Source organism: Mustela erminea, chromosome 16, assembly GCF_009829155.1.
Source record: "Mustela erminea isolate mMusErm1 chromosome 16, mMusErm1.Pri, whole genome shotgun sequence".
In the NCBI taxonomy this organism is placed as follows: domain Eukaryota; kingdom Metazoa; phylum Chordata; class Mammalia; order Carnivora; family Mustelidae; genus Mustela; species Mustela erminea.
In genome coordinates this window covers 46,346,696-46,468,591 of record NC_045629.1, presented here as the reverse complement: position 1 = coordinate 46,468,591, position 121,896 = coordinate 46,346,696, and the positions used below count along the sequence as shown (strand labels likewise).

The following is a 121,896-nucleotide window of genomic DNA, read 5'->3' as shown; positions in this document are numbered from 1 at the left end:
TAAATTATTGGCTTTTGTTTGCTAGTAACAGAAATGCCCCCAAGGTTTTGGCATTTGGGTGACCCCCTTTCCACTTCCAGAACTAAGGTGGGTTTTCTTCCATCTTATGTTACTGCAATCATTTCAATTTTGATGAGAAACGGGAATAGTTGCAGTATCTCCAGGTAATCCTGTATTTTAGGAAGTTATTACACAGTTTCAAAGACAAATCATTCATTATTACACTATCTTAAGTTACTCACAGCTCCTGTGTTGCCAGAAACCCCTTTTGTGGTGTTTGTCAGAATGTGGCAGTGCCTCAAGAAACTTCATTAAGGAATTTGCGCTCTGAATGGGGTCACATGCTGCTCTTCTGACTTCCGGGTGGGATGGGGAGGGGAGGGGGAGCTCCTGCTAGCTAGAGCCTTGCTACCCTCCTTCCCCATGGAAGGCTGCTGTGGAGCATGCGCACAACACAGCTCTGGGGGCGCCATTCACATTCAGACATTGTGCCTGCATGTATTTATTCTAACAATTTCCCTGCAGATGGCCGTGGAACGACTTGAGGAAGGGGCGCCAGTGAGGCCGTGACTCCCTTCCCAGACAGGCTAGAAGTTACCTGGACCCGCAGCTAGTTTGGGCACGAGAAAGGACCAGGGCCAGCTTAGGGCACCGGGGAGCGCCCATCTTCGTCAATGCCTTGTCTTGCCCCCCCACCCTTGAGCCTGTTAAGTGAACAGCAAAAGTCAGGCTCACCCCCCCCCCCCCAATATCCCCTCTGCTGGTAAGGTTCTAGTTCTTAAGCAGAATGGTGGTTTCAGAGGTGTTCATTTTATTATGCTTTATAACTTATGTACATGTTACATATATTCATTTAGAATGTTTTGATACAATAAATAAAAAAAGCATACATATACAAGTAAGAATGCCATTATCATGGGGAAGACCTTGAATCTGCTGAATTTTTTGTTAGCCTATTTATAAATCTCAGTACTGTAACTATTAATAGCAAACATGTCACAATGTACTTCCTGTCTTGATGCTGAGTTAGAAATCCTTCTCCTATTAAGAGCATTTAGAAAGAATCGTAAGGCTTATTTTTTAAAGATTACTTTATACAGCAGGGCAATTTTTCTAAGGAAACTTGTAACTGATACTTGCAGGACAGGCATGACAGCAGGCTACTGAGTTTCTGTCAGCCTGTCTCGAGTTTAAAGCAGTCCATGGGATGGCAGGAATTTCCTCCAGAAGGCTATATTACATGTAAGTCTGAACATTCCTTGCTGCTGCTCTTGAGCAGTATCTTGAGATTTCAAAATCTCCGCTTTGTTGGGAACACTAAAACCTGACTTCAGAAAGGACGCCTGGGTGCAGGGTAAAAGAAGCGAATGTCCAACTCTGTGAAGGGGACCACCAGCTGGGCTCACTGTCCACCCCACTGCTTCCTCCAGACCGAATCCTGGTTTCAGGACTCACTGGCCCACGACAGCCAGAATGAAGACTAGGATTTCCTGTTCTCTTTGTAGTTAGTAAGATCGCGTGACTAAGTTTGAGTTGATAAGCTTACATGGCGGAACTTTTGAAAAGTGTTCTTAGAGGCAGGGGCCAGAAATGCCAACAGATTTCCCACTGAGCAGCTAGCTATCTGCAACCTTGGCACAGAAGCCGTGTGTTGACCGTGGGGAGGGAGGGCTGCGGTCCAGAGGACCTGGATTCCCGACCCTGTGGTATTAGAGCAGCCCCAGACCACCTTCCCGACTTTTACCTGCACAAGAAATAAAACTTCTATCTTGTTTAAGTCACTACTGTTTGGGGACACTAATAAATAGTGCCAGATTTGAGTCTCATTTCTTTTTTTTTTTTTTTTTTTTTTTTTTTTTTTTTTTTTTTTAAAGATTTTATTTATTAATATGACAGAGAGAAATCACAAGTAGACGGAGAGGCAGCCAGAGAGAGAGAGAGAGGGAAGCAGGCTCTCTGCTGAGCAGAGAGCCCGATGTGGGACTCGATCTCAGGACTCTGAGATCATGACCTGAGCCGAAGGCAGCGGCTTAACCCACTGAGCCACCCAGGCGCCCTGAGTCTCATTTCTTTAACCTAAAAAGCTGATGCAAGTTAAACACTGCACCTGGTGGCGGTTCTGTCCGCTGCTAAGATGACGTCAAGTGGAAGCAGGTTCCCACGGAGAACATCATGCGTCACAAATGGCTATTGTACGAGGTGCTGAACTCCAAATGACTTCCCACTGGTAAAGCCTGCAAATGCATCTATGGTTTTCGAAAGAAGCATCAAGAACATCACAAACTAATTGCCTTTAGACTAGCTTACGATGCAAAATGACTTAAGTCCCTTCCCATAAGAGAACTATAACGAGCAATTTAAACAAAACAGAAATGATTTTTTTATTTACAATACTCAATGCATTTTACAAATAACATATTTGCATTCCCTAAGTCTTTTGGAAAGTAATTCCAGTTTGTGCAAGGAGTTTACAGAAAAGTCTTAAGACATCTCTTAGACATCTTACACCTAAATTCTCAATTTTGAAAGATATTTCACACGTTAATAGAAGACTGTTTTTAATTAAGAAAAACTAAACTCTGTAGTTAAATATTGCCCTTCAATTATTTTTAACCCAAATACAAACTGGATTAGTTTGTGAAATAATACCATTAGATTTGGATAAATTATTTCCACTGCTCCCCCCACCCCCAAAATGCATGCACAAAGTAAACATGGTAAATTACATTAACGACATTTTATTTCAACACTTTTTTTTTTTTTTTTTTTTTGGACTCTCTCAACTATTGTTTTGCTCAGTCTGGGGTACATAGGTAGGATTCTAGTCTAGGGAAATCCTAAACCCCCGCTCCAGGATAGGGAAGGATTTTCAGTAAGCATGCGGAGACAGGTCAGGATTAGGGAGATTTCTAAGCAGGTTCTCTGAGGAGGCCTCCTTTGCTAATCAGTACAAGGTTCCCCTTCAGGCCTGACAAAGCCCGAAGGGATCAGTTACCTCCCTGCTGAGGTGTGGGGAGCATCTAATGTAAGTCACCAAAGGACAATAGGCTCCTCCCTTTCCCCCTCCTCCCTGAATCGCTACCTTCATTTTGGTGCCTTTTGAGGTGGACGATGGAGAACAGTTCCTGTGTTCAGACCCAGAAACTGATTTAATGCCATATAAAGATCTGGAACAGGTAAAGAGCAATGAACAATGATACTTTAATTGTGCAAGAGTTTTCATCTCATGCACGTGAAAGAAAATTCCTTTTATCACTCATAGCTGCCATCTCTTAAAACATAAAATTCTTGTCCTCGCTCTGGAGCAGGAGAGGAGAGCCAGCGGCATCTCCACATGGATGCACCCGTTTGGCCACGCCCTCCTCCATCTCCACACCAGCTCTCTCCTCACAAGACAGCGTCTCTAACACCCGCTATAGGTGGCTGTCGGGGAGATACGAAGCCATAGAAAGGAAGTCCAATGTCTGACACAGCCAACAAAATTCTAAGACAAAGAAATGGTGAGGTAGAGTTGAGAGAGTTCAACTGATTTTTCTGAGCATAGATCTTTTGGCACATTCTAAAATTATACAGACTCCTCAAATTCTCCTCTGTGACACCTTTACAAAGTGCTGGCAACTTCAGGAATCCTTGGATCTAGTTAGGAAGTATCTACGTAAAGCTCACAGAATAAAGTCATTTGAAGAAATGAATTCCTGGCAGTTGAGCTTATTTACCCCAATATTGAAGCAAATAAACACAATGCTATCCGTTTGCTGAATTTATTTAAACAAATCAATTTAGAAATCTCATAGAATGAAACAAGACTTCTGACATGTAAACATACTGCCCTGTTCCTGAAACAGATGGTAACACCTGATAGAAGTTACTAATCGCTTGTTAGGAAAGCTGTCCGTTAATAAGGCCAGTCTTCAGCAGTTACTAAAACCATTGTGTTTCTTCAGCTTTCCTAGTGTGATGATGCAATACTATCAAACCACAATCAGATCTAATAAAGACAAGATTGGATGGACAGATCAGTACCATTGGTTACAGCTGTTCAACAGTTTCATTCTTGGCGCCACGTAAAAACAAGCCAATCACATCAAATAAATCATGGCTTTTTTTCTTTATCACAATTCACTAAGTGATGTTAATTATGGTCCTTGTCAAACACGTTTGGTAAAGGCTATTTACAGTGTACATGGCTGAGCATGCACTATTTATAGTTACAAAGATACCTGCCAGTTTATTACAATAGAATTACACAGTGCCTGAAAATGGTGAAACATCTCACACGTCATTTAAATTAATAGTTTCAAGCAGAAAACGTTCCTTATTTGACCACGATTGCAATAATTACATGAAAATTCTTATAAAAACACGAATCCCCCTCAAGAAATTGATGCATATTCTACGCACTATAGGTTAAGGCAGTAAAAAAATGTATTCCTGATAACTGGAGGTCTTGACAATGTCAATTAAAGCTGTCTGACTCTAGTTTTTCATTCTCCATCATATACTCAAAGTTCTGTCTGTATGACTAATTTGTGAAAGGTTTCATTTTTAAAGTCGAAGAAGTATTAGCAATGAAGAGAAGAGTTGACGCTGGAAAAAAGAAACTGCTAGGGAAAGGGAGAAATGTTAAGTTGGACTGGGCCTGGAAGTTTCCAAATTCTAAACAAGAGCATTATTTGTGAGTCTGAACCTTCAAAGTATAAAACAAATACATATAGTTTACCTTTCTTAATTTAAAATATACTGAACTTTGAACAATTCAAGTAATGTAAGACTATCAAAAATAACTTCATAAGCCATACAAGCATCAACTGCATGTTCAATGTTTTAATTAAGAACTTTTTAAAAATTGTAAACTAAACCATGAGTTTAGTTAACAAATGATAAATGACCTTTTATTTGCACTTGTGATTCCTTTAATACAAATCGCTACCAACATATATGTAAAGATATGGCAGATTATGCACTTGATCAAAGCACTTTGATTTAAGCATAAAACAGATTCAAATGGTTTAAGTTCCGTGCATAAGATTGCAGATGCTGCCTACGCACTCGTAGGCAGCTCTCTCTCTAATCAGAATCCTTTATTCCTCAGCTGCAGATGAGACAGGGCACAAGCTGTTGTAAACAGGGCACTGCTGTAAAACCAGGATAGTATTTTTAAATTAAGATCGTTCTTGTTCAATTGAAAAGACTTTCCCCAAGTGTCTTCCAGCACTGGAGTATATTCTGCTGACCTCTGAATTTCATAAATTAACTTTCCTTTGATTCCATTTTTACGGTGGTTGTGTTCACAGTTTTGTTTTAAAAATTGGTTTAAATTTATATAAAACTCTGTACATGTTCACAAATTATTGCATAAACAGCATAATCTTCCAGACAGTGTTTGTAAACACATGTCCAATTCAGGAAAAATATATTCACGTTTCCCGTCTGGCTTTTTTCTTCTTTTTTATTTGTTTGGGAGATTCCCAGCTAGTTTCAGACTTGGCTAAAAGGACAAAAACAAAGAAAAAACAGTAGTAAATACTATTATGTCTCAAAAATACAAAAGCAGCATCAATGAAAACGTGCTTTGAAATCCACTAAGAATGCTTCAACCTCTATGTTTAAGTTTTCAAGTTCCAGAGACATGTTTTGTAGATTACTCTATGGCTGCCATCCTCTCTTCCTTTGAATCCCAATGTATTGTACTGGTTTATCACATGGAAGATATCTCACTGGTTTTGATCTAAAAAACCCATCATTAATACGGCTCAATCTAAGTAATGAAAACGAAAAATGGGCAAAATGGACACTGCAGGTAGCTGAAGGGAGAAAAGGAGGGGAAAAAGGGGCACAGAACCATTCACAGTCCCAACAAAATGCGCATGGAGAAAGGGAGGGATCAGATGGACAAAGGATCTAGCCAATCCTCTGCCATCTCTGTCCCTGGCAATCCCCTCTTGCTTAGAGTGATTTCAGTCCCCTGGCCCTCACAGCTGAGGTCCATAAGGTTCCAGGGAATCTAGCCTTTGCCAAAGGAGGACGGACTACTAATCGATCAGACTTATAAGATCAGAAATCTAAATATTTCAGACTTCTAAGATATTAAGACTTACAAACAGTACAAAAACATACAAAGTGAGGATTACTTACTCTGTGAAGGAGGCACACTATTTTGCTTAGTATTTGACTTGGATTTATCTGTCTCTTGTAGTATTGGTGGCACTTGGGAAGAGCTCTTGTCAGAATCACTTTTTGATAAAATAACAGATGGCTCGGTAGGAATAGCAGGTGGAAGAGTCTTGATAGGCTATTTTGGAATAATATTATCTTCAGTTCTTTTGTAAAAAGTTTCAAATAAAATTAAATAACACAGGAACAAGTAAACACTAAACGGTTTCCAACTTCACCAGCGGAAGCACTACAACTCGTGCCTGCCCTCTAGTGGCATAAACAAACAAATCTTTACCTACAGTAGCCATCAATGTAAGTTGCGATAAAAATGGATGAAAGTATAAAATTACAAATGTTACAGAATCTCAAACAGGAATGAATAATTCCATTTTCATGAACCTTTACATTTTTCTTTTTCATTACAAATAGAACAATTTTATATATTTTAGTGATTCAATGTTTTGTGCACTTCTTACCAACTCTTAATTCCTCAAAACTTTTTCATGTGGAAGACAAAAAGAAAAAAAGCTAATTTCTGAACTACCAGTAGATGATGCTTCCTTCTCTGCTTTTAGAAAGGTAAGGCAAACTCAAACAGGGCAGCAATTGCTTCCATTTCCTACCCATGGAAAGTGATGGGTCTCAGACAAAACTAGGGCTACTACCATTAAAAGAAGCAGTAAAACTTGGGTCCAGATTTTCAGAGTTTTATCCAGTCTGGTAGTGAAATCATAATGCGGAGGGCCTAGACTCTTATGCTCTGCTTCTCTTCTCCAACCTGGAAGCAGAAAGGCCTCCATGAGGCCTGTGAATGCATGGTCAGGAGAGGTAAGGATGGAAACTCTAGTCTTTGGAGTGCCTTGAGGTAGTAACAGAAGAGGAGATCAATTCATCCTTAGCCTTACTTACCATCATGATTGAATATGTAAACAAGGGTAAGTCATGTTTCTCTTGCCCTTTGTTCTTCAGGCTCTCTGGGTGTTAAGAAAGCTCAATGGAAAAGGAACTGAGAGGAGGAAGCTGTGTGCACGCAGGTAATTACAAGGATTCCTTCCTTCTATTTCAGCTACCCCGAAGCTCCATGTGTCTAGCTCGGTTCAGCTTTCTTAGTGCTCTCTATATTTATTTCATACCCAAAAGTTTTAGTATTTATTTCCAGTATTCTCCGCTCTATTCTTTCACTTAATCTATGTTAAATCACAGAAGGACTCAAAACAGTCTTTACAAAATGGCTTCTGAAAACGACTTACTTTGATAAATAAAACATCAAAATGTCAAATGACTCTTTGTAGTCCTACAATTAAACCTATGCATGTACGGAGACCTCATCCTTACATCTCAAAAGGGAACTCTTCTCTTAGGGAATTAAAGCATAAAAAACAAATAGGAAGTATGGTTACGATTTTATTTTAGCACAAGACTATTACCAATTACTTCATTTAGTAACTCAGGTTCTTTTTATTATTATTATTTTTTAAGATTTTATTTTTAAGTAAACTCCACACCCCCCCGTGGGGCTTGAACTCACAATCCTGAGATCAAGAGTCATACGGTTTACCAACTGAGTCAGCCAGATGCCCCTGTAACTCAGGGGCCGGTCTGAAGCTGTTTCATTAAATATGTACACTCCACAAAGGCAGAGACTGTTTTCATCTGCTTTGATCTCTGATACATCCTCAAAACCTCAATTACTGTGTGGCATGTAGTGGGTTCTCTACATTTTTTTGAATGAGCATATAAATGAACCATGCAACTCTAGCAGGATTTCATAGAGTTCTGTGCAATTCACCTTTTTAGAAATTAGATTTTTTTTCCCAAAGACTTTATTTATTTATTTGGCAGAAAGATCATAGGTAGAGAGGCAGGCAGAGAGAGAGAGAGGGAAGCAGATGTGGGACTTGATCCAGGACCCTGAGATCACGACCCGAGCTGAAGGCAGTGGCTTAACCCACTGAGCCACCCAGGCGCCCCTAGAAATTAGATTTTAAAGAACTATGTGTCACTGGCCTAGACCTTTTGTAAAATGGTCCTTTCGGACACATCAAAATTTTTTTACCAATGGCACATATTTCAAGAACCTGTTAAACAAATGTTACATTTGAGAGGATGGATTTCAGGAAAATGCAACCAGTGACATTTTCTCTAAGCAATCTATCCCCTGTATGTTTAGGTATTTAGTAGGAGAAAATCCACTCTAGTAGTTCTGGTTTCACCACTGATAGTTACGCAGCTTGGGACAAGTTAATTTAAGTTCTCCAACCTCATTTATATGATCTTACTTTTCTCATGGGGTTGTTATGAGGGTTAAATTAGTGTATTTAAAATGCTTAGCACTTTATTAGTGATTAGCAATGCTTAGCATTTAGCGCTCTGATAAAATAGAGGAGTTAGGGCACAATTCTCATCAAAATTTTATTCCTTAAATACCAAAAAATCACCTGGCTATTTTTGATGAGTGCTTCAGCTGGATCACTAGTGCTTATGGTCTTCAAAGAAAAAGTCTTTTCCTGTTTTGGACGGACTTTAGAGGTATTCATTGGAAGCTCTTCTCTAATCTCTTTTTCTAATTCTGTGTCCTACGGAGAAAAGTAGTCTATTATATGATATAAATCACTCTTTTTTTTACTAATTAAAAATTGATTTGGTTTGTAGTATTAATGTGCAGAAGATATTTCAAGAAACTAATTTTACTTCAGTAACTGTCTAAACAGTTTAACAGAGCATATAGCAACAATCATTTAAAGATTTAAAATATACAGGCACATCTGGAACAACAGTGATCATCCCTGCTCTCCCCAGGGACTTAAATCAATTGGAAATTAAAAACCAATACACTCCCATCCCCAAATGTAAACCATTCTAATTTACTAAACCAATTCAAACAAAATAAACGAGAATTTTTTTCTTTTAGACAAAATATACAGTGAATTAGGTGATACTTGAACTAAGACTTTAGAAATAACATTTCACTTAATGACTTCTTCAAGGAACAAAATATTTGTACATAAGTATAATCTGTAGATAAATGAGGCTGACATAGCAGAAAGTACATTTCAGTTCTGGGCTGCTGTAGCCTAGCTGTGTACTGTCAAGGACAAATCATTTCATTTCCCTGAACCTTAATTTCTTCGCTCAACTATAAAATAAAATGTGCCTAGATAATTTCTAAGGTCCTATTCAAGCTTTACCATTTCCATTCTTAGGCCTTCAGACTTTATTTTTAAAAATATTTTATTTATTTAACACCGAGAGAGAGACAGACAGACAGACAGACACAGAGAACACAAGCAGGGGGAGCGGCAGAGAGAGAGGGAGAAGCAGGCTCCCATCCCAGGACCTTAGGATCATGACCTGAGCTGCAGCCAGACTCTTAACCTACTTAGCCACCCAGGTGTCCCAAGGCCTTCGGACTTAAGTTTCAACAAAGCAATTATAAAGCATGTTACATGCTTAGGTATGTGAAACAAATATGAACTAGAATATATTAAACAGGACCATCATTGCTCGTTGTATTGTTCTTTAGTCAACACACACACATGAACAAATGGCTAGGATGAGCTTGAAAGTCTTTAACCAGTACTGGTAGTTTATAAAACTTCTTCAGGATGGTAGTGGGTTTAAACAGTAATGGAAATTTTATTGTGAATTTAAATGGAATGAGTAGCTCTGGAAGCACATATGTAAGATTTGCAATCTGAACAAAATTAATGTGAGGACATCAGTTAGTTTTAAACTAAGCTATACTTGAACAGTAAAGACACCCACTCAACTAAAAAGAACAAATTCCTGGGCGCCTGGGGGCTCAGTTTAAGCCTCTGCCTTCGGCTAGGGTCATGATCTCAAGGTCCAGGTTTCTAGGCCTGCATCAGCCTCTCTGCTCAGTGGGGAACCTGCTCACCAACCCCCCCCACCGCCCCTGGCCTACCTCTCTGCCTATCTGTGATTACTCTCTCTCTGTCAAATAAATAAATATAATCTTAAAAAAAGTAAAATAAAAAATAAAAAGAACAAATTCCCAAATGTATTACAGATAGGATACTATGTTCTATGAACCTGACAACAGAATTTCAGGATGTCTCATTTAATTCTCTAAGCAACCTCCACAGTTAAGCCACGGGTGCAAAGAAAACAAATGAACAAAAACTAGTAAATGGCAAAACTGAAATTTGAATGGAGATCCGACTCCAAAGCCTGTATATCTACTGTTATTTATTTATTTAAAAGATTTATTGATTTGAGAGAGAGAGAGAGAGAGGGAGACGGAGGGAGGGGGAGAGGAAGAGAGAGTTTCCAAGCGGACTCAGCAGAGAGCCGGATGCGGAGCTCAATCTCTCGACCTGAGATTATGACAGAAGCCAAAACCAAGAGTCAGATGCTTAACCAGCTGTGCCACTCAGGTGCCCCCATATTCACTGTTCTTTTTTTAAGGTTTTATTATTTTATTTAGACAGAGAGAGACACAGCGAGAGAGAGAACACAAGCCGGGGGAGTGGGAGAGGGAGAAGTGGGCCCCCCGCGAAGCAGGCAGCCTGATGCGGCGCTCCATCCCAGGACCTTGGGATCATGACCTAAGCCGAAGGCAGACGCTTAATGACTGAGCCACCCATGTGCCCCCTCACCGTTATTTTTAAAGACATATCAAACATTTTAAAAAGGAGTATCAGAATACTGAAAGAACTTCCACAAGTTAATGACCTTTGCCAGTAAGTTGAAATATATAGATGACATCTATCCCACAAAATTGCTTTTAAAAGGAACTCACCTAATCCACAAACCAGAAAGTAGTCTTAGTAAAGGCTGTAATTTAAGTCACAGAAGTCCAGGAAGAGTTTGGCTAAACAGAGCTCAGACAGCGCCCTTATAACATACATAGTTTTAGATTTTCACATCCATTGGTCTCAGTTACGTTAACCTTAACACTCAACTATTACTGTGAGAAACAACTAGTACTGAAAATGGATTAGTGTCACTTACGAGGGGCTGTGCTTCCCTCAACAAAAAAATGAATGCAATGTGTATTTCCTAAAAAGTCTTATGCAGCAACTTTTCCTGAAAAGAACAATAAATAGGAAAACTACTCTGTAGACTATCCTCTAGGAATTCTGGCTATCTCCTACATTTAAAGGAATAAAAACAACTAGCCACATGGCTATAGGTAAGGAATAAGATTTTCCTAATTTGTATTGTAATGGTGATGCTGCTTTCAAAGAGAAACCCATGCATACTTCTAGTAATCTAGTATGTTTGCAATTAAAATAGCTTTGTTTCCATCTACACTGTAATTTAAAAAATTTCCGAATAGGAGAGAGCCATGAAAAAAAAAGGAAGGAAAATGGAGGAGTAACATACGTTCAAAGTTTCTGTCAGAAGCCAAACAAGCAGAAGATTCTAAGATGCTAAAAGTGGAGAGCAAACTCAGAGTGACACTCCACTTGTGACCCACATGGCTATACTGAGCTAAAATTCTAACTTGCTAAATTTGTTTTTCAAAAGGCATTTCTGTAGGTGATAAGTATTGTACCTTTTTTCCATTTCACCTTAATATAAACCAAAATGCATCTAATTTAATTTATTACTTTTGGACCTACACCTATGGTATGATTTTTTTAGAGCAATACAGTTATTATTACAATAGGATACAAAAAAATCTTTAAAACATTCTGTGACTTTTTGAATGCTATGCAAGTAAACCTATCTCCTATATTGTGTCTTTCATCTACACAGTCTTAGTATCTACGTATTACTTTTTCACATTTGAGCAGCAGGTGCTTAGCGAATGACATCTGTCGTTTTGATACTATACCTGTGCAGGAGAGTTATCTTCACCTTGCTTCTTCTTTTTCTTTTTTTTCTTTTTCGATTTCCCAGTTGGAAGAGCTCCCTCTCCCTTTTCTTTATCATCATCTGAAACCTGATGTTAAAAGCCAAAGTATTCAAGTGAACAAATTGGTTTAGTTTTCTTTATTCACAAATTATGGCATAATTTCATTCATTAGGCTCAGTCTTTATCTCCCAAACGCTAAATAAGAATTAGTACTGTATAATTCTTATGAATCTAATGATAAAATGATAAAGTGAATCTAAAATTACATATTTAAAAAGAACAAAGTAGATGGAACTTCATTCTCTTATTGTCTATGATAGACCACTTTTTCCCCTTACATCTTTCATCCCTCCCTGCACAGTAAATTAGAGAGCTGTGCAAGACTTGGTTTTTAAAAACTCATTGGATAGGGGCGCCTGGGTGGCTCAGTGGGTTAAGCCTCTGCCTTCGGCTCAGGTCATGATCTCAGGGTCCTGGGATCGAGCCCCGCGTCGGCCTCTCTGCTCGGTGGGGAGCCTGCTTCCCTCTCTCTCTGCCTACTTGTGATATTTCTGTCAAATAAGCAAATAAAATCTTAAAAACAAAACAAAACAAAAACTCATTGGATAAGTGACTGTTTTATTTCAAAGTTTAAATGCAGAACTATTTGCAATAAAACTGAATTTAACCCTGTTAAGAGAATGACAAGCTACCAAATGGGAGAAAATATTTGCAAACCATATATCCAACGAAGGACTTGTGTCTAAGACTACCTAGAGAACACTCAAAACTCAATAGTAAACAAACAATCCAATTAGAAAATGTGTAAAAGATATGAACAGACATTTCATGAAAAGAGGACAGACAGGTGGCAAAGGAGCACATGGAAAGATGGTTCAACCTATTCAGGCATTAAGGAAATGCAAATTAAAATCACAATGAGTTCACTACACACCTATCAACACCTCAAATAAAAAACAGCAACAACAACTGCTGGCAAGAATTCAGAGAAATAGGATCACACATTCTTTGTAAACAGGAATGTGAAGGGATACAACCACTCTGGGAAACAGTTTGGCAGTTTTTAAATGCACTAAATATGCAGCTATTACACAACCCAGGGACTGTACTCCTAGCTACTTATCCCAGAAAAATGAACACTTAATGTTCACACCAAAACGTGTACACAAATGTATACAGCAGCTTTATTCACAATAGCCCCAAGCTAAGAACAATCCTCATGTCCTTCAACAGAATGGTTAAATGAGGTGTATCCCACCACGAAGTAAAAAAGAACCAACTCATGATACACAACAGTCTAGATGAGTGTCTAGAAAATTATGCTGAGTGAAAAAAGTAACAGTATGAAAAGGTTTCATGCTGTATTATTCTATTCATAGAACATTCCTGAAATGATAAAATTATACAGATGGAAACAGATTACTGGTTGCCAGGGGTTACCAGGGGGTTGGTGACAGGAGGAAAGAAAGGGTGGCTATAAAAAAGGACAACATGAGGGCGCCTGGGTGGCTCAGTGGGTTAAACCGCTGCCTTCGGCTCAGGTCATGATCTCAGGGTCCTGGGATTGAGTCCCGCATCGGGCTCTCTGCTCAGCAGGGAGCCTGCTTCCTCCTCTCTCTTTCTCTCTGCCTGCCTCTCTGCCTGCTTGTGATCTCTCTCTGTCAAATAAATAAATAAAATCTTTAAAAAAAAAAAAAAAAAAGGACAACATGAGGGGTCCTTGCAGGATGGGAATGTTTTCTGTACCTTGATTGCATTAATGTCAATATCCTAGTTCTAATACTGTACTGAAGTTCTTCAAGATGTTACCAACTGGGGGACACTGGATATAGAGCACAGGGGATCGCTCTGTATCATTTTTCACAAGTGCCTGTCACTCTACAGTTATCTCAAAATAAAAGGCTTAATTTAAAAAAATTGAACTTGAGATGGAAAGGCACTGAAAGTAACACGCCGCATGACAAAAGCAGTGAATTAGACCAGTTTAATTAGTATTCATGACAGACCTTTACACATACCATATAGTTGGACTTTTCTATGAAAAAAATGCTTTTTGTTTCTTCTGCACAGATGACAGCCAAGATTCCCAGCCTATCCTTCTAGGACAAAATAATGGGGTAACTACAATTTCTCTGCTCAGCAGCATAGTCATTAGGATGACTTTGGAGGTCTTGTGAACCACCAAATAGTTCACAGAAATTACTAGCAGATGGAAAAACAAAATCTTATATAAACTTAGCTAAGAAATGTTTAGTACAAGTTGGTTGCCAGTTGTGGAGAAACTTCCATAGAAGTTTCACCACAAGCTCATAGTGATTAAAATACCATGTGAAAAAATGCATCCTACAAGGAATATTCAGGTCACAAGGACTCTGGTCAGTCTGTTTCTCAGCTAATTAACAACCAATTGTAAAAGAAATGTAGTTCCTTATGGCAAAACACTATTTTTGCTCATGGGGAAGAAGGCTGAAATCAATTCCACACCATATTTTAACTCACACAACAGAAACTGACATTTTGCCACATATATTTTAGATTATTAAACATTAATGATAAACTTAAAATTCCTTTGCACCCCTTCCCAATTCCCATTTCCACACCATCTCCCCTAGAAATGAACCATTACCATAAACTTCTTGTGTGTCCATCCACTCAAGTTTCTTTTTATAAATTCTTGCGTGTTCACACATACAAAATATACAAATGGTATCATACTGTACACCTCTCTGTAAACCTGAGCATCATTTCACGTTTTTGAGATTCTATTCATGTTGATATTAATGTAACTTATTTCATTGATTTTTAACATCTAATATGCGACTGTACAAACCTATCCCATTTTATTTCTCCATTCCTTTACTGATGGGCATTTAAATGGTGCCCCATTTTTGCTAAGAAAAATGAAAGACGATCTCTGAATATGTTCTCAGAAAAAGAACTGCAATGATATGATATGTAACAGTCTTTACTCCATTCACTGATTCTACTCTGTAATTCTGATGATTGGGCATAAGGAAGTTTTAATTAGAGAAACAGGTTTTTGGTTGCACATTCACTAAACATTCAACAAATATCAGAAAGATTACGGTGTGTTAAGATACTGTACCATGAAGCTTTTCTTTCCTAACAGACTTTATTTTTTAGAGCAATTTTAGGTTCATGGCAAAACTGAGCAGAAGGCAGAGATTTCCATATACTCCCTTCCCCCACACAAGTGCAGCTTCTCCCACTATCACTATCCCTCCCCAGAGTGGTACATTTGTTACAACTGATGAGTCTACACTGACACACGATTATCACTCAAAGCCTCTGGAGTTTACCCTAGGGTTCACTCTTGGTGCTGTACATTCTACAGCTTTGGGAAAAATGTGTAATGACATGCACTCATCATTACAGTGTCTATACAGAGAAGTTTAACTGCTCTAAAAACCCTCCATGCTCTACCCACTCATTCCTCTCTCTCCCTAACCCCCTCAACCTTCACATTACCTATCACATCCCCTTCTACACCTATTTACACCCTTAGTAATAAATCCCATTTCATTTTTTTTAAGTGTTTTTTAAAATATTTTATTTATTTATTTTATAGACAGAGATCACAAGTAGGCAGAGAGGCAGGCAGAGAGAGAGGAAGAAGAAGGCTCCCTGCTGAGCAGAGAGCCCAATGTGGGGCTCAATCCCAGGACCCTGGGATCATGACCTGAGCCAAAGGCAGAGGCTTTAACCCATTGAGCCACCCAGGCGCCCCAATAAATCCCATTTCTATCTCTTCCTTTCTCTGGTCTCTAAAGATCAGAGGTACTACCATTCTATTATACTAAAGGCCAACCCCAAATCCACTCATGTCCAAGTTTCCCCCACCTCTACTGTCAGGATCTTACTCTATTAACCAAATCTCCCATTTATGTTTAACCTTTACTTTATTCTAGATCCTTTCCCTCTGTGTCTACAAGTAAGTTAAAGCAGGGTTGACAAACTACAAATCTGGCCTGATGCCAGTTTTTGCAAATAAAGTTCATTTCCATATTGTCTAAGGCTGCTTTTGCACTACTGTATGGAACTTTAACAAAAAGTCTACTGATCCTGCACTAAAATCTCTATCATTAAAACACAAACACCGGGTGCCTGGGTGTTTAACCCACTGAGCCTGAACAGTGGCTCAGTGGGTTAAAGCCTCTGCCTTTGGCTCAAGTCATGATCCCAGAGTCCTGGGATCGAGCCCCACATTGGGCTCTCTGCTCAGCAGGAAGCCTGCTTCCCTCTCTCTCTCTGCCTGCCTCTCTGCCTACTTGTGATCTCTCTCTCTGTCAAATATATAAATAAAATCTTTTAAAACCAAACCACACCAAACCACACAAACACCCCCCAACAAAACCCTTCCTGATACTACAGTGTGCTCTCATCCACTACCTCTCCTCTATTTCTATCCAAACTTACTTTAGAAAAACCTTATAATTGTCACTATGCTTTCCTAAACATTTACTCAGCTTACTGCAATATGGTTTTTGGTCCAAGCTTTCTTTCTTTCTTTCTTTTTTTTAAAGATTTTATTTATTTATTTATTTGTCAGAAAGAAAGAGAGAGAAAGCACACAAGCAGGCAGAGGTGGAGAGAGAGGCAGGCTCCCTGCTGAGCAAGGAGCCTGATGTGGGACTCGATCCTAGGACCCTGGGATCATGACCTGAGCTGAAGGCAGCAGCTTAACCTACTGAGCCACCCAGGTGTCCGTGGTCCAAGATTTCTAATAAAACTGTTCTTAATTACCAGGGAGCAAGACTCTCAGTTTCTGTGACCCAGAACTCTCTTCTCTCAGTCTCTTTCATAGGTTTTTTTCTCCTTAAATGTTGGGAGTTTCCCAGATCCCTATGCTCATCCCACAGCTCTCTCAAGTACGCAGATTCTTCCTAAATATTTCACCTACTCTCACAGTATTTAATAACTGGATACTGATAATGTCCCAACAGATCTTTTCCCTGAGCTTTAACCTGGCACAAAACCGACTTCTCTTAGGCACTTCAACAAAACACTCTGCATTTAACATACCCTAAATGGAACCAACTACCCTTCCAATTAACTAGCCTTTGCTCCTTTATTTTTTCTGTTGGGAGGACTACTTCCACCTTCCCAGTTATCCAATCTAAAATCCTGGAAGTCTTTTTGATGACTCTTCATTTTGAGGAGATTTTGATGACATTCAATTCTAATCATACGTTCTGTGGATTTAATTTCAATGTATTTTTCTTTTCTTTCTTTTTTTTTTTTTTAAAAGATTTTATTTATTTATTTGACAGAGAGAAATCACAAGTAGACGGAGAGGCAGGCAGAGAGAGAGAGAGAGAGAAGCAGGCTCCCCGCCGAGCAGAGAGCCCGATGCGGGACTCGATCCCAGGACCCCAAGATCACGACCTGAGCTGAAGGCAGCGGCTTAACCCACTGAGCCACCCAGGCGCCCCTCAATGTATTTTTCAAGTCTGTTCTGTTTTCCATGTACCATTCTTACCACTACTGCCATGGACTACTAAGCAACCTCTAAACTGGTCCTCCTGCCTTTTCTCACATATGCCTCCACTCCTTTTTCTACATGGGCTGCCAGTGTAACCCATTAGAAAAAAACACTTCAGCTTAAAATCCTTTTATTACTTATAGAATAAAATCCATGGTTTTAAATATGACATTCAAGAACTTCTATCATCTGGTCCCTACCTCCCTCTCCAGTTCAATTTCTGACTATTCTTTGTTTCACATTTTGCTTTTACCTCTCGGATGCTTTTGCTAAAACTCCCAAATGATTCCCTAACCCTCAAGACCTTCTGTAACAGGATTTTTACCTGCTGATGTGCTGGTCTCCTTCCTCTCCCCGCTAGCCAGACTGTAGGCTCCTTGAAGGCAGTAACTGTGCCTTTTTTTTTTTTTAAAAAGATTTTATTTATTTATTTGACAGAGAGAGATCACAAGTAGGCAGAGAGGCAGGCAGAGAGAGAGGAAGGGAAGCAGGCTCCCTGCTGAGCAGAGAGCCCGATGCGGGACTTGATCCCAGAACCCTGAGATCATGACCTGAGCCGAAGGCAGTAGCTTAAGACACTGAGCCACCCAGGCGCCCCAACAGTAATTGTGTCTTATTTATGTTTCTCCACTAACTAATACCTGACTCATGGCAGATGTTCAATTAGTATTTGTTGAATACTAACGGCCCTAGAATCTTCAGAGACTCTTTGACTTTTCACTCTTATTCCTATAGCCAACCAGTCGCAGTCTGATCAGCAGTTTTTTTTTTTTTTTAAAGATTTTATTTATTTATTTGATAGAGAGAGATCACAAGTAAACGGAGAGGCAGGCAGAGAGAGAGAGAGGGAAGCAGGCTCCCTGCCGAACAGAGAACCCGATGCGGGACTCGATCCCAGGACCCTGAGATCATGACCTGAGCCGAAGGCAGTGGCTTAACCCACTGAGCCACCCAGGCGCCCTGATCAGCAGTTTTATATCTCTAGTAAACACCACTTTCAGTTATTTTTCAAAGCTATCAATTTAGTTCATTATCTCCTACCCGATTCATGTAATTGCGTCTTTAACACTTACCCCAAAATAGTACAAAATAGCTTCCCAAGCTTTCTTTCCACTGCATCCACCCAGATTTTCCTAACCCTACTGATAATTAGGTTATTCCTAGTTTAAAAGCTGTCGACAGGTTATCACTTATAAAATTTTACAAAAATGTGGCAAGGTATGTATCATTCCTTTTATTTATTTACTGAGTGCCAAGCATGTTGCTAAACCTCAAAAATAAAAACTTCATGGTCCCTTTCTTTAAGGAATGTATAGTCTAGAAGGAACGTACTTTTCATCAACTGATTCCACAAATCTATATTATTTACCTTTCCACTAAATGATTTACTATTTTCCTGCCTTGATGGCTTTTTCATGGTGTTCTCAATCTTGTCTGTTGCTATGAAGCCTTCCTAAATCTTTCATTGGCCACCAATCTGTTCTTCTCTAAACACACTAAGAGTTGATATATTATAATATGTATTATTAATTCTGATGAGGAGAGGAACTGTGTTTTCTTATCAGTGCCTAATAGTGCTTTCCATGTATCAGAAACCTCGATAATTTGTGGAAAGAGAAAACAGTGATACAGAGAAGGCATGCAGGCATAAGGATTGAAGCAAATAAAATCAGAATGGCTCGGAAACAATTCTACCACTGGATGTATTTATAATACAGAATGTAACCCCTAATAATTATAATATAGTTGGGTGCACAGAGAAATAGACATACTCGCCAATGCCTTTACTCACTTTTTGATCATCAGGAATTGGTTCCTGGGACTTTAGAAGTGAAGCTCTTTCTTCATCTACCCAATTTCCCCACTCTTCTGCTGGTGCGTTCCAATCAGAGCTGGGATCAGCAGAAGACAGACCATCTAAAATTTAACAGTGTGAATTAGGTATCTATCATTTCTGCCAAAAACTAAAATGCAAAATCTAAGATTCCTTATGTTGAACTAAGCTATAATTTTAAACCATTGTTCTTCCTTCTCCCAAGCACATTTTAAGAGCTAGAAGAAAACCCAATAATATGATGGTAAAAACCTTTGCCCCACTTGTGCTAGGCACATCATATGGCTAATCAAATGGAATTCCTAAGAAACTCTAGGAAACTTAAGCATTACCCATTTAATTTCACTCTGTCTAATTCCTTTGTGATCAACCTCCTGAATTTGGTCTCTTTGTACTGTTTATGTCTAACTTGGTCTGGTTCCTGGTCATTTTTTCCCTTTGGTCATTCCATTTTTGTATTTGATTTATTTTATAGGGTACACATCAGTACATATCTTTGACAGCAGTGCCAAAATTATGCCCCCCATCCGTCCTTTTACACTCCTCCCCTCTAGGAGCTTTTTAAGATTAGGTTCTTCTTCGAATTCATCAAGTCATGATAGAATATGTAATTTCTATTTCTAAAAATTTCCTATTTTTTTGAAATAATTACTTTATGACTTTTAATGGCTGTAACCCCTTCTTACTTTAATATTTAATCTGTACCTTCTTACGTTTTCCAGATTATTCAATGCTACTTTGATAATTCCAAAATATTCAAGTCATATACAGGGCTTCTATCATCTACCCTCAAGAGTAAATTTTTATTCCAGACTTTTAGATTCCTTTCTTTCACTCTAGAAGGCAAAGAATTTTCCCTCCTTTGGGAAGCTATCACTTGCTTATTCTATAAAGGGTAAAACAGTCTTTGGTTTTATCCTGGTTAAGCAGCTCTCAAAGTCAATTCTTCTCTCCTCTCCCTGGATTTCAGAAATGCTTCCATATCTATTTCTGCAATCACTACTTACAGCCAGGTTTCATTTCCAGTGGTTTAAAGATGATAGGAGTTAAGCTCTATTTCTAAATGGAGAACAAGTAATTCCAGCAGTGCTTTTTTTTGAAAAATCCAAGCTTTTCCCATTAATGTCAAATGCTACTTTTATTAACTACTGAATTCTTTCACATACACTTCAGTTTGTTTCTGGAATTTCTATCCTATTTCACTGATATATTCTTGGGATGGTGTGCCTTATGTAACTCTGTATTCCATTTTAGTAACTTGAATGACATCTGCCTGATTCTTATTTTCTTTGCTATTCTTATTTCTTTATGTGAACTCTAATATTTTTATTTAAACAGGAGGTGTTATGATACCTCATGAAGGCTTTAAAAACCTGTGTTTTGGAAGAATATAATGACCTGAGAAAATGCTCACAGAAAAAAAATAGACAAAACTGTCTTTAAAACATGATCCCAAATTTATATGAGAAAGAGATTGAAGAAAATAATATAGTAACAAGAGATATATCTTAATAGTGGAATTACAGAAATTTCACCTTATTAAGCACTTAATATATACTAGAACTTGAGCTGGGTAGGTACTAGACATACAAAAATTAGTACAATATACTCCCTCACACCCCCCCCCCCAACATGGAGCTCCTGGTCTTATCTATTCAGAGATGAAAATAGGTAAGTACAAGAGACATTTACATACAGAGTGAGACTTTCTGTCACAGGTGTATGGAAAGGGAGAAGAAGGGCTAAACTAGTAGAGGATGGAGAGAGACTGAAAACACAAGAATTGATAGTCTAGTGGAGGAAAAACACGGAACAAGTGATGACAACCATGAAGTATGTTACAATAAAGGAAATCCCTTCCTAATTTTACTACCATGAGCAGGAATGCACAGGCAGCACAACACAGTATTAACACAGGGGTTAAGAGCATGGAGCTTGGAGTCGACCAGATCTACATCTGAATATTGATCTACCACTTTCTAACTATGTGATATGGGTCAAATTTCATTATCTTCGTGGGTTATACACTTAACTCTACAGGATGGCTGAGAAGATTATACTAGATAAACCTAAAGCAGTGCTTTAGCAATGCAGTATGTGCTCAATGAACGGTAGGTGCCGCGTTTATGTAGCACTGAGGACATTAACAAGAGAGCCAGTTTCTAGGCATACACAACTAAGAATTTCTTTTTTTCTTTCTTTCTTTTTTTTTTTTTTTAAAGATTTCATTTATTTATTCGACAGAGAAAGACACAGTGAGAGAGGGAACACAGCAGGGGGAGTGGGAGAGGGAGAAGCAGGCTTCCCGCAGAGCAGGGAGCCCAGTGTGGGGCTCAATCCTAGAACCCTAGGATCATGATTCAAGCCAAAGGCAGAAGCTTGACTGAGCCACCCCGGCACCCCGAAAAATTTCTTACAATCCCAATAAATCTCTCAGTAAGATGCATTTGGTGTGTCGTAATGCAGAAATAATTTTTACAAGTATGGAGACATCTAGTAGACATCTGGAACCAACTGCTCATCTTACATTAAGCATTCATTAAGAATACTGTTAGGAGACCTGAATGTCACAGGTTTTGTTTAAACCTTACAAATAAGAAATGCAGATTTGTAAAACTGCTCTCCATAAGCCAGGTCTCTAAGGCTGCTGGCTGGAAACGACACTTTATTTTCTTTTATAAGAAAAAAAGTTTACATAGGTGGGTGGGCAATACACTAACAAAATATTTTCTTAATAAACATGGTGGTGTGGAGGGATAACAGGTAAATATCTAGTAAAGTATTTCATAACATTACTTTTTCAAAGGCTTAGATAACCAAAAAGGTTGGGGAATGACAGCAACCTATGGTTTAACTTCTATAAGAACATTAAGAGAAGCACAAATCTCTATTGGCTTTATAAAGGTATATGGTGATTTTTTTCCAGGTTTATTGATTTCAGGTTTGTTTTTGTATTAATTGGGATCAAATATAACTACTTCATAAATCAAGAGATCACCTTAACATAAAAGTTGTCACCAGGAGACTTCTAAACACATAATTCTTAAGATTCATGGGCCTAATATGCTAATAAACTCCCTTTAAGGAAACTATGCAGTATAGTTTAATTCACTGGATAGTTTTCTCCATTTATAAACAGATTAACTTGTCATTTCTCAAAACTCTCCCATTGGTATGCAGATATCTTTTCAAATAGCTGTATTAGTGTCTTTTCAAAATGGTAAGGGACTTTAATGTTTTAGGTTTAAGCATCTCATAGCTAATCACTTATTTTATCTCAGTTAAATAAAATGGCTATCAGTCGTTTTTGGTCATAACTTATTTTAGTATTAACTTTAATTCAACAAAACAATTATGTTAGAAAGACTCTAGTGTTCAGACACTACTACTCCACTGAGTAGACAAATATTGCCCCAGAAGAATATCAATAGCACCATAGCACTGATTGAATATTTACTGTATAATCAGGCAGTGTTCTAGGTGCTATATATATATTTTATCATTTAATTCTCTCACAGCTGTGGGAGAAGTAGTATTCTTTTTACAAATGATGAAACTGAGGCATACAATGACCATGCTACGCACCTGTCTAAGGGTAAAGGCTAAGTATTCAAACCCAAGCAGTTGGTCCTCAAAACTCTTGCTCTCAACCCCTTAACTATGCTGCAGCAAATTTATTCGCTCTGGTGTGCCAACAAAAACAAAATCCTATCAAAATCGGACTTGTTACAGGGGTTATGATGATGTTGTTCCTTTACAAAGATCAAGACAACTAATAAGATCAACATTCTCTTTAAAAAAATGTTATCTTGGGGCACCTGGGTGGTTCAGTCGGTTAAGTGGCTGCCTTCGGCTCAGGTCATGATCCCAGAGTCCTGGGATCAAGACCCACGTCGGGCTACCTGCTCGGTGGAGAGCCTGCTTCTCCCTCTCCCTCTGCCTGCTGCTCTGCCTACTTGTGCTCTCTATCTCTCCGTCAAATAAATAAATAAAATCTTAAAAAATGAATTAAAAAAAATGTTATCTTCTGTAGTTTAGAATCTTAACTTTATACTCAAGCATTTGGGTAAATTCAATGCCTTTTTGTCAGGTAATGATGTTTATGCCTCAAACCAGATGGTCAGTATCTTAATCAGATCACACTATTATATGTAAAGCTAGCGTATGTGTGTACATTCACACACACATATACATACTCTGTGGATTAGTTATCTCAAATACCGAGTCACGCATCTTATAAATTTAGAAGGAATAATTAAGTTCATGGAGTATCAAAATCAGCCACATTAAAGATGATAACACAAAAAATAAAATTCACAGAGAAAAATGAGGTTAAAACAGAGACTTTGGACTTAAAAGACTTCCAACAGCCTAACCACTGAAAGATGGTGTTTCTGATACTTTTATTTTGCAATAGTGTCCTGTGGATACATGCTTTTTCTTCAGTCTTTTATATTAGCAGCCAATCGTGTTTTCCATGTCATTAAGAACTCTAAAATGGTTAAAAGTGGAGTTACTCTGTGCAGGCAGGGAAACCTAGAGCCCTGACGGCTTGGATGTTCTCCGCCTCAGCCCCCAGTTGCCTCGCTGCTCTTCTCTAGCATTCCTATAATCGCTCTTCAATTCTATTCTGCACAAAGCTGACCATTCTTCCCAAAGTACAGACTTTTTTCCGCCATAATCGTTATCTTCACATCCTGTAATACCTTAGGGATTTACATGGTACTGTTTAATCTGCAAAAAGCTTTGATGTTCATTCATTACCACATTAAAACCTCACAACGATCTACAGAAGTAGATAGGACAGATTATTTGCTCCATCTTACAGCTCAATTATCCAGATTCCAAGGTAAGTGCTGAAGTCCAAGCCATAGGAGGTACTATGTATTAAAGTAAGGACTAGAAGTAGGAAATACATTCCCAGGTAGCACGCCAACCCCACTTCCCTAATCTTTAGCCAGCAATTCAAGGCTTTTTATGGCCTCATCTACCCTTTCCAGCTCACTTCCTTTAATCTGCAAGAATTGTGCTTCAGTGAATGTGTAGAGACTAAGTAGTCTACAGACTACTTTTTTGTACTGCATTGCAAGTTTACCTCCGTGATTACAATAATCACTAAGGCTGGACCATGTGGTGAGATTTTAAGAGCATGAACTCTGGTGTCAGACTACCCAAGTCTGATACCATTTCCTCCACTAGCTGTGTGTGGGTTAGGTAAGTTTCCTTTGCCTCAGTTTCTTCATCTGGAAAGTGTGGGGAAAACACAGATACTTCGTAGAACTGCTGTAACCATTAAAATAATCTAATAAAATGCACAAGACTTAGACCAGTGCCTGGTACAGTCAGCTATTTGCTTTTCTTATCATTATTACTACTGAACGCCTGTGTTTTATAAAGCACTGCACTAGGTACTGAGGTTCCAGGAGTAATGGAAGTTCCTAGTTTTAGAGAGTTTCATTTCAACTCTACTTGAAGAAACACAAGATATTCTTCAAGAATTTCTACCCCCACACATGCTGACCAAACAGTGGAAAAGTCCACAAGGTAACAAATGCTAAATAAATAGAAGGATGGCTGTAAAAATTCTGAGAAAGGAGTACATTTTGAGGTTTGAAGTTGCAGGGGAAAAAAATCTTATCAGTTTTTTTTTTTTTTTTTTTAAGGTGAAGATGGCATTAGTTCTCTGAACATAAAATCCATCTTCTTTTCTCTTCCATTTTTTTTTTTTAAAACAAAAAACAAAAAACAAAAAAAACCTAACTCTTGTCTTTAACCTTCCTGAGATTCCAGTGGGAATCAGGCTAAGAAAATGATTTTATAATATGAAACTTGCATACCTCACAAATTGAAAGCCATTCCTATATATTATATTCATTCTATTAGACTAAAATTAAGAGAAGCAGAACATTCATTTAAAACAAAAAAATTTAAAATAAAAACTACAGAGCAACTCTAAGAAAACATCATGTTTAAATATTTCCTCAACCACAAAAAGTATAAATTTAAATTCTACAGATATTCAATCATCAGTTTACAAGTAGTATACACATTTAGTATTAAATTATATTACTATGGCCTAAGAGGTGAAAATTAGGATTAAAATTAAAACATAAAGCATGAATTTAGGGTGCTAGAAAGAAAATTCTGAAAAAACAAAAACAAAAACATAATTTTAAAAGGACATACTTAACCCAGACCATTCATCATCGATATAGGGTTGATTACGGCTAACATCCCACTGATAATCAGAAGTGGTAGAATGAGAAACTGGCTCAGCAGTAGACCCTTAAATGAAAACGAATGCAATAAAATTAAAAATGGAATTTTCTAATGATGCTTTATAACAATAGTTCTATACTTTGCACACGGAGTTTAATATTTTTTTTTCCCCTAAAAGGAAAAATTCAGACATTAGAAAAAGAGTTAAGGAAAAGTAGAATTGAGGGTAATTTCAGACTAAGCATGATAATTACTTGATTGAATTAACTGATTGGATAGTATATATTGTCCTTAGTATCAATCCACTAAATTTAGTCTTTTATAATACCTATTTTAAACTGATAATCTACAAATTTCAAGGTGAAAAAAAGTTCTTTTATTTTTTTCTTAATGAAAAATAAAAAAGCATAAAAGAAATCCTGAATGTTTCAGGATATGCCTATAACCTGAGAGAACCTTAAGAGAGAGCTAGAAAATACCTGGGTTTGCAGGAATGTTCTGCCTAAGAAAAAGTTAAAAAAACATGATTATCTAGAGAGGTGAGACAGAGGGAAGGGAAGCTGGTGGTTCAGAGATCAAGTTAAGTTCAGGTGCACTTAAAGAGAAGAGACTATTATCTTCTAAGTATCTTCTAAGTTCCTTCTGTCTTCATTTTTGGGGAGGAGGTGGGGTGAGAATGGGGTCACACAGTCTTTAGAATCTGATGAAAGCTGTGACGGACTACCGTCCAGAACTTACACAAAATTTTGCAGGCACAGAAATTCATCGGTACCAGGTCAAAAATCCTTGTTCTACAGCTATAAATTCATTTTAGAATGCAAACATAAAAGCAGGGATTCTCCTTCAGGGATACCTATACCCCAGACCTTCTGAATCAGAATTCCCACATGTACTAAAATCCTTGGAGACTCTGATACTCACTTTGGATTCAGAGCCACTGATACAAAGAAATGGTTAAGAAAACCAGTTACCATAAAAGACTTACACACAATTATGACCTCTTATAAAAGTCCTTCCTAACTTACACGTTTTCACCTGGTTAAAGATGATTTTACCAGCCTTCCACTAATATAATGGCTTGTTACACACTTAAAATAGTTACATATTTTTAAATATAAATTTAAACAAGTAGAATAACACTATAAACTCATGTATTATTAGCATATTAGCTGCCTATAAGCACCAGAGTAACACTACTGCTATTTCCTTAGTAGCCCATGCTGCTTTCTCTTTCCCTGAATATATGAAGAGAAGAGCATCTGTGCTGTGCCAAGTCATCAAATGAAAGGCAATTAATTCCTATCTCTGGAACTGAAATGTAGTCTATGAGAGCAAGGGGTTGGCAAACTACGACCCACAGGCCAAATGCAAACACTCCCTTTTTGTGTGACCCATGAGCCATGATCAGTTTTTATATTTACAAATGACTTTAAAAAAATCAAAAGAATAGTATTTCAAAACCAGACACAGCCATCTGTTCATGTATTCTCTCTGGCTGCCTTCCGGCTATAGTATCAGAACTAAGTAGTTCCGCAGAGACAGCAGGGCCCACAAAGCCTAAAATACTTATTACTGTGCCCTTAGAGAAAAAGTCTGCTGACCTCTCATTCTAGTGACTCCAGACACTGTGGAGCTACCTAATTAGTAAACTGGGTCCATGAATTCCACAGTGAACAAAAGGTTACAAGCTAAACACCTCCCACATTTATGTAGTATTTGTTAAGTACATTGGACTTCTTTGTGATTAATAAAAGGCACCTCCATTTAAGTAATGCTGAAATAATACAGATTATTAGTAACACTGTATTTTCTAAATCAACAGATACTCTAAGTAGAGTTATTATGTGAGGGTCTATATAACCTAAAAGGCTTACATATAAACTCATGATGAGTAAAGGTAAATAGAAATTGCAAGCAGAAGTACGGTAGAAATACGCTAGTAACAGAAAAGTATCATGAGCCTGAAGGGAAGGCCTTCTCTTTTTATTTGTCTGTGTGCCAAAGAACTTTCAGTAATGTTAGGCCACAGAATCTAACTATCTTCACAAGAGAAAGGAACCAAGCCACCTATAGTTAAGAATTTAGGTCTTCTTTTCTTCCCTTTTATTAAGGCCTCTGCTACTTTATATATTATTTACGTTGACAGCAGTACTTGACTATTTTTCAAATAGCATGAGCTAAAAAGAATTTAAACAGAAATTCTTTTGTTAACTAAATGAAAGACTGTTTTCACATACCAGAAACAGCAGAGTTAAGTGTGAGAGATGCAAAAGAAGAATTCTGTTCAGAGGTATTCATTCCCCTATCCACACTAGACCAAGCAGCTGTTAAAATAAAGAACGTCACTTGGAACCTTCAATTTGCAAAAGAAAAGTTGAAAGATACGTACAGATTTAAACTATGATAATAATATTTAAAGATAACCTTAGAAATTAGGACAATACAGCAATAGCTTCTATTTACTGGATGTCTATTATAGGCCAAGCTCTTCATACCAAACACTAATCCTTAGTGTAAGCCTGCTAGGCACAATTTCAGAGTAGTTAAGGTACTTTCTGACAGCCAAAAAACAGCTGACCCATGACTGGAACTTAAGCTGATTTCCAAAGCCTATGTCTTTCTCCACTTTAGCAAGTTACCTTATTATTTACCAAAATTATGCTACAACTTGGAGCCAGGCACTGCACTTGGTACTTGACATTCATTACAGCCAATCCTCACAACTATTAAAATAGGAGGTTCATACAGGTTAAAAAAACTAAGCCTGATTTCCATAAAAGTTATTATGTGGGAAAACAGGGATTCATTCCAAATAGGTCCATTTCTACTAGTCCACACTCATTCCACTGTATTATACTATTTCCTCAACATTTTCAAGATCTTTCTTAGAAACATAAATGAATATTTTAAGCAATATATCTCTATCCATGAGACCAGTCACACCAGTCTTTTCTTAGAGATTCACTATAAACCCAATTTAATATAGTTCCATTTCAATTTCAACAAAGGTACAAATCCACCCAGGAAGGAACTCTAACCTGCTGCTTAATTTTATCTGTAGCAACCACTAAGCAGATACCATCTAATTTATGTCCTAATTAGGAAAATGCTACGTAGCTTTTATAAGTAAATTGCAAATCTCTGAAAAGGCCATAGTTTTTAACATTACTTGATAAAAATCTGATGATCTTTTGTTAAATATGAAAGGGTGCTTTAAAGCACAGACATTTCTGCTTTCTTCACTATGGAAAATGAGGCTGGGAGTGAGGGACTGTCTTCTTCCAAACAAATTTTGGTATTTCTACACAATTTCTGGACATTTCAAGGAAGAACAAACTTAAAAATAATTGTCAGTAGATCTAGAGTTGGCTTCTTGGGGAAAATAGTCAACTTGAGTCTTCTTAGATTTAAAAGTGATGGGAAAAGCAAATAACGCTGGAAGAAAGTTTTTTCCACTTAACCACTAAAAACCCTGTAGTGTCTATCACTCTCCCAAAGAAAAGAACTAAAACAAAAGTATTTGCAACAAGCACAACAGAAAAAAAGTGTACATTTAATATACAAGGAATTACAACTTGATTAAAAAAAAACAAACAAACAAGAGGTCGTTAGACAAATGGGCGAAGAACATGAATAGACAATTCATAAAATAGAAATGATCAAGAAAGTTGTGAAAAATATTCAACCTCGTTACTGATTTTAAAAAGTTAACCAGAACAATTTATGTATTTTGTATCAAGTTAGAAAAGATTTTTTAAATAAGAATACCCAGTCTTGGTCAGCACATGATAAATGGCACTCATATTGATGCTGACAATTTAGCATCACTAATTGATGCTAAATTAGAACTACTCTCTTAGAAAATACTTTGTCAACATGTCATAGAGCACTGTATGTTTATAGTCCCTTAAACCCAGTAATATCACTCCCAAGACTCTATGCTAAAGAAATAACCCAAAATATAGTCAATTCAATGTTATTTACAATGGTTAAAAACAGAAAAATTTTTTTTGATAATGTGGGAATAGCTGAATAATTTATATGCTATGCTTATATGATATATTATAGGGCTTTCAAATAAAAATACAAATAGGAAAATGTTTATGTTACTATATTAAGTGTGTGTGTGTGTGTGTGGGGACATAAAATTGCATATCCATTTTAGATTATGTAAAACAAAACAAAAACAAAACAAAACCCAAAAAACTACACGGGGAAAAAAAGACCATTAAAAAAATAAAAAAACAGTGGTTGTCACTGGGTAGTGTGAGAACAGTGGGGTTTTCCTTCTCTTTAGTTTTCATATTAAACATGGACTTTTCTGTAACACACACACACACACACACACACACACACACACACAGGAATTTAAGTTGCTTTTTATTTGATAGCTTTCAAAAAGAATACTTCTCAATTACTGTCTGTATCTTTAAAACCAAAGAGGAAAAATTAATTATAAAAAGGCATTTTGCAGACTGTGAAACAGTATAAAAGTGGATGCTGTAAACTACTTTTATTATTCTTATTTAAACTCAACAGAAAAACTGTTGAAATTAAAAAGTCTGCTCACACATTACATTTATAACATCACCAAAAACACACAATTATACCCCTTAGTTATACTGATAATTGGATGATAATGAGATAAAAAGTATGTCAGAACACTAAGTAAAGCTACTACTGACTTTTTTAGTTCCCACTTTGCTCTATGTGAAGGATCTGAATGAGTTAGTTATTACTATTAGTTCTGTATAGCTTTACTCCTATTTTCTACTCATGGGTTTTTGTTTTTTTTTTCATTCCTCAAAAATTCAAAATGTACCAGAAAGAAGCAACTGTAAATGAACTTAAAAATTTCCAACACTTCTTACCAATGCCAGAAAATATTGAACGGTCACTCCAACTCCTTCCCCAGTCTTTTCCATTTGCATTAGCATCTCCAGTGTCTTGGCCCCAGGCAGATGGCTCACTTTTCCTCTTGCCTGCAGAGGCAGGTGAAACAGAGTTCCACTTCTCCTCACCTGCACTGATCTGTGAGGAGAGCTTTACAGACTTTTCATTCCAGCCTCCTCCATTTACAGTGAGGTTTTCGTTCAATCCTGAAGAAACTTAAAGAAAAGAAAAGAAGGTTAAAAACTGATAAAACTGAGATATTTTCAAATTTCTCTGATTGCCTGGCTTATATTTATCACTCCTTTTATCCCCTACTGTCCTCTAAATAGCTTGAGCTTTAAAAATAAAAATGAAAACTCTTAAAAGTGACATGACCACCATGAATGACTTTTAATTTAAAAACTAAGAGTAGGCTTGAACTTTATATATTACTGATGCTTTCAACAGCAGAATGACTTGCTCAAAGAAAGTACAAAAGAGCAAAGAGGAAAACAGCACATATTCTGCTGTACTCAGAATACTCACCCACTAAAAATATGAGCACTTCTCCTTAGTTACATGTTCTTTTCTTAAATATTTATACACACACGTATACACACACACACGAAGTATAAGGCAGTGATTCTGAAACCTGGCTGCACATTAAAATCAACTGAAAAACTTCTTAAAAGTAGACACTGGAGCCTCAGCCCAGACTAATTAAAATCAGAAGCTCTAAGGGTGCTTGGCTAGCTCAAGTCGGTAGAGCATGTAACTCTTAATCTTGGGGTTGTGAGTTCAAGACCCATGTTGGGCACAGAGATTATTTAAGAAAATAAAAATAAAATAAAATTAAATCAGAGTATTTGTATGCTGGTACACTTATGTATGTGTGTGTGTCGTTTTTCAAAGCTTCCTAGATGACTATAATGTATAGCCAGGACTGAGAACCATGGGAATGAAAGGAAGCTGACAGGATTAAAACAAGCCTGAAACAAGAAGGTGCTTTTTCATTTCCGAGTTTATATTTTACTACCACACTTTTAGTTTTTAGGTAAGGTATACCACTCTACTTAATTCAGTCTTTACCATAAATGAGCAAATAAAATGTATTTTCTAATTGTGAAGCATGGTATAACTTCAGACTGTAGTCCCATTTATTGTAAAATATTTGATATCGTTAAGAATGCAATTTGAACAATTATAGGTTTAAGATTTTTTTCCCTTAATAAACAGGGGTAAAATATTTTATCCCATAAATGCTTACATTGAAACCAAGTCCTCCCCCACCCCAAAACTTTCTTTTCTCTATTGGCTTACACAATGCAAGCAAGAATAAAAACAGCATATAAACTATTACTAAAAAAATGTTTTTACATATGGGGAGAGGGAGAAACAACTAGAACATACCAAAGACTGTTAGAAGTGGGAATGATTTTTCTTTTTATCCATTTTCCAAAATCTCTGGATTGTGATTATGTTACTTTAGTAATTAAAAATCATTTCTAAGCCTTTTTTTCCTTCTGTATCATTCATGTGAGGAAAGAGACATGTATACAAGTTTCTATTCTGATGGGCCTTCAATTTAAGTTACATGTAATTTCTCTCACCCTGAAGTGTAGAATCTCCTTTTCCAGACTTAAAGTTGCTAACTTGAACATTTAGATGAGAATCACCTGGTTGAAATAGAAATAAAATTTATTTAATACTAAATAGGCCACTATGCACATTAGGAGTTAACATACAAATTTATTTTCACTTATTAATTTTAAGAAATTATTTCTTCAAGTACTAAATTCTTATATTGGAAGAGAGTGTTACTCACAACATACTTGACATGTCCTTAAGGAACTATGTTCTATAGTTACCATATTCTTAGTCAACGAAAATGGCAATACAGGACCTGGAAAATCATTCAAGTATATGTGGAGTCTGCTGTTCTGTAATGTTTATGAGATTCTTTTAAATAGGAACTGGAGAACTGGGGCTTTGTAATTGGATTCAACTTTGCCACCTCTCAACAATGCCAGCTGCCTTTTCAATAATCCTGGAAGCAAATACATCCAACTTAAAAAGAACACTGCCAGTATTTGGGACCAGGACTTAGGAAATACGGCCAGGGGTACGGCAAGGGGTATGAAAACATACTGTAACAAAGATACCATTTCTCTGACACTAAAAAGCATTTAATGATTACAATGTATCAAAAAATCAGCACGACACAGGATTGTCCTAGCAAGGAAGGCATGCACAAGACAGTGAAAAAGGCTCACCAACAGAAAGAAGCACTAAAGCATGGCTAGTATGTTTAACAGTGAAAAAGCATAAACAGAAGTCATTGCTATATCAAAGCAATAAATTCCAGCAAGTCTTCAAGCAAAAAAGTAAAAGATAGCAAGGCTAAGAAAGTGGCCTGGAGACAAATGCGGGGTGAGGAGGCAATTAATAAAAAGGTAAAGAAAGAAAAGTCAGTGCCCAAGTTGAACGGTATCACTTTGCAGATGGCAATGTAAAGAGCTTTAGCTAAGAAGCCATCAGTATTGGATAGTGTGAGCACTTGAAATACTTGGGAAGAACATTAGCTCAACAACCTCGGAAGTTCCAGTCCAGCTTTATCAAACACCTATGGCATTCTCAAAAAGTCAGGGTGATAAGAAGTCCAGATAGAGCCTGCACTATCCAGAACATGCTTGCTTCATCTTGGAATGAAAGCATCCAACATGCAGGATTGGTGACAATTTTATTTAATAAATGTCTTGTCCACTAAAAGAAACGGAGATGTAAAAGAGCTGGGGCGAAGCAACGCACACAAGAAAAAAAGGCAACATCATTTTCTCATGTGACTCAAGGCAGAAAGGCAATTTTAATTCAGCAGGCCATTCATTGGGCAGTACGGAACAATTAACACTGCTAGTTATCAAGTAAACCAGTATGTGGTCCACAGTGCTCTCACGAAGAAGGGTATATCAGCACAGTGATGTAAGCAGTTCAAAATAGTCAAATTTTGACAGAATGATATTTTGTACATCTGATTAAAAGGAGCTGGATTTGATGTATGACTCTTATGTTCCACCAATATACCTTTATTCTTCTTGGAACCAACAGGAAATGATGCAGTTGTAAGTTGCTCGGTGGTAACTGTGATGGTATTTTCTATCCCAGGGATAGTTGAATCCAATGAACCAGAATCAGTCTGCACCTTATCACGTTTACGCTGCTGTCGTTTCTCTCTGTGACTAATTTTAGTTTCCCAGGCTCCTGACATAGCCCCAGAAAAAAAAGTGTTATTCAGTAAAGGGGAAGACAAAAAGTTGTAGTTTTGAGGGGGGAAATGGGGCAGGGCACATAAGATATCATGATAAATTTAGAGAGTAAGCTAAAACCCCAGAGTACTGATTATATTAATTTAATCTAAGAATTTATTCTAGTCCCAATATGTTGTTTTAGGCAGCTAACTGCCATTATTATTTATTCTGGTAATTTTTATCAACTGTCATCTATGATTTAGGAAAAATGAGAAATGTAAGTCATTTCGTATGTCTTTTTATCCTGCTGGAGAGAACGGAGAGTGTTATAAATAATTACTAATAAGTGGGTTTATTTGGTGATGACAATAAAGGGCTTCCTAGGGATAGTGTATTTAAAAACAAGAGGGGGGAAAAGTCCAAATCAAAGAAACAAAGACAAAATAACTGCCCAAGACACTGAGCTAGACCTTAAATCTCAAGGTGGTTCCCTTCAGGAAAAGCACTATTAGATTCTTAAGTAATTTAGATAAAAAAAAAAAAAAAATGTGTTTTCTAACAATGTCACAGATCTGTACGTTAAAATCTGTAATTATTAAGAGAAAAGCTAGACACAAGATTAAGCGATACAAATGCAGCTCTTATATAATGTACCATGGTAAAAAAGGATTAAAAATTTTTCTATAGTCCTTTCACTTGCTCAAGTACCTTCATCAACTTCCTTTCCATCATGGCGTGAACTGTTTTGCACTGCTTTAGCATCTGACTTTGATTTCTTCTTATTTTTCTTTGACTGAAAGTAAAATAGAATGTTACTTAATACTTCATTATGTTTTTGAAAAGGTAGGAGTCAGTAAGATACATAATGAAATGTATGATGCTGACAACCAAAAAATTTAATATTTGGTTAAAAAACTTAACATTAAATGGCAATAATAATATGAGGTTACCATTTATTGAGTGGTTACTCTATGCTAAGTACTTTGCATTCATTTTCTTCATTCCCTAAAAAACTCACTACAGAAGGTATTATTCCCATTTTAGAGTTGAGGAAATGGAGACTTAGGCTGTCTGGGGTCACATTAAGAGTTAGTAAATGGTAGCGTCAAATTAGGAAATAGGTCTATCTGGCTCCAAAGTCTGTGCCCTTAGATACATGCTGCCCTAACTTATATTATAAATAAGGTACTATAATACAATGTGTTCAGAACAATAAAATAAAGACCTACTGTTAATGTTTAGAAAGAAAATGATGCACTGATTATTGGTTTTTGGATTTCATAAAGCACATTGTTGGAATACCCTATTATATAGCAAATTAGCGAGTCAACTGTACAAAGAAGGTAGTATCTTGTCGGTTTCAGAGCAATGTGAAAATACCTAGGATTTGCATGTGGTAGATGGTTAGTAATTCATTAGAGAAAATACCTTTACACACACAAGATAACAGATATTTTGAAATAGCCTTCCAATTCCCTTCTGCTAATATTTTCTCCTCTCAAGAGCTCATTAAAACTTTATAAAGCCATGACTTCTATACTTAGATTAGTGCTTCGAGAAGAATACTAACATTCATGAAATAGTGACTTTATTTATAATTTGCATTCACTCATTTAACTATTTGTTGAGACTGGCTACATATATGTATTATTGTACACTACCTGGAAGTTAAGTTTACCACAAAAAAGATTGTATCTAGATAGTAAGTCTTTTTCATGGGTAAAGCAGTAAATGATAGTCTGACTAAGCAATAAATGACAGCTCTTAACAGTGATTAAAAATTCTTTGACAACAGGGGTACATAATAAACTATTCAAAACCATGTTTTTTATTTCCCATAGTTGATTTGTACCTGTTTCTTGGCATGGTCTTATGAACATGTAACACATCTCAGGTACTGCTTTATTACACACACCTACCAAACCAGGCTCATATCCACTTATAAAAATTGAGATATCATCTACATATCGTATTTATCCTTCTTAAGATACAATTTGGTGGTTTTTAGTATATTTGAGGTTGTACAATTATCATCATTATCTAATTCCAGAATGCTTTCATCATTCTGAAAAAGAAACCTGGTACCTATTATTAGTCACTCTCCACTACCTTCTTCCCACCTGCAATCACCAGCAGTCATCTTCCTGTCTCTCACAGCCACTCTTAAGTAAACACAATACATGGAGCACTGGTTAATTACAGCCTAAAGTAGGGGTCAGCAAACTTCTTCTATAAAGGATCAAATAGTAAATATTTTAGTCTATGCAAGGCATACATATTTCTACATGTAGCAACTGAGAAACTCTGCTGCTCAAGCACAGAAGTAGCCATATGCAATATATAATCGAATAGGTATAACTGTGTTCCAACAAAATTTTATTTACAAAAATAGGTATCTGGCTGGATTTCGGGGGCCAGAGTTTGCCAACCCCTGGTCTATAGCAGTACTGTCCAATAGAAATATACTGCGAGTCATGCTTGTAATTTAAAATTTTCTAGCACACAGGTTAAAAAGCTAAAAGAAATAGGTAACATTAATTTTAACAATATATGTAAATCAACACTTTCAAAATACTATTTCAAAATGTAATTAATATAAAAAATTATTGATAAAACCGCATAACAAAGAGTGCTAAATAGCCATCCATGGAAGTAGTTACTACATTGGACAGTACAGACCTACAGGAACTAACTAAAGTTAGTTAACTTTAACTAACTTATGAAGTGTCTCTGCCTCATTATTTTTTAATAATCTTCTAAATTCATGCATTTAATACCTTAAACCTCAAACCTGACAAAGGTACAGAGATCCATTTAAATGAAGGCCATGCTTTCTAAAACATGCCATTAATTCTTCCACCTCATCTTTTAAGTAGGCAACGATTTTTGTGGAATTTTAACTAGTAAAATTTAATCTTCCTCAGTACCAGTTGTTCCTGCAATTGAATCTGATGGTTCTACTTTATTCTGGCATTTTTAACAAATGGATTCACTAAAAACACTTAAGCTTAAGGGCGCCTGGGTGGCTCAGTGGGTTAAGCCGCTGCCTTCGGCTCAGGTCATGATCTCAGGGTCCTGGGATCGAGGCCCGCGTCGGGCTCTCTGCTCAGCAGGGAGCCTGCTTCCCTCTCTCTCTCTCTGCCTGCCTCTCCATCTACTTGTGATTTCTCTCTGTCAAATAAATAAATAAAATCTTTAAAAAAAAAAAAAAGTGACTGTATTGCTATCACTTACAGATCTTTTTAATTAACCCAGTTAAGTCTCAAAATAACTCTATAAGGGGCGCCTGGATGGCTCAGTGGGTTAAGTGTCTGACTTCAGCTCAGGTCATGATCTCAGGGTCCTGGGATCCAGCCCCAATCAGTCTCTCTGCTCAGCAGGGAGTCTGCTTCCTCCTCTCTCTCTGCCTGCCTCTCTGCCTACTTGTGATCTCTGTCAAATAAAAAAAAAAAAAAAAAAAAAATAAGTATTGAATCTTAAAAAAAAAAAAAAAGACCTCTATGAGACAGATGCTATTATTCCCACTTTACAGATGAGAAAAGGGAGGCACTGAGTGGTTAACTAGCCAACCCCAAGATCACATAATTATTAAGTGTCAGAGTTGGGATTTGATAAGCATGCTCCAAACCTGGGCTGCCACGCTATTTTTGTTAGAAACTGCTCCTGAGCTGTTAAATTATGGAGATATGATAATTTTCACAAGTAACAGACAATTTTAATAACAAAATCACACAATGATGTAAACGTCTCAGAATACCCTTCGTTGCATGAATTTCTTAAAAAAAGAAAATCAGCTACTTTCTGACACATCTTATTAAAGTTTTCTTAACACTGATGGGACAGGTTAACTACAAATTTTTCCACAAAAGATCTGCTAAGTAGACAACCATTTGTCATTATCAAAAAGGTCAACATATTTGAAACACTTGAATTTTAGTAAAAGAAAAATGTGTGGCTTGCTTTTTAAGTTGGTCAGCTTTATATAAGTATTTTGACATATATAATCAATCAATCTCTTCTTTGTAGAATAAAGAATGATTCCCACCTTGCCCTTACTATAAATTAAGGGCATTTTCCAATTTATAGTCTGGCTTTATACCTCTTTTGCCACCATAGATTTCTAGAAATAATGTAGTGAATGAATTTCATGCATGGTGCTACAACTAAAACTTCATCTCCCTACTCCTCAAATTTTATTTTTTTAAATTAAATTTCAGTTCATGTGGGCTCTCCATCAGTGGCTTTTATTTAGTTTTTCACACCAAAAAATTTAAATTAAGTCATCTTTTCTTGAGAATGTATCTTTGTAGGTATTTTTTAATCTTCAGTTGCTCACAAAAGTAGTTCTTTATGCATTTCATTATTGAAATCTAATATACCAAGTTCCCTAGGTGTAATGTCAAAATCATCTGTGCATTTTTCCAATTTGCAATTTGCTCTGCTACTGATTTACTTAATTCACCAGCAACATTTTTATGCTACACCCAACAGTATATGCTGATGAAAGAATGTGTTCTGGTTGACTGTCATACTGTTTTCTACGAATTTTACCATGGCAGAAAGAACAAGTGTTTCTCCACATACGTCTTTTCCCCTTTAAATCAGAAACCTCAAGAGTGGCTTCTAAGCATTTGTAACTATATTTAGTAAAATTCTGTCCGACTGGGTACTGAATAAACAATCATCTTTTTAAAAAACTGCAGAGGGATGCCTGGGTGGCTTAGGCTAAGCGGCTGACTTCAGCTCAGGTCATGATCCCAGAGTCCTGGGATCGAGTCCCGCATTGGGCTCCTTGTTCAGCAGGGAGCCTGCTTCTTCCGCTGCCTCTGCTTGCCTCTCTGCCTGCTTGTGCTTGCTTGCTCTGACAAATAAACAAACAAATAAATAAATAAATCTTAAAAATAAATAAATAAAACTGCAGAGGTCCAATCTTCACATTTGGAATGCTTAGATAACCTGCTAATTGAGACAGTTTCAGAATATAATTAGCTAAAATCTCAAGTCACAGTATACATGGTCAAGGTTTCTATTTCAAAAATCTTCCTTGATGATTTCAATTTTTCTGACCAATTTCTTATCAGGTCTGATTAAATCATCTTAACCTCATGATGATGTGGTCTTAGTAGGAATAGCAATGCTCATTTTATCTAATTGTTTATTTGCATTATCATCAACTACAATCTATAGCTTCTTTGCAGCCTGTTCACTGAAGGTTAGTCTAGTTTAAGCTGGGTGACACAATCAAGAAGCCCACAGAGCTGAGCACGTATCAACTGCAATCCGTCAAAATATGTTATGAGAAAAGAACCAATGAGGGCAGTCTTTCCATTGCCGCTTCCTGTTCTCAGGATCTGGCCCGTGTAGCATCTTACTACCCTCTAATATTCCAAATGAGGATGCCAATGACTAGCCATATACTGATAAGAATAAAGATTAATTTAATAAAAAACTAAGTATAAATAGAAAGTCTAATATTTTCTTCCTTTATCCCAATGGCTTTTCCTGTGTACTTCACTTTGGAGACAATGGTCTTAAAAAGCACATGTTGAAGTAGTTCTAGGACTACAAGTAATATGCTTCTGAATTCACAGAACTTAAAATACCAAAAAATTACAGGCTGCTTATAAAAAAAAAGACAAAAAAATGACTTCTATAAATAAGCTCATCCTTTACTTTTACCTTCCTGACATGAACGAATATTTTTAGTACAACACCCAAAGTGAACATTTATTAGAGCAGCAAAAGGTATATATTGGCAGCAAAAGTAGATCTACTGAAATGGCTAACTGCTTCTTTTTTTTTTTTTTTTTTTTTTTTTTTAAAGATTTTATTTATTTATTTGACAGAGAGAAATCACAAGTAGATGGAGAGGCAGGCAGAGAGAGGGAGAGGGAAGCAGGCTCTTTGCTTCTTAGCAGATTTTGTTTAAGGAACTGTGAAGTATTTAAAAAAAAAAAAAAAAAAAGGAGTGTTCAATTCAACTCAACTTAGGGAGTCTAATTTAATATTTGTATGGAGACAAAAACTATTAAGAGAGATACTGTACAAATTTTAACTTAAAAGATACTTTATTTTGCAATTAATTCTTTACACCAAGGTAGGAAGCCAGATTCTAAATGTAATCCTTACTCAATTTCTTAATTGTCCTTAAATACTGGTCCTTAAAATTTTGGTGAACTGACATAACATAACATAAAAGCCCTATAATTATCTAAAGCCACAGTTGACAAAGTCAGGACTGATAAAGGAAATGAAGCCTGAAAAAGAGGAATGCTGAGTATTTCCTAAAGGTTGTAAGTGGATACGATGATGCTTTTGTCTGTGGATGAGTGGCTAGTATGTTAAGATTTTCCACTAATTCGGGGTGCCTGGGTGGCTCAGTCGCTTTTCCTTCTCCCACTCCCACTGCCCTTGCTTGTGTTCCCTCTCTCCCTGTGTCTCTGTCAAATAAATAAATAAAATCTTAAAAGAAAAAAAAAAAAAAAAGCTTTTCCACTAATTTATGGCAAAAACTATTCTGTTTTCCGAGATTTTTGTTTTTTCTCTTTCCACCGTGTCAAAACTGCCTTTTTTTTTTTTTTTTTGGTTAATGGTGACGGTGGTTTTATTACTTATTTTTTTTTTAAAAGGCTGTGATTTTTCTAACATCTCTACAACATAAACTGATAGAACTTTTTTTTTTTAAGATTTTATTTATTATTTATTTGACAGAGCAGAGAGCCCGATGCGGGGCTCGATACCAGTACTCTGAGATCATGACCTGAGCCGAAGGCAGAGGCTGAGCCACGAGGCGCCCCGGTGACAGTGGTTTTAAAAATGTACATACCTGACAAAATTAAAAACCTTTTGGTTGGTGAAATTTGTTTTGAAAACTTCCAACGACTGCCACTTGGAAAATCTGAAAACTACTGCTTCAGATCAATTTCATCCACTTTCTGCCTAAGCAAATATGGCAAGTCCCTATTTTACATTGCTCCGTGTTTAGCACTATTTATTTTTCTCAGTTGTCTCAAACATATAAATAAGCTGGGCATGGTTAAATGGCAAAGGATGGATGGTCCAAAGAGCGTATTACTTACATTTTTCTATACCAGCAATTCTTTTTTTTTTTTTTTTTTTAAGATTTTATTTATTTGACAGAGATCACGAGTAGGCAGAGAGAGCAGCAGGCAGAGAGGAGGAAGCAGGTTCCCCGCCGAGCAGAGAGCCAGATGCGGCTAGATCCCAGGACCCTGGTATCATGGCCTGAGCTGAAGACAGAGGCTTTAACCCACTGAGCCACTCAGGCGCCCCTATACCAGCAATTCTTAATCTAACTTGGTGACACAATATAAGGATGAGATTAATTGTAAAAAGTGTCACAAACCTTTTTAAAAGTGGAGAGAATTGCAACTGATGTTCCCCCCTTCCCTGGCGGTGGTGGTGGTGGCGGAGGCAGTGTAATTAAAACTAGAGCCAAGACTATTTTACTCACTACTATTCTGATGCATTTTCCTGAATGCAAGGAAGAAACAGGATTGCAGGTGCAGAGAAGTGCCCACACTTCTACTTCACCTCTTTCTCCTTACCCTGATTAGTTATATCTTCTTTCACAGCAATTACCACCATCTGACACGAAATAATATATTTGCTTGTTTTTAACTGTCCCCTTGCCCCATTTTATCCTGTTCTATTGACCGTTATATTCCTAGTGCCTAGAATAATGTATCTTGCAGACAAAAGGTATTTAATTAATAGTTGGTTGTCAATGGAAGAGCCTTAAAGTAGACTGGATTACTTATGGCCCTATCTGCCCAACTTTCACTGTCCCCAGAATAAAACCTCTGGGCTATTATATCTGTACACTTGATTCCATCATCTAAGCCACTAAATTATTTAAATATGTTTCGTGTGAGCTTATGAATTATGGCACACCACACAAGTTGTATGGCTATCAACCCAGAATCTTAAAAAGAAAATTACAAGAAGCCTTTCTTTTCTTTTTTAAAAGATTTTATTTGTTTATTTGAGACAGAAATCACAAGTAGACAGAGAGGGAGGCAGAGAGAGAGGGGAAGCAGGCTCCCCGCTGAGCAGAGAGCCCGATGCGGGGCTCGATCCCATGACCCTGGGATCATGACCTGAGCTGAAGGCAGAGGCTTTAACCCACTGAGCCACCCAGGTGCCCCATCTTAACTCTTTTATATTAGCCCCAAACTCTTTCCCAGATGTGGGCCTCATATTTCTGATAGCTAATAAATTAATTCCACTTGGAGACCCCATTTTCACAACAATCTTATTACATTTAAAACAAATTCACTGGGGCACCTGGGTGGCTCAGTGGGTTAAAGCCTCTGCCTGGGTCATGATCCCAGGGTCTCTGCCTACTTGTACCTTTGTCTGTCAAATAAATAAATAAAATCTTTAAAAAACAAACAAACAAACAAAAACCCCAAAACCCAAAGTCATTATTTTATTGTATTTCAATCCGCTCTTGCTTCATACAACTATAGCATCATGAAAAATGATGGGCTAGTGTGAAATTCCTGGTTCTGATCTCATTTCTGCTATTCGTCAGAGTTTAGACAAAAAATTTCTGCTACTTGTCGGAGTTTAGGAGCAGAAGTGAGGTTTCTCTGGTAAGATATTCCCTCTTTTACAGAAAATACTGTGGTCACCTTAAAGGGGACACTGAAAACTAATTCCTTGGATGGGAACCCAAGACTCGAAGCTATAGATTTTGTGGCCCAAGGAGCCTGAAAGGTCAAGAGTCCAAGACCTATACAATCAGACTCAAAGCATTCCAGATAACAAAACATTTTAATGAACCCAAAAGACTATACTAGGAGTTTAAAACAGGGTTTCAGTAAAAAAAAAGTCAGGGAGTAAACATTTTAGGCTCTGCAGACTATAAGGCCTCTGTTACAACCACTAAACTTTGCTGCTGGGAGTACAAAAGCAGCCATAGACAATAAGTAAATAAATATGGGTGCATGTTCCAATAAACTTTCAAAAATAGGCAGAGAGCTAGACATGGCAAATAGGTCATGGTTTGCCAATCCCTGGTTTTAAATTAGTTTCTAAGATGTATTATGGAAGGTAAAACACAAATGTATATAAGCTCACTGGGCATGCTGGTGTTCTCTGTTTTACTAAGAGCTGCTATACTACACTTATTTAAAATCTATGATGCCTTGGAATAAGTTTGCCTTTGGTTTCTAAACATTGATCACTCCTAGAGTAGTGGTTCTCAAACGTCTTGGATATAGGGTACTCTTAAAACAGACTGAGGATGTCAAAGAGCCTTTGATTATGTGGATTATACCTACTGATATCTACCATATTATAAATTAAAAGTGAGATATTATTTGGATATATATTATTTCAAAACAATAATAGACTAATTACATATTGTGGTGTAATTACACCTATACGAACAACAGCAAAAACATTTTACTGAGAAGAGTGGTATGCTTTACATTTTGTAAGTATCTTTAGTGTCTGGCTTCATAAAAGACAGACTGCATACCTGCTTTTGCATTTAATTTTACTGTGTGATACACAATTTGGAGCATATGAAGACAATCTGGCTACATACACGTAGAAATGTAATTGGAAAAAGAAGGATTGTCTTCAGAGTTTTTTCAGATAATTGCATTCTTCTTTGCTATTACACCAAAGATTTGTGGTTGACAGGGGCTGGGGCTAAGGGGAAAAGGGGAAAATGAGGCATGACTGGTAATGAGCAGAAGATTTCTTTTTGGGAAGAGGAAGAAGTTAAAAAACTACATGGTGAGAGCTGTACAACTCTGCAGAAACACTGAAATCTTACACTTCCAAAAAAATAAATTTTACAGTATATCCAGGATAAAGCTGTTTAACAAAAAAGAAAGACAAAAAACCAACATGTGTGGGCTTAGGGAGGCTCAGGAGTAGGATGAGAGACGGGCAGGGCTTTTAGGTTATGTTCAAGGCTGTGGAGTGAAAGCAATGGGAAGTCGTGAGGAGCTTTAAGCAGAGGAAGGAAAAAATGTTAAGCCAAAACTTCTCAAGTGGTAGTTTCTTAAAAATTGTTGCAACATGAAATCTGTATCAATGAAATTTCCCATACTCTACTGGTCTATCTTGCACTTTGAATGAATCTTTTACACTTGCTTTGTAACATGCAAACGTCGGTCATTTGGAAAATATGGGTTCAGTGAGTTACACACATCTAAAATGTTAAAATATTCCATTATATACAGTATTTTTAAAAATCACATTTATTAACATCACAACTGATCTCATCAGAAAGTCTTTAGGCACTGGGATGCTGTCAAGCTCATGGTGGCAGATACAACTTTTCCAAATTTCTAATTTTCACTTGGAAATAAACCATTGTGTTATTTGCAATAAATAATAAATGTAGTTTTCCTTGAAGTGACAGGATCATCTTGACTGTTTTTGAGAAAATGTCTGCCAATACCCAAGTCTAAATCACCATGGCCTCTCTATCAGCTCTTCTTTCAAGTTAAAATGGATGAAGTGACTATCCAGACTGCAGCTCAACTGTATGGGTGTTTTTCCTCAGGACAACCCCTGTTCTTCACTACACAGCACACTGTATGTATACTTCCCATTTCATCATATAAAATAATTAAAAGGCAAGTGTGCAAAGGTCATGATTTAATAAAACTAATAATGATCATTTTTACAGCTTAAGGATACTCTTAAGTGAAACTAGCATTCTTTTTCTTTTTAATTGTGAGTGGACTGCAATAAAGAATCAGCTACTAGTGGTTTGGTGTCACCGTCATGATTTGTGCTAGCAATACCTGCTATTGTTTTTGTACCATTAATGCAAATTCAACACAGCAAAAAAGGCAAATAATGTCTCTATTACTATGAAAACAGTTTTGTCTTCCAGGACCCAACAAAAGGTCCCTGATACCCAGGGGTCCATGAACCACACTTTGAGAAATGTTGCCTGCACAAAATTGAGGGATCGTTGTTTACTAGCTATGTATTGCTGGGCAATCCACTGAACCCTTTAATGAGCTGGATTTGAAGAAATGATTATATTCTCCTCCATCCCCAACCAAGAGTTATTCAACAGGATTAAGAGATGTGCAAATATTTGTATTATTGTAGCATCATAAAATGCAAGAGCTTATTATTACTTATGAGTGACACTACTATTCAGCAGGACTCCACTGACTTTGTCCTGAAAAACCCGACAGTGACCAAATTTCACACATTTTTGTTTCTATTGTCTCTCTTACTGACAATCTTTTAACCTTCTATCTTAATTCAGACCCTCATAATCACTGATGCAAGCCTGATTTGTTTTCACAAATGTTGCTGCCAGCTGAACACATCTATTTTTATCATACCCCCGCCCATCCTGACCAAACTTGTCTAGGGCTTTCTGTTGAGTATGTCTGAATATGTTCTTTTGCTCCAGCTGAAGTGTGTGATTGTTGTTCATTTGTTCCTCTCACCTGCCAGAAATGGCCTCCTCACTTCCAGTTACTGAAATACCACCCCCAACCTTGAAAGTCCTATTAAATCAATCTTTTCTAGCCTCCCAAATAGGATAATCTTATTCCTCTGAATATCTGGCACTCAGAGACTTGTTGCCTGCTATCTTTTCTTGTGCTTGCATTTCCTAACTAGACTGCAATCTCTCTGAAGGTTAAGTATGTCTTCCATTCTTCTTATTCCCTTCAGCATCTAGTAGCACAATGCCTAGCTAACGGTACTGTATAGATTCTGCTAGAGACCAGTATCAATGAAGCACTGACCTTCACAGCCGAATAAAGACCTAGAAAACTACTGTACTTTAACTTGCTTTATAGACTCAAGGTCTGTAACTCTTGTCATATATGGTTTTTAGCAATGTTTTTCTCTGTGAGGTTTACTCAAGTGACAGGGCAAGATATTCAATATCACAGCTGAGAGGGCAATTATTCTATAGGCAAACTGTACCTCTCAAATTGCCCAAGATACGGCTCTGAGAGGAAAACAAATACACAACAATGCGTATAAAGGTTTATAAGTAGATCTATGACAAGCATCTTACAAAAAAATAGAAAGTCTTAAAAAATATATTTAAAACACACAAAAACATACACAGTGCAAGAGCATAAAAAATTAACTGAAATGAGGTCTCTTGGACTGAAACAAGTTAAAAAGCGTGAATTCCAAGATGCGGATGGCAAAAAGAAACACTAGCCATGAGTTGCAGCATTTACTATTATGCAAAAAGTCAAATCGAAAAGGCAGCAAACCAAAGGCAGAAGCTCTGTCCTGAAAAAAGCAACAGCAACTGAAAGGAGGCGGTACCATCAAGTGATTCACAAGTGCACGGGCTTTGGCACCAGAATGAGCTGGATTCAAATCCTACTTCACAAACTATGAAATGAGTGAAACTGTAAAATCCCTCTATGCCTCAGAGCCCTTATCAGCCTTGCAGAGTTTATGAAAGGATCAGAAATCATACAGAGCAGTAAAAATCACAGACTTTGAAGTCAGATGGGTGGAAGATAGAACTATTTTTAGTAGCTTTGGTTAAGTTATGCCTCAGGTTTCTTATTTGTAAGATAGGTATAATACCACCTCCTCAGTGCTCTTGTGAGCATAAAGGAGCATATAAATTTTCTGTAAGTCTTAAAAGTACACCCAGTGGGTACTGAGTAACTTGTCTCTACTAGATACATGTAAATATACTCATACACATACCTCACCTTGCATAGTGCCTGCCATATCACAGATACTAACAAATATCCATTACTGTAATTATTTTCTATCACTAATTTCAGAATGATTATAAACTCTAAACTGTAGTTTTATATCCTCATACACCCAGTCACTATATGATTCATTAATCAGAAATGGATGGTAATTCATCTATCATTCTAACTACAAATTTTTCAGGGTAATTCAGGAACTAGAAGCAAGAACAAGCATAAAATGCTCACTAGTAGAGAGAAAACCCAGAAATAAAGAAACTTTAGATGGAAGAAGTATAAATCCATATTAGACATATGAACTACTCATCCTGTAAATTCACAATCCTGAAACTGTATCCTTATTTGCTAATATAAGTCACTTACTATTTATTTTTCGGCCAAAGGCAAAATCAGGCACAAATTTAACTCTTTTCTACAAATATCCTTCATTTTAAGCCATCCTACGTGCAGCTATCTTGGCCCTAGACCAATTGTATCGGATTAAAGGGGAGAATTGATATTGCCAGTTTTTTAGACATTTTGAAACTGCAAGCATGAAGAAACTGTAGCAACCATTTCATACTACTATTCTATAGGACTGGAATGTTGCATGCTAATTCCTAGAAACCATTTACCTACCTCTGATTATTTTTTGTTTTGTCTTTCTTGAAAAGGAGTATGCATGTGTAGGGTTTTAAAAGGGAAAGGGGGTGGGCAAGTAATTAATATACCAAAAGGACTTAAATCAAAGTTCCTCCCCCATAGCAGAACAACCCACTGTTAACAGTTTTTTATATTTTGCCTACTTGCAAACTAAACTGAGTCAAATAAAAACTGGGTCAGTTCTAACACTGAAAACTGAAAACTGAATAAAATCCCAGGAATGTACCATTTATGGGGTATGATAGGTTATCTTATTTGAAAACTTAAGAGTGCACATCTAAACCTTTTACTAAGTATAATAATAATGAATATGGAACATTCTCTTTTGTTAAACAAAGTCAAACTGCCTAATAAGAATTGTATCTCCATCAGAACAGAAATTTGTTTCAACCCTTAACACCACAGAACATTTTGGTAAGCTCTTCATGTTAGAAGTGCACTGTTAAGAAAGATAACGCAATTTGGTTTTCAAATAAGAGGAATGTTACATACCTGGAATACTTACTCATAAAAGATGTTCAACACATGAGTAAATTATTTTGGCAAAATGAATTTAATAATGCCACAGTATTATTAAAATACTTGGTGATATCCTTCCTTTTAAAAGTAAAAAAATAAAACAACTTACTTAGACCTGTGCCACCTATCTGCTATGACAAATTCAGATTTTCAGTTGTCCTTAAATGGGGAGTATATGTACACTTTAGTGAAACAGAAAATCATCATTTTTATATGTTACTCTCTTTATTAAGAGCTTTGCATATAATTTCATATGTTCTCAAGCTTACCTTTTCATTTTTCTTATCTGCCTCTAAGGGCTGCTTTGTTGTAATACTTCGAGGAGTTCGGACAACTTCCTCGTCAGCCACTTCAACAGTCCGTCCATTAGGCTGCACAGGCAACAGAAAGAATCTTGTTATCAAACTACTCGATAGGTCAAACCAAAGATTTATACTCAGGAAACAGAATATACTACAATCAAATTCTACCCTGACCCAAATCTAAAAGGTTTCTGTATAGGCATGTTATGTAAGACCTGGCCTACTGTTCATAGTAACTGTGTTTCATAATAGAATTAATAATGAACCTACAAACAAAACTCTGTACCACAATATATTTTCTGTCCAACTAAAAATAATGGACTGAAAGCAGGAAAACAGGGGACTAACCTGCACTTGCACTCTGCCAATTAGTTATGTCATCTCCGAATGTTTCAGTCATTGTCTTTGAATCTTATTTCTACATATATAGAATGACAGATCTGATCTACTCAATATTCGGCACACTTTGTCAGTAAAGGAACAGGAAATATTTTAGGCTTGGTGGGCCATACTGTCTCTGCCGCAACTACAAAACTCTGCTACTGTAGTACAAAGGCAGACATAGATGAATAAATGAATGAGTTTGGCTGTGTTCCAATAAAGCTTTATTTACAAAACACAGGTAGAGGGCCAGATCTGGTCCATGGACCATAGTTTGTTGGCCTCTGTATTAGATTATCTCTAATGTCCCTTGTAATTCTAATTACTGTAATTATCTAATGGACCTACTGTTCTGGGGTTAAGAAATTTACCAGTCCACCCCTACAGCTTAAGAAAGGCTACCTCAACTTTGACACTCCTCTAAAATAATGATAGTTCTTACAGGTGTCCATGAATAAGATTAAGTCTGTGAATTCCAAATCTGGCTTTTAATTAGAGTCACTCATTTTGTGGTTAAACCCCACCTACCCCCCCAAAAAACATTTCTGAGCTCTATCACCAGAAATGTATTTAGAATGGAGTCGAGGTATCTGTATTCTAACCTCTTCTTTATGGATCCTACTACTACTTTTTACTTGGCTAGTCCCCTCATATTCCAACAGTGAGTTAGTAAATCAATATACATTCGTTTCAGTTGTCTTATTTCCCATTCTTACAGAACAGACTTCCACCAACCAGATTACTCACTATAGCCAAGCCAAACTCAAGAAAACAACACAAATGTTCAATTTTCTACAACTTGACTTTCCCTGAGTTTGTTCAAAATTATCAGGGACATACAGTTAGAGAGAGACCATTAATATTCTAAAACCCAATTTGTAGGCTTCCCAAAGATTTATGGCAGAAAAACCGAAACAAAAGCTGTCTTTTAGCTGATGAAATTTCCAATTAATCCCAATTTAATCAGCTGGCTCTTAAGCAACTTATTGAAGTCAGATGCCAAAACCAGGTCTCCTCATTCTTCATTCAGTTTTCTTTCTCCTGTGCTGTTTTGTCACTTTCCTGCTGCTTCCTCTAATCCGCCTTCCTGTGTATGTATATGTGTATGTTTGGGGTGGAGGGGCAGGGGTACTACAAAGAGAAAGGTAAGAAAATCCTGAAAGGAATTTGGACTTAGAGCGGGCACCTGGGTGGCTCAGTGGGTTAAAGCTTCTATCTTCAGCTCACGTCATGATCCCAGGGTCCAGTCATGATCCCAGGGTCCATCGGGCTCTCTGCTCAGCAGGGAGCCTGCTTCCCCTCTCTTCTCTCTGCCTGCCTCTCTGCCTACTTGTGATTTCTGTATGTCAAATAAATAAATAAAATCTTAAAAACAACACCAACAACAGGAATATAAAACTATTTCTACTTTCTTTCTTTCTTTTTTTTTTTTAAAGTTTTTTATTTATTCATTTGACAGACAGAGATCACAGGTAGGCAGAGAGGCAGGCAGAGAGAGAGAGGAGGAAGCAGGCTCCCTGCCGAGCAGAGAGCCCAATGCGGGGCTCGATCCCAGCATCCTGGGATCTTGACCTGAGCTGAAGGCAAAGGCTTTAACCCACTGAGCCACCCAGGCGCCCCTTATTTTTACTTTCTAATATCACCATCTTACCTGTCAATTCTCATATGCTAGTTCTTAGTTCTATTCTCTTTAGCCAGACCTTTTCTGATTTCCCATGGTTGGCTTTACCTTTCTATACAAGCCTTAGGCCACCTGAGCCATCTTGCAGCTCCAACTCCAGTTTCCCACCTCTAACTGGCAGCTCGCAAGCTTACATTTCTTTTCTTTCTTTCTTTTTTTTTTTTTTTTAAAGATTTTATTTATTTATTTGACAGACAGAGATCACAAGTAGGCAGAGAGGCAGGCAGAGAGGGAGAGGAGGAAGCAGGCTCTCACTAAGCAGAGAGCCCGATGCGGGGCTTGATCCCAGGACCCTGAGATCATGACCTGCGCTGAAGGCAGAGGCTTAACCCTCTGAGCCACCCAGGCACCCCTCTGAGCCACCCAGGCACCCCGCAAGCTTACATTTCTAAACACTTCACTTAGCTAATCCCTCCAGGAAACTTTCCATCAAAGTCACTCAGACAGCACTTCCATTTTACTCATGTAAATGACTATACTAACTCATTTTAGCTTATCTACTAACTGCTAAAAGGTGAGAAATTAAGTGATTAAAAATACCTAAAAAGTTCAATGCAATTGCTTTGAGATCAACTGCAAACATTGCTGATACAGCTTCCCAAATGAAAGATGAAACAACCTTTTCTCTTAACTAGGAAGTCTGAAGTCCTTTGTCAGTGACTTACAAAGGGAACACTCAGTTTCCATTTCATAGATTCTGAAATGACCGCCATGCAGAGATGTTGGTCCCACATGGCAGACCTGTGCCAATTTTACTTCCTTCTCTGCAACAGAATAAACTTAAGCAATGGCTGTGACTGTAGCTGTTCCTCTGTCTATGCAGATTTCCCAATGTTACACTAATCCTCGGGCTTTAAATCGCTCTCGCTACTACCAGGAGCAACAACCCCCCCAAAAAGCCTGATATTATGAAACAATAAGCCTCCTTTCCCAAGAATAGAGTCAAAGAGCTCTTGGGCAGCAGGAGAAAAGGATACACTATGGTGGCTATGCCTCTTCTACGCATCAGAAACACTAATCTGTCCTCTTACTCCACTAGCTGGAGAAGGCCGCATCCTGGAAAATCATTAACCATATTTAAATCAGCAAATCCAGTAATGGAAGCATATCACGTAAATCTGCTCACATGAAAAATAACTAACTGCAAACCAACACTTTAAATACAACCTGACTGCCAATCTGGGTTTTACACAAAAGTATTATCTTCTCTCATCGCGAAGCCTTAATATATATGGTGTGTTTCCACAGATTAGCAACTACATGGGCCTCTTATTGCATGCTAGTATAAAATTTTCTGGAACACTCTGAGGGTTCCTTCCAGGGCCAACCAAGGTTAATTTCATATATAGCATACAATCTATATTTTAAATTAGACAAGAGCATCCTCCAAATCTAAAGAAAATCAACCAGTAACAGAAGAATGACATAATCATTTCGTACACGGATAAACTCCGTGTAGGCATCGCTGTGTCTGTCTTATTATTATATATTCCCCAACTCCCACGCCAGATTCTTTCAAAAAGAACATTGTGTATGTGTGTGTGTTGGGAAGGGTGGGGATAAACCAGAATGAAAATACCTAGCTGACAAGAAAATAAAATGCAGAAGGGGGACACATAGAGGAATAGGGTCTCTTATTTAATAATGTCTGATATAAAGGAAAGAAAATTCTTCATGTCAGTCAACCTTCAAATTATTAAGTCCATACAATTCCATAAACGTTTATTAAGTACTTAAGTACCAGGCACTGGGCTAGGGACCTCAGGAACAAGGACAAATGAAAGGAATTTGCCCTCCAAGCATGTTGAAGTTCAGAATAAGAAGATATGCTGAACAGACATCTACGCCATTTGAGCAGCCTGCACATATTTGTGGAACTGATTCTAAATTGCAAAAGAATCTACCTCTAAGATAAGCATATATGAAGTCTAACATTTGACTTTTAAAATGAAATCATTTAGAATCCCATTTTCACTTAGCTATGTAAATTTTATTTCTAGACATAAAATATAAAAACCATGACTTCACATTACTTGGAAATGCCTTAAGTTTAGAAACTAGAAGGGTAGTCTACCAACTACACAAAAAGAAAAAAAAAAAAGGAATATGAAAAGACCATGGGCTTTGGAACTGGACAAAACTGGGATCAAGACTCAATCTCTGCTTTTACTCCTTGTGGTTATAAGCATTTTCCTTGACTTAACACTGGATTTCATCATCTGTAATATTAAAAAAAAAAAAAAAAAGTAGGTACTTGTCTTATACAAGTTTCTTATTAAAATGACAATAAAGGAGAGAACACGGCTATGATGGCTCAAATCCCCATCCCCATGTTCTAGCATTCAGGTCACTTTTCAAACCAGTGAGCTCAAAATAAATGTTAGGTCTTGGTGGTTAAGAGGGCCAACAAACAGTACACGTGTTCAGTACTCCAGACACAAATTCTTTTGGGAAGTTAACAGAATACAAATGATAAGTAAATGTATCCTCTCAGAGGTCAGAAATAGTCCAGACTTGCTCTAGAGACAGCAATGTAATATTATCTTTCTTTAAAAAAATCCGAGAAACTGCTTATAGTTTCACCATTTTCTAAGAAAAGAAAATTGTATCATATTCACTTATGTTCATTAACTCAACATCCAGTAAGTGAACACAGTAGAGTAATATGTAGAACCCTTAAAACCTTGAAACAAAGGTAAGTGAGGCCCAAAAGCTGCCTTCAAAAAGCTTAGAACCTAACAAAGGAAGAAGGTAACATCACATATTAAAATACAAGACAAAAGGTGGGGCGCCTGGGTGGCTCAGTAGGTTAAAGCCTCTGCCTTCGGCTCGGGTCATGATCCCGGGGTGCTGGGATCGAGCCCCGCATCGGGCTCTCTGCTCAGCAGGGAGCCTGCTTCCTCCTCCTCTCTCTCTCTGCCTGCCTCTCTGTCTACTTGTGATCTCTGTCTGCCAAATAAATAAATAAAATCTTAAAAAAAAATAAATAAAATACAAGACAAAAGGTATACTCTACCCGCTTCTCCCTACCTCTCTAACCCCACCCATTAAAGGCAAACAGTATGGGTTTTGAAGGCAAGCCGAAACCAGAGTTGAATTCTCAAATGCGTACCACCCTAGAGAAGTTACTACTTCACTGGAATTTCAATTTTCTTGGCTTAAAGTTATACTGAACATACAAGAAGCACAAGTGTATATATTACACCCTTCCTAAAGAAGATAAAAGGCAAGATGTTACAGAAATTCAAGGTGTATCATCTTTAGCTGACAGATTAGACTAGAATATAGCCTGACAATAACTGGCAATTTCCAAGTATGTGCCATGTGCCAAGTACCTTGCCAGATGCTTTATACACATCGACTTATCTGATGAACAAGACCTTGCCTCAGTCAGTTTTAGTCTGAAGAGTTCTGATAGAAATTCATGATAGAACAATTCCTTGTCATTTACTTGAAAGCACGAATTTTGTGTCTTTCCTCTGCCTAATGTGAATGTATCAATCACATACACTAAATACACAATAAACTACAGCTTCAGTCATAGTAACTTACGAAATTATTTTTAAATTCAACTCCAGGGCGCCTGGGTGGCTCAGTGGGTTAAGCCTTTGCCTTCGGCTCAGGTCATGGTCTCAGGGTCCTGGGATCCAGTCCCGCATCGGGCTCTCTGCTTGGCAGGGAGCCTGCTTCCTCCTTTCTCTCTGCCTGCCTCTCTGACTACTTGTGATCTCTCTCTGTCAAATAAATAAATAAAATCTTAAATAAATAAATAAATTCAACTCCAATTTTAAACTCTTAATAACTGAGAGAACAATTTTACAAACACGGCCTATAATTCAAATTTGCAAAATCTTGCTGTATATCCTGAGATATTTCCTTTAGTGGTAAAGATTCTTTTTGCCTTCTAAGCAGCTAGCCAAAGACTCAACTCTTTTCAGGAATTCCAGATTACCTGTTGACTGCATCAGGAATGCTCAGAGCTACTTTCACAGGATAGAGAGATGACTCTCCATACCTATCACCTGGCCAAATTATACTAAGAGGATTTCTGAAGAATTCAATACAGTATTACTGGTTTCTAAGGTTTGACTTCTGATGGGTACTGAGGTAAGAACTATACATGATACAGCAGAGACACAGCCATGTACTTTCTCAGAGCTTGCTGGATGCCCTCTGGAATACTGGCATTCTGTGGCATAGTTTGAAAACGACTAGCATAGCTGAAGAGAAAAAAGTAAACTTTAAAACTGGTCAAATAACACCAATTCCTTATTTAGAGTTCTTGAGTTTGCCTGAATAATAATAATTTAAAGATACCATCAAAGCTTTCATGAACTTGAGAAGTACGGCATCAATCAGTAATGTCCAAATGCAAAAGAAACCCCAAGTGTTCAGAGGGTTTACTGCTGCTCTCGGTATCTAAGATAAGCAGAACTATTAAAGGTCTTTTCTACTAGGCCTCTGGCAGGATAAAATGACAAGATGAAAAAGCCCTGTCATACAACCAAGCAAATGGAGCCAAAATCTGGAGCTTCGGTAAAAGTCGTTACAATTTTCAGTACAAACTTCTGATTCTAAAAGTAAATTTTAAAAGAAATACATAGAGTTGTAATTCACTGGGGAAACTGGATTTGTTCTCTGAATGCAAACATGCTAGGAAAACCTGAGAGGTACAGCAGAAATAACAGTTGAGTTTGTAGACTAACAATCAGGATACTGTTTAGCTTTTGAAACTCCTTTGCTCTATCACCTTGAATAAGTTATTTAATCTTTATGAATCTCAAGATTCCTTTTCCTACAATAGGGAATATTTGTTTTAACTATGACTCAAAATTTATTTCATTGAATGATTATTTTTATTTACTCATTTTCAAATGACTGTTCTTTTAGTATTTAGAACTAAGGGGACTAGTGAACAGAGGTAAGAAGAAAATCCTATAATGTAGGTGGCAAGTGACATAATTTACCTTTACTAATACCTGGGGATTGATATAGAAAAACCACTACTTAAGAATAAAAAAAAGTTGGGACGCCTGGGTGGCTCAGTTGGTTAAGCAGCTGCCTTCGGCTCAGGTCATGATCCCAGCGTCCTGGGATCGAGTCCCACATCGGGCTCCTTGCTCCGCAGGGAGCCTGCTTCTCCCTCTGACTCTGCCTTCCACTCTGTCTGCCTGTGCTCGCTCTCACTCTCTCTCTCTCTCTTACAAATAAATAAATAAAATCTTTAAAAAAAAGAATAAAAAAAAGTTGGGGCGCCTGGGTGGCTCAGTGGGTTAAAGCCTCTGCCTTCGGCTCAGGTCATGATCTCAGGGTCCTGGGATCCAGCCCTGCATTGGGCTCTCTGCTCGGCAGGGAGCCTGCTTCCTCCTCTCTCTGCCTACTTGTGATCTGTCTCTGCCAAAGAAATAAATAAAATCTTAAAAAAAAAAAAAAAAGAATAAAAAAAAGTAATTCTGTTGGAGTATCTTAAAAGATTAATTTATTTAGCTAAATAAACTATCCAATTAAACTGTGAGATATCATTATAGTTACTCTGTTCAGAACTCAGTTCAACAAATAATTATTAAAGGCTCTTACATGTGCTGGGCACTGTTTGCCACTGCATTTCGAGGCCAGCGAGGCTTTCCCCACTGGAGGCAGAGGATCCCCCCCCAAAAATTACTGGATGAGTAAATAATAAGCAAACTGTGATACTTACAATTAAAAAAATACCCACATATCAAAAATTGAGACAGAAAATAGAATGGGATGCCTATGTCAAATAGGGTGATCAGAAAATGATTATCTAGGAAGGTGCGTTTTAAGGTAGAATCTACGGGCTGATTAGAATAGTGGGGGAAAAGATTACTCCAGAAGTGTTAATAATAGTTCACATACAGGCACTGGGTTGTGAAGGAATTTGCGGAACTGAAAAAAGATCACTATAGCTAGAGGTAATAATGAGAGGAAATTAACTCAAAATCAACTTAGAAAGAAACGCAGGTGCTGGGCCACATATGAAAGAAGTTGAGGTTTAAAATGCAAAAGCCCTTGAAGTGTTGGTTTTAGACAAGTGTTGTGTTGGCTTTAGGATTGGAGGCAGCCTGCAGAAGCTATTGCTACAAAAGTGAGCTAAGGAGCCAGACAACAGAACTGAGAGTAAGTAGTCAGACTGAATACACATCTTAGGTGATAAAGTGGATGGTATTTGCTCAAAGATTAGACATAAGGTAGGGAAGATACAAGGTGAGAGAAAGGGAAGAATCGAGAATGATTCTTAGATTTGGGACTTGAATAACTGAATGGGTGGTACTCATTTACCATTTATAGAAATGAGGAAGACCCGGAGAAAGCAAGGAATCATGAATTCTTTTGGAGATGTTAAAATTTGAGACAAATGCCAGATTTCCAACTGGAGAAGTCAAGCAGATACCTAGATATGAGGAGGTGAAAGGAAGGGTCCAATTACAGATACAGACTAGTACAAAGTTGATCCCCATTATTCAGGGATTCCTTATTGGCAAGTTCACCTACTCACTAAAATTAATTTCTAATCCCAAAATCAATTTTGCTTCCCTGATCACTCATGGATGTTGCACAGAGCTGGGGAAAAAATCTCAGTTGCCCTACAGGTACATTCCTAGGCAATGCTCTGTTGTCTTTAGATATCATAATAAAATACAAAATAGATATATAAAAAAGAGAGACTAACTCTACCTGGGGAGCTAGAGAAGGCTTTATAGTGGAGAGAAAACCACAGCTAGGCCTTCCTTGAAAGATAGGTTGAAACTTTACAGATACAGAAAGACAGACCTTCTAATGGAACAAAATAGTATGAATAAAGAGATAAGGCAGCCTAGCTAATGGTAATGCATTTGGGATAATGGTTAAGAGATAAATCTAAGATGGGGTTACATCATGGCCACCTCATAGATTGGATTTTACTCAACATGTGATGGGGAAACAACTGACAAGGTGTGAACATGAAAGTCATGATCAGAGCTAGGCTTTAAAAGATTTAACTAGCAGGAGTGGGTAGAAAGGAAAGGCAACAAAGAGACAGGAAGCAGGAAAACCAGTTAGGATGCTGTTAGTATAGTCGAAGCAAAAGGTAATGAATTCCAAAAGTAGGGCAATGGCAATGAAACTGGAACAGAAGTAAGAACTACAAAAGACACGGCATACTATTAGAATGATTTATTGGCTGTAGAATGATGGACCTCACAAAATTTCAGTCTGAAGAAGCAAACACAGCCATCATCCACTGTAAAAATAAAAAGATGGCTCAGATGGCTGTTTACCAGGCATAAAGAATGGGAATGAGTTGTATAAATACACTGGCAGGACATCTTACTACTTCATGCATTCCGTAATTATTTATTGAGTGTCAAGCACCATGCAAGGTTACACAGCAGCAAACAAGACAAAACACTGTTCATTGAGTTTACTGATATCAACAACTGCACTACGGCAAATCTTTATGAGAAATCCTACACTAATATAAAAATAACCTTTTCACTGAAATAAATTTTTATTGAAGTTGATCCTGGGTTATAGGCTTCCAGTTGAAATTCAAAACAATGATTGTTAAAGACCAGTTATCTGAGATCTCATATCTATCTAAAGCACTGCTCAGAGTAAGTCAAGTTAAAAACATTTACTGAGTGCCTATTTAATACTCACACTGTACTACATGTCATGGAATCTACATAACAATAATTTCCAAAAATCTCAAGCAATAAGCCCAGAGAAAAGTGCCACTCCCTCCACTTTAAATAGGGAAATAAACTGCATTCATACCTTAAAAAAACCTATGCCAAGGCATTATTAGGGGACAAAAAACAAAGTGATATAAAAATGTAAAAAAGTCTTTATAGGGATATTAAAGAGCTAAATAATACCTATTCTACAGATGAAAATAAGTTATTAGAAACAAATTTTAAAAACTTGACTTGCAAAATTTAAAATGGCTTCAGAGAGAACTAAAAATCATGGGATAAAATGATGAACATAAAATATTTAAGTATATATGTAATATCCTTTCACAAACCCATAGTAGTTTAGTTGGATCAGAGTAAGGTATATCCTAAAGTGTGTATCAGAATGATGTAGTAATGAAGAGACGGATTATAAGATTAAACACGATTCCACTTAGAAACCTCTCCTCCTCTGTGGATCTTATGATCCTACACCAATGAATGACTTTTAAACTAACAGCAAGGATTTACCAAGGCAGCTCATTAAAAATGCAGCTTCACTGGACTCTGTTCCAGAGATCTTGAATTGATAAGATCTTTCTGGTGCTCAGGAATCCATAAATTTTAATAAACATTCTAAGTAACTCTACTGCAAGTAGTCAGAGATAACATTTTGAGGAATTCTGCAGTATTTTAACTCAAGATTCTCAATTTATATACAAGACAAGCTAAACAGAGCAAGGTTAAATGCCTTACTTAAGTTTAGTCCCCATTCCTACCAGGCTGACAGAGTGTCTTCCTCTAATGGGCCTTTTCTGTTGCTTCAGCCTCTTCCACTACCTTGCTCCTACTCACATTCAAAGCCAGATTATATGATAAATCCGTTCACAGCATCCTGGGCCCATAATGGGTCTGCACTGTTAATTTTTTTTTAGTGTCTCTTTTTCCACAACTGGAATAAAAAGCTCCCTGGGGAGTAAGTAACTGAGCTTTTACTTTTGTATCCCCTTCACAATGAGACATATGAATATTGTATTCCTTTATACTGCCTTCGATTTGCAAGCAGTATGCTGCTTTTCTCCAAGTAAATACTTAGCACAGTGCAAAGCATTTGAGTACTGCACAAATGGATACTTTCACTTTTCAATCCCATAGAGCAGTAATTTTCTGTGGGTCATACCTTGCAATGAAATGTGAAGCCAATCTGATGGGTCACAAATATCATTAAAGAAAAACAGAATGGTTTGGTATGTGTATAGGGTAAGGGTGGAGACAGGTACTACAATGTAAAATGTGTTTCTTACTGTAAGCTGCAGTCAAAAAAAGTTTGAAAACTAGAATTCTGTTAATGTTGACAAGCTTCTCCAACACCTCTATACCATGAAGTAGGCAAAGATATTTTCTCACCCAATTAACATTCAACCATTTGATCAGTCGTCCATTCTCCACTCCCCAAAGATTAATATTAGATTTATTTATTCACTCACTTCCCCATTCCTTAACTAAAACGAAAAAGAGAAGCATTAAGTCCTAAGTTTGATCAGTCTTTTTCACAGGACAAGTTTCACAGAAGCCTGTTCCTTCTTCAGACAGGTCATCTGAATGTTATGATGCACTTCAGATGGGATCCCGGGGCACCTGTCTCTGCACTCAAGTCTATCTGAAATTCTAGACATCCTAAACAGGGCTTTGCAATGTTCACAACCTGCTTCATCCACACAGGGTTTAGGCTTACTAATGTATGTGGTTTTTTTCAAGATCACCTTCTTTGCTTATTTTGGAGCCAATTTCTCTGTGTTCACGATACATTACTTTCTGGTAACATTTGATATGCTCAACAAATTTAATTACATATGTTCCAAATCAGTTCTATTTCCTCTTCTAACTTAAAGCAGACTTCATACTGACAAAGCTGTACCTTGCCCAGATTTTGTATGTATTTTACATCCTCTTAATCAGCAGACAAAATGTGATCATTTACCTAGGTCTAATAATGCACTATGACCTGTCACTGCTCCAATACTGACTTATTCTTTGTACTGGTACCAACAATACTCTCATTGCTTTAGTTTGAACTCAAATCCCACTTCTTCCAATCCCTTCAACAGAACTGGTCTCCCACATTCCAGACCTCATTAACACCACTTGGGCTCCTACAGCACCTGTTTATGTACTACAGGCATGACTTATGAATCCGTCTCCTACACTAGTCTCCAGGATTGATTCCAACTCCTGTGTGGGTACCTCCCACTCCCCAACACAGACCACAGTGCATTTCACAAAGTATGGCCTTGGTTACATTTATTGTACTGAAAGGCAAAGAACTTAATTCAGTGTATATAAAAATGGGCTAAGGGCGGTTTCTAATCCTGCACATCCTCCAAACTCTGCTCAACTATGTTTAAAAAACAAAACAAAACTATAAAAGATATCATGGGGAAACGGCAATAAAAAAAAATAAAAGAGAAAGGCATGATAAAATGGACGTGATGCTCTCATTTCCACACGTGGTCCGGTAAATGGGTGCCTAAATCTCTCTTTCAGACTGCACCATTCTGCTCTGTCATCCCCTTTTACTCTATTTCAAAACCTGAATGCGGTTTCACACCGCTGAATGTGCCTGAGCTCTCTCTCATGGGGCCACGTACCCCAAAGTATATACGGCAACCGACTCCCTCCTGCCTTGCCTCCACCGGCCACATTCACAAGAACAGGAGTGGGCAACCATTTCCCTTAAACAGTCTAACTAAAATGGAAGCGCGTCTAGACCTGGGTACTTTTAATCCTCCGTAAGCCCCAGATTTTTTAGGTCATCGAATTTCCTCCACTGGCTACCGTCTCCATGTGACTTGACGCTGTCTTCCAGGCGCAGTCTTTGCACAACTTCCCAACACCACCTTAAGGTCCCATTACTCTCTACACACGCAGCCTACCCAGTAGGCCCCGAGAAGGGCTGGTATCTATATCCGGCCGTCCAGGTCCCCGAAAGCTGCTTGACCTCTGGGCGCTTCAATTTAAACGTACCCCCACGCCGCTAACTTCCCTCCTCGAAGCTGGTCTTCCCCACCCGTCCTACACTTCCCCAGTCTCCACGATTCCCCAGTAACGTGTCCACCGGTCACCTCCTCTGGCTAGAGAGATCAGAGTCCCAGCTCTGGACTAACCTCACTCTTTCCTTTTCCACTCCCGGCTGGGGGCGGCTGGGGCTCGGCCGGGGTCGGCCTCCCGCTCTCCCGAGGCTTTCCACGCCGGCCCCTGGCCCCTCGTCTACCGCCGCTCCACCCCTACTCACTTTGGGCTTCTCGGGCAATTTCTTCCGGTTCTTCTTCTTCTGCTCCTCGCTCCTGAGATTCTTCAACAGGGCTAGATCGTCAGGGGCCGAGGCCGGCACTGCCGCCGCCTCCTCCCGCTTGCGGGGCGGGCTCCTCCGCTTTTTCCGGGCGCCGGCGCAAGCCGCGGCCCAGCCGTAGCAGAGCAGGACGAGCAGCAGGAGCCCCAGCGCGCCGGTGCCCACCAGAATCACCCAGCCCGGGTACCGCTTCGGCTCCAGCCCCAGGTCGAGGCCCAGCTCGGTGCGCAGAAAGCCTAGGCCAACCGAAAGCATTTCCCGCAGCCGAGCCGAGCCTTCCTCGGCCTGCCGGGCCAGCTCGTCCTGCCAGCTCTGTGCAGCCATCTTCCCTCCGTCAGCGAGACTCGCAGGATGACGCCGGGGCGCACGGACGCTGTACAAGAGTCAGGGGAGGCGAAGAAGGGCCGGGCCGGACTGCCTCAGGCTGAGCGCATCGCGGCCGCCCCTCGCGCCGGAGCCGGGGATCGGCAGCTGCCGCCGCCAGGAGAGGGGGCTCCCAGGTCCCCCTAGTCAGCCTCGCTCCGCCGCCGCCAAGAGGAGGGGGGCGGCGGGAGGGAGTGTCTCCAGTGGCGGCCGCTAAGCGGCGTCTCGGCGCCAGTGCCAGGCCCCGCTGTCGTCCCTCGGCGGAACAATGGCGGCTCCGGCCGCGATCCACGCCGCGCGCGGGGATGGCCGCGGGTCACGTGGGCGCCATGGGCGGGTCGTGGGTGTCACGTGGGCCCGGGCGGGGCGCGGCGGGGCGGGAGCCGTTGGGTCGAGGGCGCGGCTCCTGCAGTTGGCGGTGACCCGTCGTGGCCTAGGGGAGGCTCGGAGCCTGGGGATCTTAGACCTGGGGCGGGAGTCTGGGAGGGGTTAACGGCAGGAAGCCTCCGCGGGGTAGCTGGTGCTTCGGCGTTAGGAGACGTGGCGCTTTGGCTGAGTCCAGGGGAGGGGCTTTCGAGGAAGTCGGGGGTGGGGGGGAGAGGGGAGAGGGTGAAGAGCGTGAAAGCGGGTCGGGCGGGTGTTTAGGTCAAAGGCGCCCTAGTAGGTGTAGGTTTTCTCCATTCTTTTTCTGGGAGTGGTGTAAATGGAGTCAGCGTTTTCTCCCTGGGTCACACGGCTAGGTTCTTCCAGAGTGGGCTTAACCGAGTATGAAGCTGGACGTTCCTCTTCCAAGCCCCAGGTTTCATTCACAAACTGGCTTTTTCTCTTCAGGGCCAACCAGCACGCCGCGTGCCTATCATTCGCTGGCCTGGCTGGGGCGGTTCGCATCAATTTCGCTCATTCACTCCTGCTCTGGGTGTTCCCCGGAATTCAAAACTTGCGAAGCCCGTGGGCGGCACTATTTTCCTACTAATTTGTAGCTTTAATGAGAAATAACAAGAGAAGCACATTGGACTGTGTTTACGCGTCCTTGTTTTATTTTAAGCTTTCATTCAAGACCACAAAAGGAGTTTGACAAAATTCTATTTTTAGAATCTGTGTTGACCATTTCTGGGTAGAGTTAGGAAGAAATGAATTGCCCTTTCGGATTTTGATTACAAAGATGATGTTTGCGGGGTGCCTTAGGGTTTCTTTCCATGTTGCTGTAAGGAAGCTGTTTAATCATTAAATAATTAGCGTGTAAACAAGTGTCTTAAGTGGACTAAATACTGTTGACCCTTGAACAACTGAGGGGTTAGGGGCACTGTCTCCTGGACAGTGGAATGTAACTTTTGACTTCCTCAAAACTTAATAGTCTATTGTTGACTGGAAGTCTTACCAAGAACAAGAACAGTCACCTAACATATTTTTGTATATGTATTGGGTATTATATTCTTACTGTAAAGTAAACTAGAGAAAAAAATGTTTAAAAAAATCTTAAGGAAAATACATTTAGGGTACTGTACCGTGTTTACTGAAAGAAATTCACGTGTTGGTGGACCCAGGCAGTTGAAACGAGTCAATTGTCAAGGGTCAATTGTACAGACTTTCTCAAAGACTAGAAAAGAGGGTAAGATCTATAAGCATCTAATACTCAAAATGTATTAAAGAGTATTTTGACCTACTTTCAGTAGTGTTGTAATGCATGTTGATTAGTGGGTGGAAGGGAGTTTTGTAAATAAACAGTAAAAACGAACTATTACTCTTGCTAAGCTTTATATAGACTTATAATTAAAGACAATGTAAGTTACAAGGCCAAAAACTTGATGATGACATTAGATCTTCTTTAGCCCTAAAAAGTTTCCAAATTCCATTTGTATTTATAAAATTAGATTTTTATGGGGCACCTGGGTGTCTCAGTGGGTTCAAGCCTCTGCCTTTGGCTCGGGTCATGATCCCAGGGTCCTGGGATGGAGCCCTGAATCAGGTTCTCTGCTCAGCAGGGAGCCTGCTTCTCTTCCTCTCTCTCTCTCTGCCTGCCTCCTCTGCCTACCTGTGATCTCTGTCAGATAAATAAATAAAAAATCTTAATTTTTTAAAAAAATTTATTTACTTGACAGACAGAGATCACAAATAGGCAGAGAGGCAGGCAGAGAGAGAGAGGAAGAGAAGCAGGCTTCCCGCTGAGCAGAGAGCCCGATGTAGGGCTCGATCCCAGAATCCTGGGATCATGACCTGAGCCGAAGGCAGAGGCTTTAACCCACTGAGCCACCCAGGCGCCCCAAAAAATCTTAAAAAAAAAAAAAAAAAGAAATTAGATTTTTAATCTCACATTTAACATTTTGTTTCCAGAGACGGGAAAAATGATTACTTTCTTAAGAAGTTCAACTGCCCATTCTAGGATAACACCTATGGATTTATGAATTAAACTATTATACAGTAGTAGTAACACAATGTGTCTGTTCCTTTGGCAGCCTAGCAAGTATTGATTATGTAAAATAATTTCACCTTTTTTTTCCTGACTGTCCCTAAAAATGCCTTTTAAAAAACCTTAAAAATATAGTAAAGTGTATTTATAATACAAATACCATTTTTCATATATAACTATATAATCATCCTTCCAAGTATTTATATATATATGTATTTATTTAAAGATTTTATTTATTTAACAGAGAGAGATCACAAGTAAGCAGAGAGACAGGCAGAGAGAGAGGGGGAAGCAGGCTCCCTGCTGAGAAGAGAGCCAGATGCCAGGACCCTGAGATCATAACCTGAGCCGAAGGCAGAGGCTTAACCCCCTGAGCCACCCAGGCGCCCCCCCCAAGTATTTATATTTTAAAAACAGAAATAAGGTCATATGCTATTTACCGTTTTGCACTTAATGTGGTCATAAACATTAATGTCCATTGATAAAGACCATTTAAAACCAGGAACACACCTGTGGTACCACAAAGTTGGGTTTATTAATTTGTGGCAGAATGATGTGTATGTAAAGCTTAAACGAAGCAATGCTTTGAAAGACTAAGCAAAGCAGGCACACTGTGTAAGGAGTTACCAGGCCTGGCCCTACTTGCATCTACTTGATGCAGAACCCTAATTCCTCAGAAATGGCAAGATTAAGGTAAGTGTGAAATGTTTTTGAAAACTCTTAACCTGAAACGTGGGTTGGAACTAAAGACTGCTTTTTCTAGGTGTCAAAGTGACTCATACAACGGAATACCACTCAGAAAGAAAAAGTAATGAATTATAAACATATGCAACAACATAGACAAATGTCAACATAATTATGCTGAGTGAAAGTAGCCAGGCCAAAAAAAAAAAAAAAAAAACATACAGTATAATTCCATTTATATAAAACTAGGAAATGCAAACTATGGTGACAGTAAATCTAGAGTTACTTGGGGAAAGGGGGAGGGAGGGATTCAAGGGGTACCAGGAAACTTCAGGGAGTTATGGATAGGTTCATTATCTTCATTGTTGTGTTGGTTATATGGCTATGTATGTATGTGAGAACTTATCAAGTTGTGTACTTTAAATATTGTAGTTTAAATTGCTACACCTCAAAAAAGCAGTTCAAAGAAGTTTTAAAAAAGTGATCTGCATGGCTCAGATTCTTATAAGAGTAGGATGTTCCGTGCTTACTGAAGGGGTTTCTTTTTTTCTTTTGTTAAGACTATTTATTTGAGAGAACACAAGTGTGGAGAGGGGTGGGGGAGAGAGAGAAGCAGGCTCCCTACTGAGCAGGGAGCCCCACATGCGGCTTCATCCTAGGACCCCAGGATGATGACCTGAGCCAAAGGCAGACATTTAACTGACCGAGCCACCCAGGCACCCCACTGAGGGAATATCTAACAAAATTTTTGCCAATCTATGATTTTAAAAAGGTTTCTCAATACTATATCCTTGATGTTATTATTTTTTTAAAGTAGGCTCCATGCCCAGTATGTAGCCCTGTTCAGGGCTTGAACTCACGACCCTGAGATCAAGACCTGAGCCGACGGGGCGCCTGGGTGGCTCAGTGGATTAAAGCCTCCGCTTTCAGTTCAGGTCATGGTCTCAGGATCCTGGGATCGAGCCCCGCATCGGGCTCTCTGCTCAGCAGGGAGTCTGCTTCCTCCTGTCTCTTTCTCTGCCTGCCTCTCTACCTACTTGTGGTCTCTGTCTGTCAAATAAATAAATAAAATCTTTAAAAAAAAAAAAAAAAAAAAAGACCTGAGCTGAGATCAAGAGTCAGATGCTTAAATGAATGAGCCACCCAGGTGTCCCTATACTTGATTTTATTAACAAAGGCAGTTTCTATAGGTTTGCATAATAAATATTCCCTTATCCTATTGTCTGGTTCTACTGTAATTTAACATCATTGTTGGATAGTTAGATTACAGGGTTTATTGTCTTTTAGGTTTTTTTTTTCCTATTGATTGCAATTTTGGCATGAACATGCTTACAACTAAATCTTTGTGACTATCCATAATTACTTCTTAAGGATAGAATCCTGGCAATGCAATTGCCTGAGTCATAGCCCACAATGTGTAATCTAACCCTTTTAATTAGGAAGTTTTAAGGGACCCGAAAAAGTTAAGTCTCTCATTTCATAGAAGAGAAAAAGGAGGCTTCAGAGGGTTGTCATACCCTAGAGTCAGAATGGCCAAGCTCAAGAGTAGAACGCAGTCTTCCCATTGCTGTGGCCCGTTGGCTGCCCCTCTTTTTCAGTATCCTGTGTGATTCGTTCTTGGGATTAGAATATGTGTTTGTCTGCTCAGGCTGCCATAATAAAATTCCATAGACTAGGGAGCTAAAACAAAAGATTTGTTTTCTCACAATTCTGGAGGCTGGAAATCCAGGATCAAGGTGTTGTCATGGTCAGTTTCTGGTAAGGACTCTCTTTCTGGCTTGCTGATGGTCACCTTCCTGCTATGTCCCAAGAGGTGGGTAAAAAGCTGGTGAACTCTCTCCTGTCTCATAAGAATACTAATCAGATCAGAGCCCTACGCTATAACTTCGCTTAACCTTCAATTATTTCTTTAAATGCCCTATCTCCAATTACAGTCACATTGTGGGTTAGGCTTCAACATATGAATTTGAAGGGAGGACACATACCTTCAGTCCATAACAGTACAGGAAGCTTCCACTCAAGTAACTTATCTTTAAGGGCTGATGAAAGAAAGATATAGACTTGGGTCTTCAAAATATAGACTATTACTGGGGTGCCTGGGTGGCTCAGTGGGTTAAAGCCTCTGCCTTTGGCTCGGGTCATGATCCCAGGGTCCTGGGATAGAGCCCTGCCTCTGGCTCTCTGCTCAGCGGGGAGCCTGCTTCCTCCTCTCTCTCTGCCTACTTGAGATCTTGGTCTGTCAAATAAATAAAAATCTTAAAAAAATATATAGACTATTATCATTATAAACTCCTGGGCCACGGGATCATATACCTAGAAGGGTGATTTTACGGTAAAGCAGGAAACTACAGTTGAGTGTGCGAAGACTTTGGAACTATGGTCAGGAAAGGATCATCCTCAAAATAAATCAGAATTAGTAAATAATGAAATATCTACAGAAGTATCCCAAACTGAAAAATAATTTATAAATGTGTTGCTGAAAGGGCCAGGATATTTCTAAGTCTCTTTAAAAGATCAGAGGATATGCTAAGAATCTGTATGAAGGTAAAAACTGGTTTGGGCATGAATGGAGTGGCCCAGGGAAGCAGAGAAGACTGAATGTGATAACAAAAGATTCGCTCAGTGGAATGCCATGCCACAATAAACATGGCAAAGGAAATTTACATTCTGATATCATGTATATAAAGTTTAAAAAGCAGGTTTATAAATAAAAATGTAAAACGATGCAGGGGAATAATGAACACCAACTTCAGGATAGTGGTTATTCCCAAGGAGAGAGAGAGAGAGAGAAATGAGACTGGAGTGAGGTATACAGGAGGGGAGGAGGCTACAAATGTATCTATAATGCTTTATCTCAAACTAGATTATGGGTACAGGAGTCTCATATTTCTACTGTTTATATGTCAGAAATACCTTGTAATTAAATATAAATGACAAAAACTAAATGACTAAAGCAATAGTTTGCACAGAATAATGGAGGCTCCCTTGACAACTCAACTCTTGGGTCACTCTCATCTTAGAATGAGGAAAAAGGTCTCAGACCATCAGCTCCTCAACAAGGAGCTGCTAAGGTCATTTAACCGCCTTTGCATGGGTTCCATGCTCAGCATGGCACACCCATGTGGCCTCTCATTGTAGACTCTACTACATAACAGAGAATGGGCTGAAGAGCGGACTTAAGTACTTTGATCCTCTTTTCTTTTTTTAAAAGATTTTATTTGACAGTATTCACAAGTAGGCAGAGAGGCAGGCAAAGAGGGAGAGGGAGAAGTAGGCTCCCTGCTGAGCAGAGAGCATGGGGCTTGATCCCAGGACCCTGAGATCATGACCTGGGTGGAAGGTAGAGACTTAACCCACTGAGCAGCCGCCCAGGTGCCCCTACTCTGATCCTCTTAACAGTTACATTTATTGATCTAAATCATGCATTCTTAACGGACCAATGTTGCTCCTGTGGGGATGAAAATTACTGGTTCTCGGGGGCGCCTGTGCGTTAAGCCTCTGTCTGCCTTTAGCTCAGGTCATGATCTCCGGGTCCTGGGATCGAGCCCTGCTTCGGGTTCTCTGCTCAGCAGGGAGCCTGTTTCCTACCCCGCTCTCTCTGCCTGCCTCTCTGCCTACTTGTGATCTCTGTGAAATAAAATAAAATAAAGAAAATTACTGGTTCTCAGGGCAAAAAACACTTTTAAAAATGTATAACATACAGATAAAATATACTAGATGCACAGATATGCAATATACTTGTGGCACTAAAATTTCATAGGTGGTGATTAGGGAAAAATATCTAAAAAGGCACTTAAAGGGGTGATAATTAAAAAGTGGTTGGGAAATCCTGGTGTAAAGGAAGAAATTGGCATTTGGTTTCATCAACTAGGCGCTCATGTTTTGGTTAATCAGTCTCTTTTAGTCATTTCTTTAACCATTTCTTTAATCATTTCTTCACTGTACTTCAATGAAATCATAACTCTGAAATACGTACTGTCCTCAGAAATCTCAGAACCTAGTGAATATGATGGTCTCTTTATTAAATAGCCTTAATACAAGAGAGTATTGCTATAGTAAGTTGATTTGAGCAGGGGGATTAGACTGGACGCTGTAAGGCATCTCCTAGATGCCACTTCAATAATGAGAGACTTATTCCCCCACTCTGCACTCTGAGAGTATTAGCAGAAGACATCCATTAGGTGTCAGACTTTTGGGTGATTAACGAGGAAAACCTCCTCAGCCAAGGTCATGTCTCCTTCCAGGGATAGCCCATATCCAGTCACTCAATAGCCTGGCCTGCTTGCCCTAATGTGGGACAATTTTAAAGGACCATCTCAGCCCCAGGGCACCACGTAGGCTTGGTTGAGAATTGCTAGCACTGCGTGACAGCTCAGTTTTTCCTCTGCCCAGTCCTGCTTCCTTCTCTCCCTTCCACAGACATTGTTTCCAAGAGCAGTTCCTTTATGCTGATCTATCTTAAAGCCTGCTTCCCAGAGAACTCAACCTATAACAGGGTTGATGAGGTATATACAGTGTCTGGTATCATCAAGGAGGGAGAGATTATTTCTGCATGGGGTAGCGAAACGTCAGTGTGGTATGTTTAGGTTAAGTCTTGAAGAATGAGTAGGATGTTGCTAAGAAGAGAAGGGAGGGGGTGGAGACAAATTTCTAAGCATGGAGACCAGAGAAAGTAAAGGCTTGGGACATGAGAAAATATGGTCTATCTGGATTATGGTGAACTCTGCTGTAACTAGTGGTAAAGTCCTTAAGATTTTGGTGAGATGTTGAGGAAGATGGAATTGTCAAGAATGACTCCTAGGTTTCTCACTTCCAGCTGGACAGATGGCGGTGCCATTCACTGAACTAGAGAATACTGGGAAAGAACTAAGCTTGGCAAGCCAAAATCAGTAGCGTGGTTTTATAGGCATTGATTGGAGGAGTATAAAATATCCAACTGAATATCAAATAAGCAGGTGAATATATAGGTGTAGAGTCTAAAGGACAGATGAGAATTTGAAGGTAACTCTTTGTTTCTTTGCTCTAATCACACTTTTCATTTCTCAATCACTTGATGCTTTCTGCTCTTACAAGCCCTTTATATTTGTTCTTCCTTAGGTCTTTCCCTGGTTAATTCCTGTTCATTCTTTGTACCTCAAATGAGACATCCTCCCACAAGCTGTGCCTAACCACCAGATCAGGTCACTTCCTCATGTTGCATATTTTCAAAGTACTACAAATTTTCATAGCATGTGTCAAAATTGTAATTTCACATTTATTCATAGAATTATTTTTTCTCTCCCTCTGACTATAATTTCCATGAGAACAGGAACTGTGTCCAGATTTGCTCATCATTGAACTTCAACCTGTACCTAGTATAATGCCTAGCACATAGTCAATGTTCAAGACATATTTAAAAGAATAGTTATACTCATAGTTTTGTTTGTTTATTTTGAGAGACAGAGATCAAGAGCATGTGGGCATGCATGTGAGTGGCGGAGGTAGGGAGGCTGGGGGCAGAGGGAGAGGGCAAGAGAGAATCTTAAGCAAGATTCATACACAACATGGAGCACAATGGGGGCTGCATCTCACCACCTTGAGATCATCACTTGAGCTGAAATCAAGAGTCAGACACTTAACTGAACCACCAAGCGCCCCCATACTCATGTTAATGTGAATAAAAACCCAATAGCCATTTATACACAAGGCAAATGTAGATACATCCCCAATTGAAGGCATCAATATTTTGTGGATGAAAGACAAAATATTGGGATGCCCACCAAGTCATCTTGACTCCTGGTATTATTCATATCTTTGTGCAATCTCTTCCCCTTGAACATGGAAGAAACCTGTGACTTACTTCTAACCAATAGAATATGGCAAAGGATGATTATATCACATAAGATGTAGCTGCCATTTTGCTAGAAGATACTATTTTCTCTTTGCTTGCTTGTTTGGTGAAGTGAGCTTCCCTGAGGAAGCTCTTCCCAGGGGGCAAGAAACTAAGTTTGGCCTCCTCCCAGCAGCCACCAAGAAAGCAAGCAAGATTCTCAGTCTGAAGAACCAGAAAGAACTAAATCCTGCCAACAACCACATGAATCTGGAATCAGAATCTTCCCTGGTTGAATATCAGGTAAGACTCTAGTCCTGACCAATACCAATCTAAGGGCACCAAGGCAGAGTAGCCAATTAAGCTGCATTCATATTTTTGACTTTGCAGGAACAGTGAGATAATATATGGATATTGTTTTAAGTTATTAAATTTGTGGTAATGTTGTTTTATAGCCATAGATAACTAATTGTGGTATTTGGGTACCTGGTAGAGGAGTACCCTTGTAATAAATACCTGAAAATGTGGGAGTGGCTTTGAAACTAAGTAGTGGTCAGAAGCTGGAAAAATTATGAGGAGCATGAAAGAGAAAGCTCAAATGCATTGGCCAGTTTGTGAGAAGAAATATGGACTTCAAAGATAACGCCAGTGAGGCTTAAAAGGAAATGAGGGGCATGTTTCTGGAATGGACATCTTTGGAGGAAGGGGCATCTTTGTTTTGTAATGGTAGAAAAGTTAGCTAAATGTTGCTAAGGAATAAACTTCGATATATAGTCATGAAAAATTTCAAGGAAAACGTTGAAGGTGCCACTGGGTTTCTTTTTAATATTTACAGTAAAATGCAAGAGGAGAAATATGAGAGAAAAACTGTGAAATAAAAAAAAGCCAGGACTTGATGATTTTGAAAAATTTCAGCCTCTTCAGATGGAAAAAGACGCAAAGGCAGAGGAATGGCTTCTGAGCCCTTACTGGGAAAGTGGCATAGAGAAAAAGCTGAGAGTGTGACTATACAATCTTTTGTTAAAACCTCAGAAAGATCAAAGGATAAGACTATTCAGTCACACAAAGGAGCTTGAAAGAGATTAAAGGTAGGCTGTAAGAAACCTCTCAATTAACCCACAGGCCTTTTAGGGAGTTTAAGGGCATTTTTTCCTCAGCAAAATCAACAGGGGCCCAAAGTGGAGAAGGTCTTACCCAGAAGAGATTTTGGATTGGCTTTTGTCCAATGGGCTCAACCCCAGTGAAATTCATAGTTGACCCACCAAGTTTATAAGAAAATCACATCACCCTAGGGATGCCTGGATGGCTCAGTGGGTTAAAGCCTCTGCCTTCAGCTCAGGTCATGATCCCAGGGTCCTGGCATCGAGCCCCACGTCTGGCTCTCTGCTCCATGGGGAGCCTGCTTCCTCTTCTCTCTCTCTCTCTGCCTGCCTCTCTGCCTACTTGTGATTTTTCTCTCTCTGTCAAATAAATAAAATCTTTAAAAAAAAAAAAAAGAAAATCACATCACCCAAAACACTGCCACTTTGGACTGACTGGGACAGAGGAGTACAAAATGAAAAGAAGGTGTTGGGCTTCCAAAATTCTATCGGCAGGACGCAGGGTGAGAAAAATATGTATACTGCAAACTTATACTACCCTATATGAAAAGAAACAGAGATTCAGAATACGGAACCAAGAATCTAGAGGGTGGAGCCAAGAACCCCAGAGAATTAGACCTTGAAGCTTCCTCAAAGAATGTTCAGCATTTGCTGAGATGTATTTCTGAGTGCTCTGGACCGTGCCTTTGTACCTGCCATTTTCCCCACACTGATTGGGAATGCCCATGCCTGTTTTTCTGTGACTGTCACATCATTGTACGATAGGTGCCTAGGAGGAAAACAACTTCTCTCACAGTCTCCCCAAACTAAAAACAATTGTGTTCCAGGAGATATACCTAGCAGAACTGCAGCTGAGGAGTTCGTCTGTAGCTGGACCTGATTTAGATGATGGGATTCTGTTCCTTGAGCAGATGCTATAATGGAATGAAACTCTTCAGGGAAGATGATGTATTGTGCATGTGGAAGTGATGTGAATCATCAGGGACCAGAGGGTGGACTGTGGTGGGCATCTTCCAAGATGGTTCCTAACAATCTCTGCCTTCTGGTATTTATGGCTTTGTATAATCTCATCTCCTTAAATCACTTGCTTCTAAGAACCAGTAGACTACCTCAACATTGAGGAAATGTCATTTTTCTTCTTTCTCTTTCTTTCTTTCTTTCATAGAGGAGAAGGAGAGGGAGATGGAGAAAAGAATCTCAAGCAAGCTCCACACCCAGCATGGAGCCTGACTAGGGGCTCAATCTCACAACCCTGAGATCATGACCTGAGCCAAAATCATGAGTCTGACGCTTAACTCACTGAGCCACCCAGACACCCCAATGAAATATCATTTCTGTGATCAGATTACAAAAGATTCTGAGTTCCATCTAGCTAGCTGACTTACTCCTTTGATGGTTTTGATGAAGCAATTTGCCATGCTGGAGTGACACATGTGGCAAGGAAATGAGGGCAGCCTCTGGCCAATAGCTACAAACCGCAGCCCTCAGTCCAACAACCCAAAAGGATCTGAATCCTGCCAACAACCACAACAACTTCTAACAGTGAAGTTAGAAGCAAATCTTTCATTATCAGAATGGTAAGACCCCAGATAAGACTCAGATGATATCCTAGCCCTGGTCCATGCTTTGATTGCCGCGAAAATTGTGAGGGAACTTAGCAGACCCAGTGAAACCGTGACCAAACTCCCAGTTCACAGACCCTGAGAGATAATGTATGTTTTAAGTTTTTAAGTTTATGGTAGTTTGTTACACAGAAATAGAACAAATACGCTTACTGTATTGCCAAAGTTGGACAAGATGGACAAAACTCAGTGTTTGCAAGGCTGCAGGGGAACAAATATTCTCACACAGTGTTGGTAAGAGTACAACGTTCCTGAAGGCAATTCAGCAATATAGATTTAAGAAAAATCAAAAGCTCAAAAGGTAGATATTTTTGATTGAGCAGACTTCATTGCTAGGAAATTGTCTGAAAGAAATAATTGGACGGATCCATAAGAGTGAAATCACAGAGTTATTACCTTGTAGTTTATTCTCTCAAAAAATTTGAAAAAAACCCAAAGAGGGATTATTTGAATACATTGTGACATATACAAGGATAGGAATATTGTGCAGCCATTAAAGAACATGACATATATCTATGCATATCAATTATCCACTCATGTGGAAAGCCACACTGCTAAGTGAAAAAAATCAGGTTGCAAAATAGCATGCTTACTGTTAGGTCATTAATATTTTAGAATGTGTGTATGTGTATACATGAAGAGAAAGACATCTGGAAATATATTCCCCCAAAATCTTTATAATAGTTTATAACAGTCATATTTAGGAACTAGAGTTTTTAGGTGTTTCTCCCCCACCCCTTTTTTAAAAGATTTTATTTATTTGAGAGAAAGAGTGAGTGAAAGAGAGAGAGAGACAAGGAGCAGGGGGAGGGGCAGAGAGAGAGGGAGAAGTGGACTCCCAGCCCGGTGGGGAGCCTGATGTGGGGCTGGAATCCTGGTCGTCTGGGATCATGGTGTGAACTGAAGGCAGGCAGTTAACCAGCTGAGCCATCTAAGTGCCCTGTTCTTACTTTTTTCTATATAATCTTTAGAACTGTTTGAATATTTTATTTTATTTTTATTTATTTATTTATTTATTTATTTATTTTTAAATGCCATTGGCATTTTTTTTTTTAAGATTTTATTTATTTATTTGACAGAGAGAGGTCACAAGTAGGCAGAGAGGCAGGCAGAGAGAGAGGAGGAAGGAGGCTCCCTGCTGAGCAGAGAGCCCGATGCGGGACTAGATCCCAGGACCCTGAGATCATGACCTGAGCCGAAGGCAACGGCTTAACCCACTGAGCCACCCAGGCGCCCCATGTTTGAATATTTTATACAAACATACATTATCCTTCTAATCAAAATAAAGTAAGTTTTTTTTTTTGCTTTGTTGAAGCTTAACCTACAGAATGATTGTGCATCACATCATATAAACAACGTCAAAAATTATAGACCCAGAATGGCATAGCTATGTCTATATGCTCCGAGAAGCCATTGAATTTTTAAAATCTGAACCATGACTAAAAATGGACACACACTCTGAATCACACAAAATTATTCATTGTCTCTCTACCAGATATAGCTGAAGCAGAGGGAACTATTTTATATGGTACACGTTTGGGCTTCACACAAGAGTGGGGTCCCTGAAGGAACCTGTTCAGAGAAGCCAACCTCTTTTCTTCCTTCTTCCTATTTTTAGTATATGTGCTGCCGAAGCGAGCACTTCTTCCTTCTTCCTAAAAGAAGTTTTCATTCGCCTTTTAAAAATCGGAAAGAAGCTCATTATTGATGCATAGAAAAATTTCTCCCAAGAAGATAATCATTTTCTGGGTAATATATATTAGGCCGTGTAATTTAAATTTAAAATGCCTTCTTGGGAAATGCTTCCTAAGAGTTATAATATTTATTTAAGTATTATATTTCATTGAGGCCCACTTTGCTGAATAATGCCAGTACTAAATTTGAAGATATGCCAGGCCATGTCATTTATTAATATAACCAGTGGCTGCTAAAGTTCCAGTTAAATTTCAAGATTTATTTCTGAACCTGTGAAACGTTTATTACCTAAAGGAAAACTTCTTTAGAAGGTGATAAGTAGCCTCTGCTGGAAGAGAGAAAGAAAATAATACTTCAAACCTCCTTTAAGACCTCGTGTCCTTAAAAGGGAGTAGCTATTTCGGTAGCTGAGCAGAAAGGAAAGGCGCAGGTGCGCTTCCTGGGAAAGACCAAAGTGTTTATGTAAATGAGGAATCTCAGATACTCAAAAGCTCACAAAGGACCCGATATTGTAATCTAAGAAAACCCCAACACCCATAAAACAAAAAACTTGGGCAGTTAGTAAGTTTATTACTCCAATGCGGTCTGAACTACATCTAAAAAGTCCTCAATTTGATGACTAATTTGAAGTCAGTGTGTGTATGTGTTTGTATGTTTTGTTAAAGCTTAGAATATGGTGGCGGTGAATTGCAAATATGAAGTATGGTTGCTGTTTGGAGAAATTCCTTTTGTCCATCTCGTGACCCCTAATCCTGAGGAGTCATGTTGTGAACGTATGTGACAACTTCAACCACTTCTGTACCAATCTATTGTGCTCACTAAAAAAAGGATACATTATTTTTTAATTTTTTAAAAAAGATTTTATTTATTTATTTGACAGACAGAGATCACAAGTAGGCAGAGAGGCAGGCAGAGAGAGAGAGGAGGAAGCAGGCTCTCCACTGAGCAGAGAGCCCGATGCGGGGCTCAATCCCAGGACCCTGAGATCATGACCCGAGCTGAAGGCAGAGGCTTTCATCCACTGAGCCACCCAGGCGCCCCAAAAGAATACTTTTGATAAATAACAAATCTTTTTCAGATAAATATGTTATGACATGTTTTCTTGGAAAAATAAAAACAAAAAGCTGTAAGAGGGAATACCTAATTACTTTAACATACGACTTCATGGCTGTATCTACTTTGGCCAGTTATCAGCCTCTTACTCTTCTATTGGCATCGAATGAAATCTATGTTTGTGAAAGGGATGGACATATGCAAATTTCCCAAGGAGGCAATTACTTTATGATTCCTGCCCTTTACAGGTTCTTTAGTTCCCCATGTTCTTTTTCCTATTAGTAAGAAATTCCTATTAGTGCTTGAGTTATGGCTTCTTCCAAATAGACTTCAGTCACTGGCAGGAAGAACCAAGAGAGAGATTAATGAACTTGGCCTACGATTGTGCCTTAAGAAATAAGGAAGTCTTTATTAAAACAGTCGGGTAGAGTGATGATGAGGAGTTACATGAACAAAGGTTTAGGATAGAAAAATGGGGTGTCTTTGGAGAATTTTACATAACTGGAGCTGAGGACTGGCATTTGAGATCAGTGCCTGTGTGGTGGGAACAAGGGTAATAGGATGTTTTTGGTCAGCTCAGGCTGCCATAAAAGAATGCCACAGGCTGGGTGGCTTAAACAACAGAAATTGATTTCCTCACAGTTCCGGTGACTGGAAGTCTCTGATCAAGGTGCTGGCATGGTTGGTTTGTCTTGAGGCCTCTCTCCTTGGCTTGTAGATGGCTGCCTTTTCCTTATGTCTTTGCATGACCTTTTGTCTCTGTGTGAATGGAGGGAGAGAGAGCTCTGATCTCTTCCTCTTTTTATTCTTTATTTTATTCATTCATTCATTAATTCATTTAATGTAAGCTCTATGCTCAATGTGGGGTTTCAACTCACTACCCTGAGATCAAGAGTTGCACACTCTACCAAGTAAGCCAGCTAGGCGCCGCCTTCCTCTTTCTATAAACCTACCAGTTCTACAGAATCCTGGTCACCCTTATGACCTCATTTAACCTCAGTTACCTCCTTAAAGGCCCTAGCTCCAAATGCAGTCACACTGGGGGTGAGAGCTTCAAAATATGAATTTGGAATGGGGTGGGGGGTGGGGGAATAAAACATTCAGTGCATAACACAAAAGATCTGGGATTGTTCTAGAGAATCTTGGAGGACAAGATATCATAAAATTGATATCTGATATCATAAAATTGATACGCTGTCTTCCTTTGCTAGAACATAAGCCTCACAAGGGCTGGAAGAATGTTTGGCTTGTGTACTGTGGTACCCTTAGCATTACAGCAGTGCCTGTGAGTAGAAATGTTCCATATGAATTAATGGACATAGTGACTAGAGAGTAGGGTGGAAGGGAGGCTGTTTCAGTGGTCTGGTACCCAGTGCCAGAACTTAGTGGTGGTGGAAATTAAGTGAAAGGATGACAACGAGTGACAATAAGCAGTGACAGTAAGAAGATGGGATAAAAGGGAGGGAAGACTCATAGATGACTGACATCCTGTGATTAAGTGACGTGGTGATGATTATCCGATTACTGAAAATAGAGGCATTGAGAGACTTTATTATTATGAATCCTCATTTTGAAATGAGCTGCCTCTTAGGACTTGTACACGGTTTATGAAACTGAAAGTTCTCCTCGCTTCTCCCAGATGTCCCCTAAGGTTTCCCTGAAGGCCATGTGATTCCTTTCTCTTCCAGCAACATTTATGGCTTCTATTTTCTGACTTAGCACTCTCACCCCATTTTGGTAGCCCAAAGAGAATCAGAAAGACTGGAAACACACATTTCCTCTCTTTTTATTAACACTACTTTTCCCTTTACTGCCTTTTATTTGTGGTAGCCACAATAGAAATAGGAATTATAGTCATACTGGGCATCACAGTGAAATAAAATTTCTAGTCCTGAGTGCTCTTTATTTTAAGATGACCCCTCTTTTCCTGACTGCTTCCTTCCTTGTCTGCATAATTCTAATAGAAATTACTCATAACCTTCTTTCTCACCTAGTTCCCTAGCTGAGTTATTTGAGAGTAGAAATCTGTATCGAATAGCAATCTACTTTCTGAAATTTCTGGTAGTTACAACAGCCTCAGTTTACATCAGAAACGTTTTGAACACGCCCGTTACCTCTTCTGAACTAAGGAATCTTAGCCAACTTCACAACTGAAACTCAACAGGTTGTTAAATATAGAATTAGAGTAATTTGTTTACGTGGGCTAAGAGGATTTAGCAACAGGAAATTGTTTATCTCGAATAATCGAAACCCATTCTTCTAGCTTTTGCCCTAATTGCACCAAAAGTAAAACATGAGGGTGCACACCCCTACCAGCCTGTGTTCATTGCCCTCATGAATAAATAACACTGTGCATAACTTTTAGAATAGGGTTTGTTCCCTAGATATGGACTTTTAAAAAAGATTATATTTATTTATTTGAAAGAGAGAGTAAGAGAGAGCACGAGAGGGGAGAAGGTCAGAGGAAGAAGCAGACTCCCCACTGTGTTGGGAGCCCGATGCGGAAAGGGGACTCGATCCCAGGACTCTGTGATCATGGCCTGAGCCAAAGGCAGTCGCTTAGTCCACTGAACCACTCAGGCACCCTGGATATAAGCTTTTATAATCAGCCAATAAAATGACCATTTTGAACTATTACATGATGTCAATGTCCATCAATTTTAGCAAATTATCAGCCCTCTTTGTATAGAACTTTGTGTAATTCTCTGAATGTTTCATTGCTCTTCGTCATACTTTTAACCATTAGTGAACATGAAAGAACAATGAGTCACCAAAACCAAAAATTCTAAATGTAATATAATTGAATAATATTCAATATACTCAATCGAATATATTCATTCAATATTCAATATATAATATTCCTTATAATTGAATAATATTCTGAATGTAATATAATTGAAATTGAAACTGTAGGGTGTTTCAATTAGGATACAGATTAATCTGCTTTAACAAGGACCCACAGAGATTTAAACAATATAGAAGTTTATTTTCATTTAATAGTCTGATTTCTCACATAATATTGATTCTATCCTGCAATGTCCCTTACATATTAGCCCCATCTGCTTGTTCTTAGGTGGCTTCCCACCATGTCCAGACACTAGGATAGCAGAAGAAGAGATAGACTAAAAAGACACATTTTCCATTTAAGGAGCACCACTCAGAAATTGTCACTTCTGCTCACATTCTATTGGTCAGAAATTAGTCATATAACCACATTTAGCTTCAAGGGAGGGTGGGAAAGAGGCCCAGCCAAAACTTGGGATTCTATCTCTTAAGGGAGTATGGGAAGACAGCTGTGACATGCCAACCTTTGCGACCCTTCAGTCTCAAATAAATGCTCTTTGGATTAAGCTGGCTGGCTGTGGATTCAATTGTGAAGGAAAAAAGTGGGGTAAAGGTATGCATCATTAGGAAATGTTGAATATATGTTGTCTAAAACCAAGTCTAAAAGATGTAGTATAAAAAAACATGTTATAAAACTTGTGGGTCTCAGCAGTGGAAGCTCTCCTTATAATTTGCAAGTTTATTGTTTGACTTAAAAAAATTTGGCCTTTGAATTTATTTAGAGTAACACACTTTATATGAAAACTAAGAGCAACATATCTGCATGAACATTTCTGCTGATCCCTTGTTTGGAAGTTTTAGGGTAGAATCGATGTTACTGAGAAAGCTAGATGCCTTGAGCATCCAAGTTTTCAGTCAGGAGTATAATGTGGTGGGTGTCAAGACCTTCTAGATGAAGCTTCTCTATTGAGCCTTAGTGCTTTTGAGTTTGTGTACAAGGAAGACTTGGGTCATCAGGCATTATCAGGGTCCATCTTAACCAGAGCTGCTTTGGAGGGAAGCAGTGTTTTCTAGTATCCTGGCCGGGGTTCTGGAGGGCATTGTGGGCCTGCCTGGGGAAGGGAAGAGGAGCTGAGCCTGAGAGCAAGTGAAGCGTCAGGAAGCATGGAGGCCAGTGTGCTAGCCTGGGCTCCAGTGTCCTGGAGAAAAAGATCACAGGAAAGGTCAGGGGTCCCACCTTCATACGGAGAAGAGTCACATGATACTTTTCTGCTCTGGTCCATTTGAGAGCCTCGGAACCTTAGCCTGTGGTGAGGGAATGACCTGGGTGGCCATCTTGTTTGACACCAGAGCCACGATGGCTTGAGGTGTTTCATACCAGACTAGGCCTAAATAACCATCTGTGTGGGGTTATTTGAGAAGTCCTCCAAGTGTCCCCCAGCCATTTTACACTTCATTTAGTAGTCTACCACAGCCCTTAAGGTCTCTAACAAATAGGAGATGCCTTAGTTTCCTTCTGGCTCTAGAGGCATGAATTCTCTACCACTGAAAGCAATCCTTCAGGTTAAGCCATAGTAGTGAAGACATCATCTCTGAAAGCCACAGTCCGTTATATTTCTGGGAGGGCCAGGGAGTGGATGTTGCATCTCTAGTTTTCTTCAGTTCATAATCATTCATAACTGACCTGTTTATCTGATTAACTGGTTGCCACATTGGGAGTAAGAGAAGTTTAAATAAGTATGTCTCCGACTCTACAGTCTGACTGGGCAGGGGCTGTTTAGGGGGAAGGGGACAAGCTAAGGAGGGCAGGGTCTGGGAATTGCTTTGTTCAGAGGTGGGTACCTTGTGACTATGGACCAGAAAAGTAGGAGTGGCACACACATTTCATCCAAGGAAACATATCCTCCAAGGCTGCACCTGGTCTGACTTCTTCTAGGCTTAGAATGTCTGGATTGGAAGCAACATACATTATTACGGTTGTCCAATTCACTGTGGTTTAGTAAGTGGAATATTTTTTCCTCCAAAGATTCATACATTTTTTTAGCTAGTCGTGCCACTGCATTTTCAATACTGTGATCTTTAAATAGATATGTTATGATGAATTATGAATTTGGGTTAAATTTTTTCTTACTATGAGCTTAGTGTGTCTCGATGTGATCTGTATCTTAGGAATAGTACAGATCTTTAATGATATTATGTCTCTTCATCTAAGTCAAACAAGTTAAAAATAACTACATTTCTTCATGTATAAATATTTTTATAAGCCTTTATGGGATTAAAGATCATTCTTTGATAATGGAAGAGAGACTGTCAACAAGGGAAAGCGCACCACAGCCAGAGTCACAGACCCTAGGCTGTTGCCACAGGTCCTGCCGAAACGATTTTGTTGTGTTTTGATCAACCAGATCCCTCGTTAATAACTTACAATGAGAGATACATCTTCCCCATGATCAGAACAGTCATGTCAGCATCTATGACCAATGACCAAGGGTCTAATCCTAGTATTAGTGTATTGAGAAATAGGTATCATATTATTTCTGATGTCATTTCTCATGTTCTTAATTTATCTTCTCTGATGTTAGAGGTTTGGATAAGATGACCTTTAAAGTTCCTTTCAATTCTAAAAATTCCTGTTGCCTGGTCCGCATCATGGATAAGGGAAGCCACACACATAGCATGGACAGTTGATGGGTTCAGTGCCAGACACTGTGGTAAACACTTACTGGACATGATTTCATTTCATCCTCACAATTCATGAGGTAGGTATTATTATCATCCCCTTTTAACAGATGAAGACACTGAGATCTATAGGCATTAGGGAACTTGCTTAATATCCTACAACTGGTGAGGGGTTGAGTTGAGATTTTGAACACAGGCATGTGTGGCTCTAGGATTTGGAAGCTGAAGACTGGGCTTCTTCACTCTCATGTAGTAGCAGTTTTGAGGAATGTTTAACTACCCAAGAATAATAAATAGTCCCATTAACAATTTTAACTTTTTTAAAAATAATTTTTTATTAGACAGAGAGAGAGAGAGAGAGATCACAAGTAAGCAGAGAGAGCACAAGCAGGCAGAGAGAGAGAGGGGGAAGGCACCTCCCTACTGAACAGAGAGCCTGATGTGGGGCTCGATCCCAGGACCCCAAGACCATGACCTGAGCCAAAGGCAGAGGCTTAACCCACAAGCCACCCAGGCACCCCAACAATTTTTACTTTTTAACAAATTATGGAGCGGAGTGGCAATATTTCTCCAAATGTTTTCTATATGCCTATTATTATAAGTTCGTAAGATCGGAAAATCGAAAAGGCAAAGTGACCTCTAAATACAAATGGCAAAACAAAGCCTGAATAAAGAATCTTCCTTCAAATCTAATGAAATGAACAGAAGCAGTGAAAAAAAAAATAAAAAAGGCAACAATTCATGAATGAACGAAGAACAACTTTACATCATAAACTTCACAAAGTGATGGCTAAGGAAAGTAACAGCAGTTTTGCTGTTGCCCCTTTCTTCACACCCACTCACCAGGAGAATATTGAGAACTCTGATCATTTTTATCAATGTCATCCACTTTGGACAGCAGCAGTCTGAGGGAGAGAGCAGGGAGCTGTGGCTACTTTAGTTGTGTAGCTGACTCTACTTTTCCCTAGGGGGACCTGGCCGGAGGCAGGAAGGGCTTCTGGGGGAGCCCGAGTGGCTCAGTGGGTTAAAGCCGCTGCCTTTGGCTCAGGTCATAATCCCAGGGTTCTAGGATGGAACCCCTCCCCCCCAAATTCGGGCTCTCTGCTCAGCAGGGAGCCTGCTTTCCCCTCTCTCTCTGCCTGCCTCTCTGCCTACTCGTGATCTCTGTCTGTCAAATAAATAAATAAATAAAATCTTTAAAAAAAAAAAAAAAGGCAAGGGCTTCTGATCTTCCAAGTTCCTGAGTGGGGGTGGGGGGAGGGCTAGGATGAATGAGAGGGGTATCCCCACAGCTGGCTGAGGTGGGCACTGAGGCAAGTTGCTTCACTGGACTTCAAAGGGGGAAATCAGAGGTTCCCCTGACCTACTGTGGGCCTGCCCTCACTCATATGCCTCCTACGGTGCCCTCCGTGGATAACCAGATTGAAAGCTTCTCCAACACACTGAATTAGCTCCAAATGGGGCAGACAGACTGGTCCTAGATAAAGTGGAAGCACTATATCAGACCAAATAAGAAGTCAGGACAGAGCTATCTAATGAAAAATGAAAAGAAATGGCATGGTGATAAGCAAAACCCCTTAGGACAAGACGGAGAAATAGGAGGAGGAAAAGAAAAATGAGAACAAGAAAGAAAGAATATGGTACAAAAAGGCAGATGTTTTAAAGGGGAGAATGTGTTTTAAAATAATAAAAATGTAGCTTCTCCAAGCAAACAAGATTCCCCGAGAGAGCTTTAAGGCACAGAATAGCTTTATGAGACTGCTCTATAAAACTTAGGCCCTAAAATGAGATAATAAAAAAACAGAATAAAATGAACAAGGAAATTTCAGAGCTAAGAAAAGTAGTTGTGACTCCAAAGAGCACCATTACAGATCTAGTAAATTATTTAGAAAGAGCAAGGAACAAGAGAGACAGTGGTTGGAAATAAAATTAGTGGAATGGAGGAAATGCTTGTAATAATCAGCTTAATGCAGAAAAAAAGGGACAAAGAAATGAAAACATGTAGAAGGCAGTCAGTATGGAGAACAAAGATCAGTCAACATAGACAACAAATGGAACAGGAAAAGTAGTTGGATATGTAATAAAAGAAACTTTCCCTGAAATTAACAAACTAAATCTTTAGCTATAAAGGCAGTCCCCATGCTAGAAAAATTGATACAGTGCAGTAAACATGCAGACATATTTTGGTTATGTTATTGAAATTAAAGGATAAGAAAAATCTTTAGCTGTTCAGGAAGAAAAAGTAAGTCACCTATAAGGAGGAAAATTAGGGTTGCCTTAGATTTTTAAGCAAAATTCAAAGCCAGAACACAATGGAACAATTATTACAAACTTCTGAGGATGAGAAAGTGTGACCCAGTCAAAATTTGTTTAGTTATAAAGTCATCAAGCAGGCTTTTTCAAATATGAAAACACAGGGAAAATAGTGTTTAGAATCTGGTGTATAAGAGATACAAAACCTGAGAGCCTTTCGTGCGGGGAAAAAAAACCCAAAAAACAAAACCACATTTGACCTTAAAATTCTGCCAAAGAAATGAATGAAGATCAAGAATTTAGGAGTGGTAAAAGAATCAGAAATGAGCCCTGAATCCATTTTTAAAAAAGAACAAAGATTAAATAACGATGAGTATCCCAATTATAGAACACAATATGATGGTTTATAACCTAGCAAAGTAAAAAATATAAGCAATGAAAAAAAGCAGGAAACGTGTAGGTAGGAGGAATAACAAAATTGTATCACTTCATCTTTCATAGCCCAGAGTCAGTTCATGCTATCTAAAATTAAACCACAGGGGCGTCTAGGTGGCTCAGTGGGTTAAGTCTCTGCCTTCAGCTCAGGTCATGATCTCAGGGTCCTGGGATTGAGGCTTGCATCAGGTTCTCTGCTTGGCGGGGAGCCTGCTTCCCCCTCTCTCTGCCTGCCTCTCTGCCTACTTGTGACCTCTGTCAAAAAAGTAAATAAAATCTTAAAAAAAAAAAAATTAAACCACATAGTTAAACACACACACACACACACACACACACACACACACACACACACTAAAACAAAACAAACCAAACAAAGCAACCAGCAAACCAGCAGCAGCATTTCCAAGGCTTTGATGATTTTTATAATCTCTTTGCTAACCTAAGAGCTGGCAAGGCAAGGCAGCCTATGTGAGCCAGATTTGCATGCAGCTGTGTTTGGGGTTTGCAAGGCCAGTTCAGGGTTTTAAAATATTTTTAAATCTGCATGTTTTTAGGTGGTGGTGAACTTGACAGTCAACCCCCTTAGTTTTCAACTTATTTCACACTCCTAGGGGTTGGTCTGGCTCTGCCTTTGGACGACTCTTGAGGAACTAAGGTCTCTTGTGAAGAATCCTAGTATCAGAACTTCAATTCCTAGGGTAAGACGAAGTAATGATTGATCAGTAGATACACTCCTCCCATTTGTTTTGAAAAGCAATGCATTTTCCTCTGGCATAACAAATGGCATTTTCCCATAGGTGATAATGACCGAAATCTGTCTCCTGGCAAACAGAGGCAGGGCTGCCCACTGTTTGCTTAATTTGGCTGCCACCAGGCATGGACTCCTATATAGTCATCAGTGATTAACAGAGTGACTTTCCTGAAAGATCCCTTTGACCACGGAGGTACACTCCAGGGAAGCTTCTCCAGAGGCGGTGCCTTCTTCTATTTAAAGCCTCAGGGGCTTAGCTGCTGTCACCTGCTAGCTATTTCTTTAGGTCCGTTTTAACTTTCAGCCCTTTAAATAGAGTACAGACTGGGACTGAAACAGAGCCAGAAGAAACAGCTGATTCGCTGGGAAGGCACTGTGGGAGGTTCTGACACTGGCCTTAGAGGCTGAGCGGGCCATTCTAAGAAAAACTGCGTGGGCAGCCCCCAGGCTCTACTCTGATGGTTAGAGGAGGGTCATCTGATGGGCATTGGTTGGAAGGACTAGTACTCCGGCAGGACACCAGCCATGCGGCTCTGCAAAAAGAACTGCAGAATTCGTAAATTACTATTTCCACCTACACCAACCACATTTGTTCTTCAAAAATTTGCTGATGACAAAAGATGCTAGCTTAGAAAGGCAAAACTAGGGGTGCCTGGGTGGCTCAGTGGGTTAAGCCTCTGCCTTCAGCTCAGGCTTCAAGTCCTGGGATCCAAAAGTCCTGGGATCGAGCCCCCCATTGGCCTCTCTGCTCAGCGGGGAGCCTGCTTCCCTTCCTCTCTCTCTGCCTGCCTCTCTGCCTACTTGTGATCTCTGCCTGTCAAATAAATAAATAAAATCTTAAAAAAAAAAAAAAAGAAAAAAGAAAGGCAAAATCAGACTTTTATTTAAATGAAATCCTGCAATAATCAAGAGAGAGATGCCTCTGGCAATTAGGTTTTGCATTTGTCAATATTTCGCTCTTCTGCAGGAGAGTACAAAGGCTGGGCTATATGGGCGTGGCGGTGAGAATCGGGGTAGGCTCATGGGAAGGGCTCACACCGACCTCCTCCCCTCCCATTCTCATGGCCACCATCATACAGTCAGGCCACAGGAAGGGGAGAATGAAGTTTGTTTCCTGATTGAATACCGGCACGGGGAAGAAATCAAGGTCTATTTCTTGAATGGTAGGTAACATGAACCATGGACAAGTGGAGGGTTTTACACACTTTCTGCAAGGTGTACTCACTTCCACACTGATCATTTTGGCAGGTACTACCAGTGTCAGAGTGTATCCTCTAGTAAGATGACTGTCCTCTGTCTTTGCAGCGCTTACCATGACAATTCTCTTAGGACAACCTCTGAAAGTACCATGACAAATTACCTGGGGCAGATGGACTCCTTGTACAGAATATTTTTGTCATGGAAAAAAGTTCATAAAAAAATTGTGTACAATTCTGCAATTAATATTCTTTTTTGAATTTTCCATACATGTGCATATTTCTAACATATGTACATAAGAGAAACTGACTGGTAATCTATACTCTGCTCAGAGATATTCAAATATTGCTCACCAAAAGGATTGTAGCAATTCAAAATTCCACAAACACTCTCAAAAAATGATCTTTATCCCTTTTTTTTGGTTTAATATTAACACTGTTGTTCTTAAGATTACCATTTGGATGACTACTTTATATATTGTATTATTTTTATTTGTGTTTACCTTAACTATTGCACATGAAGTACACATATTGAACAATTTTACTTTCATTGTTATAAATTGCCTGAGCATCAAAAAAAAAAAAAAATTGTGTACAGCTGATAACAATTAACCCGTGGACTGACTTCGAAGTTCAGTACGGAGAAAGGTAAATTGCTTGCTGCTATAATATTTCAGGTAAATATAAAGCCAAGGGTAGATATTTTTTAACCTTTTGGATGGAGACTTTTACTCTCAGTCTGCAGGCCTTCCTGTGATGTCCTTTGAGTTTGTTGTATTTTGTGGTGTTTGGTTGTCCCCAAGGGCAGTTGTACTAAGAAAAAAAAAAAAAACAGTCCTTTTCCTCTGTGTTTCCTTTACTACTCACACATAGTACTTTACTTCTGACCCTCTGAGACCAATGTGTGGGGGCTTTCTCCCATCAAGCAATTCTCTGTAACACCAGCTAGGTGTCCCGCAATTTAATTTAATTCTGGCACTATTTTCCTGGAAATAGCATCGGCTCCCACTGTTTAGTTCCACTGCTGCTCCCCACTTCAGATGGTCCCCAGGTCACCCATAACTTCTGCTGGATGTGGTACAAATTGGAGGTTTCCATGATCTCTTTCTCCTTCTTGGATTTGACTGTTTGCTAGAGTAGTTCACAGAGCTCAGGGAAATGCTTAACTTACCATTTGCCAGTTTATTAAGGAATATGATGGATGGAGATGAACAGCCAGATGCCGAAACACATCAGGCGAAGTCTGGGAGTGTCCCGAGCACAGGGGATTCTGTCCTCGTGGAGTTAGAGCGTGTCACCCTCCTGGCACATGGATTTATTCATCAATCTAGAAGCTCGCTGAATCCCATACTTTCGTGATATATTGAGGCCCCATCAGTGAAGCATCGTCAGTCATTAACTCCATTTCCAGCCCTTCTCCTCTCACTGGAGAAGTGTGTGTAGGGGAGTAGAGCTGAAAATTTCAAGCTTCTAATCATGGCTTGGTCTTTCTGGTGACCAGCTCCTATCCAGGAGCTGCCCAGGGTCACCTCATTAGAACAAAAGATGCTCCTAGTGTTCTTATCGCTTAGGAATTTACAAGGATTTCAGGAGCTCTGTGTCGGGAACTGGAGTCAGGGACCAAATATTATAAGAGGTGCTCCTAGTGCTTTTATCACAGAGGAAATTACAAGGGTTTTAGGAGCTCTGTGCCAGGAACTGGGAGGCAGAGACCAATATACATATTTTTATTATCTGATAGTGGTATTGTGCATGGAAAGGACCGCCCACATTTGTTGCATGGAATTAATGTCCAGTTAATTAGAATTATAAATAGGAAATATTTGTTTTTCTTAAGTCCCTATGTCTAATAAATTATTTTTATTTTATTAATAAATCTTGTGAATTTTTATAAAGGTTAAGAAAAATTGTTTTCGTTTGCTTTTGAAATCAATGTTCCATTAATTAATAAATTCAACAGATTAAACTCCCCTAAATAAAACTAGTTTATTGAGTTTCCTTGAACGTTTTAAGCTAATATCCTAGCATCAAATCTAAGATGCCATCAGTCGTAAGATACACCATTATTTTATGTTCTGCCATGGAAGGGAGAACACTGCCAACAGTATCTTATCCCACTGACTGTAAGGCACACTCAGGTTGCAGATTTATCAGAATGAGAAAAAAAAATGTGCATCTTGGAATTGATAAACCACTGTATATACACGTGAATATTTCAAACAGCCCAAATGCGGGGCATTTTCTTTTGTTAGTTTTATATCAAGCAGAATCTTTTAGGCATTTAAGCAACTCTTGTAAATCTAAACACATTTAAATTAATACACGTGCTATGGAATGATTATTTGTATCCCCCTCGTAACTCATTATGTTGAATCCTAAATCCCAAGGTGATGGTAGTAGTTGGGCCTTTGTTAGCTGATTAGGTGAATGGGATTGAACGAATGGGATGGGTGCTTTAATGAAAGAGGCTAGAGAGAGACCCCTTACCTCTTCATGTGAGGACACAGCAACAAGATAGCTATCTATGAGCAGGAAGTGGGCTTTCACCGGACGCTGAATTTGCTGGTGACTTGATCCTGGACTCCCCAGCTCTAGAACCGCGAGAAATATATTTTGTTGTCTCTGCGCTATCCAGTGCGTGGTATTTTTGGGTTAGCAGCCTGAATGGACTAAGACAATACAGATTTCTAAATGTAGGATATCTTAAGTGTTTAAATACTGTTTACGAATGTAATCAAATGCAGTTACCCATTCTAAAATAAGGGAAAAAAATGAAAATTTCAATAAATCATAGAGTTCTATAGGTAATATGTCAGATTCTCCTAAATATTTCAAACACCTTAAATTTAAGCATACAAAGATTTTCTTGATGCTTATAAAATGTATTCCCAAACCTCACACAAAATAATAATGGGTTTGGTTATTTTACCATCCTTGTTCTTCTTTTAACATCTTTGTGTTATGGTCACTTATCCCCAAGCAGATTTACCACCTCATTTGGGCTGGGGTTACAGGTTCTCAACCCTCAACCCGCAATTGGATTACGCATTAAGGTCAGTGGTTCTCACACTTACTGGTGTCAGGATCCTTTTATACTTCTAAAAAATATGGAGAACCACAGAAAGCTTTTGCTAATGCCCTTACTGACATTTACTGTGATAGAAGTTAAATCCGAGAAATTTAAAAAATATTTTCATTGATTCATTTAAAAATAACAATAGTAAACCCATTACATTTTAACATAAATAATACATTTTTATGGGAGAAAACCCTATTTTCTCTAAAACAAAAGAAACTTTAAAAAATTAAGATGGTATTCTTTTACAATATTGCAGAGCCCTTCCTGGCAAATTCCACTTTATATTAGTGAGAGAATGGGAAAGAAAAAGGCCAATAATTTGTTAGCATTAGTATGAAAATAGGTTGACCATTGAAAGGGTCTGAGATGCTCCCAGGAGTCCCCGGACCACATTTTGAAAACCACTGTGTTGGATAATAATGAGTTAGAGAATCAGGTCAGGACCTGAGTGCTACACACCAGGATGATTCTACCACAGCCACAGGTTAACTTGCTGAACTTCCTCTCACAGCTGACTATCACCTGTGTCAATGGGGTGGAGGGTGAAGGGCAGGTCAATGTCTTTCATCATGTGTCCCCCCCCATACAACTTCTAGATTTCATCCTTCCTTAGTTTTTTTTTTTTTTTTTTTTTTTTTTTAAAGATTTTGTTTATTTATTTGACAGATTACATGTAGGCAGAGAGGCAGGCAGAGAGAGAGGAGGAAGCAGGCTCCCTGCTGAGCAGAGAGCCTGATGCGGGGCTTGATCCCAGGACCCTGAGATCATGACCTGAGCCGAAGGCAGAGGCTTAACCCACTGAGCCACCCAGGCGCCCCCTTCCTTAGTTTTTTTTTCAAGTTTTTAATCATCTGATTTAGGAAGATGGACATCTTTCTACTGCATGATTGGGACTCACTCAACTCTGCACTCTCTCACCTAGGTCATAATATTCACCTTCGTTGTCCACTTGGACCGTGCGTTGTTTTTTATATTTTTCATTTCTGGCTCTTGACCATAGTTCTCTAGGCAATTTGTTGCTAGGGCTCCTGGCCCAGTTTCTGTGCATGTAAGAGTGAAGCATCTGGACACTGCTTACGTTGTCTGTTTTCACAGAAGCTGGATGACCATTTGTGAGGGAAGCTGTAGACGTGGCTCCTTCATTAGGCAGGAAATCAGACTAGATCCATGATCTCAAATTTCTTTCCATTTGAAGATTCTCTGAGACTTCTGCTTTCCCCTTGCAACCATGAAAAACTGGGTTGCTCTGAGGCTCACTGGAGGTCATGATCTCTCCTTGCTTATTTCATGTTCAGTCTCTACTCTTTCCTTCATTGTAAAGACTCAGCGGTGTTAGAGCATTACTGTGTCCAGTTGGAGAGACATAATTTTCTGGATTCTTTGCAACCAGGGATGGCTTCGTGACCTGGAGACCCCCAGCTGCAAATGATCCAGAGAATCAGAATGGAATATATGGAATGACATGCAAGCAAAATATATGGAATGAATGAATGGTCTGCCTCCTTCTGGACTTCCTGGTACCCGAGAAAAAGAATCCTTCTATAGGCCACTGTAATTTTGTTACATGCAGACTAAATTTAATCTCAGCTAGCCAGTACATGGGTAGTCCTGGCAGCCAGTGCCTGGGTCTGTCATCCTACCACCTGGGCATTCTTGACGAGGTTAACACATGGTATAATGCAGAGAAAGCTAGCTTTGTATCACTAGCTATGTGACCTCGGGCAGTTTCCTTAATCTCTTTGAGCCTTAGTTTTCTCATCCATTGACTTGAGACTAAGACATGGCACAGGAGTCAAAGTACGTCTTCAACAAATACAGGCTCCCTTTCTCTTTCCCTGTTACTGAAGAAAATTGGTTCCGTTCATGCTCAATGGCAAATATTCCAGACCCATCTCCCACTCGTCTGATGTGGAAATAACAAAGATAGAACAGGATTTTGGTATGCTGATGCTGAGGTCGTTTATTGTACAATAAGCCAGGTAGGTAAGGGGTTGCCTGGGACAACTGGCAGGAGGAATGGGTGGGAAAGGTGGTGTGCTGATCATCTACCCAAGCATTGAATGGCGACACTGAAGGGAGATTAACAAAGATGATGATGATGATGATGATGATAGTAGCTAATAATTTTTTTGGAAGGGGGGAGGGGTACAGGGAGGGAGAGAATCTTAAGCAGGTCCATACCCAGCAGAGCCCAACTCGGGGCTCGATCTTAACACACTGAGATCATGACCTGAGCCGAAACAGGAGTCTGACCCTTACCCGACAGAACCACCCAGACACTCCAGTAGCTAATACACCAGTCTGTAATATACAAGCACCTACTATGTGCTAGTTACTATGGTGAGCACTTTATACACATTACCTACTTTCCAACACTCAAGAACTATAAGGTAGCTACTGTTATTCTCTCCAGCTTATGGAAAAAGAAGTGGAAGCTTAGAGAGGTTAAATAAGTTGTCCAAAGTCACCCAGTGCTAGAGCTGGGGAGAGATTCCAGCTCTGTCCAACACCAAGGTCATGCTGATGACGGTGGCCTACTGATGAGTCCTAAAACCAACGGTGAGCTGAAGTTGGTGGTGAGAGCCCATTATGTGCATTTCTTCTCAGCTCTGAGCTCAGTGAAGTCACACTGGTGGCTTGAAATCAGCCACAGAGAGAGTATTTACGCCACAGAAATTGGCAAATGCTAGACATCAGGTCTCTCCCCTCCTTTTCTGCCCTGAGACCTGGCTGTTAACCATTTCCCAGTACACCACCGGATGGACTATACCTGCTTTAGAAAAGCTATTGATCAGGAAACAGTGAATCCAGTGGATGGCAGCTATCAAAGTATTGAGTAAATGAGGGCAGTTTGGAAATCCTCTTGAACATTTGTCTTGAGTTGTTTGCCAGGCAAGACAGATTCCTGTGAACAGAGGAATAGAGGACCATTGGGGCTACAGAAAGGGGAGTCAAGCTGGAGTGAGGGTCTGAGCATCTCACAAAAAGGATATAATGTACATTTCCCCATTATTCCAAGACCCTTTTTTCAAGCCTCTTCTCTGTGTAGGTACTTCTGTGTGTCACATAGGGAAACATAAATAAAATAGCATCTCTTCTCTTGGTGACGCCAACAGGTATACAAATAATTACAACGTAATGTGAGAAAATGTAACAAAAATCTGGGCACATACATTTTAGTGAGGTGGCGATTTGTCATAACTACTGCAAATAACCCTCTTGGTGCTTCACGGATCTTCTGAGACAAAACTCTTTTATTATGGATTACGTTAATAAATAAAGACGCGTGTTGTACAACATTGTCACGGTGTTATCTCAAGCCATGGTGTAAGCGTGAATGACTATCGGCACCAAAAACACCCTCATAACATCTATTAGTCCAGGTGAGGTGATAAACAAAGGGCCAATTCTAGCCCTTTGAGGCTGACCTACTTCTCCTCCTCAGCAGCCTTCATGTTTCCCAGGCTTCTTTTCCGCTCATCAAAGAGGGAAAGGATCAGGAATGTCACTTAAATGTTTATTGATGCCCTGCATGCTTATCCCTACTGTGGACTGTTTCCATCACCGTGTTACTTTTATGCATTTTTAGTCTCTTCCTTCATGACGTATAATTGCCATAATGTTATGTTAGTTTCAGGGGACAACATAATGACTCGGCATTTGTACATATTGCAAAATGATCACCACTGTAAGCCCAGTTCATGTCCCACACTGCACAGTTACGATATTTTTTTCTTGTGATGAGAACTTTTAAGATTTACTCTCTCAGAAACTTTCAAATATGCAATACAGTATTATTAGCTGTAGTCACCATGCTGTATATTACATCCCCAGGACTTATTTTATAACCGGAAGTTTGTACCTTTTGACTCTCTTCACCCAATTTGTCTACCGTCCACCCCTCACCTCTGACAAGCACCAGTCTGTTCTCAGTATCTATGAATTTTGTTTTATTCCTTCGAGCATTTCAACAGCTATTATTCCTCGGACTGCATACAAAATACTGACATATTCTCTGTAGTGGAAAAAATGATTAAAATGGAAAATCTACTGCAACAATTTTAGATTTCCTAATTTACCCACATTTATATTACTCTATATTATCTCAATTTTTGTTGTTCTTTCTTTTTAACACCCTTTTGGGGTTTATTATAGATCTATAATCTTGTTACAAGATAATATATATAATCTTATTATAAGAGAATTTTTTTTCATTTTTAATTTAGGTTTTGTATTTTTTAAAAGATTTTATTTATTTATTTGACAGAGAGAGACATAAGAGGAGCGAAAGAGGGAACACAAGTAGGGGGAGTGGGAGAGGGAGAAGCCAGGATTCCCGTGGAGCAGGGAGCCCGATGCGGGGCTTGATCCCAGGAACCTAGGATCATGACACCGGCCGAAAGCAGATGCTTAACGACTGAGCCACCCAGGTGCCTCTTATAAGAGAATCTATGTGGGGGTTTTTCTCCCTAAGGTTTTTATTCTTTACCAGAGGATTTGCATTAAACAGTGATTGATTCTGAATTTTCTCTACGCTCTCTCTCTTTTTAAAAACCTCTTATTACCATGTGACAGCCTGGAAATTCAGTAACAGTTTGATAAAACAACTCTGGTTGTATATCTTTCAAGATGGGGAAAAGGCTATTGAAAATCTATTCCACACTCACTTCTCCCTCGGATCTCGTAAGATTTAAAACTCACCTTTTTCTTTAATGATCAAGTATTTTATCTCTGGTGTCTGAAGGATCCTTGTGAATATTGTATCATTGTTTCTCAGAAAAGAGTAAAGCATTAGGCTGGTGTCTTGCTGTATAAAAAGTGATTTCCTCCCAGGACAGAAGGTTTAGGGGAGATAACGTTTCTCAACCTCAAAGCTATATATTCACGTCAGAGACTTAATGTCTGGGTTGTTAGATACAAGCAGAATGATAAAGATAGCTTTCCTGAGTTACATTCGGGGGAAAAGATAATACTGGCCTTAAATTAGACCAGGGATGCTCTCCAGGCGAATTTTTAAAAACTTGGTAATAAGTCACTCTCAGTTGGACTCATTCTGTTGCTGAAAAGTCCTCTTTACTATCTCGATGAGAACCTTAAATTTCTTTGAAGTTGTGGGTGAGTTGGAGTGGTGTCGCTCCTCTTTAACCTCACGTCACGGTTCCGCAGGTCCTGTGAAATGAACAGACAAGCCAGGGCTGGGATCAGCCCAGGCAGTGTGTGGCCAGCACGTCCGTGTCCTCCAGATGGTCTTCCAGGTGGGCCAGCTGGCCACTGCCGGCATCTTTTGATTGCTACTGGAAATGGACCAACCCTCAGACATCGGGGGATCTAAGGGACAGGCTACTGCTCTCCATCATTCAGATTTTCATATTCAAATTCATACTCCCTTAAGGACCATTAGTCTTTTTGCCTGTCTATAAGTGTTATGCCTGCTTTTTCATTCCTTGAAAGCTCAGTAAATACTTTTCTGGGGATAATGTATTGGTTTAAATAGGCTTTTGATTACCAACAGACGTGGGGATGCATTTTTCCTTGACATGGCTTAGACAAGCAGTTGTTATCTCTAATGACTCTGGTTATGTATTTCAGAGATTTAACATTTTTTTTAATGACTGATACCCAGATGTCAGCTGTCCCCAAGGACAGCCTCTGTTTTCGGTTCATGTAAACCCAGACCCAGGACTCAGCACCATTATGAAGCAGAAAACCCACTTACAGGATGGTGGTTAATATGGTGAATTTGAACCTTTGTCTTGGCTGTGGAATCTTCAATATCTTCGTTAACCTCTCTGCCTCAGTTTCCTTATCGCTAATAGTACCTACCTCACAAAGTTGTTGCCTGGGTCAAATAAAAAAACTCATATTAAGTGTTCAATAAATAAGAGTTGTTTATTGGTGGGCAATATAGATTTAAAAAACTTTTTATTAAAGAATATTTCAAACATGTAAAAATACGGAGAGGAAAGTGCATGAACCCCTCCTGTGCTCATTTCCCAGCTTCACTGATGATCACTTTACGGCCAATCTGAAGTAATTTTATATTTTACATCTCTCCCTAGATTTCATTTGAAGCAAATCTCAGATTTTGTATGTTCTGAGCATAAATATCTTGGTATATGTACCTAAAAGATAAAGAGAAGCCTCATGTTTTTAAATAACTATAATACCACTGTCACATATTAAACTTAATGAAAATATGGTAATGTCAACTATCAAACCACCATTCAGTTTCCTAATTTTCTCATAAAGATCACAATTTTTAAAAAATCTATTTACTTGTTTGAATCTGGATCCAAATAAAGTCCATAATTGTGATTATTAGTATGTGTCTTAAATCCTTTTTAATCCAGTTATTTTCATTCTACCTTTGTTTTTTTCCTTTTGCCAATATGGGAAAAAATGGTCATCTGAATTTTGCTAGTGGTTCACTGAGACTATGGAGCATTTTTCCTTCATCTCCTATGGTTCTTGGGAACAGGTAGCTGGATCTTTCTCCGAAGCAGCTTTGTGTTTTCAGCAGGACCCCTTTGCGGGTCACGTCCTTCCATCTGGAGGTACCTGATGTCTAGTTGTCTCTCTTTGTCATGTCAGCAGCCATTGACGGTGCATGCCTAGATCCATTAATTTATTCGGGGTTGCAGAATAGTGATCTAATTCTGTTATTCACTCTTCATTTCTTAGCGGGACTACTATTTGGTTACATAGTGTACAGTTTATATAGGAAAGGCAGGATAAATGTTTGATTATCTCCCTTTATCAATTTTCCAAATAATAAGTTGTCTCACTAATATCCTTCAATAGTGATTAATAGTTTAATTTTGCTTCACTATCTTTATAAAATTATGAAATAAATGTAGTTGATGTATTTAAATTTTTTGCTGTTCTAATTCATATTGATGAATTATATTATTAATATTAATTATATGGTGTGTTCATATAGATGCTCATCTTTGGTCAGTGGGAGCCCCTTTAAATTGTCTCCAGAGTCGTTTTGAGATGATTCTGTAGTCTTTGATAGCTTCTCTATCGTCTGATATGACAATATGTTCAAGCTCATCTTGTATTTCTCCTGCCCCTAGAATTAGTTCTTTATAAGAACCCCTTATCTCTTTTAGGGAAGTAGTATTTCAGCTACGTGATCTATATTTCAAAATCACAATTTGGGCACTACCGTGCTCATTGCTATGTTTTTGGCCATTGTTTCTAGAACATTCCATCAGACAAAACTAAGAAATACAGTTTTAATTTTGGTTTTGTAGCTAAAATGCATCATTTTCAAATTCACGACTACAGGATTTTTACTATTTTGCTTTATCTCAGGTTATGCACATGACAATCTCAGATACCAACAGTATAAACTTCAACATTTCAAAGAGTTCCTTATTAGTTTTTTTGTTGTTGTTTTTGTTTTGTTTTTCACTAGCTTCTTTCATCCTTATCCGGAGGCTGTATCTCACAGAGGATGTCAAGGAAATCACTCTGTGTTTAAGTCACTTAGAATGGTTTCTCTCTGGTGGTTTTGCCACCAACTGGATACACATTTACTTTGATTTGTTTCCTTTCATTTTTTTGATTTTAAGGATTGCTTTGCCTTATGAATTATTTAAACATCTACACGATCCCAAAGTTAAATCTACCAAACAAGGCCCATCTTAAGAAGTCTAGTTTCGGGGCATCTGGGTGGCTCAGTCAGTTAAGCGTCTGTCTTCGTCTCGTCTTCTTCTCGGGTCATGATCCCGGAGTCCTGGGATCGAGCCCTATATGGGCTTTCTGCTCAGCAGGGAGCCTGCTTCTCCCTCTCCAGCTCCCCTGTGCTTGTGTTCCTTCTCTCGCTATCTCTCTGTCATAAATAAATAAAAACCTTTCAAAAAAAAAAGAAGTCTAGTTTCTGTTTGTTTCTTCTCCTCCTTATTTCATTTTCCACTTCCCCAGGTAGGTATTGTTATTTTTACTTTGTGGTTGTTCTTCTGTTGTTTAAAAATACATTCATATATATTTATTTAGTAAAAGCAAATATATTTGTATCCTTTGTTCTCATATAAGCTGCGGCATGGTATACAACTTTTCTAAATGTTGTTTTCTTCACTTAACCATACATTCTGGAGCTTGTCCCCCTGCCCCGCCAAAGATTTTATTTATTTATTTGACAGAAGGACACAGCGAGAGAGGGAACACAAGCAGGGGAAGTGGGAGAGGGAGAAGCAGGCTTCCCGCTGAGCTGGGAGCCCAATATGGGGCTTGATCCCAGAACCTTGGGATCATGACCTGAGCTGAAGGCAGACGCTTAACTGACTGAGCCACCCTGGTGTCCCCATTCTAGAGCTTTTAATAGATTTTTAGAAAAGGAATTGATAGGTACAAGAATTTTATGTTTGAAAGTGGAAGGACAAGAGGTTTTTTTCCAATATTTCTCTTTTCCCCAGACTTGTTTCCCTACACCAATGAGTACACTGCAGGCTCCAGTCTTTCTACTCCCTAGCTTGCTCTTTTTATTATACAGATCTCTTTAGGACTTATCCCTCTCCTCCCTCTACCCTGCTAACCCTCACAAAACAACTCCCCCCCCCCCCACCCCCCAAATCCTACTCTTGGAAGCCACTGGGATCTGTTTAAAAAAAGGAAACAGGTCCAAAATGGAATGATATATGCTAAGCTCCATGTCACCAAACTGAGACTTAATTATAGTTTCGGTTGTCCCAGAAATGGAATCTTAAACCAGTCATTCAGGAATGGCCTGATTGGTGCTGGTTAGGTAATCTGCCCAATAGATAAATCCCTGCCATTTCCTAAGGGAAAGTAATCTTGATGAACCACACATGCTTTTTCCACTTAGTATAGCTTCCTTGTTGCTTCTTTCTGGTCATACAAGTCTTTCTTGTTTTGTATAGAATCCTTGAGGGTCTTTCCATCTGCTAGATTGGATGCTGCCTGATTCGTGGTTCCTTGATCTTTAAAATGTACTCAATTGAGTTTTGTTTTAACAAACCACATTTATATATATATATATATATATATATATATATGCAATATGTAATATACATGTTATATATATGTATGTAATTCAAAGACATTTTTGATCTTTGAGATATGTAACAGCAAAATGCAAATTGTAACACCCCTGTTTAAAAAAAAAAAAGTTCTCATTGATTGGGAAGTATAAATACTGTTCTTTAAACAAACTCCATAGAAAGAAATCCAGTTAAGAATGGATCCACTCGGGGCACCTGGGTGGCTCAATGGGTTAGGTCTCTGCCTTCAGCTCAGGTCAGTATCTCAGGGTCCTGGGATCGAGCCCTGCATCGGGCTCTCTTCTTAGAGGGGAGCCTGCTTCCTCCAGCCCCCTCTCTGCCTGCCTCTCTGCCTACTTGTGATCTCTGTTTGTCAAATAAATAGATAAAGTCTTAAAAAAAAAAAAAAAAAGAATGGACCCCCTCGCACCAGTGGTTTTCAGTCCTCTCATTCATCTTGAAACTATCTTTTCTGCTAAGCTAATCTGGTTACCATCCTAACCAGGAATTACTTGCTCATCTCTATTTCAGTGCCATGAGCACGCACTTCCCACATTTGGAATGTCTTCTGTTTCCATCCACTGCTTCCGTCAGCAGTTGGCTAAAAACTCACATTCTGTAGGAAGCTTATCTGACCAACTGCACTCTGTTAGGATCCTCTCTGTGGCCCACATACCTCAAGTTCAGTGTTGCCAGTCTTGGCAAGCAGTAATACAATAAAGGATGCCTGCTTAACTTGAATGTCAGACAAATAACAGATGCCTTTTCCTCTTCTTTTTAGCATGGACCATGTTTAACTAAAAATTATCTGTTGTTTGTGAAATTCAAATTTTACCGTGGTCTTGTATTTTATCTGGTGACTCATGTTTAAAGGTCTTGGGAAAAAAAAAAAAAAAACAACACCTCCCCAATATCATTACACTTAATTGTGTTGCTTTCAAATTTTTCCATGAGTTATTTTATGTGCATAGTTTGCTCTCTAAGTAAATTATAAAGTCCTTGACAGTGGAAACTGTGTCTTCTGCTTTTGTAGCCTCCTCCTCCCTCTCCCTGACCTGCTCCCCCCACTATGCTGGTCATTAGTTCTTCTTCTTTTTTTTTTTTTTAAATTTTTAAAAGATTTTATTTATTTATTTGACAGAGAGACCCAGTGAGAGGGAACACAAGCAGGGGGATGGGAGAAAGAGAAGCAGGCTTCCCACTAAGCAGGGAGCCCGATGTGATATCTTGGCTTGATTCCAGGACCCTGGGATCATGCATGACCTGAGCTGAAGGCCTACGAAGGCACACTGAGCCAGCTAGGTGCCCCAGTGGCCATCAGTTCTGAGCTGATGTTTGATGAATGAATACACCCAGTGAGCTTTGAATTAAAGACAAAGCAACCTTGAACCGTGAGACAAATTTTTGATTTAAACATGAAACACAGGGGCGCCTGGGTGGCTCAGTGGGTTAAAGCCTCTGCCTTCGGCTCAGGTCATGATCCCAGGGTCCTGGGATTGAGCCCCGCATCGGGCTCTCTGCGCCGCGGGGAGCCTGCTTCCTCCTCTCTCTCTCTCTGCTTGCCTCTCTGCCTACTTGTGATATCTGTCAAATAAATAAATAAAATCTTTAAAAAAAAAAAACCATGAAACACAATAAAGCTGATTTTAGGGGTGCCTGGGTGGCTCAGTTGGTTAAAGTCTCTGCCTTCTGCTCAGGTCAGGATCCCAGGGTATTGGGATTGAGCCCCGCATCAGGCTCTCTGCTCAGCTCTCTGCTCCTCTCTCTCTGCCTGCCTCTCTGACTACTTGTGATCTCTGTCTGTCAAATAAATAAATGAAATCTAAAAAAAAAAAGCTGATTCTAAAATCACTTTATAAAACCAGTCACAATTGTTAAGGCTGGTTAGAGTACAATCAGAAGTTATTTACTGCATTTTCTTCTTACAAATTTGTACCATAATCTGACCTGCAATATACATTTTTGTTAATTAAATTTTGTAGCTGCTTTTTGCATCATATAAAAAAAAATTGTAGTAGTAGTTGCTTCCGGTCACTTTAATCACAAAGCCACTGCAGACAATTGCCTTATGCCAGAATCACCATCTGCCGCGTCATATTCTGTGTCAGCAAAATGTGGGCCCTTTCGAATCATCAGAGGGAGCGAACTTCAGTTTGGACTTCTCTTTGCGGCTAAGAATGAGCTGACTTCTAAAGGTTCAGATGGAGACGCTACTCTCTGAAGGCCATTTAGTTGTTCTTAGTATGGACGATGTGGGCTTAGAGGTAAGACGCTAACGAATTCAATCACCAGTATCAGGTGTTATGTTAACAATGGAGTGGTGTGCAATGAAAGCCAGTACCACAAATTGTGGTTATGAAAGCAGTTTAATTTGCTCTTAATTCTTCAAACAGAATGTTCTGGTGTACATCCGGGTTTTGACATTTTAATCTTGGGTTTTGAAAGAATTGGCAAGGTTGCCAAGAAAAAACCCTAAGGGGCAAGGGGCTGAGAAATGCTTCGTCCTTGGGATGAGGACACTAGGCAAAGAGACCAAAAAAAAAAAAAAGAAAAAAAGGAAGGTGGTTTGAAGAATGGGCAGGCAAAGGAGGAGGAGGAGCTGTTCTTTTTATCTAAAAGGAGCCAAAAGGGAAGTGGTGGTAAAAGAGGGGAGAAATGGTGTGACTGGCGGGAACCTAATTGGGGGACTTCTCAAATGAGGAGTAGCTTGGGGCCTATGGTAGGAAGAAAAGCAGTAGGAACAGAGCTGGAGGAACCCTGTGTAGCCCAGCTGGAGGGCTGGAAGGGGTGCGGAGAAGAAAGAAGTGTAGCTGCTGGTTCTGGAGTCATCCTGGCTGGAAGGGAGGGCCCAACAGTGACAAGCTAGAATTAAGAGTAGGTATATGGGGCGCCTGGGTGGCTCAGTGGGTTAAAGCTTCTTCTGTCTTGGGCTTAGGTCATGATCCCAGGACTCTGCTTCCCTCCCTCTCTCTCTCTGCCTGCCTCTCTGCCTACTTGTGATCTCTGTCTGTCAAATAAATAAATAAGATCTTAAAAAAAAAAAAAAAGCTTATTTATTTATTTGTTTTTTTTTAATTTGACAGACCAAGCTCACAAGTAGGCAGAGAGGCAGGCAGAGAGAGAGGAAGGGAAGCAGGCTCCCCGCCGAGCAGAGAGCCAGATGCGAGGCTTGATTCCCAGACCCTGGGATCATGAGCTGAGCCGAAGGCAGAGGCTTAACCCACTGAGCCACCCAGGCGCCCCCTGCAACAAAAAATCTTAAAAAAAAAAAAAAAGAGTGGGTATGAAGAAACTGTCAAGAAAAGCTCTGATAAGAGGAAAGGGGATCAAATTTTAGTAAAACAAGAACGGGAAATTGTTAGAGGGTTACCTTGTAGCATCTATTTTAAAACAGTGATTTACTTGTTACTAAATGAAAAAAATTAAAAAAACTTTCAGTTTGTTTTAGAAATATGGTATGGGAGGTTGCCATTTGAGATCTCTTGTATTTGAGCATAGAGAGCCACCATCAGAATTTTTCCCCCAAGCTATTGAGAGCTTTAATTAAAATATCACCTATAATTTCACTACCCAGATATTAAAGCCATTGTAACATTTTGATACTTATCCTTCTAGAAAATACCTGTGTCCACATATAGATATAATGGACATGTAAAAAGGCAGTGGGACCACTGTAATTAATAATAGTCACAAACACCTGCCAGGAGCTTAGTATATGCCAGGTCCTGTTCTCAGGGCTTTCCCTGTCCTGCTGAATTTAATCCTCACAAAAACTCAGCGAGGTAGTACTATCATTCCCACTTGACAAATGAAGTCCAGGAGGCTGAGAAACTTGCTCAGGATCACACAGCTAATAGCTGGGATTTGACCCCAGACCATCTGACTCTAGATGTGCTTCTATTTAAAATAATTTTTTAAAAGATAATTTATGTATTTATTTGAGAAAGAGAGCAAGAGAGCATGAGTGGGGGTGGAGGGACAGAGGAAGAGGAAGCAGACTCCCCACCGAGCAGGGAACCCAATGTGGGGCTCCATCCCAGGACCCCAAGAGCATGATCCCAGCCAAAGGCAGATGCCCAATCAACTGAGCCACCCAGGCACCCCTCTAGATGTGTTTTTATAACAAATTATCATTCATATTAGTATAGTGCTCTGCAGTCTGCTTTCTTTTCATTTAAAAATGATCTATAATGAACATCTTTCCATGTCAGTGCAGATCTTCACCATTAATATCAAATGTATGTAACCAACCCCCTTCAGATGGACTTTTGGGTTGTTTCACATTTTTTGCTACTGTGTACATACATCTTTGCTCTTTTACTTTTTAAAATGATTTATTTCAGGGCACCTGGGTGGCTCAGTGGCTTAAGCCTCTGCCTTTGGCCCGGATCATGATCTCAGGGTCCTGGGACAGAGCCCCGCATCAGGATCTCTGCTCAATGGGGAGCCTGCTTTCCCCTCTCTCTTTGCCTGCCTCTCTACTTGTGATTTCTCTCTCTGTCAAATAAATAAAATCTTTAAAAAAAATGACTTATTTTTAAAAGTGGGTTTTGTTTTTGTTTTTGTTTGTTTTTTTTTTACAGGGCTGGGGAGGGGTAACATTGTGACTTCACTGTGAGGAAGATTCTCAATGACCCTTCCACCAGCACTGGCCTCTGAAGACTTGCCTAGTAATCTTGGGAGTTGAACTCACAAGTCAGAGATTCCCCAGTGCCACCTAGTGGTTCTATCTCTAAATTGTAGTAGCTGCATTTTGAGATCATTCAAGAACACTCCAGGAAGGATTTTAAACAAATGTTGCCCATTTTCCACTATTATAATAATACTGTAATTATCAAAATTTATTCATATTTAAGATTACTTCTTTAGCGAATGTGGTCATAAAAACTCTCTATACATTGTCAAAAGGTATAAACATTAATTTTTTTGGTCTCACTAACATACAATTTCACTTATATGTGGAATCTAAAAAACAAATCAGACAGAACAAAACCAGACTCATAATACAGGAAATAGATTGGTGTTTGCCCGAGAGGAGGGGCCTTTGGGGGGTGTGGGCAAAATGGACGAAGGGGATCAAGAAGCACAAACTTTCAGTTTTAAAATAAGTCATGGGGATGTAATGTGCAGCTGGGAGAACATGGTCGATAATATTGTATTAACTTTGCACGGGGATAGATGGCAACTAGACTTACTGAGGTGATCATTTTGCAATGTATACGAAAGTTGAATCACTGTGTTGTATGCTTGAAAATAATAATGTTTCTTGATTATATAAATGAATGAATGAATAAAATAAATAAATAAACAAAGGTATGGCCAAAAATCAGAGAATGGTTTGTTAGTGATGTAAATAAGAAAGTTTAAAACAAAAAAATTTTGTCTCATAATTATAATATGTATTACAAATACAATAAAGAATGAAAATGAGAAAAATAGAGAGACCTAAAATTTTATTAGCCAGTGAAATCACTTCTTAGGGATGACTTAGGTGAATCCCATTGCAATATCTTTAAAAACAAAATTAATGACACAGGTATACACAGTTTAATAGCTTTTTTTCTTTTTTTAAGATTTTTATTTGTTTATTTGACACATCACAAGTAGGCAGAGAGGCAGGCAGAGAGATAGAGAGAGAGAGAGAGAGGAGGAGGAGGCAGGCTCCCCGCTGAGCAGAGAGCCCGATGCGGGGCCCATCCCAGAACTCTGGGATCATGACCCAAGCCAAAGGCAGAGGCCTTAACCACTGAGCCACCCAGGCGCCCCAATAGCCTGCTTTCTTAAAAAAATACTTTTTTGTTGTTCTGTTCTACAATCTGACTTTCTCAAGGGGCCCTTAAGATCAGAAGCTTTGCCTTATTTATTGCTATATCATTAACATACCCAACAGTGTCGGACAAATACCGGTTGACCAAGCAAAATTTTGCAAGAGCTGAATTGCAATTGCATGCTTTTTTTTTTTTTTTCCTTTCAATCGTTCCTCTCTCCGTTTCTACAAAGCGATGTCTCCTGGCCTATGCAACTCCTGGTTCTACCTTAAGGGGAAATAGTTTCAATAGGGTAATTTGCTGATTGTTTAAGACTATTTTTATCTCTGGGCTTTGTCTTCTTTTCCTTTAGTTCTTTGTGTAGTCTGGTGCAGTGAGACAAAAGGAACCCCCTAGATGGGTTTAATTAGAAAACTTGCTGAAAGCGAGGAGTAAGGGCCTCCCTTAAGGGAGTAGTAAGGGGCAGAAAAGGGACAGAAAAGGGACAGTAAGGGGCAGAAAAACAAGGCGCAATCCGTATGTCCCTGTGGTCATCCCTTAGCCAACCCCTTGGTTTCTTGGGGTGGAAAACGGAGTGCCTGGCCTCTAGGATCTTCTGCAGCCCAATCATCCTGGATAATGTCCGTATGGGGGAGATCGGGGGAAGTGTCATCTCCAAGAGAGAGGCAGATGCATGAGAAATGAGGCACCGGCAGAGAGGGAGAGACAGGGGGCGCTGGGTGCATGGGGGACCCCATGAAGGGGCACCTGGTCCCTCGGTTCTCACGAAGGCCCCGCGCTTGGTTCAGTGCTCTGCTTTTGCCATCTTGAACATTTTCAGTAATTTTTGTTGAGCAATTTCTGATCTCACATTTTCACTTTGCCCGGGGTGCCACAGGATTCAGCGGTCCTGGATCAGGAAGAGGATGGAGGCGGGAGGACGGAAGTGGCGCAGATGGAAGAAAGAGCAGGCTGTGAAGAGAAGGGAGCTCCGTCCCTCTCTTACCTCGTGCTGTTGGGCCCCCAAGTCCCCGCTGAATGCTCCACCCACCCCTGAGTGCCGGGGTCCCCCTCAGAGCCTCCTTCACATAGCTCACAGGTGCAAAATGGACACACTTCCGGTATCTACCGTGCTCCCCCCTCACAGATAATTTATCTAGTCGGCTTAGTTGTTTTTTTTTTTTTTTTTTTTTTTTTATTTTAATTCAGTAAAAGTTTCACCTTAATACACTGAGTATTTCCAGAGGCAGGCTCCTGTCTAATTTGCCCTGACCCTTCTGCAGTGACCTGCTGATTAAGACAGAACAAGAGAGATCATCTGTCCAGGGTGTGCGCCTTGGGCGAGAGTCGTGAGTGGCCACCCTTACCCAACTCGGGTTTTCCTCTGTCTTCCCCGACAAAAAAAGTCATGAGAATCCCAATACATTTTTTTTTTTTAAAGATTTATTTATTTTAGGGCGCCTGGGTGGCTCAGTGGGTTAAGCCGCTGCCTTCGGCTCGGGTCATGATCTCAGGGTCCTGGGATCGAGTCCCGCATCGGGCTCTCTGCTCAGCAGGGAGCCTGCTTCCTCCTCTCTCTCTCTGCCTACTTGTAATCTCTCTCTGTCAAATAAATAAATAAAATCTTAAAAAAAAAAAGATTTATTTATTTTAGAGAGAGTGCATGCGTGGGTGGGGAGAGGGGCAGAAAGAGAGGGAGAGAGGCAGACTCCCTGCTCATCCTGGAGCCGGATGTGGGCTCAATCCCAGGACCCTGAGATCATGACCCTAGTTGAAACCAAGAGCCCCACACTCAGCCGGTTGAGCCATCCAGGCACCCCTCCGAAGGCATTCTTTCCAGAGTCTGCGGCAGCCCCTCCTTTGATGGGGAGGGAGGCCATGGAGGTCAGGCTACGGTAGTAAAAGCAAGCCTCTAGTGAAATACAATATAATTGTTAAGTGTAGGCAGTTGCCTCTACCAGAATCCCAGACCTTGAACCCTCCTAGCAGAATGGACAGTTTACCTGTTAGCATGAGAAAGAACTGAGGGCCAAGGTACCAGGAGGGAATTTAATACGGATTTATCCATCTTAAACAGCATGCCAGGTGCCCCGAGAGGAGCTTTAAATGTACTATTTCATGTAACACCCACGACAACCCAGGATGGTAAGCGCAGATTACTGCTCTCAGTTTACACATGAGGAAACTCAAATACAAAGACTGAAAAATATGTCTTAGGTCTCGGTAGTGGAATCAATACTCAGAGAGGTTTTTGAGGGTGATCCTTACGGGCACAGAGAGACAGCTAACGTCCCCTTACTTGACTCCTTCCTGGACGTAAACAAAATGACTAGAGACTTCAAGGTCCTCCTCTATCCAGAGCTGCCCTGCGACACTAAGCGTCCTGTCTGGAGTTGGGGGCCTGGGACTTAAACTTCTGAGGCTTCTCATCATAGACTTCTCATCTTGAAAGGGAACAGGCAGAGCAACAGGGTCTATGCAACAGGAATTTTTCATTCTGTTTTTCTTTTCACTAACCTCTAACTGAAATTTAGTATTTCCCTCAATTATAAACAGAAGCAATAAACCACAGTCTTGTTTGCAGTATCTGTGACTTTCTTTCTTTCTTTTTTTAAAGATTTTATTTATTTATTTGACAGAAAGAGATCACAAGTAGGCAGAGAGGTAGGCAGAGAGACAGAAAGAGGGGGAAGCAGGCTCCTTGCTGGGCAGAGAGCCCGATGCGGGGTTCTATCCCAGGACCCTGGGATCACGACCTGAGCCTAAGGCAGAGGCTTTAACCCACTGAGCCACCCAGGCACCCCTATCAGTGACTTTCTTATCAACGAAATCGCAGGTATTTTCATTTCACATGATGGGAGTTGTAGATATTTCCAAATACCACTTATCCCCTTTACTGCTTTGAAATTATAGTAAAGAGACTCATGGCTAGATCTTGTTATTTAATGCATATTACTACATCACAGAATTCAGAGTATTTTGTTATCATGCTAAAAATATAGAACACAGAAGTTGCCATTTTTAACCATTTTTAAGTGTTCAATTTAGTGGCGTTAATTACGTTTACACTGTTTCACACCCCTCACCGAGTTTTAGAAATAGCTTGATAGCTACATACTAATGTCCTAGGTTTCCCTGTGATTCTGCTTTTTTTGATTATACCTTTAAAAGCATGAGTCTCAGAAGGGGTTTTTATGCTTCATCAGACTTCTAAAGGGCTCCGGGATACATAAAGATTAAGAGCCCTTGATTTGTAAGGTCCACTTTTAATATTCTGTGATTATATGATTCTAAGCTAATCAAACTTTCTATTAATAAATGGGGATTTTAACATTTTTCTGCTGGAGAGATCTAACCTAGGGAATGGCCACTTAATGAGCTTTCTTGAAGTATTATGGAACACCAAAGGAGGCAGGCAGGCGCTGAAGGTTTCCCTCAGTACAGCATGAATGTTCTTGGCAAGACTTTGGCATGTCCAAGACTCTCCAGAGACCCAGGTCCTAAGATCATGGGGGATGGTCTGGGGCCCTTTCTGAGGGCATCTGTGAGGAGCCACCGTCAGCAAGGGGACATTGCTTCACTTTCTGGGGCTCAGTATCAGGCTGGGGAACCAGAGACCAGTAGGCAGCCTGATCCCCCTGGGGTGGGGGGCTCTCAAGACAGACCCTGTTAGCTGGAGAGTAGGGCTTAGTCACCAAGTGCTATCAGACATTGGGTATAGTTGGGAAAGTATCCATTCATTCACTTTATTTATTTGTTCAGTGATATCATACGTTTTTACAGAGTGCCTACTTCTGTGTTAGGATTACTTCCATGAAAAACACACACACAAGTTTTTGCCCTAATGGAGCTTACACTCTAGAGGAATGAAGGCACAGACAATAACCAAAATTTAAAAGTACATTATATAGCATATGGTGATGACAAATTTTGGGAAATAGAGAGAATGCTTTGGGAAAGGCAGGGTGTGGGCTGGTTGTAATAAATGCTCCCGTGTCTAGGGAGGGCATTACTGAGAAGGTGACATTTGGTTAAAGGCTTGAAAGGTTTAGAGAGTGAGCAGTGCAGACATTTGAGGCTGGATATGCCAGGCAAAGGAGTAGTGCAAAGGTCCTGAGGCAGAAGCACACATGGCATGTTTAAGAAACACCAAGGAGGCCAGTGTGGCTGGAGCAGAGGTGTGAGGTGGAGATGACAGACTGGTTATAGGAACCTGGAGGGTCCTTCTGGGCACCGGGCTTTTCCTTTGAGAAAAGATGCTATTGGACTGTTTTGAGTAGCTAATAAAAACATCTGCTGTAAGTTTTTACAGGATCAGTGGGAGGACAAGGCCTCAAAGTGCAGAGACCAGCAGAGGCTGTTGTCATCATTCAGGAGAGGCAACAGTGGCTCAGATCAGGGTGGTGATGGTGGAAGGGGCAAGAAGTAGTCAGATTCTGCATATGTTTAAAGGTCAAACTGATGGGATTTTGCTAATAATGGATGGGATGTGGGATGTGATAGGAAGAGAGGAACAAAGGAGGATTCCAAGGTTTTTAACTTGAGCGACATGAAAAATGGAGGGAGTTATTTGGTGGGTGTCTCTTTTATGGTAGGCCAGGGTTAAATTCCAAGGGACAACAGTGAATGGAGCACAGTCCCTGCCTTTAAGCAGGTTTGAGTCCAGGGGACCAGGTGGCAGGGGCGAAGGCAGAAACACAGGAAGCCTGGGAGGGTCTCCCTGTACCATCTCAACAAGGTACTGGGTGTCCCTACAGCCTTTGTCCTCATCTGTAAAATGTAGGTCATAATAGTACTTATAATGGGTTTCCGGGGCTCCTGGATGACTCAGTGGGTTAAGCCTCTGCCTTCAGTTCAGTCATGATCTCAGGGTCCTGGGATCGAGCCCCACATGGGGCTCTCTGCTCAGCAGGGAACCTGCTCCCCCCACCCCCCACCGCCTCTCTCTGCCTGCCTCTCTGCCTATTTGTGATCTCTGTCTGTCAGAAAAATAAATAAATAAATAAAACTTTATAATGTGTTTCCCTACTGAATAAACAAAATAAAGCGTGCAAAGCACTTAGCACAGTGCTTGGGACATAGTAAGTGCTCAGTTAATGTTAGCCAATATTCATCACCGTTGTACATTAGCAACCTCTGGTATACATTTTATTTGGTGCAGAAAAGGCAACCATATTTCCTATTTTTTGGTTGGGATTTTATCAGTTGAACAGGAAATTTCTTGCCCGTCAATGGATGTCAATATGGTAAAATAGAAGCAGCTTCAGAAATGAGAACTGATTTGTATTTTCCTTGTGACTCAAGCAAATGTGAAAAATGGAAGGGCAGTGGGAAAAAAACCATGCAATGTATACAATCAGTTAAAAATGAATTCATGCCACACAGTATTCCCTTCCACCTTTTCTCCTTGGGGCTCTTTCGTGGTGTTATTTCACAGGGTTCAAACTTCTGGATTCGATAGCTGAGTAAATTATCTGTTGATTTCTTTGGTAAAGGGGAGTTGGATTTGTAAATATTAATTTAGATAAATAAAGCTCACGAGGGACGTTCGATTATTCTATTACCATCTTCGAAAGACATAGCTGTGTACCCCAGACAGAATCTGCCCGCAGCCTGGCAACTCCTCATGGAGCTACTGAAGAAATAAGGGAGGGAAATGAGAAAGGATTTCCTACCAGAGGCCTGGAGCTGCAAAACTCCTCATTTCTTCTATAAACCCAAAGATCAGCCAACAAATAGAGCAGCTGGTATGGTTTTGTTTGCACAGGGTCTGCTCTTAATTGCCTCCTGGATGAGTGACAGAGTGAGTTTGAAGGCTGACTTGGGCAGGGGCAGATAGAAATATACTTTACAGAAAAATAAGGACCTCTGGGAATTTCGGAGCAGCTTCCCTTTTGCCAGGTTCTTTCACGAACATCACATGCTGCCAATCCTGACACTGGTACAACAGGTGGCCCGATGGGTATCCTCAATGTCATTTGACAGAAAAGACAACTGAAACCCAGTCACCTGCCCAACATCAAACTTAGAGAAAGTGGCGAGTCCTTGAGTCCTCATGGGATTCTCTGCCAGCACCGCAGAGTGGGTTTATGAAATGCGGACAGCAACACTCGGATTCTGAGATTCCAACCCAATGGAGACAGTCTTACAGAGCACGTGGTGGCTTCCCATACGAGGTCAGGTCAGGTCAGCCCAAATCTTCTCTTCTCTCCAGAAACCTCTAGCTGCTTTCACTCCACACCCAGAGCCGCAGCTTCTCTGCGCCACCTGAACCCAGATGCCACTTGGGGAAGTCGGGATAAGGACTCTCAAGCCCTGAGCTCCTGACCTCGGCATTAAGTCACCTTGCTGTTGGCACGGCCCTGACCCTGGTGGCCCCATCTTGAGGGCATGTTTCTGTCCCAGGTAACCCAGTCTGGGAACCCTGATTTTGAGCAGTTGAGTTCTTCTCTTGTTAGCCGCCCACCCTCTTTGTTATTGGTCTGTGTTCAGTCTATCTGGATCTGGGGCGTTTCTAAAAATTAAAAAAAATTTCAAATTTAAAATTAAAAAAATTTGCATTGAAATTTTAATTTTGGTTAATGAGGGTTTTGGGCACCCCCTTAAATTCTGAGCTTCAGGCTGATGCTTCAGTCGCTTTTGTCCTATTCCCAGCCCTGTCCGTCACTTGCAGCCGGGCCTCTCTTCTCTGTGGTCCTTTAACGCCATCAAAGCCAAACCCACCTCCTCCCCTCGCTGCAGTGCACCTCTGCTTTCTTGACTTCCCTGCCCTATCTCCTTGTTCTGTGCCTGCTCAGCCCTGGGTCCTCCCGCACTGGTCCTCCTAACTGGCACACACTTCACGGGGTTTAATTCGTCGTTTGCAAACTCTTTGACATCTCATGTGTTTTCAGACTTGTTGTTCCGAGTCCTGGTCCTCATGAAAATCTGGCTCAGTGCCCAAAGAGGCTGCTTCTGCCATCCTCACCGTCTCCCACCTGAGGACCACTGGTGGGGGAGGGGCGGGAGGACTACTGGCTTCCTCTTGACTCCACGGGCCAATCCTTGGTTGCTGGTTTCCTGCTGTCATGTGAAAGGACGTTTCCCTTTGAGGCTCAGGTATCCAGATGGGCCTTCCTCTCCTTCTCAGAGTGACCCACTCACTGGTCAGCTGGAGCCCACCCGCCCTACTCACTGGAGACTGAAATGGAGCTTACTCCTCCTGTTAAAGAAGCAGCCCAGCACAATCAGGGATATTTTGAGGTCTTGTAGCTTTCCTGTCCCAAACTTGGCCTTGCTCCTGAACTTCCCCTGACTTTCCCTTCTAGTCCTTTGTAGCCATCTGCTTCCTGGGTCATATCTTCAATTGTTTGTTGCTGGAAACAGCTCCTATATTTAGTCTTGGTTTTCTACCCTTCCCCCCTGCCCCAAAAAACCTCTGTCATTTTCTCTTTCCCATGGCCTCCCTCCCATTCAGCCTCTGTCTCCCCCTCTTCTCCACTTTTCTGACCCTTGATGCTTCATTCACTACTGGCCATTTCATGCATCTTCCCCTGAACTGCTCTACCAGTTCCTCTGCCCACTGACCCCTCCATCATTCACCCACATAATTCAAACCCTAAACCAATCGGCCTCCTCTCTTCCTATAGACTTATGGTTGGAAATTGTTGGAGAAGGACATAGAACAGTGTGGCCTCTTGCTCTGGCATTAGCTTGCTCCTCTGCTGGGACTTCCTCCCCATAGTGTAATCACAACCCCCTCAGTGCCAGGGGTAGAGGGAGGAGTAGCTAAGCGCACTCTGAGGGTTTGTAAATCATACCTTGCCCCCATTTGCAAGGACTTCTCCTCAGTGGTCCTAGTGGTGACCTTCTTTTCTTCTGGGTTCTCTATATTCTGTGGCATTTCACATCTACAGATGTGTCCTCAGACAGATCTTGGGACCAAAGCATCACTTTGAACCTTAGACCTCTTTAAGTCCAATAAACCAAAAATATCATAAATATTAAACCTTCAGCTGGGAATATACCTAAGTATATGTCACTTAAAAAGAACATTAGAACCTTCTCTGAATTCTTAGAACTTAGCGCTGTCCAGTAGAACATTCTGCAACGGTGGAAATATTCTGTATTTACACTGTCTCGTATGGTAGCCATTAGCCACATATGACTTTAGAGCACTGGAAATGTGGTTAAGGGAGTGAATTTTAAATTTTAGTTAATTTTAATTAATATAAATTTAAGTAGCCATATGTGGTTAATGGCTACCATATTGGGTGGTGCAACTCAATATTGTTGTGGGTGCCTCTTTTTGTGTTCATTCAGTATATTTCGTATTGCTTTAACTTTTCATTTACCCTGTTATGTCACATTTGTTGTTTTTCTTTGCCTTCCTCTCCCCACTAGATGTTGCCCTTACTGAGGGAAAGGAACAGGCTTGCAACATGGCAGACCTCAATAAACACCACTGAATGTGTGAATATGCTGGATCTTTCCAGCACCAGTGTCTGCCTCTTAGCCCTCTCCCTGGAGGCTTGGTTGCTTGAATGGTCCTTTACCTGCAGACCACCAACTAGAGTTGGGGTTCTTCTAGACTCACGTCATTCCTGTTAAATTTCTACTGATGTAGTTGGCTTTTCTGGAATATCCACTCACTTTCTACTTTCCTGTCTCTCCCTAGATTCACATCTAAGGCTTAACTTGGACCATTACTTAAGGTAGTCATCTCTCTGTCTTTGGGCTGATATGTTGGTTTATCTTCTGGCTCATGCTTCTATATGCTGACCTTTATAGTTATATCTTCTGACTTCATGTACATATAGCACTATTTTAACCTATATCGAAAGTGTACCTACATGTGGCCTGAGTCTTGCCTTCTCTCAATCTTTTCAAACCTGCCACCTCTGGAGAATTGGTTTTTCCTCACTGATTTATTAAGATATACATAGTTTCTTTAATGATCATTATCATTACTCTTGATATAGCTATGCCTATTTAAGAGGTTCCTCCAGGCCCTTTAAACTGGATCCTATAATTACTGTAAGCCTCTCTTCTGCCCTGGTTATTTGGCCTAAGTATAAGATTTTAAATAAGCCAGGTAATTAGCCGAGTGGAAATTAATATTTGCACTTTTTAGTATTGCACATTCTTTGCACTTTTTCAAAATAAAAATATGTTTAATAAATATCCAAACTGAATATTAAATAACATTTTTTTATAAATGGTTATATAATTTTCTCCTTTACTCTGTTCTGTGGGATGAATTACATGGATTGATTTTCAAATATAAACCAGTCTTGTATTCTTGGAATAAACCCAACTTGGATGTGATATATTATCCTCTTAGAGCTAGATGTGGTTACTAATATTTTGTTTTGGATTTTGATGTCTATGTTCATAAGAAAGGTTGGTCTATAATTTTTCTTTCTTGTAATATTATTGTCTGCTGTGGATATTATGTTCATAAAGGCCTGAAAAAGTCCAGTTGGAGTAGACATACCCCAGTGCTCTTGCTGTTTGGGTGAGAGATCTTGGAGACATGAGGTAGACCAGATTTCTGCTGTGGACTCAGGCTTTGGGTAACCACAATGGCAAATTGTGTTATAACGAGCTCTTTTTTGGCTGCCTTCCCTTCCTTGTCTCACTTCCTCACTATCCTACTAATGTTTCCTCTAATCACCTCCTTAGACTCAAATCATTCTCTTAGAATCTGCCTCTGGAAGAAACATAAACTAAGGATTGTGGGCTCTCAATTCCTGACTGTTTTGGAAGCTTTTGAATGCCTTAAAACAAATGTGTGGTGAATTCATTCTTTCTTTCTTTCTTCTTTCTTTCTTTCTTTTTTTCTTAAGATTTTATTTATTTGACAGAGAGAGTCACAGTGAGAGAGGGAACACAAGCGGAAGGAGTGGGAGAGGGAGGAGCAGGCTTCCCATCAAGCGGGGAGCCAGATGTGGGGCTGGATCCCTGGACCCCAGGATCATGCCCTGAGCCAAAGGTAGATGATTAATGACTGAACCACCCAGGTGCCCCTGCATGGCAAATTCTATCCAACTTTTCTAGTTGTTTTTGGTAAAAGAGTTGGTTGAGTATAACCTAGTCCATCATGGCTGAAAGCAGAAATGCTTACTGATCTTCTATTTACACATCATATATCCATCATAAAAAAAGAAAATGCCTATGTACAATTGGGTACTTTTCCTAATAGTTGAGTTCAGTCTTTAATCTAGGAGTTCTGATTTAAAGTAACCCTGAAACTAATAATACACTATATATTAATTAATTTAATTTAAATAAAAAAATAAAAAAATAAAATGCAATATCTCCTTGGAAGGCAAGCCTCCCCCCAGCCCCCTCAACACCAAGTAACCTTGGTAACATAGCCAGTCTTTATCTTTATTATTCACTCTGAAGGTTTATCTTGGAGTCAGAGCCCTCCTGAGAAAGGTTCACACTTCTGGGACTCAGGCCAGTTGGGGGCTCCTCTGCTTTTCCCAGTCACCCACGTTCCCACCTGGATGTGGCATTACTCAGGTAATTAAAGGTGAGCCTCAGTTTATCCTTCTAGCTTCCTTATTGCCTTGGAAGTTTGCTGCACTCCCTGCCCCCTGATTCCCCTACATCTTTTTAAAGCAGAAAAGGAGATAGTAGACAATGAACCTCATGTTCACTATGACAATGACAAAAGCTCATTTTCCTGAACAACAAGAACTCAATTTCCACTTTCTCTAAAAAGAGGGAAACATTTCTGCTCTCAGCCACTACTGCATCTCGAGCTTCTCACATATTGCTAAATTTTCATAGGAGAGCATTTCGCTTAATATTTGAGCTGTCTCCACTCATCTATAGCTTGTAAAATGACACTTCTTGAAAAGGACACCTACTTTCCCACAGAATATTTTTAGAAACAGCCTTGAAACATTATTGAGCATTTTCAGAAGCAAAGCAAAAGCCATGAGGCAGGGCTGGGCAGGCCAGTGATCTCATTTCAGGAGGAGGTGTCCATGACCCAAGGAGGGGAACCTGAAGGAGTTAAGGTGGGTGTGCATGCCAGGAGGAAGACCAGCGTGATTCTCTTTTTCTCCCTCACAATTCAGTCAGTCTGTTAGAGTCATTCTTGCTCTCCAATGTCACAACCCTGGTTCAAGACCTCTAGTAACATCCTCTCAACTAGTCTTCTGGCCTGCCATCTTTGTGTACACAGTGGCCAGCACATAATCTAGAAAATATCATTCCTCTACTTAACACTCCCAAGACTTCCCACAGCAACCAGAATAAAAGCCAGCTCTATTCTGACCTAAAAGGGCCTACATAATTGGGCCTTTAGACAATGCCCTTGTTCATATGGACTGTATTAGTTTCCTGTTGCTGCTGGAACAAATTACCATGAGGTTTCGAGGCCCAAACAATACACATCTATTCTACAGTTCTGGAGGTCAGAAGTCCTAAAGTCAAGGTGCTGGCAGGGCCGCATTCTGGCTGGAAGCAGCTCCAAGTAAGAATCTGTTTCTCTGCTTTGTCTATTTTCCAGAGGCCATTTATATTCCTTGGGCCATGATTCCATCTTCAAAGTGAGCAGTGTGGTGGCATTTTCCATTGTCTGACTCTCTCACCCTTCTGCCTCCCTCTTCTAAGAACTCCTGTGATTACACTGGGCCCAGCTGGATCATTCAGGATACTCTCCCTAGTTCAAGAGCCTTCAATTAATCACACCTACAAAGTCCCTATTGCCATTAAGGTTAATATGTTCACAGATTTCAGGGATTAGGATATGGGCATCTCTGGCAGAAGGCATTACTCATTATTCATCTTACTTCACAACTCTGAACCCATTGGCTTTCCTTTCTTTTTTCTTCTTTTCTTCCTCCTCTCCCTTCCCTTTCCCTTCCTTTCCCTTTTCTTCTCTTATTGAGAGCCAGAGAGCTCACATGTGAGCAGAGGGATTGGCAGAAGGGAAGAGCGAGAATCTCAAGAAGATTCTAAGCTGAGAGCAGAGCCCAACTTGGGGCTTGATCCCAGTACCCTGAGATCATGACCTGAGCTGAAACCAAGAGTCAGAACTTCAGATGACTGAGCCACACAGGTGCCGTTCCCTGGCCTTCCTTCTGTCCCTGGTTCCACCCAATTTATGCCTATCTCAGGGCCTTTGCCCTTGCCACTCCTTCTGCTTAGACGTCCTCCCAGTTGGTTGAGTCCAACTCAGTTCTTGGAGCGGCCTTCCCTGAACATCCCAGGTAGAGAAGGTTCTTCCCCTACTGCCCTTTCTTATATTGCCCTATGTCATGTTCTCCATAGTTTTACTTGTTCCCCAAAGTATCTGACTCATTGCTAAAGGGAAACACTTTTTCTCTGCTCTTCTGACTTTCAGGTGGAAGCCATTTCCCCCAACACTCCTGGGTTTTTGCTTCACTCCTTTCTCCTCCCTACAAATGGGAAGCAGCTGTCTGAGAAGTAAATCTGAGGAGGAACAGGACAGGAGTAACAGGGACCCTTATACTGCCTTCTCTTTTTGGGATCTGCCTGACTGCTGAGAGTACTTGTTCCCATATTCAGCCCTGTAGAAACAGTAAGGGATTATGGTGTGGGGAGTTCTGCCTGTGGTGTCCCAGCACTTCTGTGACTTCTGTGGGTAAGTCTCCAGGGGCACTGGGCATTGAAAGCTCACATGGCTCCTGCATCCAATGCCAAGCTGTCTGTGTCAGTTGTGTCAGTATTAAAAGTGATATTTTGGTCTCTACATGCAGATGCTCTTCTTATGTCTTAACTGGCTCAGAATGCTATTTATTGGTATCAACTCCTTCAACATTACTGTGTTTGAGTTTTTGGTGCTTCTTTCCCCTTCTGAATGTGAATCCTCCAGGATTAGAAAGGTGTTGGCCTTTTTCTCTGCATATGATATCCCTATCACCTCAGGTAGGGCTTGGCACAAAAATAGACCCAGTAAATCTTTATTTACTAGACAATTTTCATGTTAAAGTACAATAGCCTGTGAACTCTGAGGGGATTCCTCAGAGATTCACTGTGCTGTAGGTCAAACAAATGATAAGAGCAAATGCACTTTTGTTATTGTTGGTGTTGAAGTTGCCCATTAACTTACGCCTTATTTAAAGGAATAACGGTAGTTTCCATGGAACATAAAACAACCCTTTAGACATTATTAAATCTCTAAAGAGCAAGATATTAGGTGAATTTTGTTCTATACAACTCACGTTAACTTGACAGCTTCCACAATTAGCATTAATATCATAATTTACTTGTTAAACCTAAGATGAGTCAGTATTTAAGATTTCTACCATCACAGCACTTAATCTAGCCTGAATAATAAAATAATAAAATAGTCCCGTGATATTTCAAGATCTTTAGTTATCTGACAGCCAATATTAACAGATATCCTACGACTACCGTATGGGACCTATTGTGCTTGGTATGGGCTTACAGAGGAAAAAAGCACACCCTCAACCACTTAACTACTTCGAGATAGGGCTATGAAATAATAATAGGGCTTACTCTGTGCCTAGCCTTATCCTAAAAGCTTTCTTTCTTTCTTTTTTTTTTTTTTTAAAAAAAACACAATATACATGACCACTTCATAGGTTAGCTACTATAACCAACATACCCTGCATTTTATTGAACATATAAGCAAAGGACCTTGGGAGATGTATCGTCTCCCTTTGGAACAAAAAGCAGTTTCCCTAAACTCAGAGTTGCTTTCCTGTAACCAGGCTGCATGTGCAGATGCCATCTGGCCCTTTCTGCCTCTCCCTGTGGGAAACAGGATTCCAGGAATCAGAGCAATAAATGCTGATACTCTGGCTACTATGATTGTTGTCAGTAATAAACTGTCCTTCATCTCTGACCCAGGGTTTTTTTTATCTTCTACCAGCATCCATGGAATGAAAGCAAATGAGCTTGCTTGTTTGCAAGTTAGTAGATAACATCTCAGACTTTTCATACTTCTTCAGGCTCATGAGCAAGTAAATGGAAAGACAAAATGGCTCAATAACTTGCTCAGAGTCATTTGGCCAATAAGTGCTGGAGGTGGGACCCAAACTCTATTATAGTCTAGATAAGTCCATGAGTTCAGTTTTTGGCATATGAGGTTTGAGGTGTCTTGGTAATATATACAGCAGGTCTTTGATCACATATGAAGGAACCTAGGGCATAGATTCATATTTGGTAACCAATTATGTTAGTGTTGTTGCTGAGATGATGAAGTGGTAATAGAATGGGTCGATTCCTCATTCTAGAGGCATGGCTATGGAGAGACAGAGACAAAGAACCGCTAGGAAGGATGAGAATAAAGATGAAGAAGAGAGGTCTGCTGCCTGCCCGGTGCCTTTCCTGCTCTTCTTACCTTTTCTCCCCGGCCTCTGGCTGCTTTTCCTTCCTCCCCTGGGTCCTGCCCCATCTAGCCTGGGCTGCCTGCAGGCCGCCCCTACCCTCGCCACACACCCTCTGCCTCCCCTGCCACCCACGTTCCTATGGACAGACCCACAGACACCTGCAAGGGGAGGAGCAAGATGGCAGAGGAGGAGGAGACCTAAATATCATCAGGTCCTAGGAGTTTGGCTAGGTAGTTAGCAAACCATTCTGAACACCTACAAACGCAACAGGAGATTGAAGAGAAGGAGAGCAGCAATTCTAGGAACAGAAAATCGACCACTTTCTGGAAGGTAGGAAGTGCGGAGAAGTGAATCTGAGGTGATATATGGGAAGAGAGACCACGCGGGGAGAAGCAGGCTCCCAAGAAGCAGTGGAGCAGCAGAGCACAAAATTGGAACTTCTAGAAGTCTGCTCCACTGAAGGACATCGCCCCAGAGGCTAAGTGGGGTGGGGTGGGGGGATAGTGGAGCCCTCTGGGGGACAGTGTGGTCTCAGGTCCTGTGGAGTCACAGAAGGATCGGGGGCGTCTGAGTGCAGCAGAGATGCCAGGTATTGGAGCAGGGAAGCTGGCTGCAGAGATGGAGCTGAGAAGTGCACTCTCAGCTCAGGGTTACCTTAAACTGTGATCTGAGGCACAGTTGGGCCACTGCTCTTTGAGCTGGGACGCCATAGGTGGCAGATCTGGGGAGACGCTCTTTTTCCTTTTCTGGGAGGAGCAGCACAGGAGCATGCAGCAGGAATCTGCTGGGTTTGGAGGTGCCAAATGGGGCTGAGCACCAGAGAGAGAAATGCTTGGTCATAGGCCAGGTGAGCTGGGAACATGGCTAGAGACCAGGGCGTCAGGAGGGATTGACTGCTTGTCCCTGAGGGTGCACTGAGCAGTGGGGCCCTGAGCTCTTGACTCCTCCAGACTGGATCTTAGGAGGCTGCAATTTTCATTCCCATCCTCCAAAACTGTACAGGAAGTGTTCAGGGAACAAAAGGTACTGAAAGCAAATGCCAGCAGATAGCTTAGCCTGGCCCCAGAAAAGGCGGTGCAGTTCCACCTTGGGCAGACATTTGAGAATAACTGCAGCAGGCCTCTTCCCCAGAAGATTAGCAAGAACATCCAGCCAAGACCAAGTTTACTGATCAATGAGAACTGCAAGACTTTAGAGCTCTGGGAATACAGCATATAGAATTCATGGCTTTCCCCCTATGATTCTTTAGTCATTCGAAGTTAAATTTTTTTTTAAAAGATTTTTTTTAAAAGATTTTTTTTTATTTATTTGACAGAGATAAAAGATTTTATTTATTAATTTGACAGACAGAGATCACAAGTAGACAGAGAGGCAGTCGGGGGAGGGGGAGCAGGCTCCCTGCTGAGCAGAGAGCCTGATGTAAGGCTCAATCCCAGGATCCTGGGATCATGACCAGAGCTGAAGGCAGAGGATTTAATCCACGGAGTCACACAGGTGCCCCTCAAAGTTAAATATTTTAAATTTTATTTTTTCGTATTCTATTTTAAAAATTTTCCTCTTTCCTATTTTAATGTTTTTTTAAACATTTTATCTTATCAACATTTAAAAAAAATCTTTTAAAATTTTCATTGTTATAGTCATATTCTATCCCCTCATTGTATTTATTATTTTTTGTATACATATAGGTATTTTTTCTTTAAAATTTTGGGATACAGTTTCTTCTAATAGATCAAAATATACCCTAAATCTAGTGCATGGCTTTTTTCTAGTCTTCAGTCTGATCACATTCTTTCCTCTTTTTTCAACCAACTTCTTATCAATTCTTTTTTTTTTAAATTTTCATCTTTACAGTTATATTCCATCCCTTCATCATGTTTACCCTTATTTTTGTATATATATTTTTTTTCTTTAAAATTTTGGGAGGTAGTTTCTTTTAACAGACCAAAATACACCCAAAATCAAGTGTGTGGCTTTGTTCTACCAGTCTACTATATATGTATGTATGTATATATATATATATACATACATGTATATATATATACATATTCAATTTTTTTCTCTCCCCCTCTTTTTCCCCCAGTTTCAGGTCTCTTTTGATTTGGTTAGTGTATATTTTTCTGGGGTCGATGCTACCCTTTTAGTATTTTGTTCTCTCATTCATCTATTCTTATTTGGATAAAATGACAAGGTGGAAAAACTCACCACAGAAAAGAAGAATAAGAGGCAGTACCAGCAGTTAGGGACCTAATCAATATGGACATCAGTAATACGTCAGAACTGGAGTTCAGAATGTTGATTATCAAGGTGCTAGCTGGAAGATAGTAGAGAATCTAGTATATTTCTTTCTGGAGAAATAAAATATCTTTTTGGAGAAACAAAAGAACCAAAATCTAAACAAGTTGAAATAAAAAGAAAAAAGCTATTAATGAGGGGCAATCAAAAAGGGAGGCTCTTACTGCTAGGATAAATGAGGCAGAAGAGAGAATTAGTGATATAGAAGACCAAATGACAGAGAATAAAGAAGCTGAGCAAAAGAGAGACAAATAACTACTGGACCACAGGGGAGAATTCGAGAAATAAGTGATAACACAAGATGAAATAATATTAGAATAATTGGGATCCCAGAAGAAGAAGAAAGAGAGGGGCAGAAGGTATATTGGAGCAAATTATAGTAGAGAATTTCCCTAATTTGTCAAAGGGAATGAGCATCAAAATCCAGAAAGCACAGAGAAGCCCCCTCAAAATCAATAAAAATAGGTCCACACCTTTTCATCTAATAGTAAAACTTACAAGTCTCAGTGACAAACAGAAAATTCTGAAAGCAGCTTGGGACAAGAGGTGTGTAACATACAATGATAGAAATATTAGATTGACAGTAGACCTGTTCACAGACACCTGACAGGCCAGAAAGGACTGGCATGATATATTCAGAGCACTAAACGAGAAAAATATGCAGCCAAGAATATTATATCCAGCTAGGCTGTCATTGAAAATAGAAGGAGAGATAAAAAGCTTCCAGGACAAACAAAAACTGAAGGAATTTACAAACACCAAACCAGCCCTACAGGAAATGTTGAAAAGGGTCCTCTAAGCAAAGAGAGAGCCTAAAAGTAACAGACTCAAAAGGAACAGAGACAATATACAGTAACAGTCACCTTACAACCTTATAGGCAACACAATGCAAAAAATTCATATCTTTCAATCGTTACCCTGAATATAAATGGGTTAAATGTCTCAATCAAAAGACACAGGGCATAATAATGGATAAAAAAACAAAACCCATCAATATGCTGTATGTAAGAAACCCATTTTAGACCCCAAGACACCTTCAGATTTAAAGTGAGGGGCTGGAGAACAATTTACCATGCTAATGGACATCAAAAGAAAGCTGGGGTGGCAATCCTTATATCAGATAAATTAGATTTTAAGCCAAAGACTATAATAAGAGATGAGGAAGGATGCCATATCATACTTAAAGGGTCTGTCCAACAAGAAGATCTAACAATTTTAAATATCTAGGCCCCTAACATGGGAGCAGCAAATTATATAAACCAATTAATAACAAAATCAAAGAAACACATCAACAATAGTACAATAATAGTAGGGGACTTTAACATCCTTCTCACCAAAATGGACAGATCATCTAAGCAAAAGATCAACAAGGAAATAAAGACTTTAAATCACACACTGGATCAGTTGGGCATCACAGATATATTCAGAACATTCCATCCCAGATCAACAGAATACACATTCTTCTCTAGTGCACATGAACAGTCTCCAGAATAGATCACATCCTGGTTCACAAATCAGGTCTCAAACAGTACCAAAAGATTCGGATCATTCCCTCCATATTTTCAGATCACAATGTTCTGGAAGCCAGAACTCAAATTACAAGAGGAAAGTTGGAAAGAACTCAAATACATGGAAGCTAAACAGCATTCTACTAAAGAATGAATGGGTCAACCAGAAAATTAAAGAAGAATTAAAAGAATTCATGGAA

At 39.6% G+C, this 121,896-nt stretch overlaps 1 protein-coding gene across 3 annotated transcripts; it reads right to left on the bottom strand.

Annotated features, from left to right (window-relative positions):
• Window positions 1–2,356: 2,356 nt before the first annotated feature.
• MTDH (metadherin) lies at window positions 2,357–61,724 on the bottom strand. 3 transcript variants are annotated; one of them, XM_032315544.1, is made up of 13 exons: window positions 60,857–61,724; window positions 47,794–47,895; window positions 34,362–34,446; window positions 33,490–33,666; window positions 32,019–32,084; window positions 30,408–30,644; window positions 27,774–27,860; window positions 25,504–25,602; window positions 19,276–19,400; window positions 11,960–12,067; window positions 8,595–8,732; window positions 6,136–6,292; window positions 2,357–5,488 (listed from the first exon to the last, which is right to left on the bottom strand). In XM_032315544.1, exons 1-13 carry the CDS (start codon window positions 61,235–61,237, stop codon window positions 5,418–5,420), a joined length of 1,833 nt encoding a protein of 610 aa, XP_032171435.1. In that variant the 5' UTR covers window positions 61,238–61,724; the 3' UTR covers window positions 2,357–5,417. The 3 variants fall into 3 exon arrangements, with proteins under 3 accessions (XP_032171435.1, XP_032171436.1, XP_032171437.1); XM_032315545.1 differs by lacking the exon at window positions 27,774–27,860 and having other exon boundaries at window positions 60,857–61,718; XM_032315546.1 differs by lacking the exons at window positions 25,504–25,602; window positions 27,774–27,860 and having other exon boundaries at window positions 60,857–61,721.
• Between the last annotated feature and the right edge of the window lie 60,172 nt (window positions 61,725–121,896).

Bases quoted from the DNA above. Each gene is read 5' to 3' on its own strand.
- MTDH (XM_032315544.1), bottom strand. From the start codon at position 61,237: ATGGCTGCACAGAGCTGGCAGGACGAGCTGGCCCGGCAGGCCGAGGAA. The intron at 32,085-33,489 runs GTATATTGGTGG...TATTTCAACCAG, and splicing joins TGGTTCCAAGAAGAATAAAG to GTGATTCTCATCTAAATGTT. The intron at 27,861-30,407 runs GTAAGAAGTGTT...TTATTTTAACAG, and splicing joins TTCAATATTTTCTGGCATTG to CTGCTTGGTCTAGTGTGGAT.